This window comes from Lepisma saccharinum, chromosome 29 (assembly GCF_977018435.1).
Source record: "Lepisma saccharinum chromosome 29, izLepSacc3.1, whole genome shotgun sequence".
NCBI classification, from domain to species: domain Eukaryota; kingdom Metazoa; phylum Arthropoda; class Insecta; order Zygentoma; family Lepismatidae; genus Lepisma; species Lepisma saccharinum.
In genome coordinates, this window is record NC_139257.1 from 24057681 (window position 1) to 24195425 (window position 137745).

General features: G+C 38.0%; 2 protein-coding genes across 2 annotated transcripts; one reads left to right on the plus strand and one right to left on the minus strand.

Annotated features, from left to right (window-relative positions):
• The first annotated feature begins 21415 nt into the window (after positions 1-21415).
• On the plus strand, positions 21416-72735 carry LOC145981438 (sodium channel protein Nach-like). The gene is made up of 10 exons (XM_083114671.1): positions 21416-21516; positions 27527-27733; positions 29161-29317; positions 30114-30259; positions 31707-31863; positions 59861-60137; positions 60803-60856; positions 63932-64097; positions 65517-65623; positions 72494-72735. Exons 1-10 carry the CDS (start codon positions 21416-21418, stop codon positions 72733-72735), a joined length of 1614 nt encoding a protein of 537 aa, XP_082970797.1.
• Positions 72736-76373: 3638 nt separating this feature from the next.
• On the minus strand, positions 76374-101848 carry LOC145981439 (sodium channel protein Nach-like). Its single transcript, XM_083114672.1, has 10 exons — positions 101751-101848; positions 98526-98732; positions 95474-95630; positions 94062-94207; positions 92103-92232; positions 89520-89796; positions 85913-85966; positions 81714-81873; positions 76799-76905; positions 76374-76642 (listed from the first exon to the last, which is right to left on the minus strand). Exons 1-10 carry the CDS (start codon positions 101846-101848, stop codon positions 76431-76433), a joined length of 1548 nt encoding a protein of 515 aa, XP_082970798.1. The 3' UTR covers positions 76374-76430.
• Between the last annotated feature and the right edge of the window lie 35897 nt (positions 101849-137745).

The window sequence follows — 137745 nt, forward strand, 5'->3', positions numbered from 1 at the left end:
CATATCTTAAAACAACACAAAATGTAGAGTAAGAAAGGAATGAAAATAGTTATGGACAATTTTGCCTACTATTATCTTTTCTGTTGGCTGTACAATGTGAAACATTTGATGTTATATGGAGGAACGAATCAAATGAAATCATGAAAAATGTGTAATTTCTAGATTACTATTTGTTTTTGAGGGAAAACTTTAAAATACACTGATTTGTAAGTTTCTTTACATATTCTGCGTGATTTTACACGTATTTTACACATCAAGTTGAAAACATTTTTACGTTTAAATGCCTAGCCCTGACAGTGACTCTCAATGTACCTGAACTGTGGTGATGAATGTTCTCTCGTAAACAATATGCTACCATGGAAAAACAATATTTGACATTTCTAAGTGTAGAATATAGTCAACATTACAATTAAAGGTCAGACTTAATTAAAATCACCATTGATTACCAGTTATTCTATCCTATTATTATAATGCATTCCCTTTTAATCAAAAAATGACTGACTTTAATCCTTCAAAGGGGTATAAATATTCTCCTGTAACGGAACCTACATAAAAATGCAGATCCAAAGTCATGTGTCACAAGTTTTGTATCGGAAAATTACACTGTATTTCTCGTACTGTTGCACTGAAAATAGAATAGTTCCCAGTGCTGTGAAATAGTATTATATGATAAGAAGGAAAAAATAGAATGTGATAAGTGGAGCTCTGATCTTTAGGGGTACACTTTTGACCGTTTAGGGGCAAAGAAAGGTTGCAGAAAAAAATACAAAATACGTGGATTTTAAGATGCAAGAAAAATGAAGAAAACTTTAAGTACATTCATGTGTATTCATTTTGAACATTACAAAGAAAGTATTTTGAGACATGAAGATATACTTTGATTGCATACACACCCACCAGTAGGGAATCCTTCAGTCTTTGCCTTCACTCATCCCTGGCACCATTTTCTGAATACTAAAGGAATAAGTTGTACTGAATTATGTTGTACCTTTCTATGTTGGGGTACTCAAAGCTTAATTATTCACTGGTCAGGAAGAATTTACTTCCAACGAAAACAAAAATTTCCCATTTCTTCCAAAAATTACCTCCATTTGCAGAACGTCATATATAACCGTACATTTTTACTTTAATTCACTGCAACCATGTTTTAAGGCAGAATAGGTGCAAAATTCATGTTTAGGTGCAGAGGTGTGTTTTAGGTGGAATTATGTATCACCGAATGAGTCCATATGGCTATGTATATATGGCAGACTCCACATATGGAAGCGCCCAACATATTTGCTTGTAGGTACAGCACATAAAGGTCCGGGCTCTAGTGATAAATGATGAATAACTATTTTTTTTAAAAAAATGGAAAAAATCAATTTTTTATATGTTGAGAGTTTATTTCATGATACTGTGCACAGGACTTAAGATTGTATATTTAATAGAAGAAAGTAATAATAATAAATAATGTAAATAATACACAAATGCAGACTATTGAATTATATACCCTCTCAACCTATCTATGTGTGCATGCTTATGTGTGTGCGAGTGGCTGTGTGGTCTCGCACACATTTAGTAATTTTTTATAATGCGAAACAGTCCATTGTACCGAGTGTTTCAGAAATGATTGAGCGATTTCAAACATTTATTGCAAGTAAAGTATTGAACTTATGTTAATGAAACCAGTGCAGAACGATCGAGGAACGCAAACAATTTTCTTTAACACCTACAAATGTTCAATGTGTGCACCACGGCTCACATGGTACACATCGTCACGATAGTCTAGTTCTAGCTACACTTGCATCAGCATTGGTATGTCGATAGTGTGTATCGCTGCGACGATACAAGCGTTCCCTTGGGTAGGAATGCGAAATCTCCTGTTAAAGAAACATACAGGCATACATGCATTTCTCGTTCGTTCTCGGCTGGTTTCATTAGCCTAAGTTCAATAGTTAACATGCAATAAATTTTTGTAACACCTCAATTATTTCTAAAACACCTGGTAGTGTTACAATCAGGGTAGATGAAAATCATAATTTTTATTAAAAAAATAATTTCTGATGATTTTTTATTGAATTCAATATTTAATTTTTAAAAAAACGCTTACAATTGCTTCTATGGTTTCTAGCACCACAAATATAGATATGTTTTTGCAAAAAATGCTTTTTTTCTAGTAAACGATCCTTCAAATTATTTGAACAGTTTGATTAAAGCAAATAAAAGTTACAAGTAAATATACATTTTTCTGTTTCTGATACTATATAGCTATATAAACCTACGAACCTACTATGGAAGTTTGTTTAGTGTGTTGATGAAGGCATAATAATTTCATTGTTAAACGTAATTGATCAAAAAGTGCCTCTTAATTCCTGACCACCCTGTACATCAGTCAGAAGCTTTTGTATCGGAGATGTACACTGTATTTCTTGTTTCGTTGCACTGAAAATAGAATAGTGACCAATGAAATGAAATAGTACTATAGTACTATAGTATTATATGGTAAAAAAATAGAATTGATAAATGATGAATAACTATTTTTTTTTAAAAAAAGGGCAAAATCAGTTTTTATAAAGGGTGCGGCAGAAATAGTTAGACGATGTTTTTTTGCAAAATTATTACTTTAATGAACTTTTATTAAAAAAACATTTATATGCCAAGAATTTATATACAAAAGCATTATATATGGTAATTACTTCTTGAAAATTATTTCACTGAGGTGTGCACCATGGGTAGTCAAACAGATCTCTGCACGTCGCCTCAGCGCTCTCACAGCTCGTTGCACCATGTTGAGCGGGGTTTGTTGGATTGCAAGTTGAATTGAGTCACGCAAATCCTGTAATGTTGCAGGTTTATTTGCATACACTACTTGCTTCAAGTAACCCCATAGGAAGAAGTCACATGTCGATAGATCCGGCGAGCGTGCAGGCCAAGGAACATTGCCGCGACGAGAGATAACTCTTCCAGGAAACATCCTCCCAAGAATGTTGATTGAAGCATTTGCCGTGTATGACGTGGCTCCGTCTTGTTGAAACCACATCCGTGTAAGGTGACGCCGTCTCAGTTCTGGGAGAACGAAGTTTTCGAGCATGGCCACATATCGAGCGCACGTGACAGTTATAGTGTCACCATCCTCGTTCTCGAAAAAGTATGGCCCAATAATTCCATCAAAAGAGACACCACACCATACTGTTACTTTAGGGCTATGAAGGGGCACTTCATGCAGAAAAATTGGATTTTTGTTTGCCCAGTAAGGGCAATTATGCTTATTCACACAACCATTAATGTGGAAATGAGCCTCGTCTGACATGATTAACCTGTGCAGAAAGTTAGGGTTCTCATTAGTCATTTGTAACACCCAATTACAGAAGTAAACGCGTTCATTGAAATCTTGAGGGAGTAACTTGTGAATCATCTGAATTTTGAATGGGTGGAAGTGTAGGTCCTGGTGTAATATTCGCCGCACACTCCTATCTGAAATGCCAAGTGACACAGCATGCCTACGAGCTGAACGCCTCGGACTTTGTTCCAATGCCTCTCGAACCATCTCTATGTTTCCTGGTGTCCTCAAGTACGATGACGACCTGGGGATTTCTTTGATGTTGCAGACGCCGAAGCTCGGAAATTCTTCACCCAATTAAGAATAGTTTGTCGTGTCGGTACTTGTCCATTTCTACCAATGTTAAAATGACGCCTGAACTTACGCTGCGTAATTGTTGCAGAGTCTTTGTTCTTCGAAAAACACTCCACAGCGAAAGCGCGATGTTCGTTCGGCCAACGCTCCATGTCTACTGACGGAAGGATTACGTAATACTTAAAATACGGCGCATGCGCAATGAACATTCGACCAAAACTACATGCATACAAAATGCTTTGAACCACTTTACAAAACAAAACCAACAATGAACACTTTATTTATCGGGATACGTTTCTATGTTCATTTTGCATCGTCTAACTATTTCTGCCGCACCCTTTATGTTGAGAGATTCAGGATACTGCACAAGACTTGTATATTTAAGATTGTATATTTAATAGAAAAAAGCAATAATAAATTATGTAAATAATATACAAATGCAAATTATTGAATTATACTCCCTCTCACCCTCTCTATGTGTGCGTGCATGAGTGTCTGTGTGGTCTGTCACATATTTTTTTTTATATATATAATGCCAAACAGGCAGAGTCCATGTACCGGGTGTTTCAGAAATAATTGAGGGATTATAAACATTATTGAAAGTAATGTATTGAACGAACGTTAATGAAACAAGTCCAGAACGATCTAGGAACGCAAATAATTTTCTTTGATACCTACAAATTTTCAATGTGTTCACGGGTTAAATGGTACACATCGACACTATCTATAGTCTACTGCATTCGACCAATTTCGCTCGCTAGAACTCGTTCGAATCTTCTTCTTCTTCTTTATTTTATGGCTCACACCGCGTTTGCAGTTTCTAGCCAAAGGTGCTGAGTTCAGGTTCTATTGTTAATATCTATGTTCCAAACTGTTGTTAAATATCATTCACATTCTTCGAAACACTGTCTTCCTGTTCATATGGTATTACAGTTTTGTGAGGTTATTAATTTAAATTGTAGTGTGAATCATCGTGGTTGTTTAAATAGCGAAACTATAAACAGTCCAAAGAACTGCAGTGCGAGGTTCAGATATTAATGTAGATAAGGATATCAGAAATGGTACCTGTGCATGTTGTAAGTTTTTATATAGAGAGTCTCGGGTTTGTTGTCTTAAGGGACATTCAAAAAATAAATGATTAAGTGTTTCATTAGCTTCTCCGCTTTGGCAGGAAGTTGATGGCACAATTTTTAAACGAGCCAAATGTTGATTTACTAAAACATGACCTGTTCGCATTCTTAATATAAAAACAATCACTGCCCGAGGTAGATTCATGTTTTGGTACCAAGGTCTATGATTTCTGACTTGAGCATGGCACTTATAGCATGTGGTATTTTGTAGCTCTATTTTGCACCACTCCTCCTCGAAACTCCCATGCTCGAGCGTGATAAGCTCGGAAGTACCGCACTCGTTGTGGAATGTCTTACAACGACCCATTCCACTGTCAACCTGAAACCCATATATGGAAGGAAACCACTCTATGCAAATACAATTCTAATATTAATTTCGTATATTATGTAAGACTCAAATACAGCACATATTATGAAAGTATGCAATATCTACAGACCGAATCGTAAAATAGATACACATGCTGACAGACCTGCCGAAGCAATTACAAATATGGTACCACAATGCAAGAAGTACGTGTACATCATTGTACACTTACCGAAAAGTTTAATAATATTCTGCGAAATAATAAAAGGGAGTTATAACATTCATTCATTCATTCATACTTTATTGGTTTTAGCTGTTATACCAGCTCTACACTAAGTGTCCTAAAAATATGTCATGCATGACACTGTTACACAAATTACAAATTTTGAATATATACTGTTTTCTTATACATAATTTATCTACATCATTATCATACAAATTTAAAATTGATAATAAATACAATTGTTATATCTGGTGACTATATCAAGTTACACATTTTGAATATTTACAATTTTCATATGTCTATATTAATATCATGAAAAAATCTACAAATGATAAATACAATTGTTACATCTGGTGACGATATTAAACAGGATAAAGAAGTTGGAAGAGGTATTCTTTTTTTTTATTAGATTCTTGAATAACATCTCCCTTTGAGTGGTATAAAGTGGACATTGAAATATAACATGATGAGCATCTTCCTGATCTAGATTGCACTTGCACATAGGTGAATTTACTAAATTAATTTTATATAAATGGTGATTTAAACGTATGTGACCTGATCTCAATCTTAGTATTAAAACTAAAAACTTTCTGGGTATATTAAATGTATAAAACCACGGAGTCTTATTGTTTAAATTTAGTACATTTTTATATGATTGACCCATATATGTAAATTTTTGTTTGACATATGTCTCCCAATCTTGTTGAATTTTGTTTTTAACTCTTGGTAACATATCTGTATATGATAATAATATATTCGTTCTGTGATCCATAATTCTTGCCTCTTTAGCATTTTTATCTGCCAGTTCATTATAATGAAACCCTGAATGTGCTGGTATATATGCAAAATGAATTGTCCTTCCCTCTGTAGTTAACTTACCATACAATCTTATTATGTAAAGTACCAATGCTGATTCCTTATATAACTTTTTATATGAAGATTGCACACTGTACAAAACACTTTTAGCATCTGTTAATATTAATATCCTTTTATCTGGAATATTATTAATGTACATCAATGCACGATATATTCCATATGCTTCTGCCGAGAAAATAGAACACTCTCCAGGTAGTCTAAACTTTTTAATATTTCCATTTGAAGAGTCAATAAAAGCACATCCTACTTCTTCTTTATTTTTTGATGCATCTGTGTATATGAATCTATAATTCTCCCAGTTTTGTAAATATAATTGAATATTTGCATAACTTGTTAATGAAACATTCCTTACCGGTATTTCATCATATGAAATTTCATAAATTGGATGTTTGCTATGCGTTATTATTGTAGAAAATAAATCTTGAAATTCTATTTTACATTGTAGGAAAGTTGAATATTGTCCCTTTATTTTGTTCTCTTGATATAAAATCCATTGGTCTTGCATAAGTTTATTTACTGGATGTTCTTGTGTTTCCCAGCACTTGAAAACGAATTTATTTGTAATCCAATTGCATCTATACTTAAAAGGTTTTTCTATGGATTCTAAATAAACTCCTACATTGGGAGCTGAATTCATGAGACCCAATGATCTCCTCAAGACTTTTCTTTCTAAACTATCTATCTTAGATAGAATTCTTTCTGTAGCATTTCCATATATGCTGCATCCGTATTCTAGCTTAGGCCTAAAAAAGTTTTTGTAAAATAAAAGCATTATTCTTGGGTGAGCACCCTAATTAGTATTTCCTAAAATTTTAAGCATGTTGAAAATTTTTTCACCTTTAGCTTGTAAATACCTTATATGATCCATCCACATTAATTTTCTATCAAAATTAATTCCTAAATATTTTATTTTATTTTGAAATGGAATACCAGCAATTTGTGTCAACGTATTTGGATATTTGTGTTCACTTTTGTTATTAAAACATACAGCTGCTGACTTGTTCTGTGATATGATAAAGTTCATTCTCTCCAGCCAACATTTCTCTTTATAAAAATTATTTTTTATTTTCTGAATACCTTCATATGGATTACAAAATGATCCTAATATACACAAGTCGTCTGCATACTGAATTATTTTTATTGTAGAATTATGAAATTGAAATATTCCTCTCATATATATATTAAATAATAATGGACTCAGTGGACTTCCCTGAGGTAATCCTTGTGAAGTGGTACGGGACCCACTAAGTGTGTCCTGAAACAAAAATAATATTTTCCTATTTATCATCAAGTTCCATATTATCTTCATAATTATTTTCGGAGTATTTGTCTGATTTAACATATCAATTAATATATGAGGATCAACGCTATCATATGTACCTTGTATATCTATAAAGTGAGCAAATGTATATTGTTTGTTATACATTGCATTTTGAACATGCAATGTTAATGTTGATAATGCATCAATACAACCCTTGTTTAGCCTAAAACCGAACTGATATGGATAAAAATATTGTTCTTTCTCAAAATACCACTCTAATCTTTTTAATAATAATCTTTCAAATATCTTCTCAATTGTAGGAGCCAACGTAATAGGTCGATATGATTCAGCTTCTTTCGGATCTTTAGTTGATTTAAGTATAGGTAGTATCAGATGTGTTTTCCAGTTTTGTGGCACATTTCCACTTCTCAGAATATTATTATAAATATTTACAAATACTTTTGATGCATTGTCCGATTGATGTCCTACCATTTCATACGTTATTCCGTCGTATCCTGGAGCAGTTGATTTTATATTACTTAGAGTTTCTCTTAATTCTTGCAATGTTATTTTTGAATAAAATTCATCACTGGAACTTATATTATTTATAATCTCGGGTTTTTTATTTCTTACATAACTAGGTGTAAACTTTTTTTCAAAATGTTCTTGCCAAATTGTTGTTATAGGTGAAACTCTAGTTTTATGTCCTTTTTTAAGAAAATTTATTTTTTTCCAAATTGTGTTTGTTTTAACAGATGGTGATAATGATTCACAGAATTCTTCCCATGCTTGCCTTTTTGATTTATTAAAGATACGTTTTGCTTTAGCAATTACTTGTTTTAAATTTATCCAATTATTTGGCAAAGGTTGTTCAGCAAATATTTCAGACAATCTTATTCTTTCTTCTTTTGCATCTTGACACTCATCATTCCACCAACTTATAGTAGGAAAGTTGTTTTTATTATTAATTTTCTTCCGTTTGGCTACAATATCCATTGCATACGTTATTAATTGTAAATAACGTTGACACGTTATGTTTTGTTCCTGTTTAATATCTTCCATTGAGATATAAGAGTCCAAAATTACAGAATATAATTCCCAATCAATGTTTTTAACCTGCCACCTTCTAATTGGTAATGAATATATTTTAGGTACTGAGTGTGCATCATTTAACAGTGTAATGAAAATTGGCAAATGATCACTACCCCTATTCACAAAATCTACTTCCCAAAACAATTTATTTATTATATTATTTGACACAATAGTTAAATCTATGGCTGTTGGTGATTTACCATTCCATGGATAATGAGTAGCTGACCCATCGTTCATGAAATGTAATGATCGATCACTAATCCAGTCCAAAATACTACATCCTAATGCATCTCTATAATTACAACCCCATGCTTCATGATGAGCATTCATATCACCTGTGATAATGACATTGTCGTGGACATAATATAATAATTCATTAAAGTGTGTTACTTTAATATGTTGAGATTTATAACTCGATGGAATATAAATTGAAACTATTGTACACTCTAATGTGTTCATCTTAATTTTCACTGCTATTAATTCTACATTAAATAATTTTATCAACCCTAATGATTCTGGTAATGTTACTCTCTTAAATTTTATACTTTCATGTATATATAAACCTACACCTCTTATATCTTTAGTATGTAAATTGGATATTAACTCGTAATGAGGTATTTGATAATATTGATGCTGTCTACCACGAAATTCGGACAAACTCAATATACCTGGATGATGCTCATCTATAATTTGTAATACTTCTAATCTTCTAGCTGTAAATGAATTTATATTCCATTGCACTATAAAAGACATACCTATTGATCCTCTTTTACAAGTTTAACTTTCTGATAATATTGCAATTATCTTTCCTATAATTTGTTGCATTGAAATTAAAATCTTCTGTTTCTTCCTGGAATCATTTAAATCACGAACTGATTCAATCATGTCTGGTAAAAGGTCCAACAATGACTGATATATTTCGTTTTGTCTACAAGAAACTGATTTACGATCCGAATATCTTCTGCAATTTATATTGTCCATATCTTGTTCTTGCTTACTATAAGGGGATTCTCTCAAATATACTGGATATTTGTATTTTATTTGTTCTTTTTCTGTGTCTGATGAGGATGAAGAATCCACGTTCACATCCTTTTTGTTTTCCCGTGGGAGTTGTACAATACGTCTTGTAGCCGTTTTCATAATCTTCTTTGGAGGTGATGTAACAACTTTGCTGTATTGTACTCTCATTTTTTGACCACTATTCTCTTTTGATATTTTCTTTTGTTCCGCCATTTGAGTTACAAAACTCGCACAATAACTCTCTCTACCCTCCTTGCAACTATCACTTGTTGGTGCATTCTTCTCATTCACATAACTCTTTTTGATGGGAGGGAATTCCAATCCGCTTCTTCGAACAGTTTCATGTTGAAATTGATCCCTAAATAATTTAATTTTTTGTTCACATGATATATTTTTTTGAATTATTTCCCGTCACCATGCCTTTTGCTTCATAGTATGAGATGTTTTTCTCGGCCATAATAATTTGAATTTGCTTTTCATCCTGATATTTTGAGCACATTTTGTTGCAAGCGTTATGATCTCCTTTGCAATTTATACATGTTTCACTCATTTCGCAGTTTCCTTCGTGATAATCTTGGCCACATTTATAACACAATTTATTACCCTTGCACTGTTGACCTGTGTGAGCAAATCTGAAACATCTATTACATTGCAACACTGGTTTCACACGTGGCACTACCTCAACAATTTGTTTTCCAACTGCTATGTATTGTGGTAAAACTGTCCCCTTAAAAGTTACACATAGAACTTGAGTAGGTTCAAGCTTAAATGACCCATCATTCCGCCATATTTTCTTCTTCATTCTTTCCATCTTAGTCACTAGCACTGGGCTTTCTATACTGCTATCCAAATACTGCATTTCAAATTCTGTGGGTATTCCAAACACAAGGCCTTCCTTCTCCACTAAAGATTTAGGAATTCTGGCATTTACTCCTAACTTGTCTAATAACACTTTATTTTTCACAAAGTTATTAGCTTCTTGTGACGTGTTGAATAATGCTCGAACTCTATTTCGTCCACTTTGATCTACATACTTTACTTTCACATTATTATCCATCAACATATATCCAACTTTAACTGGATGCAAATTTCCTAACTGTTGGTTTCTACTTTCTATTATCACTAAATAGGGTTCGTTGGCACCTATATCATACTGGTATATTTTTTTCTTCATGATTGGTAGTGTGTTCCATCCTAGAACTTTTGTTACCCATTTCATTTTGTATTGTATTGTTCTTTCTTTTATTCGGCCCATTTACTTTGTGTGAAATGTCCATAACATCATTTATATCATTTTCTTCATGTTTTGAATCAGATGATATTATATCAATATTATCACTGGTTATAGTATTATTGCATAAAGCACTATGTCCGTCCTCAACAATATTGCTTCCCTTTTGATCCATTATTATAAATAAACGAGACAGTTAAAGCACATCTCTAATACAATCCAAAGGGATATTGAACGTCTTAAATTGTAATCGATTTGATTATTATCAATCAACTTTTGTCCTTTTCTATCACAATAGATAATAATCTAAACACTACTTAATCTTACTACACAAGTCCTTCAATTAAATCCACATAACATTCGATTCAATCTAGCGAATAATCTTGCTTATTGTACCAATACGCCATTTTCCCGTACAACAAGAATAAACTTAATCGGAGTTATAACATTCAATCGAACATAATTTCAATGTATAAATAATCGTAGAAACATAAAATGCCAGCCTAAGCAGTTTCAGCCCATAATCATCTATTTCATTTTCACGTATCTCTGTAGGCTACACAAAACTGCATTTTAACATGGAGATAATGCCTATGTTCATTCATTTTTCAATCTCACTTCTTTTACTTCACGATCCATATTTCAGGGCCCACTAACATAGATAAATGACGGAAATACGTATACTAAATGGGTTCGAGAGTTGGAGCATATTTCGCTCGTTTGAACGTTTCTCGCTCGAGCGGAAGAATTATCAATTCTGTATGCCATCTAGCGTTGCCCGTGTGAACTATTTGCCGCTCGCGCGAAAAACGCTCATTGCAGCACTCTACTAGCCACACTTGCATCAACATGGGTCTGTCGATAGTGTGTGTATATTGCTAGAATAATACGTGCGCTCACTTAGGTAGGAATGTGAACTCTCCGTTTTAAAAAAAACATAGAGGCATAAATACCTTTCTTATTCGTTCTGGACTAGTATCATTAGCGTATGTTTACTTGCAATACATTTTTGAAACCCCTCAATTATTTCTAAAACATCTAGTAGTATTACAATCAGGGTGGATAAAAATCATGATTTTTTTTAAAAAAAATTGGATGATTTTTTTTATATTTAAATCGATTTCTTTTAAAACACGCTTAAAATTGCTTATATGGGTTTTACCACCATGCATATAGATATGTTTTTTACAGAAAGGCTTATTTCTACTACAGTCCTGTAAAATATTTGAACAGTTTTGATTAAAGCAAATCAATATTATATACAAATATACATTTTTTTCTCTTTCTGATACTATTTACAACAATGTACTATGGTAAGTTTGTTGATTGAGTTAATGAAACTATAATAATTTCAGTAGCTTTTTCCCAGGGAAAATAAAACGTTCTAAATGTAGCACAATTGTAATTTAATTTTTTATTTGAAGTCTTGTCACTCAATTTTGGCAATTTACTTTACTGATAGTTTGCAAATTATCAGCTGCCATGTTTAATTTCAGGTTAATGATAATGACATGATTAGTATATTGTATTTCTTCTACACAAAATGTTTGTATACAGAAAGTATTGAACTTTAAATCAAGGAAAATTTAGGTGTGTTTAGAGTTTACATATTTCATTTCGTTTCGTACGAGCTTCACCACATCAGTACATACATTTTGTTTCCTTTCTTTCTTAGAGCCTAATAAACACCATTAAATGATTAAGATATTAATGTACTTTCACCAAAAGTGATTCTGATATCTACAAAATCCTTATGTACAATATTATTTAAATTATTTATTTAAAGTGATTTAAATCTGCGATTTTCTTGAAATAATTTAAATCTTGATTTAAATAAATCCAGCTTGATTACAATACATTGACGCTTAACATTCTCAGTAGGCTGTAAGTTTGAGTTAACTAAGGCACTTGATCGCGTTCAAGTTTTTTAGGGTCGAATTCCATAAGACAAATTTTATCTATCTGTATGACCTACTTCATGACGTAGTGGTAAAGCTGTTGTCTTTTTTGTTTTTAATATTATTTGATGATGCTGGACTGGACCTATAGTGTAAAATGCTACCCGAGCCAATACGATTCCATGGGGTATCTAACCCTTGACCACTTGATTACCTGATGGATGCAGAATGTTCGGGATACCACTTTAGACAATAATGTAGTCCCGATTAGTCTATCTGAGCATAAAACAGATCTAAGAGCAAACAAAAGTCTCTCTGTGTCTATTATTGGGCTACACCTAGCCCATCTGGCCGAGATATTTTGTCTTAATTTCTTGTTCATTTGCAGAAAATGTCGGCATGATAGATTTAACTACGATCTACTTGTAGTTCCAGTAGAAAAATCATTTGTCAATATATTGGTAACATCCCACAAACATGCAATTGTATTCCCATACATACATTCTTCAACAGTGAATGGTTGCATGACCATACTTATAAATTAAAGATTAGCTTAGAACATGAGGTTCGATATTACAAGTTACTAAGCGACATGACAAAACAAACATTTTGCATAGTGCAGAAAAATATTATCACAGTGGCTTGTAAAAGTTAATGATATGGACTCAGCATTACTAAAAGGCACCGTATGTATATTTCAATATTACCGTGGAACAACTGTATTCATTTTGTTGGCAAGACGTTAGCCTGTTTAGATCTTAGCCTCTTTTGAGTGTTGATAAATTCAGAATCGGTATGGCTGAAGGCGAAGGGTATAATCGTACTGAGCCTCAAGCCTGGTTGTGGACCAATCAGAATTCAGTTATCAAAAGTGATAGTTCTTTCAGCTCCAAGAATGGCGAATCGACTTGCCTGAAATCACATACTTTCAAGGACCACTTGTGCGAGTTTCTTCAGAACACATCACTCCACTGCTTCAAGTACATCACCGAGAGAGGAAGGCATTGGTTTGAGAGGTACGTTCTCATATATACCTCGTGTTTTCTGTGAAGGGTTTATTTTCTCTTACATATAATATAGACATCAAATTATACTCTACTTTAACTTCAATCGGACTTCTCAGTCTGGAATCAGGAAACCCTTTTTGCTTAGCTAAAGTACATTCAGGAAATGTATTTATTTATTTCTTCTTCTTTTACATGGCGAAGTTAAGGCTTTGGAGCCTTTTCTTCCACTTGACCATGTTTACAAACATTTTGAAATGTGGAATATTGAAATATTGAAGAAAGAAAGCAATATATAAGAATTACAGAGGAATAAAAAATACAAAGAAAAAATACATATAAGAATGGTAATCTAACCTATAGATACGTGCACACACTCTCACATACATATTCCTGCCCTTACACATACACACATGAACACACACGGACGTACAATGTGATCCATGAGTATTACCGTGCAAATTGTCCATGACTGTTTTCATGAATTTTTCTCTCACATCCTGTGCGTTTTTAAGGGATTGATTTTTATGTATGCTGGTGAAGAAGCTGTCAACAGCTTGTCTTGAGTTTTCTTTTAATTCTTGAAGCTGTTATTGGGTCAAATAAAGTGCACGAACATGGTGATGGACAATTTCCAAGGTAATACTCATGGATCCCACTGTAGAAGCAAATACATAACATTACACTTACTTAAGCACAGTCCAAAACGGAATACTTTGACGATAATTCATCTTAACTATTACGTTAAATCATTTTTGTGCCTCACGTTCTTCTATCATTCTCTGCACCCGCCACTTCATTAGGGGAGTCAAACATTTAATAAATTTAATAAGGTAGGTGAGCCAAAGGTGGCCATAGTTAAGTTTCAAGGGCAATTTACAAATCTCCTATTAGAGATACATTTATGAAATATTAAGAAATAACTCTTATATCTAATTTACAACATGTACCATATAAATATTTTGTAAAAATGCTTGTAACTTTGTTTTTTTAAAAGAATTACAAGACCATTACATCTGTTTCCAAGGTGTACCACTGCTTGTGGTTTCGTACAAAATGTTGCTTGTACTCAAGAAAACATATTTATTCATGTTTTTTTTTTCATTTTTATAATATATTAGAGAAATTGTTAGTCTCAAACTTTTGATTGGTGGCATGCATTATGTACAGTAACGATGCAAACAGAAATTAATACAAGAAACACTTTCGCAAGAGAAATTATCACTGAAGTATTTAACATATAAACCCAACATGTTAATGACATATAGTGATTCATGATGGTCTGTTCAAATTTAACATTATTAAGTAACGTTTTTCAACAAAAAAAAGAATGTATCGTTCCTTTGACACAAAAGCATTTTTACAATGTAACTAGGTGGTCAAAAAGATAAGTAAACGAGCTTTCACTATGTATAAAATATTAACATTTGTTAATTTCAAGGATATACACACACATTTCTTACTTGCCTTAAAATAACAATCGACAACTAATCTGCTCGATCCCTGACACAATCACTTACATAAAATGGCTGCTGACAGTCTGAGACAGTTCGTTTTCTGCATAATGCACCAGAGGGGGACTGGGTACATTTGTTAACTTTCTTAAATACTAATATGATTTTCGTGAAGTGGGCCACCTTGGGAACTATGGCCACCTTTGACTCACTTAACTTATAATTAATTTCTTTTCGATAGAAAATTAATATGGATGGATAACAAACGTATATACAAGTTAATGATGAAAACATTTTTAAATTTAAAAAAAATAGCAAATACTAATTGGGGAGCGCATCCAAGAATACTGTTATGTTTTGTAAAAATTTCTAGAAAGAACTTTAAATTGTTTTGCTTATAGTTTACGGAAGTTACAAGTATGCAAACACAATTTTTGATGTAACATTTCGAGACAACATACTCGCGCTTTACAAAACATAAGTTTGATACAGTTATAACAATCGAATAAATTTAATAAAAATAAAAAGCAACATTTATTCCATTATTATCATTGAGGTATGCAATGTATCATTAACAATTCATACAAACATTCAACCATAATAATGATAAAATTGGGAAGGAAGTATATTTATGTACACACACCGATGCATAAAGAAATAAACAAGCAAGTAGAATGAACTATTATTGGCTCTTGCAACAAAAATATGAAATAGTTCAGACTCCAAGGGGTGTCTGTATGTATGAATGTGTGTATATATATTCGACACAAGCATAATGGCAACGCCAGGGGTACCGGGTTCGAATCCTGGCTTGGGCATGGATGGTTGTAAGTGTCCATTCAATCATCAATTTCATCATATCATCACTCATCCCCATTTTCGCAAATTAGCTAAAAACGGGCACAAAGGCGAAGTAAAATAAAGTAAATCAATCAATCAATAAACAAGTATATGAATAACTTTATAATGTTACAGATAAGGAATATTGATATTAATAGATGCTAAAAGTATACTACATTGTTTACTTTCTTCATAAAGCGTCCGTATTTTTACATTATATCATAAGATTGTATGATAAGTTAACTAGGCCTCCCCGATGGCGCAGTGGTAGCGTCTTCGCCTTGTAAGGAAGGGGTCCCGAGTTCGATACCCTGTGGAGGCACATAGTGGTTCGGCTTCCACTTTAAACTGTAGCTCCAGTCCCGATTAGCCTTATTGTGCATAAAGTGGACTAAAAACACCAAATCAATGATAAGTTAACTAGAGGGGGAAGGATGTTTTAGTTTGCATACACACATGTACATGGAGTTATAATTTAATGAACTGTCAGATGAAAGTACTAGACAAGCTAGAATAATGCACCATATAGGGTCTATGAAATAAATTGTTATTGATCGATTTGGTTTAGTTTACTTCGCATTTCTGCCAGCTTTGGCGAACCAGAAAGATGAGGATGAGTTAATATGTGAAGAAACTGATGAAGGAACATTCACAAAAATCCAAAACAACAACAACATAAAGTGCACTATTATACAGGGTGTTCAAAAAGACACGCAACCGACATCTTGAGCGTACGTAACTTTTGTACAAAAGCGGTAGAGACATGAATCTTAGCCCGGGTATTAACTTTATCTATGTGGATATTTTGAAACATTAAAGAAGAAAATCATGCTCTACATGAACATTCAGTGTGCGGGAAAAAGTTACTAAAGTGCAATAAATTTTTGTACGAAGTCAAAACAAAAAAATAATAAAAGGGAGGAGTCGCTTGCAATATTTTTTGATGTGTATAGATGGGTATTTATAGATCTGATAAAACAGTGATTTACGCTTTTTATGCATTACAGACGATTTGTAGGGTTAATTGTGACCAGACCTCGTATTTTTTGTTTCTAAAATGTGTGCTTTTAGGTTAATAAAATCTTAAATTACGTTCTAAACATATTAAATTAGGCTCGAGGGTATACTATTCCTTAATAATACTGATTAGATACAATCGTTAAAAAAAAGAATCTGCTTGTACCCTTGAATTTTATCATGGTCCTAGTGACCATGAATATTTTTTCGTGTTGTCCACAGTCAAACTTCGGCTTTTGTCTGTGAGGATCATTTCATGTGCTTAAAATTATCTTTGAGCAGAAACATAGTCAGTGGTGCAATCTTGAATGCTGAAACGTTACTTCGCAAGGCGTGAATCCCACAAAAGGACCAGACTGACGTGAAAGTGAGCAAGACCACACAGATCAGAAGTTTGCACTTTGAACTGTGCAGGCAATAAAGACGATTGGATGCGAAAACCGAGGGGGGGCTAGGACAGTTTACTTGATCTTAGTAGGCAAGGCTTAGCATTAAGAGTCTATAGTGCAGGGGTAAAAAGTAGGGGAGAGTTCTTCCGCCAGTGTGTGCAGCAGTGACATCAGAGGAAAATCGACAGAAAACATGTTTCAAACGCGTCAGTCATTTAATTATTTCGCTACAAAACCTAGTAAATACGTCTGTAAGATATAAAAATCCTATAAAACCTAGTAAATACGTCTGTAAGATATAAAAATCCTATAAAACCTAGTAAATACGTCTGTAAGATATAAAAATCCTATAAAACCTAGTAAATACGTCTGTAAGATATAAAAATCCTATAAAACCTAGTAAATACGTCTGTAAGATATAAAAATCCTATAAAACCTAGTAAATACGTCTGTAAGATATAAAAATCCTATAAAACCTAGTAAATACGTCTGTAAGATATAAAAATCCTATAAAACCTAGTAAATACGTCTGTAAGATATAAAAATCCTATAAAACCTAGTAAATACGTCTGTAAGATATAAAAATCCTATAAAACCTAGTAAATACGTCTGTAAGATATAAAAATCCTATAAAACCTAGTAAATACGTCTGTAAGATATAAAAATCCTATAAAACCTAGTAAATACGTCTGTAAGATATAAAAATCCTATAAAACCTAGTAAATACGTCTGTAAGATATAAAAATCCTATAAAACCTAGTAAATACGTCTGTAAGATATAAAAATCCTATAAAACCTAGTAAATACGTCTGTAAGATATAAAAATCCTATAAAACCTAGTAAATACGTCTGTAAGATATAAAAATCCTATAAAACCTAGTAAATACGTCTGTAAGATATAAAAATCCTATAAAACCTAGTAAATACGTCTGTAAGATATAAAAATCCTATAAAACCTAGTAAATACGTCTGTAAGATATAAAAATCCTATAAAACCTAGTAAATACGTCTGTAAGATATAAAAATCCTATAAAACCTAGTAAATACGTCTGTAAGATATAAAAATCCTATAAAACCTAGTAAATACGTCTGTAAGATATAAAAATCCTATAAAACCTAGTAAATACGTCTGTAAGATATAAAAATCCTATAAAACCTAGTAAATACGTCTGTAAGATATAAAAATCCTATAAAACCTAGTAAATACGTCTGTAAGATATAAAAATCCTATAAAACCTAGTAAATACGTCTGTAAGATATAAAAATCCTATAAAACCTAGTAAATACGTCTGTAAGATATAAAAATCCTATAAAACCTAGTAAATACGTCTGTAAGATATAAAAATTCTATAAAACCTAGTAAATACGTCTGTATGATATAAAAATCCTATAAAACCTAACAAAAAGTTTAAGTTACGCATATAAACCTAAAATAGATTTTAACAATCAAAATAGATTATTTTGAGCTCTATAAAACGCTCTACCAGTTGTTGCAGTTTTTAATGAAATGCTTGTTATTTCTTATTTACCTGCAAAGGAAAAAAAATAGGTTAGAATTCTAAAATCCGAGGTCGAATTATGACATATTCTTAAAACGTATAATGGTTTGATTTTACAAGGTGTACTGGCAACATTGATCGTGTCAGAGGACAGAACCAGGTGTGAGGTAGGTTAGTCTTCTTTTAGTATTTCTGGTGTCAGGAATCGTGATTTCACATCCCCAGTTTGAAAACGAATATTCATTAATTAGACAAAAGATAATTTGCTGGAGTTTTACCCTTTAATACAAGGTCAAGTACGAGAACAACGGAAAGAAATCAATAAGCTTTTGAGAACAGAATGAATAAAACTTTCATCCATTTGAATAATCTTGCTTCCCCATTGTGGACAAGCAATTATTTCAGAATAATATTCCTGTCTTGAAGAAAGGGCTAAGACGGACCCTTTGACGGAAGGTGTGTACCTAAGAGTCCTTTTCGACACTTTGATTGGCACACACTTAATATGAGGAACTCTTAATGAAGATACAGCATTAGGTAGCTGGCGACAATGAAGAACGAAAAGAAGTGTTGGAAAGGGTGTGTTTGCAGAAGGGGCATAATGGAGGACCACATTGGAAGCTAATGGGTGTTTTTTCCTTTGATACGACAAAGCTCTTAAAGGTATGATTGATCTTTCGGACTACAATGAAGCCTTGTGGTAAAAGTCTTCTGTGTGTCTTGATGGTGGATACCGAATCGAGGTTTCTGCATGCGTGTCGGCAGCGCATGTGTGCCTCTGAGTTCAAATATCAAGAAATGCTGGAAGTGGTGCAACAAGAAAGTTATGATGAGTGTCAACTTTAAAGCGTGGATGAATCCAGAAACTGTTCGAATTAATAAAACTCCACCAGTGAATACTTGCTTCAAGGCAAGAACAAGTTGCAACTTGTTTTCGAGTCTGAAATCGATCGTTTGCGATTATCTTCAACAGAGCAGCTTGCATTGCTTCAAGTATACTGCAGAGGCTGACCGGCCCAAGGTTGAAAGGTGGGTGACAAGCATATTGATTGGATGCGTTATTCATGACATAATAGATCTTATCGTGGAGGAAAATGTTAGTATGCTGTTTAAAAACCTCACCCAGTTTGAGTAACACTTACGGTGCAAGGCACATGACCCATGCGCAAATATATTAAGTAGTTAAGTCTTCTTTAACTTCACTTTTTCAATTCTAGCTGTTCTCAATTGGCAGCGTTATTTTGTTTTTGAGTTAGCTTTGTTTATTTCACATTTATCTTCAATTTTGTATCACCATCTTTGTCAGTTCTTACAGTCTAATATCTTTCATTTATCAAACATTTATCTTCGACTTTGTGTAGTTTCCATTTTTCCCAGTTCTTGGGGCATTTTATCATTTTTTAATTATCTTCTATTTCATATTCATTTTCGATTTTGTATATTATTTGGAAGCGGCTCCGGCGCCCACCCAGTGTCGAATAACATGGGTACCTGGGGGAAACCCTGGGGGGGTAAAGGCGGTCAGGGGCGTGATGCTGATCACATCATCCCCACTCATGACCGGATCAAGAAAGTGTGGGGCGTTACCCCCACACCCCCTATACGCCTTCATGGCGTAGTGCTAAGCACAGGGGAGCACTTTACCTTTACCTTTTTATATTATTTTTTCATGTATTTCCTATTTTACACCTGTTCTCTACATCTCTATGCTAATGAGGGTTCTCGTCGCTTTGTACGGTCATGGACATTTCTGGATTGTAGCAATTCCATTGAAAGGTAATGCAATTATTACAACGCAGAAGTGTCCATGACTGTACATGGTGGTACGGATGCCACTTAAAACTGTAGTTCCAGCCTCGATTAACCTATCTGTGCATTAAGTACACTTTAAACAAATGAATCGTGATGCAAGTACTCGGCCAATGTGGTACTTATTGGCGGAAAATTATTTTGTAAAATGTACTACTTCTCATTCAATAATGCACTGTACTTACATATTGAAGGTCAATATTCTTTACCGACAATTACAATGTAATCTTGCAGTGGATATACCACAAATTGATATCGCTCAAAAAACTTATCTTTAGAACATTTTAAATACACCACCATGCTAAATGCGTTATTGCATGTTTATCGGTTCCTTGCGTGTTCAGAAAAACATAGAGCAAATGGACACAAAGTGAAAAGTGATGTTATTGTAACGGCTACATAATGTACTTACTAACTTACCTTTAACTTGATCCTGTGATATTGACTTACAAGGAACATTTCTATATATGGAGAACGTTGCATCTCTGTTATCTGCAGAAGGATTGAATTTTGTTTATATGTGCATTTGATCGAATGTGATAGGATTGTGAATTCAAAACATGAATGTTTCCGACTCTAAGTGACTTTATTTGCATGCAAACATGTACAGTACACTTATCGTACGTACAAGAAATGAAGTAATGGCTGTTATGGACTCGTGTTGCCATCTAGGGAGCACTGTGTCAATCTTCCACAACTCAAAACTGACGAACGCTGTTGCAAGTATAAACACAAAATAAAGTTGCTGTAATATGAAGTTTACACTGAGGGACTTCCTGTTCGATTATCTTAACCAGACAAGCTTTCATTGTAATAGGTACATTGTGGAGACTGGTAGGCACAGGATTGAAAGGTGAGTGTATTCGGAAAGATGTTGCTTTCGCTAGTCATTGCTTGTGGTGTTCTATGACTTTGGGGATGTGGAAAACTTGCCAAAAGCTTAACAAAGTTCTGTGTCGACGCTAATATTAACTTCAAGTTCGGAAAGATGTTGTTTCGCTAGTCATTGCTTCTGGTGTTCGATGACTTTGGAGTGTGAAAAACTTGCCCAAAGCTTAACAAAGTTCTGTTTCGACGCCAATATCCACTTCAAGTTCGGAAAGATGATGATTTTGCTTGTCATTGCTTGTGGTGTTCGATGACTTTGGAGTGTGAAAAACTTGCCCAAATCTTAACAAAGTTCTGTCTCGACGCCAATATCCACTTCAAGTTCGGAAATATGATGATTTTGCTTGTCATTGCTTGTGGTGTTCGATGACTTTGGAGTGTGAAAAACTTGCCCAAAGCTTAACAAAGTTCTGTTTCGACGCCAATATCCACTTCAAGTTCTGAAAGATGTTGCTCGCTAGTCATTGCTTGTGGTGTTCTATGGACTTTGGGGGTGTGCGAAATGTGCTCAAAGCTTAACAAAGTTCTGTCTCGACGCCAATATCCACTTCAAGTTACGCTCTGTCTCGGGAATCTGTGGAGCAAGACCGAGCATAGCGGTGGAGAAGGGCAGAAAGTGAATAGGCGGATAAAGCAGTGAGCGCTGCTGTAAACGGTTGGTAGCTGCAGCCGTGTGTTTCCTTTCATGTACTACTTGCGCAGAGACTGCCTTACGTTTCCAAACTTCATTCGTATTGACGGGCGCATACTGAACACTGCTGTACTGACATAAACTCAAATTACTGGTTGTTGTTACTACAGAGCCTCAGTGCCACCTGGTGGTGATTTTTTTTCGTCAGCATTCGCTTCCCATGGTTCCACATAGCCTATATACCCAGTTTCATGGCAATGCGATGCTTCAAACGGGCTACAGAGGGCTCTGAATAGGGAAGTTTTAATGGTGGCCCTACGCCCTACTTTTGTAAGTTTTCTGTTCATAGACAGTCTTAATGAAGTTGCATTTGCCCCATTCCTGACCTTGCGCTTTAATATATTTTCTTAGCTCCACATGAATGTCATTTCCGGAAACTCATGATTGGCTACATTAACCCGTAAGTACACGGGAATGAGTAAAAAATTGCCCAGTCAATATCAAGCACTCTGTCCAAGTGTACTATTTCCTCATTCCTCGGTTCAGTAAACCATGCTCCGAACTGCTGTTGTTCATTCGTAACGAATATCAATTTCAAACTTAATTTAGCCATAAATAGTAGCAGAAATATGTGAATGTGGTCAAATGAAATAATTACGGAAGAATAAAACAGAAAACAATATGAATTCAGCGTACATGGAAATGAAATGTTTGCTGAAAATGCTTACGCGGTTGATATACGTGTGAGCGTGGCGAACTGACATCAAAGCGAGGTGTCTGCGCCAGGGTTGGCATGTTTAAAACAAAAGTGTTTTAAACAACTTGTTTTAAACGTTTGAAACACATGGATTTGTTTTTTCACAAATGTTTAAAACGTTTAAAACAAAGTGTTTTAAACAGTTTTTTAAGTATTGTTTAAAACACATTTTAATAATATGTTTTTGATAGCGTAACGTTCCGTAGTATCTTTTAATTATTATGTACAACGAACTCCAACTCCCAGTCATTCAAGCATCGTTTTCCAATCAGGAAATATTCAGAAACATCAGAGGAATGCAGTGTCATACAGCACTTAAGTTCTTCCTGGTCATCAGGAGCATAAACATGTAAGCAGGCGAAATCCAGGAAGAGGCTACAGGCCTGACTGAATTTGTTTAGTAAATTGAATTTGAATAAATGTCTGGGAGGGAGAGAGATCGAGGTCAGTTCTAATTCAGTCTTTGAGGAGCAAGTTACGATTGAATAGAGAGAGCGTGTTAACGTTAGTCGCAAGTCAGACTCTACGTACAGTCACAAGCATAACCTCTCACGGCAGATCTTCAGTTGGAGTACAGAGACAGGTATATCCTTACATTACCCATGCTGATCCAGTCTTTAGGGGTGTGAAACTCAAGTGTCATGTGTTGCCATTCAAGTGTGTAAATTTAGTACCTCTAGCGCCTTACCACCAAGCTCACCACGAGCAGAGAGTGCTTTATCATCAAGGATGAATGATGATTAATGTTCACAACAGGGTATGTGGTTATTTGCGTGTTTTGTAACTATACCTTTTCATTCAATACATGCCATTCTGTTTTTTGTGCATAGAAATCTGTGCAGTGGCTGAAAATGTATATTGCATTAACAAAGAAGCAAATCATGATGAATACCCGTGGGTCATGTTTAAAACACCTGCCTATGTTTTTTTACAGGTGTTTAAAATATTTTTAAAATTGAGTACCACATGAATGATACTGTTTTGTTACTCACTTAACACACTGCACAATGTGCACATTGTTGTTAATGTCAATATTTAGTTGCATTCATGATAAAATGTCGCATAAAAAACATAAAAAACAAGAGTGCCACGTGGGCCCAGTTGGGCCTGGCAGCTGTGGATTAGCCAGTTCTCGAACTGCATACATACGAGATATAATACAAATATAAATGTGTATTTTAAGAAGTTAGTCAAGCGTTTACCTTATAATAGGAACACAGCCCATTTTTGGATGATTAACAGATTACTTATTATTCTTAGTATATAAGTAGGCTTACCATATTTTTTGGGGTCCAACCCAGGACATATTCGCGATCAACTCGTTACTGCTGAATTTCAGTTAAAGCCTTAACATTTTATTGGAACATTAAACTATAAATTGTACAAGAAAAAATATCAACATTATTTTCTAAAATCAATCAATTAATTTTCAAATGTTTAATTGAATAATCCATTTTATGATATTTAGGAAGCCTCTCTGTTCTAGGTAGCATTTAGTTGACTCAGTTCTACTTTTCACTAGACATGACTTTTTCAGAAACGGCTTGTTTGTTTTAATAACATCATAAAATTCACAACATGTATGACGCTCCAGGAGAACTGAGAACTCCAACCGGTATTATCCCTTACTTTGGAGGAAGCCCCCCCACAGGTCACTCTCGCAGCGCCTGAAAGCGCAGGTGGAAGGAAATTTGCCGGGGGAGATCAACTACCCCAAATAAAATATGACGTCAGAAACCCCATCTGAGTATAAGTAATTTTCGTACGACGCTCCAGGAGAACTGAGAACCCCAACCAGTATTTTTCCCTTGTTTTGGAGGAAGCCCCTCCACAGGTCACTCTGAATAAAATTTAAATTACCATAAATCCTTTACCACTTATGGTATTTAATGCACTCTCAATGAGTTACAAACACACTGTACACAGTTCAACTATTAATCATAGAAAAATACAAGATTCTTGTTTGTTTAACAAAGAATGCTCGAACCAGATAATGAAAACGTCGCCTGTCAGTTGATGTACATCATGACGTTGCACACGATTTGTGTGTAATTTATCTTGCAACACACGCCTCACACGAATGCATGCATATTTGTACACTGTTAATTTTTGGTAGATCTACCTAATTTGCGTCGACATGAGCTCATGCTAAAAGTTTGGAAAACAACAGCTTACCTTCTGTAGCCGGGAAAAGACGCCATGCCGTTGTACCTCTGCGGACTATTTGGGCACGATATTTTTAACATATCACATACGCATCTTCCTTCTCCAAATCTTGAAGACGTTCCTCACCCATTACCGGTGTGGAAACAACACTCAGTCCTTGTCTCACAAATGTGTGATCACCAAAATTTTACGGGAAAAGATTATCCCTTCTCTTCACCAACAAGCTTCTTCCGCTCCATTTTTTCCAGATTCAACCGCTTTTTTTTCTTCCTCTTCTTCTAACCTGTACCACCGTCCTTTTTGTACAACAGAATTAACTCGGATAATTTGTCAGTTAAAATAGTTGTATATTATCACAATACTTGCAGATGTATATGTCCAAGATATTTTTGTAATAAACGTTTGAACAAACTGTCTATCTCTATTCATGCGATACCATGGAGAATATTACGCTGTAAATTTTATAGGTTTTCGCCATCACTGCAAATTGTCCTTGCGTGCAGCCGCCGTCACATCAAAATGTCCTTGTGCATAGCGAAAGCAAACTGCTTTTGGCGGTAAATTTTACGACAATGAGATCTTCAACAACAAGAGATTAAAATTTGTTATAAAGGCACTTGCAAAACCATGACTTTGAATTTAACTTCAAAATAACATTCACGTACAATGTGATTTAAGAATTTTACAATTTATAATGACTTACAAATGGTGCCATCTAGCGTTATTTTCTGAACTTCGTATTGTACCGGTTTACGGACGTAAGTAGATTATTTAAATGTTCTCAACATTCATTACATTATTTTAATATTATGATGCCATATGACAATAACCGTCATACATGAAAGTTCTGAATAAATTTGAACATTCAGCAGATGTTTAACAGTAGATACTAGAATTCTACCGCTTTCTGCAGACCAAATAATCCCCATAATTGAAAATACTCTCTCAACTGGAGCAGATGTTTCAGGCAAAAACATAACAAACTCGACTATTTTGGAAATGTTGGTACGTGAAATATCAGTCTTTTGAAACACCTTAAAAAATTGCTTGCCACTTCTCTTCAATAGTATCTGGTACTTTTTTAGAATTGGAACCACAATCTCCCTTTTGGTTTTGAATTAACTTGATCAACAATGTACGTTAATCAAATAGCTCATGAATATTTACAGCATCTTTTACAATTGCATTAATAACTTGTGCACTCTCTTCTAAATCAGAAAAGGTATAATCGATCCTTATAATCGATCGATCCTTGCCGGTCATAAATTTTGGTCGTGAATATTCTATACCGGTAGCTATTTTCATGTTCAGATTCTCAAAACCCCGGACAGCACTAAAAAACCAGGACTGTCCGGGCTAATCCCGGATGTATGGTAAGCCTATATATAAATCTTCTTGGTATTATGTTTTAAACGTTTTATTTATTTAAAACATGTTTTATTCGGTTAAAAACATGTTTGAAACAAAAAAACTTTTTTTGTTTCTTTTGAAAAACACAAAGTTTTGCCAACCCTGGTCTGCGTAGACTAAAGGCAATGACATAGCCTGGTCATATACATCAGAAATGACAGCTGTAGAAGACCAGAAAGTTTTATCAGTAGCCTCGTCTAGTTCGCTGCACTTTTTGACTCTCTCTGCACGGTGCAACACCCACTCGTCTATGTCGTTGATTTGGTGTCATTTAGTGTATTTGGTGTCTGCACCGTTTGCACCACGTTCTAGAACGATGTAATGTATGGTGTACGGTCACGTGGTGCGTGCTAACTAACCAAATGAACTTTCAAAGCAGCAGACATGCTTTTGTTGAATCAGAACTTGAACACTTCTTATTGTCCACTTGGTTGTACGCACTTTCCTTGCACCAGCCCGACACCGGGATACACCTGCACTGCACCTAGTGTCAAAAAGTGTAACGAACTTAACCCTGCACCATCTAACTGTAGACCAGATGAACGAGAACAAGTCTCTGCGCAAGTAGTGACGCGAGACGGCTCCACCAGTGAACAGTGAGAGAAACGGGATTGCGTAATGGACGACTGGAGTTACCCGCTTTCGCTGCTTTGCTCTGCAGCGTTGCAAACTTTTGAAAACGGTACGCACGTGGTAAACGGACCGTATTTTTGTCTCCAGGTCCGTACGCTTGGTTTAAGAATTTATTATGGAAATATTAGGGATAAAACTGCAAGAGCAAATTTTGACAAGCCGTGGATTTAGCGTACGGGCTAAGGTCTGGACCGTACGGTTGGCAACACTGCGCTTTCACCACTCGATTTCCCTTCTCCTCCAGCTATGCGCGGATCTGCTCCACAGGGTTTAGACGAAGCTATTATCTTGGCCTGAAAAACTTACAATTATATCCCAGGGTGAGCGTTGCTCGCACGTGCACCAATGGAGTGCTACTTCTCTTTTGTTCTATTACAGGTTGTTCTGGACGATCATTTGCCTTGGTGCGTCGCTGTGGGCCATTTCTCTCTGCATCACCGTCATCAAGCAGTTCAGGGAATCTGCTACCATAACAACCATTGAAACGACAAACTACCCCATCTGGCAGATACCCTTCCCTGGGGTCACATTCTGCAATATTAATAAGGTCAACCTGTCTGGAGCAAGAAAGATGACGGAGACTTTGTAAGTGAAATCTTATTTCATCTCTCGATGACTATAAGTTATTGTCAGTGCTGAAGTTCAAAAAGCTTCAGAGAGTGTACGAAATGCTTCTTGGAGCTTAGTTTTCCCATTCTGAAATAAAGGGTGTCCGGGCTAGAGGTATACAAAAATACACACATATATTCCAGCATCTGCAAAACTTATTAACTTTATTTTACCGGTTTTGCATAAGTTCTTATATACGCTGGTACACTTCAACGTGGCATCATTTTTAACTCAAAAGATACCCAAGCTGTTTCCAATCTATGACCAGCATTTGAGGCACAATTCTCAATCTGGACCACTCCTTTAGGTGAAACATTCATGTAGGAGATTATTTCAATTTTCAGTTAGAATTGCTGTCGCACACAGTTTTAGGAGGTAAAGGGAACGCGTTCCATTCTCGATCTGGACCACTACTCTAGGTGAAACATTGATGTAGAAGATTATTGCAATTTTCAGCTAGAGTTGCTGAAAAGAAACGGTTTTAGGAGGAAAAGGGAACTGGTACTGTTCTCGACTGGACCACTACTCCAGGTGAAACCGTGTCATTCTAAAGAATGAGGGGATCTGAACCAGTTGTTTATGCGATTAATTGCTGGGGTGATGTAAACTATTCATCATTCATCCTCTTGATGAGACCACTCGTCATTGGCATGACGAGTTAACGCTTGGCAATGCGAAAGGTACAAAATCACACTAAGGAACTTAACTACAGAAAAGACAATGGTCACTCGTTGGGTTTTGTGAACCGTTGAACCTGAATCATGGCTGGGTGTTAGGATAATTACCTGTCTATCTGAAGTCTTTAGCTGAATCAAATAAGCGAAGTCCTCTGTAAGCTTCTCCAATTCGTCGACCAGAGCGTCGTTCCACTTCTGACCTACTGCCTTGCTGACCACCTCGTCTCTCTCCACTCAATCCCAAAAGTCAGTCCCCTCTCAGCTTGTCTCACCTCTATATTACTAGGCCATCGAGCTCTTCCTCTATGCCGAATCGTGTTTTTTAATTGCTACCATGCAAACCGCTGACTCTATAACCAGAAGTATTACCTGTTTCCTGAATGCTCAGGAGGTTTGCATGGCACAACACAATGCATTGTAAACATGCCTCAGAGGTTGAGACAACTGAGAAAAACAAGTGAATGCCCTGGTCACCGTGAAGCGTTCAGAGAGACTTTAATAAAAATAAATATACAATCTTAGGGATTGATACGAAACGTTGCTGTAGAATATTTTTATAATTTTCAGATAGAATTGTTGAGGCACACAGTTTTAGGAGGTAAAGGAAACTCGTACAATTCTCAATCTGGACCACAACTTTAGGTGAAACATTGGTGTAGAAGAATATTGAAAAAGTTTTATATGCATGTTATTTCTTCTTGTTCATGTCAGGGATTTGTATTGCAGGAAATATCCACATGGTTTAAATAAATCCCAAGTATTTGAGCTTTTGAAGCACCTAAGAAATCTTATTGATCCCAGAACATTTGATGATGAAGTTGCTTCAAAACTGGACGAACTCTTACGTATCAACGGATTGAGCATTCCACAGGCAATGCTTATGGCAAGTAATACCATCTTTTATCTTAAAAGTGTTATAGTTTGCAATACCGTTGACTTTATAATTCATCAGTAGAGAGCAGCACTGACGCAATGAATTACTTTATTTTCATATTTTTTTCTTATTATTGGATGTGAAACACTTGGATCGAACTCCTCCAGAGCTATAATTCTGGATACGTGCCTCAGTACACACAAACACACATATTTAGGATGGTTATATTAGAGATGTTCGAAATATTAGTACGAAATTAATTAAAGATCTCTGTGCTATCGTTGAAATTATGCAACCAACCTCCGTGGCGGAGTGGTTAGCGCAGAGCTGTATGACGTCAGTGGTTCTTGGGTTCTAATTCCAGCCTGGGTACCCCTTCATCAATTTCATCATATCATCACTCATCCCGTCGTTGCCTTGTAATCACAGGGTCCCGTGTTCGATACCCCGGTGAGAAACATTGCACAATGGTTCCGATAGCACTTAAACTGTAGGTCAACTCTCGATTGATCTATCTGTACATGAAGTGGACTTAAAAACACGCACTCAAAAACTCATCCTCACCGTCGCGAATAGCCAAAAGTGGCAGAAAAGCGACTCTAATTAACAATACAAAATCAAATGATTCCATTGCATTTCAACGTTTTCTTGAGAAGCAGTTGAACGGCCAGGGTGTGCGGCTGTAGACCACAATGGTTACAGTCAACAAACCGTTACCGCAAAAAATCTGTCTTGATGGAGACACCCTGTATATATATCTTGAAGCAATTGCAAGTGTTGGCATTTTTATATGTTTTTATTGCAGCTCGTCCAACCATGTGAGAAAATGATGCTACGTTGCCGTTGGGAAGGAACAAGAGTCAACTGCAGCAAATATATAAAGATGATTCGGTCTGCTTATGGATTCTGCTGTAGCTTCAATTACCACGTCACCGGTTCGGAATACGACATGTAAGTTTGAAGCCTCTTGTCGACGCTACGAACACTGAAATATAACATTTTCTATCCTCTATTCTCGCAACGACGCAACACAGGTCCAATGTTTCAATTGATATTCATTCTTCCTCTTCTTCTTTCTCTGACCCTATCAGACAAAACACTGTCGACTTTGGCCAACGTTCCTGTTTTTGTTTCAGTTACACTTTTCCAGCTCCCGTGTAATAGGATACATGACTGACGACACTAATAAATCTTGATTCTTACACTTTTACACGTTATGGTCTGTTTATATTTCAATTTGATATTGCGTGCTTATCCATATAAAATCCAAATAAGTGGTGTGGATAAATCAGACAAAAGAGATAGTAGAAATATAGGACATGGAATTTTTAATCGCATCAAATTTTTATGTAGTATATTTCATTGGTTTGAGAATTGTTCGCATTCAAAGAATAAATGTTGGTCATCTGGATTGTCTTTACCACATGTACAGTTGACACTCAAAACGCTACAATTGCAACCCATAGAGACGAAAGGAACACAAAAAAATGTCGGGAGAAGCAGCCACAACAATCATTCATATGTCAGGTTTATTAGATGTAAAAAGTACATTGTCTCACTACAATTTCTACACTATTGTCTCCACAATGGATGATATTCGGGGAACAACTTCTCCCACAATCCACTGCGCCATATCGCGCGCGCTGCCATAATTTCGGCAAGCGTTTCAGATTTCAAGTATATTTGTTTCAGTATTATCCCTGCATGGAGCTCCGGTGTCCACCCAGCCTCTAATAAATGGCCACTTGGGGGGGGGAGGGGTGTAAAGGCTGCCAGAATAGGATGGGGTGAGGGGAGTAAAATATCCGGATAACGGATATCTGACCTTAAAATTATCCGATATCCGTTTCGGATGCAACGGATAATCCAAATATACGGATAGTACAGATTTGATAAATGATTCCTAGAATATCCATACAGCGCAATAAGAAGATAAATTTAAAAATACGTGGAGCGCCCATAAAACGGATAAACGAGAAAACTGTAACGATAATGCACACATTCGAATATCCGGTCATTTCGGATAATCTGAATATCCTGATATAGGATATATGTATATAAGAATATCCGATATTCGGATATTTTATATAGGGATAGAAAATTATCCGATATCCGGATATTTTATATTCGGATTGAATATTATATGATATCTTGATATCTTTTTTTCGGATTTGGTGATCCCTATACCAGAGCGTGGTGCTGATCACGTCACCTCCAAAAATCACCAGGATGGTGAATGTACCTCCGTCACCCATGGCACGGTGCAAGGAACTTGACCTAGAAATGCAATTGACCTGACCTACCTTTGCCCACCGGCTGATGCTACCCTCTATCTTGCAACTTAATAATATATTTGTAAAGAATGTAAATCTATCTCCCGCCTTCTTTTCTCTTCCAGTGTTTTCAAAAATGAAAATTCAAAGCAGGAGGAAGATGAAGAATCGGGTGAATCTATGAGAGTGAGCGGATCAGGACCCGAATCAGGATTCTCGGTTCTTTTGGATCCTTCAGTCAACGAATATTTTTCTCCGATATTTCCGTTCTATGGCATTCGGGTAAGTTGCAGAGCATGTTCAGACCTGCTCATCCAACCACCATTATGTACATGGTGTACTTTGGTTCATCCAGGATATTGCGCGTCATTCTCTACTTACTTTTCAAGAGCTGTCGAGCTGTATCTTTGCGGGTGAACCCTGACAAAGCTTGGCTGCGCAGTAGCAGCCACTGCGCGTCATTCTGAACTTACTTTTCAAGAGCTGTCGACCACTCAAACAGTGAGTAAGTAGTAAGTGCTTTTCTACGCAAAAGTAACCCGCAAGGATACAGCTCGTCAACTTTAGTGGTTATTGCTCTGCCTTTGATGCGAGAAGTTTCAGTTTCAAGCCCCAGTGGGAGTTGCAAAATTGAGGTGTTGAGGTCTTGAGGACAAAACGGCGTCCACGGTACTTGATGCTTACCACGTGGCACTAAAAGCAGCTTGGCACACACACAACTCAACGTGTCAATTGATACATACAGGGTGTTTCGTAAGTTCGTTTATAACGCTTGGGAGGTGATTGTAAGAGTGAATATAAGGTGGAAAGTTCATGTAACGAAATTCCGGAAACGGCTTTATTGGCGAGTTGTTGACGTTCGAAAACGTGGGAAAATGATTTTCCGAAGTGAATAATGGCAAAACGGGTGGAGAAGTCTTCGGTGTTGGGTGGTCCACTAAGAAATTGGGTACGCTCTTGTCAAAAAATCACGTGGCAATGTTGTGCAATGTTGGCGCAAGGGATTCCCCAAAGGACGCGAACGAAGATGTTGACGGGAGTGGGGTGGGTGTGCCTTCTGCGTGAGCTGGTATCGACGAAAATTGGCATGTGTTGAATGGCACCAAAAAACAAAGACGTAAAAACGAAGATAATGAACTGTCATAGGTTGCATACCCTGAAGGGCAGATTTGTGTCCATGTGATCTGACGTTAAGTACCACATTTCCCGCTAGGGTCGCCAACATTGTAGGTTTCCTCATGAAGGAGCGCACGTGTCTGTGCCATTCGTGCTTCAGGTGCTGTGCCAGCAGCAGGTTGTTAAACATTCACGGTTGAATGGAAAGACGAGAGGTTCTTGGACAGTAGTGTTGGGCAAACATTTGACCTAGCAGTATTACGTGTTAATTCTTAGCCACAGCCCATCGTGTTCTGTGAAGCGTACTAGTGTTAACGGCCATAAACACTTGTAGCCCGGTGTAAGGGATGGCTACATACACGTCCCAAGAGCTGGCGGACATGCATCTGATTTATGGGGAGGCTGGAGGTAATAGCCGTGCTGCAAGGCGTCTGTATGGGGAACGTTTTCCAAATAGGGTGTTACCATCGCACACCTTATTTCAAACTGTAGACATTCGACTTCGGGAAACAGGATCAGTGTTGCCACCTCGTCGAGAAGTTGGACGACCGCGAAATGTGCGAACACGACGGTTTGTGGAAGATGTGCTAACTGCAGTGATGGATCATCCCGGCACCAGTACGCGCGCACTAGTCACGAACGAAACACCTCCCATGTGAATGTGTGGCGAGTCGTGGTAGAAGAGGGGATGCACCCGTACAAATTGAAGAAAGTGCAAGACTTTTACCTCGGGACCTTAGCCCACGTGAGGACTTTTGCGAATGGTTTGTTCATCAAATTGAAACTATCCCCAATTTTCAGAATACGGTACTATGGACTGATGAGGCTATCTTCACGAAAACTGGTGTGTTCAATAGTAAAAACAGTCATGTGTGGGAACATGAAAATCCACATGCACTGCTAGTGGCACATCATCAGCACAGATTTGCAGTGAATGTGTGGTGCGGGATACTGAATGACCATTTGATTGGACCGTGCATTCTCCCTGTTCGCCTATGTGGACCCACTTATCAAGCATTTCTCAGTGAGGTTTTGCCTGAACTACTAGAGGACGTGCCCTTGGCACTGAGACAAAGACTGTGGTTACAACATGACGGAATTTCGATCGGAATGTGCGCCATTTCCTCAATACCGTATTCCACAACCAGTGCATTGGCAGGGGAGGGCCTGTGCCATGGCCACCTTGATCGCCTGATATTACGACCCTGGATTTCTTCCTCTGGGGAGAGATGAAACGCCTCGTTTACGAAACACCTGTCATGTCAGCCGAGGACCTCGTTGGCCGTGTCAATGTAGCTGCAGCATCGATAGCAGAAACGCCGGGGTTGTTGGGTCGCACTAGACAATCCTTGATTCGCCGTTGTCGCCTCTGCTTGGAAGTACATGGTGGACACTTTGAAAACCGTCTGTGATGAGGTTCCCTTCACATCTCCATTAAGCATACTGTGTGCCCTTCAGGGTATGCAACCTATGACAGTTCATTTTTTTCGTTTTTACGTCATAGTGCCCTTCGCTCAGGAAATTTTCTTTGTTTTTTGGTGCCATCCAACACATGCCAATTTTCGTCGATACCAGCTCACGCAGAACGCACACCCACCCCACTCCCGTCATCTTCGTTCACGTTCTTTGGGGAATCCCTTGCGCCAACATTGCACAACATTGCCACGTGATTTTTTAAGAAGAGCGTACCCAATTTCTTAGTGGAGCGCCCAACACCGAAGACTTCTCTCCACCCGTTTTGCCATTATTCACTTCGGAAAATCATTTTCCCACGTTTTCAAACGTCAATAACTCGCCAATAAAGCCGTTTCCGGAATTTCGTTACATGAACTTTCCACCTTATATTCACTCGTACAATCGCTTCCCAAGCGTTGTAAACGAACTTACGAAACACCCTGTATGTTGACTCAAATAACACAGTAACGTGCATAAACTGCAAATGATGCACTTTTTGGTGCGTCAAAGTGCATTCAGAAATACGTAATATTAGTTTTATTAGATTCTATTCCTTGTGATGCACTAAAATGCATCAGCTTGGAAGGCACTAAAATGCATCAGTTTGGAAGATCAGACACGATCATCCCAGAGATGATAAAATATAAGATAAGGATAACCAAATTGTGCATTTTAATGTGTCAACTGATGCATTAAAATACATCAAGCTTGATTTGACGCATTTCGAGTTGTGTGTGCAGATCTTGGGCTCTAAAAGGGCCGTTGCTCTAAGTAGTTTAGCTCTATATTAGACAGTAAAGTCGTATCTAGGCCTGGTACTTTATTTCATAACATATTTTTGATTTGGCGTGATACTGGTGTGAGATGTTTACATATCTTATGAAAATCAGCCGAAATAGACGAACCTGATAAGACATATTTTCACAAATGTTACCAATTTAGAGTTCTTACAACATATTTCTTAAATGTTCTCGTATTAAGACATATTTCTGTCTAATTTGTAATTGTCTTGCGTATAATCGGTTATTTTATAATTTATTCTTCGTACCTTTAGCGCAATGAATAGTTTATACAGTAAAACCTCGTTAATACGGACCCTGATAAGCCGGACTTTGCTTAATCCGGACAGGCAAAAAAGAAAAGGAGAATGCAATGTTTAAATGTGGCTAGAAGTCAACAAGAAAACTTCCCTACAAAAGGCAGTCAACCACTGATGAAATTCTGTTTCCCGCAGACTTTGTAGCTACTGTACTGAATAGTTCATTTGGGCCTATACCCTTTAAATGCACCATAATAAAAGTGTTTTGTTGCTATAAACGGAGTTTTAATGCACTTTATACAGTTCTTTTACGTTATTTCATTTAGATCTAATCAGGACTCGTTAAACCCGTCAACTTATCTATCCCATTAGCCAGGATTAACGAGGTTTTACTGTATTATCGACGGCAGGATAAGGAAATTACGGGCAAAGAAATAAAAGCAGATGTCGTCTTTCCTTACCAATTAGTACAGAACAATAATACCCCCTGTTTTTATCCCGCTGACAATTCATAGTCATTCGAACATTATTGAGGAAAAATTGTCTCTGCCACTGTTGTGCGGCCAATCACCGGACAGTAAGTGAACAAGTGTCAGTTGTTCTCATTGCTTCTCCCAAGAATCAGTCACATTCGGTACATTACAGCCCCTACTCTATCAGCAATGGAGTATGGAAGTTTCAAGATCACTTGTTTAAGCCACACACTTATCAGTGTGTATACTCTGTCTTAGTTATCTTTGCAGCAGGCGAACGAAACCAAGTCTCTGCCCAAGTAGTGACGCGAGAAGGCTCCACCAGACAGTTTCCACAAAGGAGTAAATCTGACATAATAGTAAATGAAATTTAGGATAATTGCAGTGAAGCTCACCATACAGGGTTTGTCCAATAAGTATCGGGACTGAAGTCATAAAAATACATTTATTGAAGATATACAGGGTGTGCCAAAAGTCCCATTACCCCCCCCCCCTTTGAATTGTAGACAAACCTCCAAAACGTTATTTTAACAGCATGTGTATGATGAGAGGATGGTATACCATTAAATCATACAATGACCACCATTTACTCCAATGGATCTGTGTGCACACCGCCATTTTCATGGCATAGTATTATTCGCCTCCAGGTGCGATGTGAAATCCTCCGTAACGTAAGATGTCAGATATGGATTTCAGGTGGCCATTTTAAGAGAATACCTCAATGATGTGTTCAGAGACGAATGGATTGGACGAGGATCGCCAAATTTCCCGGCACCTCTAAACAATGTCCAAATCTGACATCTTGTGATAATGCGCTATGGGGACACATCAAACAGAAATTCGCCCGTAATCGTTATCAGACAACTGGTGAACTTTAAGAAGCTGTTCACAGTGCGTTTGCTTCCCTCAAGCCAGCCAATTACGGAGGATTTCACATTGCACATGGAGGCGAATAATACTGTGCTATGAAAATGGCGGTGTGCACACAGATCCTCTGGAGTAAATGGTGGTCATTCGTCTGATTTAATGGTATAGCATCCTCTCATCATACGCCTGCTGTTAAAATAATATTTTGCAGGTTTGTATACAATTCAAAGGGGGTATTGGGACTTTTGGTACACCCTGTATGTAGAGTGTGTTAATATTCTTCAAAATATGATCCTCTTGCATCAATACACCGCTGCCAGCGCTTTTCCCCGATCCCACCCTCCACCCCTTCCCATTGGTCGGACAAAATCAATCCCGATACTTATTGGACAAATCCTGTATTTTCAGTATTTTCTCACTTCGGTTAAAAAAAAATCTGACTTCATTTAATACCCCACCCCCCCACCCTAGTCGATCTTCCCTGAAAGATACTGACTGTTCGTATGATGAGAAATTCCAGAGTACTGTTGTGTATATTTTAGGCTTTACTGGGAATATGTCTGCATTATCCTGACATATCTTTCAAAGTTTATGACATAATTACATTCATGTTTTACATCAACAATATAGACACTGTTGTAGTTGAAAACACTGTCAAGTACATTAGCATACATCTTCAGAATATATGATTACTTAAATATAAGCATTATATTCATGTATTCTCTTCCTAACATATTTTAATTCACTTACAACATGAATGAATAAGATTGTTTTACGTCTCTTTTACGCCATTTTTGGATAATCGCTATGATTATCTATAACTGTTAAAGTGTATTGCTTATTACCAGCTTCTTTCCGTGGGGGAACTAGTTATCACAGCTCGCTACAACGTCAGGGGTTCCGGGTTTGAATTTTCTCTCTCTCTCCCATTTCTCTCTCTCTCTCTCTCTCTGCCTCTTTGTCTATTTTCTTTCTTTTCTCTCCCTCTTCTTTTTTAGAGAGAGAAAGAGGAGAGAGATAAATTTTCATTCTCTCTTTAATCTTCTCCTTTCTTCAGGGCATGGGTTTTCTTTGTGAGTACTTCATCAATTTCAACATTTATCACTCATCCTCATCGTCGTGATGAAGCAAAAGTGGCAGAAGTGCGGCGTAAGATATCCAAATCAATGAATGAATTAATGGTTTGTGTTATTTACAGGGTATTTTGGTGAATGTAAGTTCCTAACTTCCTTGTATAAGCTTATTTACAATCAAAATTCTTCACATCTTCCAGTCTATCCCTGTGATGGTGGATAATTTAATACTACTCCTCTATCTCTCTCTGTAGTAGCTTCCTTCCTTTCTACACCCTTCCATTCCTAACCTCCTTTTACACTACCTTGACACGTACCAAGTTTTCATTAAGGCACACAAATACTTCACGCGTCGTATTATTTTACTATTAATATTAAATTAATAATACTCAGTGATGAACAATGAGACTCGGTGAAGTACACAGACTCCTCTCAGGTACAGGGATAGTGTTGGGCAAAGACAATATTCACAGCACAGAGAAATAAACCACATTACTGTCGTATGTATAAACTGAAAAGTTTTATTCTTTATTTCTTGCAATTATAATGCAACTATACTTGAAACGAAGGCGAGGATTTCGCTTTGTTGATGAATTGACTCAATTAAAACGCATAAAACTCAATGCGTGGCTATCGGCAAGCCTATGATCACATAGACCTAGCTTGCGCCCCGAACTACCACACCAAGAGATATGCAATGATAACCGAGCCAATAATTGCTCTTTAGCCTTTTATTTCCAAATTAATCTTTAGGCTAACTTTATTATTTGACGTAGAATGGTTGCAGTATTGTGCATATCATCAATGCATGGCCATCGGCGTACCTATGATCACATAGGCCTAGCTTGCGCCCCGAACTACCATACCAAGATGTATGCACAACACCGAGGAGTTCTTTTTAGTTTTAAAAGCTTCGACGATCCGTGGCGAAAGTGTGATATTTCTTACGCGATATCCTCGCTTTTATACTGTTTCGAGAACACAGATTCAAGTACAGATGAATCACTCACTATTTACAAAAGGTTACTAATAACAAAACTGACATCTATACATCTTTAGAAATACAAATTCGTATAGAGCACTCTTGCAAACAAAGATACATTAAACTACTCATAACACAGCATAAAATACAACAAACATTAAACAAAATATATACATTACTAATAAGGAGCAATATTACATAGAATAACAAGGAAATTACGCTTTCTTTAACAAAATAAAAATATTAGTGACATATTTTCTACTTGTGACGTCACATAAAATATGGATCATATCATCTGCCCCTTCCTTTCGGAAACTAAGTTTCAGGAAGGAAGTCATCTACCTGGAGGAAACTTAGTTTTAAAGTACAAACTCTTTCATTTTATCCTCCGAAAAACGCACCAGTTTTAGGTTATCCAAGTTAACCTTATCATATAATTCTTTAGTCCTTGGAATTAGTAATGTCACAACATTATTTTCCACTTTGTCCACTAGATAAGGTCCTATCCACAACATAAATAACTTTTGAATGGTCCTATCTAGTGAGGAGCTTAAGGAATGGTTTTTAACCATCACGAAGTCTCCAACTGTCACTGTCTTGGCGTTTCCCTTCTGTTTTAAATTCTTCGACAGCTTCTTCTTCTCCCTGACTTGGGCTAAGAATAATTTGGACTTCCAATCCGGTTGGACTTCTTCCCGTTCGGGCCAATTGAAATGGGTTAGGATCTCTCTGGGTACTACAATTAAAGGGTTCAAGTAAGGGGAATTACAAGGCATTATAACACCCCATTGTCTCCACTTTTCGAATTCTTCCTCCAGGAGTTTCCTTTTTGCTATAGGTATGGGATATGGAGATCGATACACAGGTTCTGTGGTGGTGAGTTCAATCTCACACTGGAAGTTTTTAATAGTACCTGGTCTCTCGGAAAATACATCTCTATGCTTCAATAAGACTTCTTTCAATTGGCTTCTACCCCTTTCCCATAAAATCTCATTCGCATTGACCTTCTGCAGAATGTCGTCAGGACTAGCCGTCCACTGATCGACATGGGAATCTTCACGGACATTTCTTACATACGTCCCTTTCGAAGATCCATTATTCACGAGGTCCTGCTCTACCGGAACTCCGTCTACGGTGAGGGATAACTTCTCGCGCTGTAGGTCAATTCCTGCTTCATATTTCCTGAGGAATGGGTAGCCCAAAATAAAGTCAGCTTCGAGACCCTTCAAGACAAACATGTCCTCCAATAAATTTCTTCCAGCAATCTCCAGATATACTTGTCTACATCCTACAACTCGAGTTTTGTTTCTCCCAGTGAAATCAGTCAGCCTAACATCTGGACATGTTTGTAACTGCAATGATGGCAGTTTCCCTTTAATCTTCTTCCAAATAGCGCAGCTCATGAGATTACATTCGCTGCCAGTGTCCAGAACACAAATAAAATCGACGCCTGCTACAGTTGCTTTAATTAACGGAGCCCTGGGTAAATTTTCCTTTCTAACTGCCTGTTGTAGTGCTTTCTCTAAACTTTGTTTTCCTTCATTGAGAGTCAGCACAACAAAAAGATGATTATCTTCACTATTTATATCGCTGTTATCGGTTTCCAGAGAAGTCCAAGATTTTAGCCCAACCGTGATCGGGAACGAAGAATTCACGTTGGGCGACTGGCTAAATCCGACTGCATACCACTCGGATTAGCACTTGTCGATGGTGCCCAACAAAAGTCTGTTATGTCGACACTTTGACGTTGCTCGTTCGTCAAACGTGAAGCAGAAGGTTCAAACGGAGGCGCCGTCGCTCTGAAGTTACTGGGTTCAGAGGCGTTACGTGAAGAGTCACGGGAATGGTCTTCTGGATCAGATCTGGAACGACGCGGCCCACGTGCGTAGTTGTTCCTGCCATCCCTTCTAGGAGGATTACGTCGTCTGTTGTAATTTGAATATCCATTCCTCTGGTTCTGCATAACTTGTCTGACTCTGGGTTGTTGGTTTCCACTTCTATTTTGTCTGGGAGCATTTCCCTGGCCTGCACCTTCCCTATTCCACACAGGCTTCCAACTGTCTTGCTCTTCAAGCACCTCGAACCTTTTCAAAAAATCAGCAAGCTGTCGTACAGTTCGAGGAGAATTAGCCAAACTCAGACTGCGGGCTCTATATGGAAGCTGAGAGATAATTAAGTTCACTATCTCGGGTTCTACATAACGGGCAGACAGATTGCGATAGGCTGAGTAAATGGACCATGCGTATTCTTCCATACTCATACCAGACTGCTTTGAATATCGACGAGACCTCACTGCCGTCAGCTGCCTCTCTTTGGCCTCGGCCAATATCTGTTCCATCGTCAGCTGTTTTTCAACAATCTTATTGCACTCCTCAGTGAATCTCGAATTAATACCCTCTACATCGATGCGAACACTTTCCGTGGCTTTATTAACATCGGCTGCCAAGCTACGTCGGAACTCATCAAAGTCCATCTCTCTAGCCTGCCGAATTTCTTCAGAGAATCGGGCCCTAGTATTCTCGTTCTCAGACTTTAGCTGTTGTATTTCACAGGCCATCTCGCCTATTTCGGCTCTTAAAGCTTTCATAGATTCATCGTGCTGCTTACCGATATCATCCTTTAATAGCGCACATTGTCTACAGATATCAGCCTTCAAGTTATTAATGGAATCAGCTTGCTGTTTACACATATCAGCCTGCAATGTTTCAGACTGTTTGCAGATATCAGCTTTCAGTGCTTCAGACTGTTTACACATATCAGCCTGCAATGTTTCAGACTGTTTGCAGATATCAGCTTTCAGTGCTTCAGACTGTTTACACATATCAGCCTGCAATGTTTCCATACTTTCAACTTGCTGCTTGCTAATTCCTTCAATCATGGCTTTTAAAGCTTCAAACATATTTAATGGATCTGATGTAATAGTTGTAGACAATGATTCACATTCTTTACAAACGAAATCGGTAGCTTCGTGGCTTTCAGATCGAACATCTAAGCCACAACATTCATAATGCAAAAGCTTTGTACATTTCTTGCACACAAATGTGGTTTTATCTTTATCAATGTTCCGACAACAATCGGGAACATTAAGCTCTGAACTCGAAGCAAGATTTTTATTTGCGCTTCGCAAATGTTTTCTTTCCATTTCAACGAAGTAGTTCTGTGCTTTTCTACAAATATAAAAGTTTAGTGCTCTTGCACAATGAATATAAACTTTAAACAATGATCCTCCCGAACCATATCAAGGATTCGGTCATATTTAATATTATTCTTAATTATTTAATTATTTTACTTTTTATATATTCACTGTTAAACTGTCCCTGGAATTGGAGGAAAGGAAATGAAGGAAGGGAGAGTGATCACGGCGGCACGGCGCCATTACAAATGGCGCCCAACGAGACTTTGTCACAACAGCTAACTTCCCAGTTTGACAACCTTAAATCCTGGATGCAAGATCAGCTGCATGGCGCCCCACGTTGGGCGCCATGCAGCTGATCTTGCATCCAGGATTTAAGGTTGTCAAACTGGGAAGTTAGCTGTTGTGACAAAGTCTCGTTGGGCGCCATTTGTAATGGCGCCGTGCCGCCGTGATCACTCTCCCTTCCTTCATTTCCTTTCCTCCAATTCCAGGGGGAGTTCTTTCTCTCAGGGCTGCCAATATTCCTATCTGCACATATCAACAGGTGAATGACTATGAAGAGCGACGCATAGCGTTACGCAAAATTGGGAAGGAAAACATAACGACTGATGAGGGAAAACGCTCAAAATCAAAATAAAACAAATACCATCCTTTTAAAATCATCATTGCTTAGCTGCATGGCTGGGGAGAGACCTGCGCTCGATCGCCAGCTCTAAACTTCGAAGGAGACGAAGAAAGTGAGCGAAAACATCCATCGCGACACTTTAGGCTGCTCTCATACTGAACTAGGCTTCGCGGCGGTTCCTCTCTCGAACCTTTAGGCCACCCTCTGTCGTCAGCGTCCTCGAGCATAAATCGCCTTCGAAAAACTATACAATCGCAGCTATTACATTAAAAAAAATCACGAAGACAAAGCGTCCATCCTCATCTTTACCTTCCTATTTCTTCAATCACCTTTCAATATCCTATGTCATCTGTTTCTTCACCTCGGCTAAAACTCAGTGGGCTAATGGGATACTCTGACCCCTCTCAGGTACGGGTATAGTAGTACAAATACGTGGGATATAAAGCTTCGACTGTTATGTACTAAATCATTTTACAGGCTATGGGAAAAGGGAGATTTTATAAATGAATAACATCTGTTTCTGAAGAAAGGTCTGTGTCTTCAGTAGGCTTCTTTATGGGCAATTATTTTCCTGAAGATGGTTTATTTTCAAGATACTTTGTTACTATCCTGCCCCCCACACTTTACCTCCGCACTCGAGGTTCGGTGCACTTCGTACTCGGCTCAGATTTGTCTAGGGGTATCTTTCTTTGTACGACAATGCACGTGGGTTGCTACAAGTCAACATAATTATATAATTAACTACAAGAGACAACGGATAACCTTTGCGAAACCTTATTGCTATAGGGGAATAAATTACCTTGTCCAGCTTTTGTGAAATTATAAACGGAAATTTTTGGATATTTTCTATAGTTTAATTAACGTAAAATTTGAAGTATATATACATGTCGTATCCGAACGTTCATTTCTCTAATTATCGGGCCAAAACTCTAATTTTGATGTTGGAATCTCTATTGTTTGTACCTGGATCCTTTACATTTCATGAATTACATCTGAAGTACGCTTGTCACAAGGTAGACTCGCGTTACTCCAAGAAACGTCTTAACAGGCGCTAGGCCGCCCGACGTGTACATTTCTCAACCTCTACGGTGACAAGGCACTAGGCTGCCCGGCGCACCGTAATTACTTCAAAATAACATCCAGTACAAACTACCTTTTTACCTGTAAACTGGACACCAAGGCACTAGCTTGCCCGGCAATCCAATCTCTTACAGCATCCGTTTCGGGAGATCTGTCCTCCGGTCCTAGCCGACCGAAGCAAAAACAGCCTCTCCCTTCCAAGTCTCAGTTCCAACAGCCGACCTCCCCTACTCTCATCTGGGAGTTTATATACGTTTGGTTGGCGTCTGTTGCCAACCGCCCTTCTTTCAAAATTTTTTAATCTTTAGCAGCTAAACTGCCCGCCTTTTCCTTGAACGTTCGAAACACGAAGCAAGAACAGAGAGCTACATGGTAACTATACATGGAAAAATACGAACCTAAAAATGCATAATAAATTGATTTACACTAATCAGACATATATATGTTTATACACGTAATTACCTAATTAATTAACATATTAATAAAATATTTAAATAAGAGAAAAAAACACTGTTGCCCTGACACGGGGGCAGGGTAACAGATTCCCCCTCCCCAGCGTTACAATTCAATCTGAAATTTAAATTTCAGTCTGTGTGAATTGTCTTAAAGTCACTGAGAAAAGTTAAGCACTGTATCTGAAAAAAGAAAAAGTTCACTGAAACGTCATCTTTACTACACATCACAACCGTCTCTCTGAAAAAGAAGAGTCTTGATTTCACTGCACTAAATATCCAATTTCCACACGGATTCTTCCTCCGGGAATCCTGGAATCTCCTGGACATCTCGGTCATCTGGTCATCAGGACTGCTCCCAGGTGTAGACAGATTCAGCTCCTCCACCTTCCAAAGAACACGTCCGACTCTAGGGTCGACTCAGCCTCTCCTTCTCGGTCCATCCGAAGAACCCCCGGCTCCTTAGTCCCCTAGTCCTTGCGTCTGGGATATCCGCGGTACTCGGTTCGACTCCTGTCGAATTTCAGCTTCAAACGCTTTCCAAGGTTCTATCGTTCGATCACACGACCCGATTTTAAAATGGCTTTCCCAATTTTCAACTTTAAGGAAACTTTCCCTTCCTTCTTCGGGCATCGAACTGCCATCATTCAGCATTCTCTTAGCGATGAAAATCTCATGTCTTCATGTTCACAATTGTCACCACCCTTTATCGGCAAAAGGTTGACATAACATAAAATACAACAGTCCGTAATTAAATCTTACATTCACATGAAATAAATTTACCAGAACTCAAATGTGTAGCGACAATAAATCAGGAACTTAATTACAACTGTACAAACAAGAAGTCGGTCACTCGGCTTCCTTTCCATCATTTTTCACAGCCCTTCTACCCCCTCCCCTTGAGATGGATTCTCAGGGTAGTAGAATTTAGGGACGAGTGCTTTCCCTCACACTTCTCAAATTTCTTCTCGGAATGACCTTCAGCTGGTCAACGTTAGCCATAACTCTCTTCCCCTCACCTTCCTTTTCCAAAACAACATTATTTGTGGTAGTGAAATTCAGAATTCTGTAGATCCCTTTGAATTTCGGGAAAAAGCACGCAGTTTGCTTATTAAAAGCAGACGAAATTCTATGCTCTTGAAGCAGTACTCTATCTCCGACACGAAGATTAACCCTTCTTCTGCCCTTATTGTAGGCCTTTGACGCCTTTTGCCTCGTCTTTTCCTCTTTTTGTCTTGCAAATTCGAAAGCTGCGCCCATTCTTTCCTTTAACTGCATGATGTAATCCATCTGTCTCTCCGCCGTGACGTCCTCCCCGGTTCCATCTTCCCTCTGAAGCTCTATTTTTCGAGTGTCATGCGGTGTGTACAAATCACGTCCAAAGAACAAGAATGACGGCTTCAATCCAGTCATCGAATTCGTTGCATTATTAATGGCAAAACTTATCGCGTCCAAGTTTTCAGCCCACGACGAGTGTTCCTTGCAGAACTTTCCAAGTGCTTGCTTGATTATCTTAATCGCTGCTTCTGATTTATTTCCCTTCGGTCTATATGGCGTAATATAGACAGGCTTGCAATTCACAGAACGCAACGTTTGTGAATACAGTTTGCTTCGAAATACACTCTGGTTGTCACTGACAACGTATTTCGGGAACCCTGATTGAAAACAGTACTTCAAGAATGCTTGCGAGATCGTCCTCGCCGTTGTAGTTCTAAGCGGTGTCAAACTAATGTGCCTTGAGAACTCATCTTGAATGACTAAACAGTACTTGTATCTCCCTTTTGTACTTGTAGGCAGTGGTCCAAAAATGTCCAGAAACACTTTGTATCCAGGCGCAGTAGCTTTCCTCGAGTTCATAAATCCCATCTTTCTGCTGTTGTCAGGATTATACTGAAGACAAGTGATACAACTTTTGCAATAGTTACTGACATCTTTGACTACTCCGTCCCAAGTATAATTCTCTAGGACCTTAAACAATGTCTTTCCATGTCCTAAGTGCGCAGATAATAAATCATCATGCGAAGATTTAAGTACTTCATTCTTCAACTTTTCTGGTACCCACAGCTTCAATCTGGAGCTAAACGGTGGATAAAGTCCAGTGTTTTCGTCAACGAAACGGTAAAGCAGTCCATCATCGTCGAGACAGGAATGTTGCAGATAAAAGTCAAATTTTCTCTTCTCTCGAGCATCCTTTATTTCAACTTCTTCTCCATTTAAACATCCAATTAATTTCGACAAGTAAGGATCACTCTGTTGTTCTCCTTTCCACATTTCTTTATCGTTAAGATCTACGGGCGGCGAAGTTTCTTTCTGTCTGTCCGTCTGTCTTCCGTTTACAGTGTTGCCAGCTGCATCTGTAAACATCGCTTCCGTTTTCCTTTTATGCTTCCGGTCGAATTTCTGACACACTTTGCCTTCGACTTTAGGAATATCATGGTGTTCTATTATCGTCCCATCAGGCATCTCTAATCTGAAATATCCTTCAGGCTTGATGTCCTCTATCGGATAATTCTCTTCTGCATCCGAAGATCCAATGTAATTCTCCCTCTCGGAGAATCCCGCTTCGATCCTCGACAAGTAGTCAACCGCTGTGTTATTTCTACCGGCAATGTATTTTACGGTAACTGGAAACCTGGTCACCCTGTTTATCATTCTGTTTATGTGGCTCGGAATCTGAGAAGATTTCAAGATATCCACGAGCGCAGAATGGTCAGTGTAAGCTATCACTTCCGGTGCTTGCAGAAAGTAATATTCAAATTTCTCCAGACCCATGGTCAACGCAAATAACTCTTTCGCTGTGACAGAATAAGAACGCTGAGTTTCAGACAGCTTCTTACTCCCAAATGCAACAGTCTGCAATTTTCTGGTTTTATCTTCCTCCTGAGCGACGATATAGCCAAGCGCTATGTCAGAGCAGTCTACAAACAAGTGAAACGGTTTCGAAACGTCAGGAATCTTGAGATCAGGACTATTTACAATTGCATCCTTCAACTTCTGTAAACTCTCTTCTTGTTCTTTTCCCCAAAAAAATTTCCTATTTCCTTGTAACAAGTCCGTGATCGGTTTGGATATCTTTGCTTGGTCCTTTATGAAATCTGACAGAAAATTTAAGAAGCCTACTAGTCTCCTAACTTGCTTGATATTTCTCGGACGCTGCAATTGCTCTGCCTGTTTCCTCTTACTTTCCGCACAAGATATCGTATTTTCTGTAATTGTAAACCCAAGAAAATCAATTTTCTTTCTGAAGAGACGTGACTTTCGATAACTAATCGTCAGTCCTTTGTCTTTCATCTTTACCAGGACAGAATCCAACACTCTCAGTTGTTCTTCCTCGGTAGCGTTTGCAATCACTACGTCATCATAATAACATATTGCATCAGTTTGATAATGCTCTCCTAGCGTTTTCTGCATCAGTTCCGCAAGGTGAAAAGGTCCACTACGACAGCCATAAAATAACCTTTTGTATCTAAACGTCCCCATTTCTGTCAAGAAACCTGCATACTTTCTTGTATCTTCAGAAATCTGCATATTTGCAAATGCAAACGGAATATCCAGAACTGTAAATATAGTTCCCCCAGAAAGCTTACATATTGTCGACCTAATATCAGGTATTTCTCTACGTCTAGCCTCTAATCTCTTATTCAAGTCTTTGCTGTCGATGATCACTTTACATGTGTTATCTCTCTTCACATGAAGGATAGGCGGTGAAAGGTAATCTGTATCACCCCTTTCAATGATGTCGTCTTCAAGCATCTGCTCAATCGCCTGATTCATTAATTTCCTCTTTTGCTCAGAAAGTGGTCTAGGTTTCGCTCGGAACGGTTTCTCGTTATTCACATCCAAACGAACCTCGTAATCCTTTGCTAATTCCGGTTTATCTTGAAAAACATCAATATGCCGTCTCAGTATGGCAATCAATTTCGGCTTGTTTTCCTCTGAGATATCGGTACCCTCCATCAGCATGGCAATCCTTCTCTCTTCGTCAACCCCCTCCTCTTTGATGTCGCAGCTACGTGTCTCCGCTCCGCAAGCAGAAACGTTCTCTCGGACTCCTTCGACTCCATCCGGGGTCGAACCCAGTCCCCTAGAACCAACAGCATCAACGCTGTCACGTGTCGGCGGCGAATCAAAAGGCACGATTTTCGAAAGATCAGGCTCAATTGCCCACCCGTTACGATGAATCATGGGTATAAGTCCCAGCTTAGCCATCAATGTCCTTCCCATTAACATTTCATGATTAGCATTTGATAACACAAATATCTGATCCCGAGCCTTGCGTCCGTGAAACTTAATATTCACGTAAGCACTCCCCAGAGATTCCACATTTCCTTCCGCAAGTATTACTTTCGTTTTACAACCCTTCAATTTCACTCCATTTGTCTTCATCTTCTCGAAGACCTCCAAAGACACAAAGTTATTATTTGCAGTTTCCACGCCACGAACTTGACAAATTCGTGGCGACTCTACGCGTTTTTTGTTATTACTTCCTTCCCACGTTCATTAATCTTGTTTTCCCTACGGTGATTTGAAGCTCTGCAACCTTTTTGTCCACAAGTGTAGCATAATTTATTTCTCTGGCAATCTTCCTTCGAAAAGCGGTTCTGTTTGTTTTCATCCCTCACCGCAAGCCGCGAGGGTGGAGGGCGTGAAACCACATGTTCAGCCCTCAGGCGCTCGACTTTCGGGCGGTCAAAACCAATGCTCACAGGGTCCAAGAAAATATCAGATTTCTTTCTTCCACTCTCCTCTTCGCATTCCTGGTTAAATGACTTTCTCAAAGAGCAGCTGTAAATTTCATCTTCCGAAACGAAAGACTTGAATCTCTGCCTTTCCAAAAACTCCGATTGCAATTCGAGCGCGTACTCGCTCATTTCTCTCATAGAAGTGAATGTCTTGTTGTACAAATAATCCCTAAATACCGGATTGCAGTGCGATTTCACAAAGTCAATTCTCTCCTGCGCAGAAGCCGAATTCCTTATCCTACTAAAATGCCTGTCAACTTTGCGAACGTATTCCGCCAATCCCTCGTTAGCAAGTTGAAACCTTTGCGACAAAAATAACTCTGCTTCTCTCTGATAATCCAATCCGTGAAAAGCCTGCAAGAATTTATGCCTGAATTGTGAAAAATCACCGAACGGTTCCGTGAACAAAAACCACTCTCTCGCTTCATTTCTCAACGAAAGAGGAATAAACTGCTTCAGAAGATCATCTTCAGCAATTTTCAGCGTTCTCGCGTAATCTTGAATCCTATCCAGATACGAAAAAGCATCTTCCTTCCCTACATTTCCCTCGAATGTCGGAAGCGGCAAACGAATTTCCTCCATTGTCACTCTTGGAACGCACCTTTGTTCCTCAACAACAGAAAGCTCTGACTCGGTCGGGCTGGACCTGCTCGAGTTACCAAGCGACATTCTTGTAACTTCCCCTTTTCTGTTTCGCAAGATCATCGGTTCGATCCTCGTCCGTTTCTCTCCTTAACTTTCAAAGCAAAAATCTCTTTCAATATCCTACGACAAGACCTCAAATAACTAAGTTCAATCGCGGACAGAGCCCCCAAATAAATATGATACTATCCTGCCCCCCACACTTTACCTCCGCACTCGAGGTTCGGTGCACTTCGTACTCGGCTCAGATTTGTCTAGGGGTATCTTTCTTTGTACGACAATGCACGTGGGTTGCTACAAGTCAACATAATTATATAATTAACTACAAGAGACAACGGATAACCTTTGCGAAACCTTATTGCTATAGGGGAATAAATTACCTTGTCCAGCTTTTGTGAAATTATAAACGGAAATTTTTGGATATTTTCTATAGTTTAATTAACGTAAAATTTGAAGTATATATACATGTCGTATCCGAACGTTCATTTCTCTAATTATCGGGCCAAAACTCTAATTTTGATGTTGGAATCTCTATTGTTTGTACCTGGATCCTTTACATTTCATGAATTACATCTGAAGTACGCTTGTCACAAGGTAGACTCGCGTTACTCCAAGAAACGTCTTAACAGGCGCGAGGTCGCCCGACGTGTACATTTCTCAACCTCCACGGTGACAAGGCACTAGGCTGCCCGGCGCACCGTAATTACTTCAAAATAACATCCAGTACAAACTACCTTTTTACCTGTAAACTGGACACCAAGGCACTAGCTTGCCCGGCAATCCAATCTCTTACAGCATCCGTTTCGGGAGATCTGTCCTCCGGTCCTAGCCGACCGAAGCAAAAACAGCCTCTCCCTTCCAAGTCTCAGTTCCAACAGCCGACCTCCCCTACTCTCATCTGGGAGTTTATATACGTTTGGTTGGCGTCTGTTGCCAACCGCCCTTCTTTCAAAATTTTTTAATCTTTAGCAGCTAAACTGCCCGCCTTTTCCTTGAACGTTCGAAACACGAAGCAAGAACAGAGAGCTACATGGTAACTATACATGGAAAAATACGAACCTAAAAATGCATAATAAATTGATTTACACTAATCAGACATATATATGTTTATACACGTAATTACCTAATTAATTAACATATTAATAAAATATTTAAATAAGAGAAAAAAACACTGTTGCCCTGACACGGGGGCAGGGTAACAGATTCCCCCTCCCCAGCGTTACAATTCAATCTGAAATTTAAATTTCAGTCTGTGTGAATTGTCTTAAAGTCACTGAGAAAAGTTAAGCACTGTATCTGAAAAAAGAAAAAGTTCACTGAAACGTCATCTTTACTACACATCACAACCGTCTCTCTGAAAAAGAAGAGTCTTGATTTCACTGCACTAAATATCCAATTTCCACACGGATTCTTCCTCCGGGAATCCTGGAATCTCCTGGACATCTCGGTCATCTGGTCATCAGGACTGCTCCCAGGTGTAGACAGATTCAGCTCCTCCACCTTCCAAAGAACACGTCCGACTCTAGGGTCGACTCAGCCTCTCCTTCTCGGTCCATCCGAAGAACCCCCGGCTCCTTAGTCCCCTAGTCCTTGCGTCTGGGATATCCGCGGTACTCGGTTCGACTCCTGTCGAATTTCAGCTTCAAACGCTTTCCAAGGTTCTATCGTTCGATCACACGACCCGATTTTAAAATGGCTTTCCCAATTTTCAACTTTAAGGAAACTTTCCCTTCCTTCTTCGGGCATCGAACTGCCATCATTCAGCATTCTCTTAGCGATGAAAATCTCATGTCTTCATGTTCACAATTGTCACCACCCTTTATCGGCAAAAGGTTGACATAACATAAAATACAACAGTCCGTAATTAAATCTTACATTCACATGAAATAAATTTACCAGAACTCAAATGTGTAGCGACAATAAATCAGGAACTTAATTACAACTGTACAAACAAGAAGTCGGTCACTCGGCTTCCTTTCCATCATTTTTCACAGCCCTTCTACCCCCTCCCCTTGAGATGGATTCTCAGGGTAGTAGAATTTAGGGACGAGTGCTTTCCCTCACACTTCTCAAATTTCTTCTCGGAATGACCTTCAGCTGGTCAACGTTAGCCATAACTCTCTTCCCCTCACCTTCCTTTTCCAAAACAACATTATTTGTGGTAGTGAAATTCAGAATTCTGTAGATCCCTTTGAATTTCGGGAAAAAGCACGCAGTTTGCTTATTAAAAGCAGACGAAATTCTATGCTCTTGAAGCAGTACTCTATCTCCGACACGAAGATTAACCCTTCTTCTGCCCTTATTGTAGGCCTTTGACGCCTTTTGCCTCGTCTTTTCCTCTTTTTGTCTTGCAAATTCGAAAGCTGCGCCCATTCTTTCCTTTAACTGCATGATGTAATCCATCTGTCTCTCCGCCGTGACGTCCTCCCCGGTTCCATCTTCCCTCTGAAGCTCTATTTTTCGAGTGTCATGCGGTGTGTACAAATCACGTCCAAAGAACAAGAATGACGGCTTCAATCCAGTCATCGAATTCGTTGCATTATTAATGGCAAAACTTATCGCGTCCAAGTTTTCAGCCCACGACGAGTGTTCCTTGCAGAACTTTCCAAGTGCTTGCTTGATTATCTTAATCGCTGCTTCTGATTTATTTCCCTTCGGTCTATATGGCGTAATATAGACAGGCTTGCAATTCACAGAACGCAACGTTTGTGAATACAGTTTGCTTCGAAATACACTCTGGTTGTCACTGACAACGTATTTCGGGAACCCTGATTGAAAACAGTACTTCAAGAATGCTTGCGAGATCGTCCTCGCCGTTGTAGTTCTAAGCGGTGTCAAACTAATGTGCCTTGAGAACTCATCTTGAATGACTAAACAGTACTTGTATCTCCCTTTTGTACTTGTAGGCAGTGGTCCAAAAATGTCCAGAAACACTTTGTATCCAGGCGCAGTAGCTTTCCTCGAGTTCATAAATCCCATCTTTCTGCTGTTGTCAGGATTATACTGAAGACAAGTGATACAACTTTTGCAATAGTTACTGACATCTTTGACTACTCCGTCCCAAGTATAATTCTCTAGGACCTTAAACAATGTCTTTCCATGTCCTAAGTGCGCAGATAATAAATCATCATGCGAAGATTTAAGTACTTCATTCTTCAACTTTTCTGGTACCCACAGCTTCAATCTGGAGCTAAACGGTGGATAAAGTCCAGTGTTTTCGTCAACGAAACGGTAAAGCAGTCCATCATCGTCGAGACAGGAATGTTGCAGATAAAAGTCAAATTTTCTCTTCTCTCGAGCATCCTTTATTTCAACTTCTTCTCCATTTAAACATCCAATTAATTTCGACAAGTAAGGATCACTCTGTTGTTCTCCTTTCCACATTTCTTTATCGTTAAGATCTACGGGCGGCGAAGTTTCTTTCTGTCTGTCCGTCTGTCTTCCGTTTACAGTGTTGCCAGCTGCATCTGTAAACATCGCTTCCGTTTTCCTTTTATGCTTCCGGTCGAATTTCTGACACACTTTGCCTTCGACTTTAGGAATATCATGGTGTTCTATTATCGTCCCATCAGGCATCTCTAATCTGAAATATCCTTCAGGCTTGATGTCCTCTATCGGATAATTCTCTTCTGCATCCGAAGATCCAATGTAATTCTCCCTCTCGGAGAATCCCGCTTCGATCCTCGACAAGTAGTCAACCGCTGTGTTATTTCTACCGGCAATGTATTTTACGGTAACTGGAAACCTGGTCACCCTGTTTATCATTCTGTTTATGTGGCTCGGAATCTGAGAAGATTTCAAGATATCCACGAGCGCAGAATGGTCAGTGTAAGCTATCACTTCCGGTGCTTGCAGAAAGTAATATTCAAATTTCTCCAGACCCATGGTCAACGCAAATAACTCTTTCGCTGTGACAGAATAAGAACGCTGAGTTTCAGACAGCTTCTTACTCCCAAATGCAACAGTCTGCAATTTTCTGGTTTTATCGTCCTCCTGAGCGACGATATAGCCAAGCGCTATGTCAGAGCAGTCTACAAACAAGTGAAACGGTTTCGAAACGTCAGGAATCTTGAGATCAGGACTATTTACAATTGCATCCTTCAACTTCTGTAAACTCTCTTCTTGTTCTTTTCCCCAAAAAAATTTCCTATTTCCTTGTAACAAGTCCGTGATCGGTTTGGATATCTTTGCTTGGTCCTTTATGAAATCTGACAGAAAATTTAAGAAGCCTACTAGTCTCCTAACTTGCTTGATATTTCTCGGACGCTGCAATTGCTCTGCCTGTTTCCTCTTACTTTCCGCACAAGATATCGTATTTTCTGTAATTGTAAACCCAAGAAAATCAATTTTCTTTCTGAAGAGACGTGACTTTCGATAACTAATCGTCAGTCCTTTGTCTTTCATCTTTACCAGGACAGAATCCAACACTCTCAGTTGTTCTTCCTCGGTAGCGTTTGCAATCACTACGTCATCATAATAACATATTGCATCAGTTTGATAATGCTCTCCTAGCGTTTTCTGCATCAGTTCCGCAAGGTGAAAAGGTCCACTACGACAGCCATAAAATAACCTTTTGTATCTAAACGTCCCCATTTCTGTCAAGAAACCTGCATACTTTCTTGTATCTTCAGAAATCTGCATATTTGCAAATGCAAACGGAATATCCAGAACTGTAAATATAGTTCCCCCAGAAAGCTTACATATTGTCGACCTAATATCAGGTATTTCTCTACGTCTAGCCTCTAATCTCTTATTCAAGTCTTTGCTGTCGATGATCACTTTACATGTGTTATCTCTCTTCACATGAAGGATAGGCGGTGAAAGGTAATCTGTATCACCCCTTTCAATGATGTCGTCTTCAAGCATCTGCTCAATCGCCTGATTCATTAATTTCCTCTTTTGCTCAGAAAGTGGTCTAGGTTTCGCTCGGAACGGTTTCTCGTTATTCACATCCAAACGAACCTCGTAATCCTTTGCTAATTCCGGTTTATCTTGAAAAACATCAATATGCCGTCTCAGTATGGCAATCAATTTCGGCTTGTTTTCCTCTGAGATATCGGTACCCTCCATCAGCATGGCAATCCTTCTCTCTTCGTCAACCCCCTCCTCTTTGATGTCGCAGCTACGTGTCTCCGCTCCGCAAGCAGAAACGTTCTCTCGGACTCCTTCGACTCCATCCGGGGTCGAACCCAGTCCCCTAGAACCAACAGCATCAACGCTGTCACGTGTCGGCGGCGAATCAAAAGGCACGATTTTCGAAAGATCAGGCTCAATTGCCCACCCGTTACGATGAATCATGGGTATAAGTCCCAGCTTAGCCATCAATGTCCTTCCCATTAACATTTCATGATTAGCATTTGATAACACAAATATCTGATCCCGAGCCTTGCGTCCGTGAAACTTAATATTCACGTAAGCACTCCCCAGAGATTCCACATTTCCTTCCGCAAGTATTACTTTCGTTTTACAACCCTTCAATTTCACTCCATTTGTCTTCATCTTCTCGAAGACCTCCAAAGACACAAAGTTATTATTTGCAGTTTCCACGCCACGAACTTGACAAATTCGTGGCGACTCTACGCGTTTTTTGTTATTACTTCCTTCCCACGTTCATTAATCTTGTTTTCCCTACGGTGATTTGAAGCTCTGCAACCTTTTTGTCCACAAGTGTAGCATAATTTATTTCTCTGGCAATCTTCCTTCGAAAAGCGGTTCTGTTTGTTTTCATCCCTCACCGCAAGCCGCGAGGGTGGAGGGCGTGAAACCACATGTTCAGCCCTCAGGCGCTCGACTTTCGGGCGGTCAAAACCAATGCTCACAGGGTCCAAGAAAATATCAGATTTCTTTCTTCCACTCTCCTCTTCGCATTCCTGGTTAAATGACTTTCTCAAAGAGCAGCTGTAAATTTCATCTTCCGAAACGAAAGACTTGAATCTCTGCCTTTCCAAAAACTCCGATTGCAATTCGAGCGCGTACTCGCTCATTTCTCTCATAGAAGTGAATGTCTTGTTGTACAAATAATCCCTAAATACCGGATTGCAGTGCGATTTCACAAAGTCAATTCTCTCCTGCGCAGAAGCCGAATTCCTTATCCTACTAAAATGCCTGTCAACTTTGCGAACGTATTCCGCCAATCCCTCGTTAGCAAGTTGAAACCTTTGCGACAAAAATAACTCTGCTTCTCTCTGATAATCCAATCCGTGAAAAGCCTGCAAGAATTTATGCCTGAATTGTGAAAAATCACCGAACGGTTCCGTGAACAAAAACCACTCTCTCGCTTCATTTCTCAACGAAAGAGGAATAAACTGCTTCAGAAGATCATCTTCAGCAATTTTCAGCGTTCTCGCGTAATCTTGAATCCTATCCAGATACGAAAAAGCATCTTCCTTCCCTACATTTCCCTCGAATGTCGGAAGCGGCAAACGAATTTCCTCCATTGTCACTCTTGGAACGCACCTTTGTTCCTCAACAACAGAAAGCTCTGACTCGGTCGGGCTGGACCTGCTCGAGTTACCAAGCGACATTCTTGTAACTTCCCCTTTTCTGTTTCGCAAGATCATCGGTTCGATCCTCGTCCGTTTCTCTCCTTAACTTTCAAAGCAAAAATCTCTTTCAATATCCTACGACAAGACCTCAAATAACTAAGTTCAATCGCGGACAGAGCCCCCAAATAAATATGATACTATCCTGCCCCCCACACTTTACCTCCGCACTCGAGGTTCGGTGCACTTCGTACTCGGCTCAGATTTGTCTAGGGGTATCTTTCTTTGTACGACAATGCACGTGGGTTGCTACAAGTCAACATAATTATATAATTAACTACAAGAGACAACGGATAACCTTTGCGAAACCTTATTGCTATAGGGGAATAAATTACCTTGTCCAGCTTTTGTGAAATTATAAACGGAAATTTTTGGATATTTTCTATAGTTTAATTAACGTAAAATTTGAAGTATATATACATGTCGTATCCGAACGTTCATTTCTCTAATTATCGGGCCAAAACTCTAATTTTGATGTTGGAATCTCTATTGTTTGTACCTGGATCCTTTACATTTCATGAATTACATCTGAAGTACGCTTGTCACAAGGTAGACTCGCGTTACTCCAAGAAACGTCTTAACAGGCGCGAGGTCGCCCGACGTGTACATTTCTCAACCTCCACGGTGACAAGGCACTAGGCTGCCCGGCGCACCGTAATTACTTCAAAATAACATCCAGTACAAACTACCTTTTTACCTGTAAACTGGACACCAAGGCACTAGCTTGCCCGGCAATCCAATCTCTTACAGCATCCGTTTCGGGAGATCTGTCCTCCGGTCCTAGCCGACCGAAGCAAAAACAGCCTCTCCCTTCCAAGTCTCAGTTCCAACAGCCGACCTCCCCTACTCTCATCTGGGAGTTTATATACGTTTGGTTGGCGTCTGTTGCCAACCGCCCTTCTTTCAAAATTTTTTAATCTTTAGCAGCTAAACTGCCCGCCTTTTCCTTGAACGTTCGAAACACGAAGCAAGAACAGAGAGCTACATGGTAACTATACATGGAAAAATACGAACCTAAAAATGCATAATAAATTGATTTACACTAATCAGACATATATATGTTTATACACGTAATTACCTAATTAATTAACATATTAATAAAATATTTAAATAAGAGAAAAAAACACTGTTGCCCTGACACGGGGGCAGGGTAACAACTTTTATAAATTTACATCTTAGTTACAGATCTCCATAAATAAAGGACATAACAGATTTCCTTCTTATAATTAAATCCACGCGACGTTTGCAGTTTATTTACATAATATGGATCAAGCTGTCATATCAGTTATATAAAGACGACCAGGCGCTTGCTTGGAACTTTATGAACACTCCTTGACATAATGAAGCATATCTTTGATATGACTGGCGAAGGTTTTAAGTATTGACTCCGATTTTAATATAAATTGGACATTATGGGCTGGCTTCAAGATATATGTAGAAATACAAACTGCTGTAATTCGTAAAATATTAGAGACATCGACTTGATATCGGGTATGGCAACATGTTAGCATGTTCACAGGGCGAAACCTAACCATGCCAGATATCAATAATGAATAACTTGATCAAATAATAATAATCATGGAGACGAAATAATCTGAACTTATTCTTCCGTATGATGGCATGTTAGCATGCCCACAGGGCGAACCTACTCATACGGCAGAATAACATTAAGTCCTGTTGCTTTATGCAAAAGTTGAAAATATATTACGTATAAGTTTCGAAGAAATCAAACTGAATTATCACAAAGTTGTGAGCAATCGTAAATTAACTTATTCTCAAGCATGGTGACATGTTAGCATGTCCACAGGGCGAACCTACCCATGCGTCAGAATAACAATAAGTTCTGAGTCGAAATTTCACATTATTTTGCTAAGATTTTATTTAAAATTTCAGAAAACTTCAAAACAAAGTTTAAATTAACTTATTCTTTCGTATGGTGACATGTTAGCATGTCCACAGGGCGAACCTACCCATACGACAGAATAACTATGTCTCTAAGCTAATTTGGGAACGAAGACTGAGTTCTTGAACCCTCCCATAAAGGGAGCTGAGTATTTAAGATGTTAATCCATCGGAGTCGGTGATGAAAATGCCCCCGAATTAGGTTCCGTAGCTGTATTTATACCCCCGCATGTCAAGCAGAGCGCCTCCCGTGACACAAAAGATAAACATAGCTACAGCCGTGATATGCGGAACTAATTTGTGTATAATGGCAATATTCTAAAGATTAAACAGTATGGTCCATAAGGTTCATTTTTCTATGTCTAAAACAACAGTTATGATCCTTAAAGTTTCTATAATATTCTCTACTATAAAGTTGTCACATTCTTAAAAACTTCTTTCCAATGTCCATAAGGCTTATATTACTAATAACTCCAACTGAAATATAGCTCTTATGGCTTTCATATTAGTTTGATTCTAAAACTGAGAACACATATTTTTGACTAATTGTCAACAATGAAAGATTTTGCTTTCAAGAACCTTGCAAATAACAAATTCTAAACTTCTCGAATGATAGAATTAGGTCATTAGTTCAAATGTTAAATAACTCATCTTTCATAACGTTTTTTAAGTCTTTTCCACTACCTTTTCACCTACCCATCATTCTTCCATTTGACCGTTTCTTCACTCCTTGTGCGCTGTATGCCTTCACTTCCTACGCTTATTCCAATTATATTTCTTCTTCTCCAGTACTCATTACTTCCTGATCTTTCCATCTACTTCCAGGTCCCTACTTTGACCATTGTCACTTTGTGCATCCATCCATCCACTCAGCTATTTGGACCATTACCGAATGCTAAACTCTCTTTCTCAGACTAATACCTGCTGGTCCCACTTATATTTGGATTTTCTCTTCTCTTTACCTTTACCCACTTCTTGTGCAGCGTAACCATTATATCATTTATTTCCACATTGTTCCAAAAGCGCCTTTTCTTTTCTAACCACTCTTTCTAACTACACTCAATTTTCCTGCTGAACTCTTACCCTACTTCGTTTACTGTATTCACTTCTTTCCATCAACTATGTCGCATTCGTACTCTCTTCCATCACTTCTCTAGAACTTCTATTTCCACCTACCCTTTGGTCTGTATCACTTCAGTCTCTCTTCACTATATTTATTTTCTTCTGCTTTATATATTGTTACACTACATTTCTCATCTTCTAACACTCTTCACCATCCTGGTCTCCCTTTTTAGTTTCTACTCACTCTCTGTGCAAGAATTCATTCACACTTTTCTTCTTTACTTCTTTCAATTGCGACTTATATTCATTGTTTCAATAGCTGCACTTTGGCCATCTCTGGTCCACATCAAGGTGAATAAAAATTATGATTTTCATTCAAAAAAATGATTCTTGATGATTCTTTTATTTATATATGATTTTTAATGAAATAGAACAAGCTTAATATTGCCTGTGTGGTTTTTGGCACCATACATACAGATATGCGTTTCTTGTAGAAAAGCTGTTTCTAGTACACGAGCCTGTAAAATATTTGAAAGTCTTTGTGCATGAATTTTGGCAATTTTTAAAATGATTGTTTCCAAAATATCAGTATACGGTTTAACATGATTAGTTTTTTGTATATTTTTCTACGCAAAATGTTTACTATTTTTGCCTATAAAAATTATTGAATTTTAAATCTTAAGAGAAATTTACGTGTGTTTAAAGTTTCTCTATTAAATTTCCTTTCATGTGAGCTTCACCCTATAAGTACATATATTTTGTTCCCTTTCTTTTGCTTTCTTAGAGACTAATAAATAAGTGATTCTAATATACAAAATCCTTATGTACATTATTCTATAAATTATGTATTTCAAGTTATTTAAATCAGTGATTTAAAGGCAAACACCTTGGTCCACATCAACTCCGTTAATCAATTCTTTGCTGAACCTTCACTATCGCCATCCCATTCAACATTTCCTCACATTAGCTTCATGAATTGGTGTAAATTTTATCTAGATCTTTCTTACAAGATATTTAAATTGTATAAACCATACTTCGATAGTGCAAAACTTTATCACGCCTAAGAAATACATATTCATATAATTTTTTAGGTTATGGTTCACGATGGAACCGACTACCCAGAAGTTTCAGCCCTGGAAAACTTTGTAATGCCTAGCCAAGAGATGTATATTTCAGTAACCGGATCTAGTATCCATGGTGTTGATGGTATCAGAAATATAGCAGTAGACAAGAGACAATGTATCTTTGATGATGAGCGAAGTCTACGAACTTCAGACGAATACAGCTACCAAACGTGTGTCACAGAGTGTAAAGTGGATTATCTATACAAAAACTGTAACTGCACACCGTTCTTCTATACTAACATAAGTGAGTTTGTATTTGATTGTTAATGGTATGTTTCTTTCAGTTTGTTTGTCTTTCTTTCATGCTCTCTCTTTCCGTGTTCTCTCTCTCTCTCTCGTATATTCTCTCTGTATCCTTCTGTCTCTCCATTTCTCGATGTCTTTCAGTTTTCTCATTTACTCCATGTATTTATCTCTGTTTCTCTTTTCGACCACTTCTCTTTCTACTTCATGTCACTTGAGTTCCTTACATTTTAGTTAATGTTATCATGTGTTCTTTCGTTCACGTTGTTATGCGTCTAATGTTCACTAACATTGCAGTGTTATGTGTCTTTCTTATGTTTTATGTCCTGTTTGAATGCAATTTATGTTGCTTTTTACATTGCTCTTTATGTGGATACGTGTCCTAGGTGATGTATGTGCTTCCTTTTAAATCCAACATTATGCACAGAAAGACTAATCTGGACTGAACCTACAGTATAAACTGTGATCTGAAGCACCATGTGCCTCCATCGGGTATCGAACCCGGAACCTCTTGATTACAAGTCGACAACGTTACCAGTACTCAATCGGAGAGCCATTGTGCGCTATCTGTATTGCCATTTATGCTGTTATGCGTGTTTTGCAATATTTATAGCGCTATTAAAAGATAATTTATTAAACAATAATAATAATTGTGTCTCTTTTTAGATAATGCTAGAGTTTGCACAATGAAGGATGTCGAGTGTTTGGAGAAATACAAACGTAAGTAAACAATTTCATTTTAGTGTTCTTACAAATGTTAATATTCTACTTGTATCTTGAGTGTAATTTGAACTGAATCAATTAAGATATACTAATTTGAATGTCAATAATTATACATTTCCGTGCATACTATTCAAGATAGTTTCAATTGATAGAACCAACCCACTGTCTGCCACATGAAAGGAAAGACAACCCGGAATACGATTGGTTAAGCTGTTGCTTTACTATTTTCTGATAATAGCGGGGGAAAAATCCCTGAAATGTAGTGTGCAGTGTGAATACTTCCCGAACAAAACGTACGAAAACCTTCCTTAATGAAAAAAAAACATGAAGAAAGATAGCTATGCAATATCTGTATGCATGTTATTCTTTAGCCTTTTAATAGCATCTTTAACTTCAGTCAAAGTCAAACATTGATTTAATACCAATGCTTTAATACTAGCTGAGTTAATTAAATATGGTGGAAATTCATTAATATGTCAAATTCATAAATTAATTTGTTTAATATGGAATAAAGAAGAAATCCCTCAACAGTGGAAAGAATCCATAATTGTTCCTGTGTTTAAAAAAGGTGATAAAATGAACTGCAATAATTACCGTGGAATTTCTCTACTGTCAACAACATACCAAATATTGTCTAACATTCTTTTAACAAGACTAACTCTATATGCTAATGAAATTATAGGTGATTATCAATGTGGATTTAAATGTAACAGATCAACTACAGATCAAATTTTTCACATGAGATAGACACTTGAAAAAAAGTGGGAATATAATCAAAATGTCCATCAGCTATTCATTGATTTCAAAAAAGCATATGATTCAGTTAAAGAGAAAAATTATATCATATATTAGTCGAGTTTGGAATACCTAAGAAGCTTGTTAGTATGATAAAAATATGCACCAGTGAAACAGAAAGTAAAATTCGTGTGGGTATTAATATGTCTGACAAATTTACAATTCATGATGGGTTAAAACAAGGAGATGCATTATCTCCATTGCTCTTTAATTTTGCATTAGAATATGCTGTTAGGAAGGTAAAAGAAACTAAAGAAGGACTAAAATTAAATGGTGTGACTCAGTTGTTAGCATATGCAGATGATGTAGACTTACTGGGGGATGATGTGAATACAATTAAGAATAATGCTAAAATATTTTTCAAAACTGCTAAAGAAATAGGTTTGGAAGTTAACAAAGAGAAAACTAAATATATGCTTACAGGCCGAAACCAAGTGTTAGGTAATAATCAAAATCTAATTATTGATAACAACTCGTTTGAACCAGTTTCCAAATTCAAATACTTAGGAGTAATATTAACAAATGGAAATTATATTAAGGAGGAAATAAAAAGTAGGCTTAATTCAGGAAATGCATGTTACTTCTCTCTTCATAAACTTTTGTCTTCTCGTTTAATATCTAAGAAACTAAAAGTTAAAATATACAAAACAGTAATTTTGCCTGTAGTATTATATGGATGTGAAACTTGGTCCCTTACATTGAAAGAGGAACATAAATTGAGAGTATTTGAAAATAAGATCCTTAGGAAGATCTTTGAACCTAAAAGGGATGAGGAGACAGGTGAGTGGAGAAGGTTACATAATTTAGAACTACATAATTTGTATTCATGTCCAGATATTATTAGAATAATTAAATCAAGAAGAAATAGGTGGGTAGGCCATGTGGCACGAATGGGAGAGGAAAGAGGAGTTTACAGGATTCTTGTTGGGAAACCTGATGGTAAGAGACCTGTAGGAAGGCCAAGACGAAGATGGAATGACAACGTTGAGATGGACCTAAGGGAAATCGGTAGGGATGGAAAAGATTATATAGATCTTGCTCAAGATAGGGAAAGATGGAAGGCCTGTGTTGCTGCAGCCATGAACCTTCCGGTTTAAGAAGGCTAGAGAGTTAGTTAGTTAGTTATCTGTATGCATGGATAGTTCATGTGAGTGTGTGTGTGTGTGTGTGTGTGTGTGTGTGTGTGTGTGTGATACACACCTTTACACCGAGGAACCATATCGGTTTTGGGGAATTTTCCTGGAGTCTCCGGAAATATAAAAATCACCAAAAATCCAACACAAAATTATGAAATAATTTTGAGTTATTTCTGATTTTCCCCAAATACTGCGAAACTTTCATAAAATTTGTGTGAATTACGTCCCGTATAGCACTCCAGGCGGCAGCACAAATTCAAATGTGTGTAAACCCTGGTCTGCACACACACACACGCGCACTAGAGTGCTGAATGGGACTACTTTTTCTCGGTCGTACTCGTTTGAGTTTCCTACCCTTGAGCGTATACAATGGAATATCATTTTAATGTGACAATAATCGTAGGTAGTTTCAGCCCACAATCATATATTTCATTTTCATCACTGTGTATTGGTAAGATGGAGCAAACTATATTTTAACATGGAGATGATGACTATGTTCACTTAAGTTTCAATTTTACTGCGTGTTTCACTTCACGATCCATATCTGAGGCCCCACCACCACAGACAAATGACGGTTGTGCGTGTACTACTGGTTTTGCCTGTCCGAGCGTTATTCCCTCGAGCGAGGAAGCTCCAAATTTTATACGCTATCTAGCGTTGTCCGTGCAAACTATTTGGCGCTCGAGCGAAACCCTCTCCGAGCAGCACTCTAACGCATATATACACACACACACACACACACACATATTCCACGAGCTCTTTTTAGCAGTGTTGAACAGCCATTTGTTTTTCGTTCATTTAACAAGAGGAACTTTTGAAGGTTGACACTTCAACCCTGCAGATGAGAGTGACGTTAGCTCTCGAGAGCTTGGAATCTTTTCCACAACTCACCTGGTCGATAGACCGACAGAATCTATTCATCATTGGTCGCCAGGAAAGCTTGAAGTCTTATCTCAGAGGAACTTTTATTTCACCATTTCCATCCCAAATATTTTTTTAGTTATACGTATTATTCTTGATTTGAGCATGATACAGTTATGTAAACGACATCGTTCTCTGTGTGGAAGTACACCAAAGAAAATTCTATAGTAAAATACAGAAAGCATTTACGTTTGACTAACAAAGTTATTTTCGTTTCCAGCTGGCTCGAAGAAGATCAAACCTCCTCCAGATATTCCAGGAATTGACTATACTCGAGGTGACGGCATGGAATGCATGGACTGCTACACTCAATGCAGCGACAAGTCTTACGCAGTGTTTGCATACTCCACAATATTAGACGGCAAGAATCACACATCAGATATAGCGTAAGTATTGATACTGCCAGTAATATAGATGATTCTTATGAGAAACCATAGTTAAATTTTTAAATGGGCGTAAACATCAAAGTTACATCCTAAAGCCTGGTTTACACGTAATGATCCTGCCAGATGTATTAAACAAAACATGTGTGGACGGCAAGTTTGACGTCATGTATGAACTGAAAGAAAGATGAGTTGGAGCTTTGTTTTGAAGAAAAATGGAAGACATTATATGTAGAGGCATATCTCGTTGATGTTGGACGAGTAATGTCTTATTTTTAAATTTCTGGGGTTACTAATGTTAATCATTTATAGTCGCATGCTTTCGTCAGTTTTCTGTCAAACTTACCTTATCATGCAAGACTGGCGACAAATCAATACGTGTGGACCAGGCTTAAGAGAAATGTTTCAGACGAAAACAGATATTAGGTGTGTGATAGACCAATTAGTGAAGACGAGAATCGGATGCGTCATAGAGGAATGGTTACCTCTATTAAAAAGTAGTCATTCTGGATCTGTTTTAATTCTCGGGTAGCCAATCGGAATCGGTTTTAATTCTCGGATAGGCACTCCCGCCGTGGGTTAACTCCCATTCGTTTTCCATCAAATAAATTATCCAATGCTCTTCTGTGCTGTATCTTAATGTGCCCCGCCGATCGTTCAAAACAGGTTTCCTCCATTAGAAAGTATGCTTGTATATCGAAGTCCATGCAATACAACAATACCTGACCGTAGTGAGACTTGACGTGGAACAATGGATATGTTTCCTTATTGAACAATTTACAACGCAGTTACTAGTTACTCAAATGGTTAAAATTTGTTTAAAATCCTGAAAATATGAACATAATTCTCGATTCTATTTTATCTAGTGTCGTGGGTGATGACTGATGACACAATAAAATTGATGAAGGGACACTAACATGGAACATTCATGTCCAAGCAGGGATTCGAACCCGGATTCCTAGCGCCGTTACACACTGTGATAACCACTACAACGCGGAGGTTGGCGAACGTAAAGGCAACTGAGGAAATAAAGAGCAGGATAAATTGAAGATGGATACAGGAGACAAGAGAGAAAGCTAAAAAGAAAGAAAATGAACGATAATATGTTTAATGAAGGAAATGGAAGTAGTTACAACAGAATTGTGATTAACAAGATTAAATTAAATAGTATTACAAGAACTATAAATTAACATAAGAATCATATAGAACAGCATCTATTTGAATAATGAGATTTCCAGGTATTTTATTATACGAAATGTATTTCTTTGGTTTAAAGTAAAATGTTTTGTTACCTATAGAGGTTACAGCGAAGTTACTATTTTTTCTAATATAATTCAACAGTCGAGGCGCCACCTATTTGTATAACCAATTAAACACAATGAAAATTTTCTTTAATAAATGTATTTATGCATATATTCTCAGGAAAGGTTTTAGCATACAAAATCGCAGCATTGTCCATGTATTCTTTCAAGAACTTGTAGCAATTCGATACAGAAGAGAAGTTGAATATCCATGGGACCAGTTACTTGGTAAGTGTTCTTCTATATAGAGGTGTGACGATATGCTTGCAGTTTAAGGATTTGTGTGGGTGTACTACATTCATAAAGAAACTGATATCTTATTCTCCTGACATTCTTGATGATGCTGGAGGAAGCACGTGGCCACCTCAGGTCCTTTCAATGTTGCCAACTCTTGTAAGGACACGCACGTGGACATGTTGCGGCCACGTGTCTCGTGAGGTCCGAGTGTCTTTAAGGTTGTCCTGAACTGTACAGTGGCGTACGCAAGGGGGGGTTAAGGGGTTTAACCCCCCCCATTGAGCATTTGAAATATTATGAAAAATGCTGTGAAGAAAATTAAAAATGGCCAATTTATCACAGTCAAAGATCTACTACTTCTACTATAACTACTACTACTACTAATAATTTGAATTGTTATTCCCATGCAGCATGAAGAAAAGCACAGGATTCCAAACACACGTGTCTTTCAGAGTGAATGACTTGAAAATAAACACGAATTATTGAAAATAAAATATGAGAGCAACTTTGATTTAAAATTTTCTGTATCTCAGCTGCCTCAATGTTCAATGAACATATATTTTTTTGTGTGTGTGAACAATGAACATTAACTAAAAAAAAAGTTCTTGGTTCGTTGTAAGCGGGTAATGTATAGCTAGGAGGACAAGAATACACAGCCACCAGTCCACCTTCCCATTGCTTACACTGGCACGTTTAAATTTCTTATTTCAAACGACAATAACATTAACTATTGTAAAATGTTTTGTTGGTAAGAACAGCAAGACATTCCAGATGTGAATTATCGGGGACCTTTATGCGGGGACAAGAGTTGAAAAATTCCAACCAATTCCAGAAATCTAACCCTGATCTCCCGCGAGATTGTCAGACGACGCCCTACCGACCAGACCAGGGGAGCTCCTTGGATGAGTTTCCATACCTTGATTATTTCAATTTATTTTAATATATTTTCTTGATTTTATGGATTTTCTTTACACTTAAAATGTCTCACCTTCTTGACTATAGTGTAAATCACCGAACTATTCATTTTATATAAGAGCCAAAATGGATGCCTAACAGAAATGTTGAATTAAAAATTTTTAAATCTTATTTTCTACTGTTTTATAATAACCTATCCCATGTGTACATTTACTAACAAAAGTAAACAACGCTAAATTTTCCTTTCTTATCAGTGACAAAGCAAAGACAATCGTAAGCATATTTTAACTATACTTTAGTTCAGTATTTCACTCACACCAAAACATTTCTCAATATTGTTGACGTGCAGAGTATTGTATTCTGGTGGCAGAACGAAAAGATCGCCACTTTTTCATTCAGACTCAAATCAAAGGCAAGCCGAGAAAAACAATACCCAAACTGTTGAGACAGGGGGAAAATATGTATTTTTAATTCGATAGAAGGGGTTCACTTACTGCCAAATCTTCGTCAGAGCTGTCTTCGGATTCACTTTCCCTGTCGCTGACTTCGATAACAAATCTTTCAAAATTCAAGTTCTCAGTTAAATTGTCCACATCCCACAGTTTTCCCTCTTCTTTTTCAATAACGTGTCGAACTGCATCTGCCCAGTTGATAGCTGAAATTTGAGCAATGCCACTCTCAGTTAGTCTCTTCACTTCTTCAAGCTTGAATGTTTTGTTGTTCCTGGCAACGTACCCTTTGACTTGAGCCCATATCAATTCAATGGAATTGAGGTTACAGTGGTGAGGGGGCAAGCGCAACATAGTGTGCCCCGCTCTCCTTGCCATTTCGTCTATCACGTAACTATCGTAGCTTGGCTTCAAGTGGGAAACGTGATCCAAAAGTTCCAACTTTAATGAATCAGCTGAAAGTACGACACCCTTGCCACGTATCCATTCTAAAATATCACCTTTCCTCCAAGCAGTGGTCGGTAATTTTTCGCATTTCACGCTATGATAGGGAGCATTGTCGAGCACAATACCACTGTCCGCATTAAGTTTAGGAAGGACAGACGAAAACCAATCTTTAAAAACATCGTTCATGTCTTCATGGTAATCGCCAGTCTTCTTGGACACAAAAATAAGTTCCGCACCTTCAACAAAGCCATTTTCACTTCCAATGTGAGTGATAATTAGTATTTTCCCTTTTCCTGATGGTTTTTTAAGTCCAGTTGATAATCCTTCGAGGAAAGCTTGCTTTTTTGAGGTTATAGTGCTATCATGCCACACCTTGCTTACAGTGTGCCCCGCATTCACCCACGTTTCATCCAACTAATAGATTTTCTTACCTTGGTTTCGTAGTTCCCGAATAGATCGGAGGTATTTTCGCCGCCAAACAACAATATCATCCCTATCAATGAGTTCTGCTTGTCGGTTCCTCTTTCCAAAAATACAAACCCAACATCCAGCAAGAGGTGGTTGAACGTAGACACACTGAAACTTGTAAGATCTTCATCATTATTAACTTCAGTTAATACCTTTATCAAAGTAGGCAGTTCTTGGTTTAGAAAGAAAGAATGCACTTTGCGCCTTATTGCACTTATTTCGAAATCGTCATACTTATTAACACGAAACACAACTTTGTGTTTTTTTTGGGGAGAGACAACTTTCCCGGTCATTTTTCTCTCTTTCGTAACCCTTAAAACTGCAGACACTGACACAATACTGCACTGGGATACCAACTTAACAACTTCTTTTACTGGTTTCTCAGGATACCACTGACAGAACGTTACATAAATATTGATTAGAATCTGTTTCTCGCCCCTTTTCAAAGGCTGTCCTTGCTGGTGCTTTGAAAACAAGCTCCGAGAACACGGAGACCTTCCCGCACGCATAGAACTCGCCATGTTGAAAGTGGCACTACTTCCTTGCTGTTCACATGATTATTTTTAGAAAATAACCAAGGTTATAAAATATCATTATGTATGCAAATCTCTAAGCTCATTGAAAGTTACAATGCATATTCCTACAAAATGTTCACACTTCTCTTGCCTTGCCATGTCACCAAGTTTTTTTACGAAGTGCACTATATTTGGCGGAACAAATTCGTTAATAGGATGCTTGTCAAAGATTCCAACCGCAATAAATTTACGAACTTTCTTTGTCTTGTTTTGATCATCATCATCAATATATTTATTGGACTTACAGCATTGCATATGGCTGTATATGCCCATTATATATTTTATTTACATAAGATAAAATTTACATAAAATCTACCAACAAATTTCAAATACACTCCTATCTATATCAAACCTCAGAAATATACATTACCATGTTATATCATTTTGTCTTAAAAAAAATGCAAGTAAAATATATTCAATTCGCATGCAAGAAAGAAGCCAAATTTATGGGAAACGGTTACTGGTGCAAAGAGTTAACCATAAAGGTGAAGCAATAACTACAAAAGAAAGAGCATTGGGTTTAAAGTGATACGTTATTTGCGGCAGCGTATCCCATACTACAAATTTGCCGTTGTTTTACCTTACGTAATCAATCCTGTAACAACGCTGGATTTTCGTGTGGATTATTTTACTTCTATGAGTTTGCAATGCTTTCTGCATGCACATGGTTTTGTTTACAGAAGGTCTCAGGGTTGGTGATTTGAACTTTAGACAATTATTTCGTATCAAAGAAACAAAAAAATGCTCCTAGAATTTGTCAAAATCGAATGACTAGAAAGTAATTTCGCTCTATTCTTTTCATAAATACTATATTTATGTAGATCTTTACTACTTAATAGCAGTAGTGGTATTAGTAGTAATTAAACTAATTAATAAATTATAAGTATTATTAATTAATTATGATTAATATTATTTAATTAAAGTATAATAAAACAATGGTAATGTGAATTTGGAGAAAGCTTTAGAAATAACCCCCCCCTTGATGAAATCCTGCGTACGCTGCTGGAACTGTATCATGTAGGAGTAGTGAAAGCATGAACCTCACGGGAAATAAATATATCCTCCATGTATATTAAACAATACAGGAACATTAAATTCCTGATTCTGGTTAGAATCTCATAAATACATTAATTTATTTTGTATTTGTTGCTGACAGGGTTGATAAAGTTAAAGGGACCTATAAATTATAATGGGTTCGGTAACAGGACCGGAACCATTTCTGCCGCACAATTTAAATTCGGTCCAAGTTGCGTATTATTTCAGTTCAATACGGGACTTGGACAGGATTTAAATTATTCCGGGAAAAATATCCCTGGACCGAATTTAAATTGATTCGGAGAAAAGGTTCATGGACCGAATTTAAAATATCAGGAAGAAAGGTTCGTAGACCGAATTAAAAATAAAAAGCTTCTTTACGGTACATATACAAGACTGGAATTGAATATATTGAAAATTCCTGGAACTTTGACAACCATGGTTGCTGATTCTCTGTGTAGGCCAGAAATTGTTTCTGGGTCATCGAATAATTCTATCCATTTAAATAACTGGTTGAAATAACATCAATGATATTTATCCACAATTGCAGTTTAATATTAGCGTGTCAATGGGCCTGGTCAAAGCAAACCATTGTAGGTGGCAGCACCCCTGTTTTGTCGCCACGCTTTTGATCGGCAATTGTTCTCCCATTTAAATACATTGGGAATTTGATGCCGAACGTGCTGCTATAACATTAAATTGCAAGTTTAATTTCATCTTAACCTCAGAAATTATGTCTGAACATGATAGTTGAATAATCAGTCCTGTAAAAGTAAGTTTTTGAAAAGACGATCGTCAACAACAGAAAAGATATCGGACCTCGAGAAAACCTTAAAATTTGCAGAGCACTTGTTTACGTCACTTGCAATTTTCACAATGTAAGTGCTTTATTGTTGTGAATCCGGTAAAGAATAATGCATAATAATTCCGCGCGACTCTTCATTTTTACGTGATATAACACTTTTCCGCAAGACTAGTAAATATAGTCCTCTGTTTTATACATATACACATTTATCGAGAAGAATAGTTATTACAAAACATATTTTATCTTCTGTTTCATGTCTCGCAACCTCTAGGGCTTCCTTATTAACAAGAATTATAATTTTACAATTGTTCAAAAATAGGTCGAAAAGAGGAGGGGAAAATGTTTACTTAATGCAATGAGAACATACGTTTATATTAAGTTATCGGATAGGGCATAGTGTCATAGTGTGTAATAATAAATATCATGCGCTTACATAGAGGAGAAGGTCTAAATATGGGCGAAGGTTTAAATATGGGTTTTGGAGTTATCAGCGCTCCCGGTGCTGCAGCCTGTCAGAGGCTATTGGAACTGGTTACCTGTCAAGGACAAAGGTTGCGGCGCCAATTTGCAAGAGAAAGTGATGGTTTGTTTCGGCCTTGGACGCTGTTATAGAATTGCGACCTCCGGAAACTTTTTGCAGGGAAGTTTTAACTCAGCGTTTTCTGAATTCTCATCTGCTTTGTATAGCTTATGATATCAGCGGTACATAAAACAAATGTGGGCTTTTATAATGCCATGATTTATTTGTGAAGTATGTACCGCAGAGAGCGAAAATAAATTGAAGAAGAAAAATAGCGCGATGGTCTAAATATGGGCTATGACATGAGGTCTAATGTTGAGATCACATTTTCAACAAATATTTGGATGTTTTTCTTAGTTTCGATTTTTCCCATTCCGCGTGATTTTCAAAACAACAGATTATTCATAAATATGAATTTTATAATGTTTTAGGGATAAATGACTCTTGATTAAAATTTTAATTGCTTTTTGTGATATTGCCACTAGTAGCCCATATTTAGACCACAATTTTGAAATACATCTTTTTACCATTTTTTAGAAATTCCTTTTTTTTAAAAAAAAAATGGAGACCTTCTATACTTTAGCATGTTATTACATTTAAGTATATATTTCATAGACCTGCATTCCAAAGGTAGGTGCTTGATATAATAATTTTTTTCCTCCGAAAATGACAACATAAAAAGGGGGGGCCATATTTAGACCATTTCCTCTACTTAATACATTTTTCTTTATAATTTTGGGAGTTTCTTCAATTCCTACTCCCGCCGTTGAATTTCACATACTCGCAACTTAGAACAAACAAAGCCTAGTGTAAAAACCTATATTTTGTGACCCATGTCAGCTAGGTACAACCCAAATGGCGTCAAGCTTAGTGCTCTTTGTGCATAAACATATTATTTTAGCCCGTCTGAGCTTTAATATATTAATTCTTAGGATAATGTAATTTTCGGAAACTTATTACTTGTTTTACGTAACTAATCTAAAAAGCTTTACTAAACTCATTTTTATTATGGATTGACACGAGAAATTCTTACCTTCTCAGCAATACTATCTTTATTACTAAAACAAGACGCCGATGCTTCGGAAAATGTCACTAAATTTATAAATTTTTATAAACACCTTGAATTCCTTATTCATCAGCAGGTAACATTAGACAACATTTCGTTATATTTATCAACTATTTGAACCGTTTTTATTCATCAGCAGGTAACTTTAGACAACATTTCGCTATATTTATCAACTATTTGAACCATGTATATTCATCAGCAGGTAACTTTATACAACATTTCGAATATTTATCAACTATTTGAACCGTATATATATTCATCAGCATGTAACTTTAGACAACATTTCGCTATATTTATCAACTATTTGAACCGTATATATTCATCAGCAGGTAACTTTAGACAACATTTCGCTATATTTATCAACTATTTGAACCGTTTATATTCATCAGCAGGTAACTGTAGACAACATTTCGCTATATTTATAAACTATCTGAACAGTTTTTATTCATCGACAGGTAAGTTTAGAGAACATTTCGCTATATTCATCAACTATTTGAACAGTTCTTATTCATCAGCAGGTAACTTTAGACAATATTTCGCTACATTTATCAGCAATTTGAACATTTTCTCTTCATCAACAGGTAACTTTGGAGGACTTTGCAGCATGTGCATGGGATTCAGCCTCTTGAGCGTAGTGGAAATTGTATACTTCTTCACAGTGCGATTGTTTTTTTCTTTGAGGAAGAACAATTCAGTGACTCCAGTGCAAAGGAGAACACGACAGTTGAAGGTGCGGCCACCTTCTTTCTGCGTGAAGAAGAATAAGCGAACGGAGAACAGAGGAAACTTGTGGAATGTCCAGAATGCAAGGTTTCGTAGGTGAGCTTCATCTTTCAACACAGCAGAACATAACTTCATGAAACGTTCAATGAATGTTCCAGTTGAAAGGCATAGATGGCGCTGGAACAGAACCACATTGTGTCGTAAATTATGTTGACATTTCTTATAGAAATAAATTTATATTTTCTTAACGGTAGGAGCAGCAATAAATATTGTATATTGGAAGAGTCTTATTTTTGTAAGGCCAGTAATTCACTTAATGAGAATTCGGTTAAAGTTTTAGAATTCTCGTGTTAATATAAATTGTTTGGCAATATGTAAGCATCAAAGTAAAAATAATCGTAATGAGGTGGAATACCGTGTTGTTTCTGTACATTAAGTATATGTGTCCTTAAGCGCAACATGAAAATTCTCAGCATTTACCCACTGCGGTTTAGTTCTTTGCTGGTTCAGGACACATTTCAATCTCATATATTTTATTTGTGTGGAAAAACACAACGATAAGACTTTCTCAGTCGAAAGAGGAATCACGGTAATTAAAAATATGCAAAAATGACAAATATTGATTGGGGTTGTTTTAAGCTGTTCAAACTTGAAATCTTAACATTCGAACAAAGTGTTCAAATTAAACTGTTTCACCTATTGATCATGTAATATTCTATTGTCTTTTCTCTTTACAACGAGTTCAAGAATGCTTCTGTATCTTTATTCGTTCCAGATATATACGTAATTGAATATAGCATGTTTGTGAAAAATTAGTTTTTGATCAACCCTTACATAATACGTAAAAATCATATTTCAGCAAAACATTTGCAAGTGTCGGTTTTGGAGCAAAGCAAAGCTGTGTAACAACTATCATCAAAATCGGTGATTATGAGGGTCAACTCCTGCCTGATTTGACATGAAATGACCCATATTATAAACATATAATAGGTTTCTTGAAACATTGACATTATAGCGCAATCTTGCAACACTAAACAGTAATACGCACATCGTCAGAAGGAAATTAGTATTGAATAAAACGTTTTCATCATAGGTGCCAATGTTATCAATATCACGATACACGCTCATATATTTGTTCATATTTAATTGTATAAAATTTCACTTACGTGATGTTGCCGACCTCAGGTAGATTTTACACCGAAGGACAAGAGACATGTCGCCTGGCAACAGAGTGGCTTGTCGCTTAGTAACGAACATTAAGAAATAATGGACTTGTTTGTTACTTGGGCGTCACTCGCACCATTATTGCATAGCGTCCTGTGAAACAACGTGTCACAAGGAACGTTTTTTTGCGCATGCGCAGTAAATTTTTTGCACAATGGAAGGGAAAGTGGGTTCTTAGATGTGTGTGTAGTTCCGTATCTGTCCATTTACACTGCAGAAGCTTTCGCAATACGAGAGGCATTGCTTTATATACAAGAGAAGAAGCTGAATTCAGTTATAATTGCAACCGATTCAGCCTCTGTGCTAAATTCTTTACAGTTTGCATCATGGTCATGTCATACGGAATGGTACATTGTTAACATAAGAATACTCACACTGAAATTAACGAGATTGGGATATGATATCAACTTTATTTAGACACCTGTACATTCTTTAATAGAAGGGAACAATATAGCAGATACTTTGGCAAAATATGCAGCGAATCAAACAATCCAACGGCCGCTTTCAATAAAGTGTCCGTCCGTAGTTTTGGAATCACACACTAGAAAAATACTATTTACTGACTGGCAAAGCTTGTGGACAAATACTGGCACTCAATGCGGTAAGACGTACTATTCTATACAAGAAAGAATTCCAAAGGAATGTTGGTTTAAACAGATTCAACTCTCCCGAAGATCCCTCACAACTATAATGCGCTGCAGGTTAAATCACACTATCGTCGCAGCTCACCTTTACAAGAAGAATTTAGTGACTTCACCAGTTTGTTTGTGCAATGAATAGGGGAAGTGGGGGGGAATATGACCACCTTAAGACAAAATTTAAAATATTTCAATACTATAAGCAGCAACATTTCATAGGATGCAGTTTTTCTTTACAGCGTAATGAGATTTCTGAGGTTTGGAAATTTATTCCATGTCTCTGAATTATTTGATTATGAAATGCCCATCTTCCCCTTATCAGAATTCCTATGCCCATTTTACCCCGACTTGCTGTGCTCATATTACCACAACTTGCAACATTTTACGTAAGTTTGTACTACTGCATTCACAACGCGGGACACCGCGTGATGCCATTTGCCATTTGCATTGCATGCTCCTTTGTTGTAGTTTCGTTGTTGCTATGTAAGTTTCTCGCTATTTTATGTTATGCTCTGCTCAGTTCTTTACTCCAACTACTCTAAAATAACATCACTTGCATTTTGTACTATAATTTCTAACAGCACTTACCTTTCAACAGTGGCGTAGCGTTATAGTACGCCCGTACGCCCGGCGTTCCCAGATTTAAAATTTCAAAAATGCGTAAATGCAGTAAATCTTGACTAATTTCATATATGTCTGACCTTCATGGCATTATAATAGCTATTTTTCGCGATCCGCTTGCAACGCTCCACCAACAACACTTGTTCTAGCATTTTTTTCCAATGCCTTTCCTGGCCGGACGCCGAGCAGGTTCGGCGTAAAGGACCCTATATTCCTTGCTGCCTTTCTGGAGGGAAAGCTTGGATCTCTACAGCACGCGCCCAAATGCTCTCTCGTACGCCAGCGTATGGGGCAGAGGGCTATGTGATTGGTTCATGTGACCCTTCCTGCCTTCTGAAGCAGACGACAGCGGTAGAATTCCAACCCGGTTCTTTGCGCTCGAGCCACTCGTGCTGTGTGTTGCTACAATATGCAAAATTGACTGACGTAACTTTACCAAACTGAAATATAGCATTTCTTAATGGCCACTGCATTGTATAATTTATCGCACGAACAGCGATGTGCATTAAAATCTAATAGATCAACACAGTCTTTGTCAAATAAGTTGGTGAGTCCTCGTGGTAGAAGTTCAGTATCACTTCTGGTGTGAAGTTTGTGGTGAAGTATCATTTCTGGTGTGAAGCTGCGGTGAAGTATCACTTGTCAGTTTCGGGTAGAATCTTTAATCTTTCCACATTAATGGAAATCTCTTCTAGTCAAGTGTAGCTCTGATTACCAGCGGAAAAATCAGTGATGTGCCGTACACTAATTACGTCCACATGCGTTATCTATACGTAATATACGCGTATATGAGTTTACATAGACTACGTAGACAATCTAATCTACATTATATTTACAACACAATTCCTCTCTTGTCTTTATATCAACTGTGAAAAATGCTTAATTACATAAAAAAACAACAGATGGCAGTATAGTCTTTTCCCCATGTAATACTAGAATATTTCCTATGTTGCGTTTTATCCTCGGTTAGAAATTGTTCGCAATTGTAAAGAAGAGTACGCAAGGTTATTCTTACACATCTGTAACTGATACGTAGTATAATTTTGTTTTTCCTTTCCTAAGTCATCACCTTTCTCCATATTGTTTATATAGATTACGTGTATAAAATATACGTTTAGAGAGGGTACGGTACAATCGTTCATATCACTGGTAAGAATGCATAAAAGCATTTTCTAACATGTCACTGAGTCACGATTCTTCCTGATGACGACCATATCATCAACACAGTCAGTGCAGAAAATACTATACTAAAATTTCCAGCCCAAAGGACACCACATAACAATCTTGGAAAGTCATAGTTTTCAGAGACAAATCACCGTATGCAAGTTTGGTCAAGATTTGCCTGTCGTCTTTTGCATAATGTTGCCTTGTACTCCCCAAGAATGGTAGCTGGTATAACCATCTGCTTTCTCCTTTTCCTTCGCTTAAGGAAGGACACCAGGCGAAGAAAGAAGAAGTATGGAAGTTCAAAGAGACTGAGCAAACTGCCGCCAAGGCAGAGCCCGAAAATTCCTCCAAAGGAAGCTGAAAATGAAAAAAAAATCATTATTTTGAAAATAAAGTCGATATACCTCACCATGAAAATTATGTTCCTGACATATGCATGTGTCTAAGTAAAATTTCTGAATGAATATTTTGTACAAATTCTAATCAAGTTTAAAAACTGCCTTGAATACATACCCATCAAATTATCCCACGTTATTATCGCATCTCTTCTATATTTAATGACTGATATATCTCGATAGAAAACATGAACCATGGCGTGGTTCTTAAGGTTGATTCCATCTCTGTAAAAGAAAACAATTAAAAAACAATACTCTCTTTGACTTTTTGAAAATAATGTAATTTCAATTACACAGGGATGCATAGTTTGGATGTCTCGCAGATGACTGTTATCTCTGAATACTTTCAGCATGCTGATTCCAAAAATGAAATCCATTTCTACCCATCACGTCTATTTTTTTCAGAAAACAGCAATGTATTAACTGCCTTAATTTCACAATTAAATGTGTAGTTTCATCATTGTCCGAATAGATGGCTCTGTTCAGATTGTGCTAAAATATAGGATTTCCACAATACAAATTCTCCAATTTTAAACTGTAGATGCACATAGAATTGTATAGGGGAAAATGGGGTAGCCCCGGACATGTTCACACAGTGATGTGCTTCTTGGTAAGAAGATGCAAAATTGTTTTAAAACAAGCCTGAAATATTTATTTGGAATGTAATCTTTATTGACAAAGCAAAGTTATCGAAAGAAATACAAAAAGAAGTACATAAACAAGTGACAATACAGATCGCTACATTTTACATATTTTCACATATTGGCGGGTACCACCGGACACTTAAGATAATTGAAAAAAATCATATTATACACTTGGAAGGAACAATAAGAACACCTACCCAGGAAGTTTACAGTGATCACATGTGTAATGGATATCAGTTGATTCGATATCGGTGCAGTTGTCATGGGCCCAGCCATCGCAGGATTGACACTGAATCCAGCCTTCATTGAACGTTTCACAGCAAATGATGCATTCAGTTGTGCTATCCTGTTCGTCTGGTGGTATGTCCTCTTTGTTATTGTCACAAGCAAGCTGATCGTGGCCCATTAGCTTCTTGCGTCCTTTCTTTGCTAGTACATGTGTTGAGGTCTCCTTTCTTTCAAGTTGCTTCTTATATGGTGAAGATGTTAGTATCTCACTCACTGCAGTTCTTCTTGTTCGTGACGCTAAACTTCCCTTACGATTTTCTGGTAATGGTGATAACTTTTCAATAATGGAGAGCCCTTTGCTAGTTGATGGACGAGGAGATTCAGGTTCCTCGGTGACATGTAGAGAACGTGGATCCACTGCAGACGACGGAGAAGAAGCAGCCCTCGTTGCCTCCACCGCTGCTGAAGTTGAAGGTTCTGGGTCTTCACAGGTTTGCGGAGTGTAACATCTTTCAACGCGAGTCACGTTTGCGGGCAGGTAGTCAATGTCTGTAAATATATTACGGTTGAATGGATATATTCCAGTGCACGAAAATCCATTGAGAGCAATGCCCATGCGACACACCTTACGGTATGCCTCTGCAACAAGGTGTGCTACATCATAAACGGTTATATTTACTCCAGCATTCTTGCGCATCCACATCGAACAAACTTCATTGTATGCTCCTTTAAACGGTTTCATAAAAGACCTGTCAAGGGGCTGAGTATTGTGCCTGGTATGTGGAGGAGTACTGAGCATATGAATACTGTGATCCCTCGCATATTGGATCACTTTCAAATCCTTATGACTGCAATGTCCGTCAACAAGTAGCAGAACTGGAACGCTATCACACAGTTTCAAGAACGGCTACATTTTGTCCGGTGTTACCCTCCAATTGCCTGTCCGGCGCTACCCGACACGTACCATTCGACAATAACATGCCTCATACTATCACACAGTCAAATATATACTTGCGGTTTCACACACGATTTGTTCAAACCGTAACCAGTTCACTGACAACTATATGTGTTTCATTTACTTACCTTTATAATAGCAATGACCTTCCTTAAGTTACTTCGGGACGAACACCGCATACGCAGAAACGGAGCGGCTTGCAGTACGTCCGCTATTCTTCACCGACCAACTCCTACTACTTGCACGTGCAGGGTAGAACAAAGTCCTTTCTTTTTCTGCTGATACAGTGTTGCTAGCTCATACCGCTGTTTCGGAACTCACACTGTCCGATGGTACCCGATGTCCGGGGCTACCCGATTTTACCCTACATTTGAACCTCGTTCTACCTTCACAAGATACATTGGCACGAAAATTGTGAACTTTGAAAACGTAAGTTTTATTTTCGAAATCCCTCAAAACATTTTCCTTTTCAAAATATCCAAAACTCAATGTTATAATATCGTGGGTTGATTGAACTTAGTGACGTAGAGAAAAATCCTGACTTAGGGAAAAATGCTGACCCGACGGGAAAAAATTGATGTCATTTCCGTGATCAGCATTAAAAATATTCCCAGAATCGCCTATTGATTTGTAAACAACCTAAATATAACTTGTATAAATCTCCTTTGTTGCGTTCTGTAATATGTGTAATGGAATGGCGAATATGAGAATTTTCATTGTAAAATTATGAAAAATCATGACGTGATGGGAGAAATGGATGTCATGTGTGTGATGAGCATTCAAAATACTTCCGGAACCACCTATTAATTTGAAAACGTTCGAGTTTGTTTTCAAACATGCAGGGCAGTGAAAATGTATTAAAATCATTTTGCATTAGACATTGAATTGACATTGTTTCATATGAGTACCACATTTTATGATAACGGTTGTCCAAAACGGGGACATTGCCTCCTCTAATGTCATTTTTACACAAACAACCTTCTTTCCTGATAGTCTAGGAACTACTCAGAAAAGTTCTACACTTTTTTTTCTCATTAATGTTGGTGTCCCCTTTTTTGGACGACTCTCCATTATATTTCTTTATAAAACTTTCATTACATACACACAGGAAAGTTAATTTCATTTTTGCACGTCATGTGCATTCCTATAACATTAATACTGAAATAGACAGACACGGCTAAAATGTAGGAGTAGAAAATGTGAACACGTTGTTAGCCTTCTGTAGTGTTCCCGTTGTAACGAGTAGTTCTCAGCAACTTATATAATAGGGCGTTGACTCAAAAAGGAAGTAAAGTATGAAAGACTCGGGAAGCGGGAACACACGTCAAACACACACACACACTTGTCACATCCTCAGCACGAATAATTCAATCAAGTCCCCCCATGATATCAAGGGCAAGGTTACAGACAAGGTAGCCTACAGGAAGTTGTGGTGGCTTAGTGTAAGCAAGACCTTGGCCTTGAATATTCTGGGACTGACCCTAGTGATACGCATCGAAGGTCTACTAACCACAAAACCTTCACCATGACCTGAAAAACCAGTTCTCGCCCAGAATAGACAGTTCACGTAATTATCCACAAGGTTGAAAGCTCTCTCAGCTGGATTGAGGATGAAGACAAGGGCAATACCAGAAAAACCCTCCTGAGAATGGGTTCCTCAGTTCTTCTGTATTCCGTGACTCTGTGAGGCCATCTTGCTGCTGTTCATTGCTTCTACTGTCCTAGAGGGTAAGCCCTTAAATCCCTAAGTACAGTCACGGACAGTTCTGACTTGTAATAATTCCATTCAAACTCAATACAATCGGTACAACTTAGAAGTGGCCGTGGCTGTACAAGTTGCTTGGGAATTCTCTCTATTATAGTACAGTGAGGATCAAGTCACAATTAGGTTTAGTACATAAACTAGACTAGACACCTTCTGTCCCCTCCCAAATTCACGTAGAGGGACACATTTTATATTTACACATATAACATATTGTTTATGCCTACCTTGGCACCCAAAATGTATTTTATGTTTGCGCCTCTGAGTGACACACTTGTTAATCTGTCTTACTCATAAACAAACATGTCATATATGAGCGAATGCATTTTGTGTTTTACCATCTAAAGTACTAACTCAATTCAGTGCAGTTGCCCCATAGAGTTACACCGTTTTGTTTTTACTTTGCCTGCAATTATCGTCAGCAGTTAACTTATCCAGTACAATTAAATTTCTTATCTTCCTAATTAGCCAAAAGTGACAGAAGAGCTAAGTAAAATTAACCAAATCAATCAATCAGTACGGTTTTTCGATGGTGTACGGTATTCTAGACGAATAATGTGGAATCTGCATGTTTGGCTACCAATGATGCTCATACCAAGGTACAGCCTCAATGGTGGATTTTAAATTGAAAATTCAAGCACTTCTTTGGATTGAAATCTACATATTTCCAACAACTTTTCCATTTTTTACCACGTGTACTAATAAATGAGTTGGTTTTAGTTTTTGTATTTTAAGTCAACTTTATGCGGGGTCCCGGGTTCGATACCCGGTGGAGGTACAAGTGGTTCGGATCCCACTTTAAACTGTACGTCCAGTCCCGATTAGCTTTACTGTGCATAAAGTGGACTTAAAACACCAAATTAATTAATCAATCAATCAACTTTATGCGCATAGAGGCTTATCGAGTCTGGACTTACAGTTTAAATACAGATTCGAAACACTATGTGCCTCCACCAGGTATTGAACCCGGGACCGTTTGAGAAGTCCCTACCAACAACGGAGTTGTCCTATGAGACTGGATTTTTGAATCACCCTGTATGCACACACCCACACGCACGCACGCACACGATAGCAGCAGAGTAGACAGTAGTTTGTTTGAGTTGGGTTTTAAGACCACTTCATTCACAGATAGCCTAATAGGGAATGGACCTACAGATTAAAGTTGGATCTGAACCACTGTGCAATGCACATCAGAAGTTAGTAACGAAGGGACGCCAAGCACAAGCGAGGAGGCAACACCCACGAACAAGATAATTCTATTTTTGCTACAGATTCAGGCGCCACAGCGTCATTAGCATGCCAGAACTGCCATTTCCAGAGGGTAACACAAGCATGGGAGAAAGACACTTGAGTAACTTCCGAAAGCTCAGGCCCCCTGACCCCCTCCCGTCTTACATCCCATTATTATGCTTATTTATAACTTAAATGTCACCATTATACTTACAGGATTTCTGCTCTGTCGTAAGGGCTCTGAGTAAAATCATTGATGTCGGAGTCCACTGAGTACGACATGTACGAACATGGAGGAAAACAGTCGCAGTGCATTCCTTGCCTCTCAGCTTCGTCAGCGTCGCTGTGCGTGCTCGCAAAATGGCGGAACGAATCTGAAATGGCGCCATAAATGTCCAATACTTAAACTCAAATTGTTGGAATTTTACAGTATTAATAGTGGCAGAATATTAAGTGAAATAAGAAAATCAAGGAAATTCCTTTCACAATCTTACATATTACTTAATCACTTAATAATCATTTATGCATTAATTACTTGATTCATATGGTTCATTTTACTCACAGTGTTGAATCCAGTCACTTTCCTCCGGGGGACTATCAAACGTTCCGGGGGGGTGTACCCCAACCATCGACGGAAGTCAATTCTAGGGGGGCAAGGGGGTCAAACATTGACGGCCATGTGCACCTGCAGGGGGGCACAGAGGAGCAATAACCCCACTCGATTTCTAATATTATGCAAATAAAAATTAAATTTCGTAAAATATTGTTGCTCGCTTTGTTCGTAATACCTACTTTTCTCAGTTTCGTCAAGTTCAGAGCCGTATCTAGGGAGCGGCTGGAGTTTGCCAAGGATGCCAAGCGATCTAAATGAATAAATGTTGTAAAAGTGAAGTGTCAAGTAAATTTATTTGCACCCTATTAAATCAATATTGTTTTCAATTGGAAGAATTCGATATAAAATTTTCTTGCTCACCTTGCTCCTATTATTATTGTTTTCTGTAATGTAATGTATTTAAATAATATGTGTTATATAGGGTACCGGTATACAATTTAGTGTTAGCATGTTGCATATATGTATGTCGCTCCATGTTGCATATTGTAACACATATCTTGTACATGAAAAAGAATCATCTTCGGAATGCAATTTATCATTCATTTTCTGCCATTCAAAAATACAGTTTGTGTGCTTGTTTTCCATTATTAGCTAATGTGCAATTGACAGTGTTGAAAAAATATTTCAAATCGTTTGTTCCAAACAAATGCTTTAGCACAAACTTCAAATCCCCTTTTTGGGTAATTTATGAGGATAATAACGTATTTAATACTACTACTACTATCACTAGTAATAACAATACTAAAGTCAATATTGTTGTTGTTATTATAGTGGTACGTTTATCCTTGTACTTGCCCACTCCAGACAAAAATTCGTGGCTGCGGCTCTGACAGGCACCAAATTATAACACTATTAAAAAATACTATCGATAAGACTGCACAAACACATCACTATTCCACAACAGTTGCCTGACTAACTTTTAAATACCTGCAAGACGTTGAAAGTCGTTACAACAATAGAATAGAAACTTACATTTTACAAACCTTGCCACTGTAGGCTACATGTGTTCATTGTTGCGTTTCAATGGTGGACGATAACTTGAATTCTTTAAATTTGTTCATTATTACGAAAACAACCAGGAAAGTACATTTTATGTTAAAGTAAATGAAATAAATCCAAAGTGAATATGGTTGTGAATTTCTTAGATATTGTACGAATGTTCTAAAAGGTTATTGAAAGTCTGCAGTTTTCTATTTTCGGAGGGAATTCTCAGCCCTCGCCGGGTCACCCCCTGAATTCATCACTGCGTGGTCAACACATCGCAAGTCTAACACAGGATTGTACTGCCTGTGGGTTTAAGCGTCAAAGTCTTGTTAGTGAGTAACATTTAAATTAACGATGAAGTTGACTTTAAATGCCGTCAGTGGTCATACCATACTTATGTATAAATTTTACATGTAATAGTGTGCAGTTTTTTTTAACACATGTAAATTTTAACTTGATATTTGTTTATGAGCATTGGTCATTAGATTGCAGTGGGAATATAAATAAATATTTTTAAGAGCACAATCCACGTGATGGTAAGCTCACAATTTCGCCATCACAGGTTCCTGGTTCGAGTCCTGGTAAGAGCATCGGTGTTTCTTTGTGGGCGAATCTTCATAACTTTCTTCTATTCGTCACTCACCTCCACCAGCCTTGTTCTGATTTTTCAACTATGGCTGACATCGAGAATGTGAGGAAACCTGTGTGTTTTCATGGCATGATGTAAGGCACTGTGTAGAGCATAACCGTATTATAACTATACAGGATGGGGAAGCTGAAAGTACCACAGCGAATAGTTCTGAAACGCGAAGTTTACGGCAGTTCTGACGTCAGGGATGTAAATGTGGTTAAGGGGCCCAGTCGCCATCTTGAAGTCCGCCATCTTGGATTCGGCAAATGTTCTTGAAATGGAAAGAGGGTCATGTAATACATGATTTCAGGCTAGAATTGGCTCAGAAATACGAAACAGAAGTTGTTTTCTACATAACTGCATTCTGAAGAAAGTTAGTATTGACCGAAGTAGGATTGTCAGCAATTTAATGGCAGGTTGTTATCCTTGTTCCAGGTGAATCAGCATGTCACAAACTCGTCAAGATCGCATAGAATGGTGCTGCTGAGTGGTGGCCTCAGAGTGAGTGTGGGCGTCCGCATTGCCCAGCATCCAGATTTGCCACAGACATCACAAGAAGATGTGGACCAAATTCAGGGAGACCACCTCGAATAAGAGACGAGAAGTGCCATTGATACGCGGTTTTCGCACGACTCACTTGTCAACACTACCAGGGTCGTTTCGGAAATAACCATGTGGTACGATAGCAGGACTGCCGTGGCAGCGAGCCCGCAGCCGTCATAGGGCAGTCTGAACTTTGTTTTGTTCAACATTATTACAATGTCAATCCGTATCTCCGTCCTTATTTGTACTTGCATTATGTAACGCAGGCCCGTTCAATTTCAAAAACATGTCCCTTCGTTCGGGACATTTGATAATTGTCGGAACCCCGAATACGTATGATACTTTTCTGACCCGCATTGTGTTTGTCGTTTGTGCGAAAGCCGTGTATCAATGTCACGTCTCATTTCTTAATCGAGGTGTTCTCCCTGAATTTGGTTCACATCTTCTTGTGATGTTTGTGGCAAATCTGTATGCTGGGCATTGCGGAAGTCCACACTCACCCTGAGGCCACCACTCAGCAGCACCATTTCTATGCGATTTTGACGAGTTTGCGACATGGTGGTAATTTTACTGAACAAAAAGGGGGGGTTTGCCCCCGCACTAAGCTATACCTTATCTACAAAGGGAAATATACTGTCTTTGCCCCCCTAGTTTTGGCACCTTGACCCCTGGTTTTGTTACCAATCGCCGCCACTGCCGTTGCTTGAACATTCTGACAATTAAAAGTTGTTCAAAATATTAATTAATATTAGTGGGTAAATATCCCACTCCATTTATATGCATCAATTTACCAGAGTTTTGTTTTAAAATATTAAAAAATTACATCAGAATATAAACATACGTTATGTGATTACAAAAAGTGGCAAAAAGTGGAGGGGCAAATGCCCCCTCGCCCCTTCGCTAATCAACGCCACTGCTGATGCCGATGTATCGGTATAGGAAAGTATATGTTGCATTTTATTAACGATACCAGCCGATACTTTTATGGCGTTTTTCATTGCTCGAGGGTTCTCAATAATACCGTGCCACACTTTAGTGGAATCGTATTATCCTGTAAGTTATGCAACATTCAATGGAAACTTCGAACTTTGCATAACTTACAGGATAATAAGAATCCACTAAAGTGTGGCACGGTATTTTTGCGAACCTCAATGAAAAACGCCATAAAAGTATCGGCTGGTATCTGTAATAAAATCCAACTTTCCGATATCGATACATCGGCATCAGAAGTGGCGGTGATTAGGGGGGCGAGGGGGGCAGTTGCCCCTCCACTTTTTGCCACTTTTGCCCCCCCCCCCTCACCATGCGAAAACTTATCTACGAGGGAAAGTAAACTGTGTTTGCCCCCACGGTTTAGTACCTTGCCCCCTAGTTTTCGAACCCAAACGCCGCCACTGGACATCACTATAGGATCATTCCTAATAGCAATGGTAACTTTCCATATAAAATGTAGGTCTAGGTTTTATGAGGAATTTAAACCATAGGCAATTGATTTATTTGATGTTTCAAGTCCACTTTATGCACAGTAAGGGTAATCTGAATTTGATTTGCAGTTTAAAGAGGGACCCTAACCACTATCTGCCTCCACCGGGAATCGAACCCGAGGCCCCAAACAATAGATAAGGAAACGAATTATACTTACAAACATTTTTGGCTAGGCATGGAACATGTTCCAGAGTGCACACGTTATCATTTCCTGAAAAATGAAGAAAATTATGTTACTAGTTACTTACTAGGAGGAGAAAAGAAGGAAGAAGAATGAAGTAAGAAAGAATAAGCAAAAAGAGCGTGAGATAAGGAGTCCAACCACTTTCCAGATGAAAGAAAATGCTTATCTAAATCGCCTGTCAGGTGAAACAACAGTTGACAGGAGAAGGCCACCTGCTGGAACACCTAGAAAAGAATGTTCCAGATAAACAACTTTATAATATTCTTGTGTCTGGAAGGGAATGATTTTTGTGTATTTATATCTTCCTGTTTTGTAACTTATTTTATTTATAACACCATTAAGCCTTGTTTCCATGATATGAAAAACTCAATATGCTGGCCAAGGCAGAAAGTTATTTTATTATAAAACATAAACTAAACGTAACGTTTCAACCTTCTAGCAAGGTCTTCTTCAGACTCTGTACCAAGTACAAATGTAACAAGGTACAAAACAGGACAAAATATATACACAAAAACTGCCCTACAGACTATTAGAAAGTAGTTCTGGAACAATCTAGCAGGTGGCTTTCCCTTGTCAACTGTACTTTCACCTGAAAGAGAATGTGGTTGAACTCTTTTGTATCTTGTTACATTTGTACATGGTGCAGAGTCTGAAGAAGACCTTGCTAGAAGGTTGAAACGTTACGTTTAGTTTATGTTTTATAATAAAATAAAATCTGCCTTGGTCAGCATATTGGATTTTTGGTTATCATGGAAAAAAGGCTTAATGGTGTTGTTACTAGTTAGTGAAAATTTCAACATTTCTAGAACAAAATTAAGCTCGAGGTTTACAGATCAAAAACAGTTGATAAGACCTTTCTTTGATCCAAACCCTGGAATAAAGAAGCTGCCTCTCTGCTGTACAAAGTGTGTGTGATAGAGAAGAAGAGGGAAAGACAGATTGAGCGAGGATGTAAAGAGATAGGGAGAAAGGCGGAGTGACGAAAGAGAAAGAAGGATGAAGAATGGAAAGTACCGGTGAGAGTGTGTGTGAGAAAAGGAAAAGAAATGTGACAGAGATCAAATTTTACAACAATGAAAGAGGTTCTTACTCCACGAAGTCTCTATTGCTTCGAAATGTTTCCTCTCAAAGATAAGAATTGTTTCATCTAGCTGTGCTCCTAATCGAGAGCCTGAAGCATTGGACACCAGAGAAAAGACATGAACATTCATTTTGGCTCGTTTCTTCTCTCTGATTTCTCAGTCTGTGTTTCTTCTCTATTTCTCTTCCTTATTTCAATATTTCCTTCTCTTCCTTACTTCAATATTTCCTTCTCTTTCTTATTTTAATATCTCCTTCTCTTCCTCTCTCAATCTGCATTATTGGTCTGTCTGTGTTGCTTCATTTTTCATCCTAATTCCTTACTCCCCTTTTCATTCCCTCATCTCTCTTTGCTTTTATAGTCTGTTTTGCTTTCTTATTTCTTATATACACACATCTCTCTCATTCACTCACTCTCTATTCTTTCTTAGTCTGTATTGCTTCTTAATTTCTCATCTAAAACTTACAGTCTCTGTCTCACTCTATCTCTGTCTGTCTGTCCGTCTGTGTGTGTGTGTGTGTGTGTGTGTGTGTGTGTGTGTGTGTGTGTGTGTGTGTGTGTGTCTGCTTTCTGAGACTATGTTGCTTCATTTTTCATCCTAATCCCTCAGTGTCTCTTTCTTCCCATTTCCCTCGTCTTTCATGGTTTGTTTTGCTTGTTTATCTGTTATCCTTATCTTTCACCCACCCACTCTCTCTCTCTCTCTCTGTCTCTGTACTTCCATTGTCTGTTTTTCATCTTCATTTCTCATCTTTACATTTCACTCACTTTCTTCTTTCGTGGTCTGTATTGCTTCTTCATTTCTCTCCCAAATCTTAGTATCTATCACTCCCTTCCTTCCCCCTCTCTCTGCTTGTGTGTTTGTCTCATTTCGGAGTAATTAAATCCTAATCCACCCCTCACTCTCTCTTTCTCTACTTTCATTGTCTATTTTCCTTCTTCATTTCTCATCTTTATCTTTTACTCACTTTCTCTCTTCTCTCTGCTTTCTTGGTCTGTATTGCTTTTCATTTCTCACCCAAATCTCCCAGTCTTTCTCTCTGTTCCTCTGTCTGGGTCAATCCATATAAAGTCATACAACATGGTTGCTTGGCCATTTTTAGAAAAGTTTATTTTTTGCGTGGTGTGAGCCTCATATGTTGACAGTTCAGAACCACTGTTATTTTATTTTTACTGTCACCGATTTGAAGATGACGGGCATTATTTTATCATAGCGCGCGTCATTTTCTGCATTCGTAAGCATCAGCGGCAACTTTTTTATCTCAGCTCTGGTAAGAGTCCTACGACAATGAGACAACATCTGTGATGTTAACCACATTATAGGCTATAATTATATTTGTGTGTAATTTTATAAATATTATTTCTTCATAATAAATTTTAAGGTCAAAAGTTTATATTTTAATCACTCAAAATGACATTTTTGTACATTTGTTTTAGGTAGAAGGCAGTTTGTTTTGCACTTGAATTTTTCTGTGCAAATACTTCTATACCAATAGTGTGTGTCAAAATTATTTGAAGCTTGAGACTTTAATCCTTTTTTTTCTACAGGGTCGTAAACATGTAAATTTTGTTAAAAAATCCAAGTTCAGGGTTAAATATCTCTGGTGGGCAGTTATTTAAAAATCTGAAATATGTACACAATACAGTACTCCATGATAAGTAACTCCAGTAAAAATTTTGAGTTTGAGATTCAATTGGCTTAAGAGATACAACACTCGGGAAAAAAAATCAATATTTTGCACTAAATATTGTATGCCTAATTTCATTTCTTATTAACATTTTGTGTTAAAATTCTGCAAAGTGTAATTTGGTATGTCTATCAACAATATTAAAATCCTGAAATGGCTCTGCAATAAAGTATATATACGAGGGCGTGCTGAAAAGTAAAGCTTCCTATGCTTTAATTTTTTTGGTTACCTTGTAAGCGCATTTTGGATTTTGAGTAACCATACATTGCACTTATAAGACTTTCCCGCTTCTCCATTGAAGGTTTCAAACTTGTATCGCCAGGGGGTGCTGAACTATTGCGAGGAAAATGGCAGCATATAACTATTGCAATGTCGGTGGAGCGCCTGAAGTAGGGTGCTGTAATCGAGTTTCTAACCGCAGAAAATGTGCTACAAATTGACATTCATCTGAGACTGAGGGCATTTTATGGGGATGAATGCGTATACATCAGTACTGTTCGATCTTGGGTTTTTCATGCTCGTAAAGAAAACCCCAGCTGAATAACTCTCAGCGTATGTGAGAGAATGGAGTGGAAGGCCGCGTACTGCAACTGATGGAGGTAATCGGAATCGTGTTCAGCTGGGGTGTTGTATCTCTTAAACCAATTGAATCTCAAACTCAAAATTTTTACTGAAGTTACTTATCATGGAGCACTGTATTGTGTAACTTACCAGAGCTGAGATAAAATAGTTGCCCCTGATGCTTACGAATGGAGAAAATGACGCTACTGGCGCTGAAAGCTAGAATGAAGCGGAAAGAAAAGTCACTCACGATTTTTGGAATAGTAGAATGGAATGCAGTTGCAGATCCTTTGGAACTCGTCCATCTTGCACTCTGTGATGCAGGTGGCGTAGCTGTAGACGCTGGTGGTGCGTAGCTTCTTCTCGTCGTCGAACCAGCAGTTCCTCTGCTCCACGCTGAGCTCCTTCAGTTGGGGAGGGCTGTAGGTAGTCGAAGGGACCACTGCCAGGAAGACCTCCTTCTTGGGAGCGATGAACTTCTCGACGGCCATGGTTTCGGGAAAGTCGTATGGATAGTGAAGAAACACCTGAAAAGTCACACACACACACACACACACATATATATATATATATATATATATATATATATATATATATATATATATATATATATATATATATACACATGGCTTATATATGCACATACGCTCACACACACAAGGTTTATTTTGATTTGCTTGTCTTCCACTTTTGGCTAATCGCAAAGATGAGGAACTTTACATGGAACAATTGTTAAGGGTGGGACACGCTACTTTTTATATTAAAATGCCTATTCTACTGATAGTTAAGCAACATTTTTGTTACAGTTTCTGTGCAATGAAATATGAAACTTAACACTGTTGATTAAACATAACTATTTTTAAAATACTTTTCCAGATTTGTAGCTACAACTGAACAATTTTGTGTCACGGGTAGGACAGACGAAACATTGCCTCTTCACTTAATAAGTTTATTTTAATTTCTGTGAACTGTCAAATTATTTAAGACAAAGAGATTGTAATTGGCCTTTGAATATTCTATTGGAGTTGAGGGGGAAATATAAGAGTTAAAGTAGAAATTAATTGTTTCTTGTGTCACGGGTGGGAAACAATAGAAAACAAAAGTAAATTAAATAGTTAAAATAAACGAATAATATGTAAAATTCCTTCTACCTTCTAATTTAATTAGCTATGAATAATACAGGGTGTCCGGTCTTCAGGTAAACAAACATGCTATAACTTTCGAATGAATTGATAGAAATGTGCAAGCAAATACTCATTCGATAGGAAATATCTTCAATATTTTATAGCCAACATGGCAAAACTGCAACTGTCATGCTGCGCGCTGCATGATGGGAAATCGCAAAATCGTTAGGTATCGGAGCGCTTGCTTGCTTTGTTATTCAAGCTGAATTGAAATCCGTTACACGTGTTCAGCGTCGTGTCAGAATGGAATGGAATGTGGATCGTCCCACATGCAAAACCATTTACGAGTGGGACAAGACTCGAAAGGAAACAGGCAGGTTTTTCTTTATTGGCACATGAACACTTTCAGCTTTCTTCTACGATTATGATCAGTTCATACATAGTTTCCTTTCGTTATTTGTAGCTTGAAACGTGAAAATTATTTCATTCATAACATGGCTGCTTATGAAATTCTGCTCTTTTTATTTGTATACCTAACAGTTTTGCGATTTCCCATCATGCAGCGCGCTCCGTGGCAGTTGCAGTGTTGCCATGTTGGGTATAAAATCTTGAAGATATTTCCTATCGAACAAGTATTTGCTTGCACATTTCCATCAATTCATTCGAAAGTTATAGCATGTTCTTTTTCTATACCTGAAGCCCGGACACCCTGTACTTCAATTTTTTATGCAAATGACAATTTTAGATAGTTCACTCAGAAGATAGAATGAAGTTACAGCATTGCATTTAATTTTGAAGATTGAGTACAGGGGAGCTCTCACATGGAATGACCCCCCATATGTTTCCTCGTTGAACAATTCAAAACACATATCTTAGTGAATCAAACGTAAGGCAAAGTTCCAAGTTCATATAGCACCATGCCATGATGGCATTTAGGGGATGTTGTGATCAGCACCACGCTCCGGCCGCCTTTACCCCCAAGAGTTGTCTCCAGGTGCCAATTGATTTGAGGCTGGATGAGCCTCAGAGCTGCTTTATGCGGGGACAAAGCCAGACAATTCCTATCAAAATTGTTGTTAAAATCATTAAAATAAGAACACAAAAGTTGATTTTGAACCAGGATTCGAACCCGGGACCCCTGATTTTGTAGCGCGCTGCGCTACATCGTGGAAGCTACATAGACAAGGGAAAAGCAAATATTAAACCCTGAACATTTCAGTGTGCCAGGAAAGGCATAGGGTGGAAATAGGGTATCAGACATTCACAATATCGGTCATTTATAGCATCTCTATGGCGTAATGGTAAGGGGTCCCCGGATCGATACCCAGTGGAGGCACATGTTGGCTTAGATCTTGATTTAAACAGCAAGTCAAGTCCCAATTAGCTTATAGGTACATAAAGTGGCTAAAACTCTAAATGTCGGCCACACGTGAAAATGAAGTTATCAACACCACGCTCCGGCCGCCCTTACCCCCATTATACATATATAAAACATCTTGGAGACGGTAGGTTTTGCGATCCTACTTAAATGTAAATTATTGTTGACAACAAAACACCAAACAATGTACGTACCCATTATTAAACAATGCAGATGTACTCGTTCCATTTCAAGTTTGACTTTCTTACCTCTTAAATCGCAGCCTGCGTAAAATGTAATAATTCTCAGAGTTAAACAATGTCTTGAAAGCAACAATTAAATATTTACGTACCTTAAGTCCAGGGAATGAGAACAATGTTGCGAAGTATTCTTCCACTTGTAGATCGAGTAGTAACGTCAGTCCAACATGCATCCCCGAACCAGTAAGCCTTTGAGGTTTGGCAAATTCTCCACCGTTGTTACTTCACGCATGAAAAATAGTATGCAATTACTAAAATGAAAATGTTTGTTATTGAATTGATGGTTACCTCTCTATTGTTTTATTGCCACCAACTTACATAGACTAAATACACCCACGAATATTGAATAGTTATATGAAGATATGTCACTTACTAACTAACCTATAAGTTATATTTCTAAATCTAACCCTCAACTACAGTTGTGACGTCCCACGGACCGCTGCGTTCCGTTTGCTTGTTACCCCTCCATTCATTTTGACCTTGAGGCTACCTCTCTTTCAGTAGTACCTTCCTCAACTTCAGTGTTCTGTGAAAGCGTGAAGGGAAATGTTGCATTATCTGCTTCTGTAGTGTTCTATTTCTATACTGCTGTCCCGCGGACGTCACGACTGTGTTTGGGAGTTAAAATCACCGACGATTTATTACGATCAATAGACAAGAGAATTGCAGATTTTTTATTTGTGGCATATACTGCATAGAGGGACCAGTGGTTATGAAGAATGAGTTTTAAACAATAACTAAGGACTAAATTCACGTTGATCAGCTGTGCCTAAATACTAAGTTAAGATATATTTTGGCTTAGTGAATTTGTTTTCCTTAAACTCACATTATAAACAAAATACTATTTTCGATAAGTTAAAAAAATAATGTTTCGCTCTCAAAATGTGTAATTGTGTTCAGTGAATAACAAAGCATACAACATGATTAAATTCACATCTTTTAAAATAAGTCTTGATATATTTATATTCCTTTTTTCATAGAGGTTCTGTGGACCGCACGACTGTGTTAGTGCCCAAAATGTTCACGACTGTGGTTAAGGGTTAAACGAACTTCACCCCCCCCCCCCCCAAGGTCACCACTACTACACCTAAAGACGCAACAGCCTTTTGAGTTTGTGTTTTTAAGTCCACTTTGTGCACAGCAAGGCTAATCGGGACTGGACCTACAGTTTAGAGTGGGATCCGAACCAGTATATGTCTCCACCGGGTATCGAACCCGGGACCCCTTGATTACAAGGCGACGACGCATTCTGCCATTCAATCCAAGCAATAAATATTTCCACAGTTTCCAAAATATATTGCTTTACGTTAGAGGTCACGCAATATAAACCTTGCGAGTAAAATTCCACCAAACTTTTAAAGCAGTTTCTTGAAAGAGACTTGTAATAGTTAATACTCGTCTGGTTTATCGAGTAGCAGTCTCCCCATTTATACAATAAATAAAAATAATAAACAAATTTTATTCGAAATATATTATTTTTATTAATTTACATTTTATTGTTGTATAATAACATTATGTACATGATAATAATAATAATAATTATTGTTATTATTTGCACTATTCAACTTAAATCAGGGGCCTGATCATTGACAACGCCAATGCTGTCACATCGCCTGTTTTCTGGCCTACGAAATAGAAGCACGCTATTTGTTTTTCTGTTTTTCTTTTCAGGTAGCTCCGGAGTGGTTACTACATTGCGCTACGGCGGCAGTGGTCCCGGGTTCGAATCCCGGCCTGAGCATGGGTGTTACATTCATCAATTTCATCATATCATCACTCATCCCCATCTTCGCAAAGTAGCCAAAAGTGGCACAAAAAGCGAAGTAAAATTAAGCAAATCAGTCAATCAATCCAGTCCTCTTCAGGCAGAGAAAGTTTACGAAATTGTGAAACTTTGTCATAAAAATGTATGCCATGTATATTTTATGCTCACATAGCCGGGACTGGACCTACAGTTTAAAATGTAAGCTGTAATAATTGAGATATCGGAGATTGGAGTAGTTGGTGTCACATTTCACATCGCTTTTGCTGTGATCTCCAAAGAATCGTACCTGTCAGTGTCTCCAACTTGGGCTAAATAGTTGAAGGAGCAGCAGAAACCTTCAGTTGTTTTGGTAACCTTGAACCTCTCAGTGCAGTTAAACAGCTTGCTCTTCCATTTGCATCTCACCAGCAGTTCGTCACATGGCTGCACCAGCTGGAAGAGAAAAAACATTTTGAATCAACACTTCCATATTTCTGATCTCTCTAACTTCTTCCTGATGTATCTATTTCTCAATGTTCCCTTACTCTATTTTCTACTTTTATTGTGTTCCGTCTCTTACTCTTACTATTCCATTCTGCTTCCACCACTCTCTATCTTAACTGCTACCTCTCCTTCATTTCGCTATCTATCACCACTTTCCTATTCTACAGCTACCTGTTCTCTCTTTGTTTTTGCTTTCTTTCTCTGAATATATGTTTCTGTCTGTTTTGTTTTGTTTTGCTCTACGTGCCTTCCTGCTTCATATTTCTCTTCTTCGCTTCTTTCCTTTCCCTTTGTCTGTTTCTTTCAGTTTATTCTTCTTCTTTCTTACTCTTTTCTCCTCTCTTTATTCCCCCTTTCTGTATCCCTTGTTCTTGTTTCTATACTCTCTCTCTCAGTTCTTTCAGCCCTCTCTTTCCCTCCTCTTCGTTTCCTTCTGTTCTTTTACAAAATGTCCCCGGAATCTCAAAACCTAGCTAGCGAAACCAAGTCTCGAAGTGACTCGAGCAATGAACGCGTGTGAGGGAACGGTTGTGTGGAGGGGGAAACGACTGCAGCCTTTGGAGCATGTACTGCTCCTATCCGCCCTGCTCGCTTTCTCCCTTCTATACCGTTATGCGCTTCCTTGCCCCATGCATTGCCTGTATAGAGTAATACCTGTCTCGCCCCTCTTTCTGAACGTTTCTTACTGTTTGCTTTCTCATTTTCCCTCACTGTTCATTTCTCTTTATCTCACCTCTTTCTCACTCTTTCCCCTCTGTCTCTCTCTCTAAGCACCTTTCAACTCTCATTTGACTTGCCTTTTCCTTCTTTCCTTCTATATCTATCTTCCTCTGCGTGTTTCTTGCTACTTCCTGTCTATTTTCCCTCACTGCTTCCTAATATCTCTCTCCCTCTCCTCCTTCGCACTCATTCCCTTCTTTCCCCCTCTTTCTCTAAGTGTATTTCAATACTCTTCTTCTCTTCTCTTTGTTTCCTTCTGTACTTCTACCTCTCTATCTCCCCCTCTCTCTTCCTGTGTTTGTTTTCGTGTTGTTGGCTTTCTCATTTTTCCATCTCTATTCCTCGATTTCTTTCTCCGTCTCTTTCTATCACTCTTCCCCTTCTCTCTCTGCTTCTATCTTTCTTCTCTCTATTCTTTCTATCTCCGTATCTGGATCTTCTTTCTTCCTGTCTATATCTCCCCTCTACACTAACAACTACTAGAGATAGACTCACCAATCTCATGACATCCTCCATCGTGTAGTTGTTCGCCCTGATCACTTCCGGAACAGCGGTGTTTGCCTCGAAGCTCAAATCTTCCGGATATATAAGGTCTGTGAGCTCCATAAGAAACTTCAGAACTTGCGACTTGTTAACTCCTTGGGAGAAATTTCTGCCAGGAAGAATGGTACAAGTCATTCGTCTGCTTAATAATAATTTTCAAGGCATTGCATATTAAAGTACAAGGTGCATTCAATAAATAACCGGAAAGGTATAAAAAATCTAAAATACGACCGTGATTATTATGTGTTTGTTATTTTGTGAAGGCATCTGGAAGCTATTCATAGCTGGGGCTGGCACGCCTGCCTCGCGCACGGGACGCTGGGAAACAGTTACACAACATGGCGGCACCCTTACAAGAGTGCTCCAAGCTGGAGTAGCGAAGTATCGTGAGATTTTTGTTGAGTGAAGAAATGCATCGCCGCATGACAGTTCAGTACGGTGACACCTGTATGAGTCAATCACAAGTGTACGAGTGGGCTGGGAAGCTCAAACAGGGCAGTGTTGAAAGATTCTCCTCGTCCAGGTCGCTCTGTCACTGCAGTCACGGAAAGCAACATTTCTCAAGTTTAGGACTTGAAACGGGAGAACTGCCGTATTACAGTCAGTGAAATTGCTTCCCAGATGGAAACAAGTGTAGGATCAGCCCACCATGTCAGTCATGACGTACTGAGGTTCAGGAAAGTGTGCGAGACGTGGGTTCCGAAACGTTTGACACCGAAAATGAAGGAGAGACGTGTTGATGTGTGCAGGGAGCTTATGCGCCGTTATGAAGCTGGCGGTAAGGCATTTCTTCATCGTATTGTCACTGGAGATGAAAGTTGGGTTCATTTCTATGAACCAGAACGTACGAGGACAACAATGGAATTGCGACATCCTTCGTCTCCCAGATCGAAGAAGGTGCATGCTAGACGGAGTGCCGGAAAGGTCACGTTAACTTTGTTTTGGTACCAAAAGGGGCAAATTCTTGAACATTACATGCCCAGAGATCATAATGTAAACAATACCACCTACTCCAACCTCTTGCGCGAAAGACTGAAACCAGCCATTCTGCAGAGACGACGTGGTCTGGTGTCCACTGGTGTGCTTTTGCTCCATGACAATGCGAGACCACACACTGTCAGTGTCACATTGTATACCATCCAGGACCTAAAGCTTGAGTGCTTACCCCACCCTCCATATTGGCCGGATCTCGCACCTTCCGATTTCCACACCTTTGGCCCACTGAAAGATGGGCTAAGTGGATCGAGGTTCCAGAATGATGACGAGGTCCAATCAGCGGTGCATGAGTGGTTACGCACGCGCCATAAATATTTTTTCCCCCTGGGAAATCAGTGAGTGCCCTTATGCGCTGGCTTAGGTGCATTGAACTAGGGAGGACACATAGTACTGTAGTTCTTTTGGTGGTTGTAATAAATATTTGCTACAACATATTTCCTGTTATATATTGAATGAACCTTGTATATGGAAATAATAATACAATAACACATAGAATGAAGCATAATTTCTCCTTTTTACAAAATATTTACCAATCTTTAATTTACAATTTCTGATGTTCTTGCAGGTGTTCACGTTCGGAATTCTAATAATTATTAATCACCAAAACAAGTGAGGAAAAGATGTTTAGTAACAGATATTAAAAATACAGGGTGCCCCACAAATCACTGTTCTTTCAATGAACAGCCTGACATTTTGTTTCCTGTTTTTACTTTCTAGTTACGTCTATTCTTTATATCGTATCACGCCGAAGCCGTGACTCGAACCCAGGACCCCTGGTCTCATAACTCGATAGACTAATCACTTCATAAAGGGGCCCGGTTGTTACTTTACGTCGTTTTCTCTAGTTTTAACCGCAATGATGAACCGATGAAGTGGATGATTCGACTAACAGAATGACACACCCAGCATTCGAACTTGGGTTTTATAGTGTGTCGTGCTGACCAGACTAGTTCCTAGTGCATTGCTCGTGCACATCAGCAATAACATGGACTCCCCAAACACCCAACCTAATCCAATTTAGACATCTTAGCATGGACATTCATGAATTGCAAGGTTTATCAATACAAAGCCAGTGCTCTATTGAAAGTAGTAATCTTACCGAATCAGTCGTCCTTGTAATATTTATGTTTATCGCCATTGCTGGACAATGGATGTAGATCATGAGTACAGTAAAACCTCGTTAATCCGGATCCGGATCCTAATAAGCCAGACTTCGCTTTTAAAAAGCAGAATGCAAGGTTTTAAATGTGGCTAGAATTCAACAGGAGAACTTCCCAAAGAAAAGGCAGTCAACCACTGATGAAATTCTGTTTCCCGTAGACTTTGTACTGTACTGTATAGTGTATTTAGGCCTATGCCCTTTAAATACACCATAATAAACGTGTTTTGTTGCTATAAACGGAGTTTTAATGCACTTTCTACTGTTCCTTTAGGTTATTCCAGTTGATTCGGACTTTCGTTAAACCGGTCAATTCACCCCTCCCCCATTAGTGCGGATGAACGAGGTTTTACCGTATTATGGATAAATATACAATAAATTACTAAAACAACCACAAGAAAACTTGAACATGAGGTTCAACAACATACACCAGGTCAGCCCTTACGCCCCATATTATTGGAATAATGTATTATATATATTTATTGTAAAGCTAAGCGTTACTGACATCACATGATCAAAACGGTAATTGTAATTAATTTACTTCTACAAAGTAACTGTCAAAACACTATAGCTCTCTCCACGGAAACAGTCCAGTCAAGGTCAGAGCTTCCCCTTGCATCCTCCACACCCCTGGCCCTCCAGGTTTGCCACACTTCTTCTAATCTGCTCAGTCGCAACTTCGCGCGTTGTACAAATGCGGATGATTTCGTCGGTTGAAATTGTTGCTCGTTGGCAACACTGTAGGTGGGTGGCGTGACCTTGACTGGACTATTTTCATGGCGAGAGCTCTAGTTAAAGCTAGCAAAGAGTGAAAATAAAGGGTTAAGTAAAATGTACGAAGCAACTTACAAAGAATCCGCAAACTGGTGAGCTTTGGAGTTTTGTATTTTGTTGATATTGCAGAAGGTGACAGCTGGGAAGAACACGTTGGAGATTGAATAATGGGTCGACTCGACGGTGGTGATGGTAGGGGTGTGTCGGTACCTTCCGTAGACCACGTGGCACAGGTAGAAGCAGAACGTGAGGCCAGCCGCGGTGGCTACCACCCACACAACCCTGCAGGAGGAAGACACATTTGTATACACTCTATTATATACGAGGGCACATCGAAAATTCTTTGCCTTAATTTTTTTCACCCGAAATAATAAGCATGCAGGGATATCAAAATATAGGAATTGTTCTATGTACCTTGCACTATTTTTCCACATTGTCACCACAGCGGTTCAGGCATTTGTCCCATCGCACCACTAATTTGGAGATGTCACTCTTGTAGAATTCGGCCTGTTGATGGTTGAACCCTCGCCGGACAGCGGGTTTTGCTTCGTCGTTTCAAATGAACCTCTGTCCTGCCAGGATTTTCTTCAGTGGACCAAACACGTGGAAATCACTGAGGGCGAGGTCTGGACTATACGGTGCATGCTCCAGAATCTCCAATTCGAATGACTGAAGTCTGTCGATGGTCCTGTTTGTCACATGAGGCCTGGCGTTATCGTGGAGGATAACCACATTGTCCACATCGAGAATCCCTTGACGCTTTCTCATGATGGCAGCTTGCAGACGCGAGAGTGTCGTTTGTCTCTTGCTCCATAGAAAACGAATAACACTACGCTGCTCATACGAGGTGGACGTGTTGAGTACTACAGCCATTTTTGTAACCTGACAGCAGCGCCGTACCGCGGAGCAGCCGAAACTAAACGCCGGGCTATTCCAAGAAAACCTGAATCACACTAATATTTCGGCTGAAAAAAAGGGGGGATTGACCCTCGCATATATACTCTATTATTGTATATTTTCCCCGGAATCTGAGGAGCAAGCCCGCGCATAGTTGCAGAGAAGAGGTGGAAACTGAGTGGGGAGATCGAAGCAGTCTCGCGTCAGTAATTGCGCAGTGACTTGTTTTGTTCGCTTCTTTAAGAGATAGTCGAGACAGAGTATAGTTTACATGCGCAGACGTAGGGATATTTGACACTGAAGCAACAAGAGACACGCGTCGCTTGAGGATTTCACAAATAGAACGAAGGCTTGTGCGGCCTGTACTGTGAAACGTTGCTGATGATTGGCTCGTTCCCAATTGACATGTGCCGCAATTCACACCAAAGCGACAGGTGGCACGTGTCGTTTGAGTATTTCAACAATTGAACGCGGGTTTTCGCATGCCTATTCGGTTTGAAACGTTGCTGATGATTGGTTCGTTCACGAGCGACACGTATCGCTTGTCGCGTTGTTGTGAATTCTCCCTACGAGTTATGAACGATTGTCGGCACCGGCGGCGATTAGGGGCAGTTGCCCCTTCCCTCAATTTTCCAACGAACTATGGCCTCTTAATGCTAAGCCTTGACTACCAAAAAAAAAAAAAAAACTGTTCTTGCCCCCCCAGTTTGGTACTTTGATTGATTGATTGATTGATTTGCTTTATTTTATTTCACTTTTTGTGCTACTTTGGGCTAATTTGCGAAGATGGGGATTGATGCTATGATGAAAATTGGTGAATGGACATTCACAAACATCCATGCCCAGGCCAGGATTCGAACCCAAGACCCCTGGCGTCGTAGCGCTATATGTTAACCACACACACTCTCTCTCTCCCCCCTCTATATGTGTGTGTGTGGCGAGTGTACTTACGCACACACTGAAAAATGAATAAATTTCTTATAAAAACAGAAAGGTTTTTAATGTGATTGAATTTGACATTTTGGGTACGTCAACACTTAGGCAGTCACATTATACGGGATCCAGCCCCTTACCATATAACTAGAATATAACGGAACTGTAAAGTCGGAAAACTAAAATATTCTTACCTAGGCTAAATGCTAGAGGCTGTAAAGGGGCACTCAGAACATCGTAACAAAGCGTAAGTCTGTACATTTTCTAAAAGCTACAATCTGACCAAGGTTCATTCACTTATTCTACCAGCCAGTTCCTCTTCTTAGGCATTTAAGAGTCTTCCTGGGATACTGGTGTAGCAAACTGCTCACAGGTAAACATTTTGTAATTTTGCTAAGATATAGGAAGTCAAAACTTGATGAATCGGCGTGGAGGAAGTCTCCACTGGTAGAGGAATAGAAGAGACAGGTAGAAGAATCACTCTTTGGATTGGCTTGGGTTAGTGAACAGCGTTCTTCGGTTTTGGTCTGCGAACAAAGTCAGTGTTACTGACTTAGCCTGCCAAGCAAGCCCTCAGTACAGGCTTACACTTCGCTCTACCATCAAGGATGAATGAATGAGTGAGCTATATTCCCATTAAGATCCTTCATACCTAAGGGTATGATACGACATATAAGGACAAAATACAAAACACACACACAGCCCTCCAAAGAATTATACTGGACGCAGGTCCAGCCGACAGAGCCTTGTTAGTCTATAAGATGCAGTTCAGGATGTACTACGTGAAAGTGAGGTTGGCAATTGGGTGTACTACGTGGAAGTGAGGTTGGCAATTGGGTGTACTACGTGGAAGTGAGGTTGACGATTGGGAGTACTACGTGGAAGTGACGTTGACAATTGGGAGTACTACGAGCAAGTGAGGTTGACAATTGGGAGTACTCCGTGCAATTGAGGTTGACAATTGGGTGTACTACGTGGAAGTGAGGTTTGACAACTGGGTGTACTACGTAAAAGTGAGGTTGACAACTAGATGCACTACGTGCAAGTGAGGTTGACAATTGTGTGCACTGCGTGGAAGTGACATTGACAATTGGGTGTACTACGTGGATGTGATGTTGACATTTGTGTGTACTACGTGGAAGTGAAGTTGACAATTGGGTGTACTACGTAAAAGTGAGGTTGACAACTGGGTGCACTACGTGGAAGTGAGGTTGACAATTGGGTGTACTACGTGGAAGTGAGGTTGACAATTTGGTGTACTACGTGGAAGTGAGGTTGACAATTGGGTGTATTACGTGGTTGTGAGTTTGACTATTGGGTGTACTAGGTTGAAAGTCACCTCTTACGCCCCGAACATTTTAATATGAATACGAGAAACACAGAATTGCTTTATACAGACTTAACTATACACAGTCAGGTGCACAGAGTAATAAATCATGCACTAATCATAAAAAATACATTATAGCTTACCTTTCAACAATTGATACGTCATCCTTGGTGATATACTTGAATCCATGGAGTGACGTGTCTTCACAATAAGACTTTAACAACTTTCCAAAGAAAACCATTTGGATTTTTTTATCTAACTACACAGTACATACCAAGGGAAGGATTCTCATGATCCGAACATTGGAGTAAACTCACATGCTGTAACAGAAGGGAAAACAATACATTATTCAGTGCATAACATTATAATGCAAGAAGATTGTTTGTGTACTTTCACATTAGTAGGCTATTATATTAAACATTAGTATTGTGAGCTGTCAATATATTATAATTTGTAATGTTCATACACATAATATCAAATATCATATAATATCTAAGAAACTAAAAGTTAAAACATACAAAACAGTAACTTTGCCTGTAGTATTATATGCATGTAAAACTTGATCCTTTACATTAAAAGGCGAACATAAGTTAAGAGTATCTGAAAATGAAATCCTTAGAAAAATATTTGGACCTAAATGAGGAGACAGGGGAGGGGAGAAGGTTACATAATTTAGAACTGCATAATTTGTATGCTTGTTCAGATATTATTAGAATGATTAAATCAGAACACATAGGTGGGCAGGCACGAATATGAGGAGAAAGAAGAGTTTACACGATTCTTGTTGGGAAACCTGATGCTAAGAGACCTGTAGGAAGGCGAAGAAAAAGATGGAGGGATAACGTTGAGATGGACCTAAAGGAAATCGGTAAGGATGGAAAAGATTGGATTGATCTTGCCCAGGATAGGGACAAATGGAAGGTTTGTGTTGCTGCAGCCATCAATCTTAGGGTTTAAGAATGCTAGAGAGTTGGTTAGTAAGTTAGTTAATGTGCATGCACCAATGCTCCTTTGGGCATTTTTAGTGTCGAAAGTTTTCTATAAACGTTATCTGCATTCATTTATTTAAGCCAAAGGGGCTGATGACTCCCACTTCTGCACGCCATTAGTTGTCTCTGTAGTTACTATTAATATAGTACGAACATTATAGATCAAATAAGTACAAACAGAAACAGAAAAGAAGAAAAATGATCGATGAAATACAAGGCAAGTCTTTGTAGAGATGAAATTCTAAATGAAACAAACATGAATCTTTACACAAATTCTATATTTTCTTGCTGTACTCACAGATGAATGTTTCACACTAGAAGTTACATATCAATTGAATTCCACAACTGACTGGCATATTTCAAAATTTAACCTCAACACAGAGTTATAGTACTCACGACATATTCACTATAGTGCATAAGATACTAATAGGACCACCCTGACAGTGGGGTTAACTATCGTCTTGTAATCAAGGAGTCCCAAGTTCGATCCTCGGTGGCACAGCTGTTTGGATCCTTTTTAAAACTATAGGTCCGGTCCCGATTAGTATACCTGAGCATAAAGTGAACCTAGCCCTTTCCTGCATTATTAGAATGCCTGCTGCACAGTGGTACACAATATGTACCACAACGTACTTTTTTTATGGCTGCTTAGTGAAGGCTGACTCAATTCGTGCACCACTTGCGAAATGACTTTGCCAGATGTCCGATACTTGTATGGACTTTACTGTTGCTGCAACCTTGCACCATATGTGGTTCTGTTTACAGATTCATATACTAATTTGAGGTCTACGGATTGTAGCCAATGTTGTGCTTCCTAATGCTTAATATGTATACATTTTTACACATATATTCTTAACAAATATATTTCATTTTAAATAGTGCAGTCAAAATAGGAAAAATAAAGGAACTAATTCATAACAAGTTGAAATTTGGTATGTAGCGTCTTCATAGCATTAATAACAACATACCAAAAGTCCCCTTGCGATCATCCGTACGCTAAGTCCGCCATATTGAAAAATGGCGAACAAAGAAAGTTTTCACGAAATAAGGTAAATATAATTCATAACAAGCTGAAATTTGGTGCATAGCTTCCTTATAACATTAGTAATAAAAGACAAGCGAACCTCATGCCTCATATTGACACAAATATATATATATGTATATATATATATATATATATATATATATATATATATATCACCGGGTACAGTGAGATGTATAAGTATTTCCGCGCAAATTAATTGCAAATTAATTGTCCATCACCATGTTCATGCACTTTGTTTTTACCCAGCGACAGCTTCACGAGTTGAATCAAAAGGCAAAACAAACAGCTTACAGTCTGTGCACTACAATGCGTAAAAGGTAATCCCGTAAAAAAAATAATGAAAATAGTCATAAACAATTTACCGAGGAAGACCTTGTGCATCACACTGTACAGAAAATACAATGCAATTTCAAAACGAAACGAAAATTTCCAAACGAAAAATTCCAAAACACTAGAGATCCCAGAACTCAAATACATCAACTATCCCGTACATCAAGTGTACTGATCAAAATTAGTCTTGCCGAAAACTTTATCATAATCATTAATATAAATAATGTACTAATTTTCCTTGTATTATAACTTCAAACATACATTGGCATCTTTCTATCTTATGTAAACAACAATGAAGTAAAAATGGACAAGACACGATAATCAATTCTTTATTGTTGTTTTAGTTCATGATTGAAGTGTTGACATTTGTGACGCTATTGAAGATCGAGGACCGAAATACATCATGCAAGAATTGATCACACATGTTAATCGTTATGAACATTGCTCCTGGATGGTACAACAATCGACAATAAAAATACCATCGAGGTAACAGATCAAATAAGGAAAACGTGTAGGAATTATTAATAAAAGTCACTCGAGGTGCGACAAAGTAATCTATTTCCTTCGATGAAAGTTTCTGATTCTAGAATTACGTATTGATATTGTTCATTAAACAATGGAAGACCAGTAGAAAGGAGAAAAAAATAGCTCTCTTTCCCACGGTACACTGCGAGTAAGCAATACTGCTATATCTTTGCGGATTGTGAGTGAGGAAACAGTTATGAATATTACTTTCTAATCATTGTCATCGCCAGAAATTTTTGTAGGGGAGGATCCAGGCCTGTGATGAAACTTGAATAGTAGAAATAATAATATTGATATAAAATAATAACCATTAAAAACTAAAAATATAAATATTTTATTCCGAATTATCATCAACATCATTATATCATTGGGGAGACAATTGTACTCCATCACAACTGTTTATCATTAACTGCTGATTTACGAACAATTCAAACCGTTAGTGTAATGAAATGCTGACTAGTTCGAGCCCCCCCCCCCCTTCCCGACGCCTATGTTTCTAATGGTGTCATAACATAAAACCACAGGGTGATTCAAAAGTTTCCATGCATACATAGCACATTCACTGTTTTTTTTTTTTTTTTTTTTTTTTCAGGTAAAGTGACACAATGGCATACCCTTAGTTCTGAACGAAGATGGTGCATTTCCCACCTTCTTTCAACAAGACGGTATATTATAATTCATTACATGAAATGTTTACTATTGGGTGCCTAGTGCTAGACAATTGATAATGCCCAATTAACTTTGCATGCTTATGAAGAATTATTGTCACTATATGACTCCTTATAATAAACATCCTGTGAAATGAGTCAAATCATTACAATACACTCTAAAAGACGTGGTGCTACGTTGAAATCCAACACATGTCTGAGGAACATAATGTTAGGCTCCATATGTACGAGGGCCATGCAGAAAAAAAGAGGAACGTTATGGTTTAAAACACAAACGACAAATAATATGTGCAAACATTTATGGTACAGAAACTATATACACACCTTACCTTACTTTTTCACATATTCGCCATATACATTCAAGCACTTATCAGAGCGTGACACCAGTTGGTTGATGCAGTCATGTATTCAATCACCTCGTTTATTATATATGGCAGGACATAGCCTTTGAAGCGTTTGACAGTAGGATTCAGCATTTAGCGTTGCTCCCCGAGGCAGAAAATCAATGAGTAAGCCATATTTCCTGTCCCAAAAGATGTTGTCAAAATCTTTCGCATGCTGAGTGTTTGTTTAGCCATTTTTGGCTTGGAAGGTGATCCGGTATAGTGCCACTCCATTCACTGGCGCTTGGTTTCGGGTGTTGAATAGAACACCCATGTCTCAGCGCCTGTCGCAATCGAGGTTTCGGTTGCCGCGGTTTAAAAACTCAAATATACTGTCACTGTCTACATTCGCGTGAACAGAGTACACGCTCTGATAAGTGCTTAAATAGGTATGGCGAAAATGTGGAAATGTAGTTTCTGTACCATGATTTTTTGCACACGTTTGTTGTTTTTACTTTACACCAAAACGTTCCTCTTTTCTGGATGGCCCTCGTATATACTGCATATGAATTTTTTCCTTGATGGCCAGAGTTATTAACGAAACACTTATACAAGCTTCATTACGATCAATATTTTCCAGGTTTCATCCCACCTGAGTTCACAGTGGTTGGAATAATTTCACACGCATATAATAAAGTTTTCGCTGAAAAGCTCAGATCCTCGGGAAAGAAGAAATATATCATCACTAATATATTTGTACAGGGTGTCTCATAAGTAATAGCGCAAACTGGCACAGGTGAAAGTACACGATAATAGAAGCAAAAAAGTCTCAGTAAACATGGGTTTGCAAACGAGCCGTTTTCGAGAACATCGTTAATATGTGATTACAAGCCTCCACTGACTCACTTCATTGTTTGTAAACGTCGTCCTAGTTGGTAAAATGCTAATAATGTGTGCGAATGTGTGGTTACAAGCCCTCATTGATTACATTTTGTAAACCCCGAGTGCTTTACTCCTTGCGCGGTCCGAGGTTTGCTCTTTGTTTACAAAACAGAACTTTTCCGAGAGGTGGCGTTGCAATCAAACAATACAAGCAGTCTTGTACCCACATTTGTGCTTCTAGTATCGTGTACATTCACCTGTGTCAGTTTGCGCTATTACTTTTGAGAGACCCTGTATATAGACTTATGACGTTTTTACCTATATCCAAAATGATCAGATAACGTGTCACATACATCATACACTAATCACAGCTAGCAAGGCGAGACGATAGCTTTTAAGAATACAGCTATGCTCGGAACGACATATAAATGTTTTAACCATCAGAGTTAATAGAAAAGGACACACAATGCATTAATCGACTCAGGGACCAATCGAATACTCTCACGTTATTAATAATATCGATTTTGGTGACAGTTTCTTGTGCCGTAAATGGATATAGAGTAGCGTAGGTGCATTTATTTCTGATCTCTGATTCATAATTATATGAACGTGTACACACACACACATACATACACACACCCTGAACAATTCCATACAAAATATTTTCTATTGTAGCATGTATACAATCTTTTTATCAACTAATGGATTCAAGAGTCACTATTTGTCAATCACACATCCGCTTGTGACGAAATATTGCTTTTACAATTTGTAGGAGATGTCGTGATTTCGGCCGGAGCGTCACCACTTGGTGTACACCCGAGGGCTTCACCCAAATATTTTATGGGGGAGATTTTGAGGATCACTTATTATCGTAGAATAAGAACTTCCCCACAAACATATACACAATAAGGGACAGGATGGGATACGGAGCGGCGATCCTCCGCCTCCACTCGCCACTCTCACTTTTGGTACCCTCTCACTCAGATCTTTTTTCTTGATCTTATCTGAGTGTGGTATCCGTATCCCGGAATAGGATATAAGGATTAACTTGGTAAGTGGAGAGGTCAGAAGGTACGTAAGAGAGAAGAGGCAAGTGCTCTGAGTCTTGGTACCTAAGATTTAAACCAAGACGTTTTTGAAAAATTAATATTGTGAAATTGAGTAGCTCCAACAATAAGCAAGATATGAAATATAAAGATACATATAACATAGAAATAAAATAATGAATATATAAGAATACAATATAAGAATGAGAATATAGAATAAGATATTCGAGGAACCCTTAGATCCCATAAATAAGAGAATAATAATGGCCCTTGATGAGGAATCCTTAGATCAGAAGACAAGTAGATATTCATAAGAGTTATATTGAAGAGACATCGCTGAAGAATAGGGAGTTCTCAAGCCTCCTCTTCTGTCTTCAATCTTCTACTCGCAGTCCTCAACTGGTAGACAGCATCTGGATACTGGAAATGTATATATTGGTTTCAGTCATCCAATTCTCGTATGTCGGGTTCTCTTCTGAGGGATGTAATGTAGTGTTTTCTTCTATTCAGGGAAGCCGGTCCTTCTTCATACTATCTTATTTCATTTAAGCAATTATTTTGTGCACAGCTGCTTTCTCCCATTAATTGGGCAGCAAGTCTCATGCTCGATCTAGTCTTAGTTCCAGTGGGTTCCATGTTTTCAATAAATGATGATATTGGAACCACTTGTCGGGCTCGTGACTCTTGATGGTGTTTGAATTCAATTTCCTCAAGCGTAGATATCAGCTCAGCCAAAGCATTAATTGTAGGAAAGGTTCGTTGACAAGTAAGTTGTTGTCTTACAAGGTCTGGTTCTAGCTTAGCTCTAAGTTCCCTTATTTTGGGGTCTTGAAATTTATTGCAATAAAACACAGCGTGTTCTGGAGTATCAGTAGTCTTACATACTTGGCACTGGTCATCTAGACTGAGGCCAAAGCGTTTCAAATATGCCTTATAAGGGCCATGCCCTGTAATGAGGTGTATCAACCCTTTAGTTGGTTTAAAGAGTGAGTTCATTGTCCAGAATTTAACGTCAGGCATATATAGCTTCGTGTGTACTGATCCCGAGTATTGTCTCCACTCTTGTTGCCATTTGCTTTGTAGAACCTGGTCAATGTCCTGCATGGTATTCACATTAATTCCCAACAGCATGAATATCTTAGCTTGGTCTCCCTGCCGAAACCAATATCTAGAAGCGTGTCTTTGAACCTCAAAATCAAGAGGCAAGACACCAGCTAGCACTATAGTTGACATAGTTGACGTTGTGCGAAAGGCCCCAAGAATTCTCAACAAGACGTTGCGCTGTGCCGATCTCAGACGGTCCCGGACAACTTTCTTCCTAGAAAGGAAAGCCCAAGTAGACGCTGCATAACATATAGTTGTAACAAATATCGCTTTATAATACAGCATTGCGATCTTGAATGGTATCTTAAATGCAGTATTACCCATGTTTAAGATATTGTGTAAAGCTGACTTGGCCTTAGCTGTAACACTGTTCACATGAGCTCTTAGGCTCATTTGAGCTTCCATGTGAATTCCAAGGTATTTGATGACTTGAACATTTTTAATTGAAGAGTTCTGAAACTTGAATATAGGCGCTCGAGCCAGTTTTCCCTTAAGGAGGATTTGATATGTCTTCTCCTTAGCTATGGTCAACTTAGATTCCTCAGACCAAATGGCCACTTGATTCAAGATCTTGTTAGCATTGAACTCCAAACCTTTGCGATTATTCGATCCTGTTATGATTAATAGATCATCTGCATAAGCAACACTATCTATGATCTCATCCATCCTGCTGAGAGCCAGCAGTAGTGGTTCCAAGGTTATATTCCAAAGGACTGGCCCCAGGACAGAGCCCTGAGGACAGCCTTTGTTGACACTCCTGCAGATCGTCTCATGTCCCCAAACGAACTGTATTCTCCTGTCTTTCAGGTAATCACAGATTAAGCTGTATAGAGGCTTAGGAATCTGCAACCTCCTTAGTTCTCGTAGTAAGTATGGCCACCATACATTATTGAACGCTCCGCTAATGTCAATTGTAATTCCAGTAACATACTTATAATGAGTTTGGTTTATAGATGTTATCACACGATTGACCGCATCCTCAGTAGAGCGTCCTTTAATAAACCCATACTGTTTGCTGGAATTCCTTATTAGTGTTAGTCTTTCGTTTAGTCTCTTTGTAATCAGCCTCTCAAAAACTTTGCCTAAGACATCCAAGAGGCAAATTGGCCTGTAGGATTTTACATTGGATGGATCTCTTTTGGTATCCTTTAAGAAAAGCACTAACGTTGCTAATTTCCAGTCTTCAGGAAAAATCCCTTCTGCTAGACATTGGTTATAGATTGTCTGTAAACCTCCGAGAAGTTGGTTTTTAGTAATTTTGATTAACTCGTTTAGAGTTCCATCAGGACCCGGGGCTTTGCCATTTTTCAATCTGTCGATCACCGCGGCGATTTCTTCCTGTGCAAACGGTATCACCAGTGTAGGATTTTCATAGGTTACATCAACTGTAGATCTTATGTTGTTCTGGATTGGTGTGTCCTCTTCAGAATCGTCCAATGGTAGTAGTCCATCCATTATGAAGCTTACTGCCTCCTGCCATGAGCTTGTGTATGTATTGTCACTCTTCTTAAATGGTACAGGGACGAATTTCTGTGAATTTTTTTGGGCAGCTATTTTGTATGGCATGCTCCAAGGATTTTTAAGGATCTCCCGTTGTACTAGACAGGCCCAGGATTTGATCTTGTACTGTTCAATAAGCTTACCGTATTTCCATTTGGAGTTTCGGTACTTCTCTAGATAGAATGTTCTGTCTCTATCCGTCTTGGATTTTTGATAGAGCTTTCTGAGTCTCCGCGTAATGTTCCGTCTTCTCATGATATACTCTGGCCAGGCTTGTTTAGGTTTCTGCTCCTTCATCTTAGGAATATGGCCTGGCGCAGTCCCCAATATGTGCGCAACTGTAGCTACATTTCCAGAGATCGTGTTATCCAAGGTTATCGGATTGTGCCTTAATTCATTTGCCACAAGAGTGCGTAGCATTTCTTGGTCACGCATATTCCATTTTCTTTTGGTTAATCTCTTGTTGACTGGTGTGTGTCGTCTTTTAAGTTTGATACAGTAGCTAATCAAGTTGTGGTCACTAACTGTCAGCTTCTCAGCAACCCACCAGTTATCTATCGATAACCGCCCATTCATGTTTGAAATTGTCAAGTCAATATTCGATGTTGCTCCTGCTCTATTAGAGTATGTTGGAATATCAGATCTTCTATTTAAAACATGTAAGTTTTTACTGGCCAGTAGGTCTTCCAGTTCCAAGCCACGGTTATCTGTGACCTTGCTAAACCAATGCTTTGATTTAGCATTCGAGTCCATTCCAATTAAGATGTTATTCATGGATAGGTCAGTAACAATTCTTTCCAGTTGATCCAAATAAGGTTGTATAGGATCTTTAAACTGGCAGTACATATTTACTAAAACCCAGCTATCATCTCCTAAGCAGATTTTCGTTACTATACAGTGAGATGTTGAGTAATTGTGTAACCAGAATATTTGTAAGTCACTATTGGCGATTATAGTAAATGTCATTGGTTTATCAGATATTGAGTAGACTTGCATTCGACTCGGAATGCCAACTGGTTTTCCTTTCAGGTGGTAAGGCTCCTGGATGAGAGCAATGTCTATATTATGAGTAATAATATGATTTACCACTTATTGGGTTGCTATCTTAGAACCCTGCGCATTGATTTGAATCACTTTAATTTCATCAAGAGTTTTGCTATGTACATCTAGAGAAGGGTTATCCATAATTAATTTTAGAAATGATTCTATCTCTTATCTCTCTGTAGGTTGGACATTCTTCTTTAGCGCAGTTTCTTTCTCGTATTTTACAGGGTATACAAACCCATATGTTTGCTGACGGACAGTTTTCCTCTGCATGGGATTCTCCACATTTCCCACACACTGTCTCTTTGTTGCAAAACTTACTAATGTGACCTAGATCTTTACATTTAAAGCATCTTGGCACCGAAATAAAATCCCTAACAATAGCCACTGAAAAGTTTAAGAACAGTCTACCTTTACTTAGGATTAGGTTTCTCAAGTTTGGTGATGCTTCTAAAACTACATGAGATGAGGCCTGATTCCGCCTACCAGTCCGAAACCTAAACCTCAGGTTGTTGTACATTTCCTCATCAGTCATAATTTCGCTAAAGTTCATATAATACAGCTCATCCATTAGTTCCTCATCCTTGTACGACTTGGATATATCGTACAGAATTACCATAGGATTTTTCTTCCTTGTGGGTTCCATCTGTAGTCCGCATTCAAGAAGTTTAGGGTTATCTTTCATACGCTTGAGTTCCTGGTCAGATTCCAGTTCAACTATTAAAAGTTCTTTGGTTGGACGCATGTTGGTGATGCGTATCTTATCTTCTGCAGGCTTGATGTTCGACGTAATTACCCTTAGAATGTCTTTCGGTGTTTTTTCTTTCGCTTTGATGAATAAAGTTGGTTTAACAACTTTTGAGGGTTTAGGTACTTCTGGTATAATATTCATCTTTAATTTTCCAGCATAAGTTGGATTCTCGTTGTTTTCATTTTGTGTATTTAATGTTTCTCTTGATCTCAGTATCTCTTGAAGATACTGCTTATCTTTCTTAATTTCATCGTTAACTGCGAGGGTAACCTCTAGCTTAGTCTTCAGATCTTCATATTCCGCAAGTATTTTGCTAATAATGTCTGTCATCAAGGTCTTTGAGGTGATAGATATCTTTTCCCGGGCTATTCCCGCGTGAAGTTCCTTTATGTGGAAACGAATCATACTCATGTTATCTTCCTCTTGCTGGGCTCCTTCCATAGTTGGTTCCTCCATATTAAGCTGGTTATTATCACCCTCGTTTCTCTCGACTCTTCTTTTTGGTGTATGTGAGTCGAAGCTTTCTCTTGGTCTTTTCCGTTCAGAGTCCATATCCCAATCAAACACAACAAGTGCAAATGAACAGTACAATTAAAATTCTTAATATCATCTTGATTGTCTTCGTGACACACACTCTAAAATCCCTCCTCTGGTGCTGACAGTATACAACCACATACAATTTAAAAAGTAGGAGGGACGGCTACCCACCCCCCAGGGCGCCAACCTGGATCCGCTCGACCACAGCAGCTCGCCGAAGCTTGCCGGGCTCAGGTGGGTCCTCTGACTGATAGATGAGGATGCTCCTTGACTATTGGCTTTCTTCAGTCAGAGGGGGTCGAGACGGGGGTCGGGACGATGCATTACCACTTCAATAAAAGAGTATATAACTTAATACACTTTCTTGACGTGAATTTTAAGATCCTTGAACAAGAGACGTGGTGCTACGTTGAAATCCAACACATGTCTGAGGAACATAATGTTAGGCTCCATATGTACGAGGGCCATGCAGAAAAAAAGAGGAACGTTATGGTTTAAAACACAAACGACAAATAATATGTGCAAACATTTATGGTACAGAAACTATATACACACCTTACCTTACTTTTTCACATATTCGCCATATACATTCAAGCACTTATCAGAGCGTGACACCAGTTGGTTGATGCAGTCATGTATTCAATCACCTCGTTTATTATATATGGCAGGACATAGCCTTTGAAGCGTTTGACAGTAGGATTCAGCATTTAGCGTTGCTCCCCGAGGCAGAAAATCAATGAGTAAGCCATATTTCCTGTCCCAAAAGATGTTGTCAAAATCTTTCGCATGCTGAGTGTTTGTTTAGCCATTTTTGGCTTGGAAGGTGATCCGGTATAGTGCCACTCCATTCACTGGCGCTTGGTTTCGGGTGTTGAATAGAACACCCATGTCTCAGCGCCTGTCGCAATCGAGGTTTCGGTTGCCGCGGTTTAAAAACTCAAATATACTGTCACTGTCTACATTCGCGTGAACAGAGTACACGCTCTGATAAGTGCTTAAATAGGTATGGCGAAAATGTGGAAATGTAGTTTCTGTACCATGATTTTTTGCACACGTTTGTTGTTTTTACTTTACACCAAAACGTTCCTCTTTTCTGGATGGCCCTCGTATATACTGCATATGAATTTTTTCCTTGATGGCCAGAGTTATTAACGAAACACTTATACAAGCTTCATTACGATCAATATTTTCCAGGTTTCATCCCACCTGAGTTCACAGTGGTTGGAATAATTTCACACGCATATAATAAAGTTTTCGCTGAAAAGCTCAGATCCTCGGGAAAGAAGAAATATATCATCACTAATATATTTGTACAGGGTGTCTCATAAGTAATAGCGCAAACTGGCACAGGTGAAAGTACACGATAATAGAAGCAAAAAAGTCTCAGTAAACATGGGTTTGCAAACGAGCCGTTTTCGAGAACATCGTTAATATGTGATTACAAGCCTCCACTGACTCACTTCATTGTTTGTAAACGTCGTCCTAGTTGGTAAAATGCTAATAATGTGTGCGAATGTGTGGTTACAAGCCCTCATTGATTACATTTTGTAAACCCCGAGTGCTTTACTCCTTGCGCGGTCCGAGGTTTGCTCTTTGTTTACAAAACAGAACTTTTCCGAGAGGTGGCGTTGCAATCAAACAATACAAGCAGTCTTGTACCCACATTTGTGCTTCTAGTATCGTGTACATTCACCTGTGTCAGTTTGCGCTATTACTTTTGAGAGACCCTGTATATAGACTTATGACGTTTTTACCTATATCCAAAATGATCAGATAACGTGTCACATACATCATACACTAATCACAGCTAGCAAGGCGAGACGATAGCTTTTAAGAATACAGCTATGCTCGGAACGACATATAAATGTTTTAACCATCAGAGTTAATAGAAAAGGACACACAATGCATTAATCGACTCAGGGACCAATCGAATACTCTCACGTTATTAATAATATCGATTTTGGTGACAGTTTCTTGTGCCGTAAATGGATATAGAGTAGCGTAGGTGCATTTATTTCTGATCTCTGATTCATAATTATATGAACGTGTACACACACACACATACATACACACACCCTGAACAATTCCATACAAAATATTTTCTATTGTAGCATGTATACAATCTTTTTATCAACTAATGGATTCAAGAGTCACTATTTGTCAATCACACATCCGCTTGTGACGAAATATTGCTTTTACAATTTGTAGGAGATGTCGTGATTTCGGCCGGAGCGTCACCACTTGGTGTACACCCGAGGGCTTCACCCAAATATTTTATGGGGGAGATTTTGAGGATCACTTATTATCGTAGAATAAGAACTTCCCCACAAACATATACACAATAAGGGACAATGGGAGGAAGACATAAATGTGTAGATTGAACGAAAGACGGAATTAAATAGAGAAACTTATGCGAGAAGACAAACATAAGAAACGGCGGAGAAAGGAAGAGATACAGAAACAGTGAAGAAAGAAATAGATGGAGATCCAGAAAGAGAAAGTTGGAAAGATCGAAAGAGAAATAAGAAATTCAAGAGAGAAATGAAAACAATTATGTAGAAAAAACACAGAGATAAATATAGAAAGGATAAGAGAGTTACAGAAAGAAAGAAATATAGAAAAAGAATAGACGAAGATGCAAAAACCGAGAAAGATAGAAATAATGAATGAGAAAGGAGATGAAGAGAGACAAAGAAAGAGGTAGAGAAGCAGAAAGAAATGAAGATAGGGAGAGAGAAAGAAATAGACGGGGATCTAAAAAGAGAAACTTGGAAAGAACAAAGGAAAAAGAAGGAAATAAAGATTGAGAAAGAAAGAGAGGGATAGAGAAACGGAAATAAAAATATAGAAAGAATAAGAGAGATACAGAAAGAAATGAAAATAGAAAAGGAGAAACAATATAAGGAGAAAAATAAAAATAGTGAAAGAGAATGAAGGAGAAAAAGAACGAAGTAGAGGAACAGAGGGACAGAAAGAAGAAAAGAGATACAGAAACAAATTAAGATAGGATCAGGGAAAGAAATAGACGGGGATCCAGAAAGAGAAACCTGGAGAAAAACAAAAGAAATAAAAGGAGATAAGGAAAGAGAGGGAGAAATAAAGAGTTGGTCGCAGCCTTCGAGGCAGTTACGCATGCGCTGAATGGATGAGTCTATGACAAAATAAGGATAACGGCTTCAATGCAACATATACGGAAACCAGAAACATTGAAATTCCTGAAACAATATTGTAGTTTCACAAATAATAAGTAGGGAGTGGATTTTTAGGTGCTAAGAAACGGGAAAAATCTTTATTTTTAATTTTGTAAAAGCAGCGGAAAATAGTTGGCTAAAAATAAAACATATATTCATTCAAAACTGTCATACGCGTAAATAGATACAAGTGACTGCAGAATGTTATAGATGCATGCTGCATTCTACTTATCACAATAAACACTGTCGTGTATGAAAGCAAAGGTTAATGAGGGTACGCAATTTAAAGCTAGCCATTACAAATGAACCCCTTCATCAGTAAATATGATAAATTACTGACCATGGAAAGAAGAACCAATTTAATTTGAAATCTTCATGACCCAAAGAAATATGTCTTTGGAAAGGCACTGGAAACGTTTTCAATGACCTCTGGTTACAACATATAGAACGGAAGCATGTGTAATAGGATGCTGAGAATTACATGATCGGGTCTCCAGATTTTGTGTAAAGTGTCATCGTTTTGTTATTAATATTTATCTCTGTTAATAATTGTGTAATTTTTGTGGTATTTCATATTTAAACCTATCACTGATAATGTCAGGTTAGTGACTGACCCTTATGTACATATCTAGTACGAGCTGCATGGGAATTACGATTGTGTTTTGTTTTACTTTTAGTTCAGGCTTTGAGTTTTAAAATAGTAGCCAGGCTGAATTGTAAGAAGCTGTTATTCGCATCCCATCCTCGTAACCATATATATCTCTGTCGTGTAAGTACGCTGATACAATGATTAACACAAACAAACAAAATAACAACGATTTAATACTGAACTTACAAGACCATTTCTAAGATGGTGCAACACCATTTCGTAATCAACAACTTTACAAACACAACTGAATGTAGATTCAAATATTATGCACAGTTAACAAACACTAAAGCACATTTCCAAATTGTCAATTGAAAATGCACACCTCTCATATCTGATCAATGTCTTGTATTGCGAAAACGGCCCTTAAACATCACACGTAGTGAGGCGTACATATTTGAAGTGTGGGATGACGTGCACACTTACACAATAAATATATCACCACCACGTTCACTCTCCTGAACCTAAGCAACTTAATAATCTGCGTTTTGAACTAACTAACGTCAGTTGTGTGCCTGTTTTTCTATCATGACACACAATAAGCTTAGATTTGCAGACAGGAACATCTCAAATAGTTTCGAAAGCGTCCACCTGTCAATAAATCTTGAAGTATCGCAATGGACGATGCGTTAGTTTTGTCACACTCATTCACAACACAGGCAGAAGCTTCAAAATTACTTGTTGTGGAGTCCCGAATGGGATAGTAATTTACAGTCTTTCTTCTATATGTATGCAGTAATTCCAAAATATGCGTTTACAAAAGAATTCTGAAATTGTATGTTGTGTGGAATGTCTAAGATATGTGTATTTTATGTTATTTCCCTAGAAGTACAGTAAAACCTCGTTAATCCGAATCCCGATAAGAAAAAGCAGAATGAAAGGTTTAAATGTGGCTAGAAGACAACTAGAGAACTTCCCAAACAAAAGGCAGTCAACCACTGATGAAATTATGTTTTCCGCAGACTTTGTACTATACTGTATAGTGTATTTAGGCCTATGCCCTTTACATACACCATAATTAACGTGTTTTCTTGCTATAAACGGAGTTTTAATGCATTTTCTACTGTTCTTTTAGGTTATTTAAGTTAATTCGGACTTTTGTTAAACCGGTCAACTTATCCCCCCCATTAGTCCGGATTAACGAGGTTTTACTGTATGTGTCTTATGTGCTAAAGGTAAACTTACGCAATTTTTATGCGAAATAATATTATATTGCAATCATATGGTCGGTACTCCTATCAAGCAAAACAACAGAAATAATATGTTTTAGCTAATAGTCCGCTTCCTAATAATGACGTCATTAAGAGTTGTAAAAGCCATGGAACACACAAAATTGTGAGTAATAATAAACGAAGCATCCCAACAATCAAAACACTGATGTGAAACTTAAAACATTGTTTTACGAATATTTTTCCTACCTTCCCCTTTGGCGTGTAGACACGTCTTGTTATAGTCTCCTTATACCAGAAAACGTAGCTGATGTTCAAACATTGGCACATAAAAGAGTGAGAGACGATAAGTGTTGTAATGCGGTTGAACACGTCGCATATAATGGAGCATAAATGCTAAGTATCAATTATTTGCTAATTTCTTCAAAGTGCTTTTAGTGTTACCCGCGCTGTGGGTGTTATTGATATCGACCATGCCATTAGTCATTCGTTTTTTTAAGTAACGTATCGATTTCAGTTAGAATCGATTATTTAAATAACCACCTCTATAGTGTATCGATTTCTGCATTGCCTAGAGCTGAGTAGGAGGTGAGTGATTCCAAGTACATTCAGACAGATGTTGAGCCTTGGCGTTTTGGGCAGGGATGGCAAAATTTGTTGAATTGTTGTTTTTAGTGCACTTTATGCACAGATAGACTGGACCTACAGTTTTAAGTGGGAGCCGAACCATTGTTCAGTGTGCCTCCGCCGGGTATTGAACCCGAGACCTCTTCATTAGAAGGCGACGACGTTACCACTACGCCAACGGAAAGGCAATTTCTTTTAAAGAAACAAATGAAAGTTTCTTTGTTTTAAACATGTTTTTAAATTTTAAAAAAGTGTATCAATCAAGAACAAATACATGCTTAAACAAATGTAACATTTAAAACATAATACCAAAAGAATTATTTTCTAGACACTATAATCCTGTACGTCTCTTATTTCCCCTTTATAAATAATAAAGAAGTGAGACGTGGATTATATTTTCGGCGCAGTGGAAGTTAATTATCATTCAGTAGGTAATTAAACTATTTAATGTAAACTTAATATTCATTCAACTATAATATTTATTAACAAATCAGATTATACTTTCCACATTTATATATGTATCACAAGGTTCATTCACAACCCATCTAAACACCGAAGAACAACATTTTATTTTATTCAACAATAATAACCATGTATAATCTCGACATTAAATTATATCAGTCCGTCCAATTAAATCGTCAAAAGTCAGTACGTAATGGCTATCCGAGTCAACTGCAACCTCGCCCAAAACTCCCACAGCCTACATGACCAGGAGCAATCTACCCTTAAAAAATTAAATTTCTTCTTTAGCATTTTCAAGAGGTCGAAATAACTATATAAACGTTAGGCAAATTCCACCAGGCCATGCAGGCCCAAAAAAGGGTGATACACGGATATACAGTATACTCAGTCTGTGTCCAGTTAGTCCTACGTCTCCCCCAGTCGGCAAGGATCTGCTACGCGAAACCAGTGTTCCCACAATCTGAGGGCACAATTTCCCTTTCCAAGGGGCAAAATTTCCATTTCTGAACCAATTTTTCCCTTCACCTAAACAAATATAGTGATAATAATAATAATAATAATAATAATTATTATTATTATTAGCAGTGGTGGTAGTAGTAGTAGTAGCAGAAGCAGCAGTAGGAGTACTAATATTTCCGTTGGTCCATGCTCGTATGAATAAGAAATGAAACAACATTTTCACATGTCAGCTTCATCGCTTTCTGGTCAGATGCCCAGATTTGAATCCTGGTCAGGAATCCACTAAATCGTTAATTCTCATCGTTACAATTATCCGAAGGTATACAGAAAAGCGACGTGGAATAAACTTAAAAGATACATAAGTAAATACAGGCTTGCATTTTTAAAAGGGAGCAGAAATAAGAAGTAACAGAAAAAAATTAAAATGTGAATATGAAACTGGAACTTAACGTATAATGTTATAATGTAGAGTCAGATATCTTAAAATTTCCCTGAAATAGTGGTATTTTTCATCGAAATTCCCTTTTCCCTTTTAGATAAAATTTCGGTCCAAATTTCCCTGCAGAAGGGAAATTTCCCTTCATGTGGCAACACTGCGCGAAACTTCTCGCTCACCCAGCGCAGAAGCCTAGCCAATGGCGTACCCTACCTTAGTCACATGTATATTGCGTCGTCCATACGTCACCAATGAGTTACTGTACACTATGGGCTTACAACTCATCCCCCCCCCCAAATCGTTAACCAAAATCCCCCCAAAAGGAATTTTCATCATAACTTCCCCCCCCCCCCACACACACACAAATATAGTTTTGATAAACATGCAGTAATTAATTTTAGTTTGTCGATAATTTGATTTCATATTTTAACAAATTGAATTTTCGAATTACGTAATTTTTAGACAACGAAAGCTGACAGTATGTTACAATTATCCAATCAGTCGTAGAACAGGAACACATCAAGAGAAACAAATTGTGTCTAAAATTATCCAACACTAAAACTGAAATCCACATGTCGGAACTTCCTAGCAGACTCGGTACTACCACATAGAAACACCAGGCACTGTTTACCACTGGCCGAGATGCCAACAATTGAAAGGCGCGTAAAATTTTAATTCTTTCATTGCAGTTGAAATTAAAAGACTAAAAAAGATATATCACGGCTCACTTTTTTTTTGCTAAGGCCAGGTGTACACGGGATCTGACACGACGAGTCACGACGCGACGCAACGCAACACGACGGGACACAAGGCGACACGACGAGTCACTTTGCTTGCGACAAATATTAATTATTGTCATCAGTGATTTTTTCTGGAAAGAAAGTTTTCGGTACAAGTTGGTTTATTGTTATTATTTGTACCGCCTGAAAAAAGCACTCATTATTATTATTATTGCATCCAAAGTAAATGTACAAACACAAGATCTATCACATGTGTCATTTCAGGAAATTAGGTTCTCATTTGCATCTTTAACGAATAGCACTCACCGCAATATATTATTGTTTCTACATTTCCGGTCCACCCACGTACAGGAGCCAAAATTAGTACAATAACTTTATTTTATCCCATTCATCTATCCTTTACAAGAATTAATGTAACAAAGAATGGGCCTTTGTATGGTGCATTAAATAAATAAATAAAATGGATGCCCAATGTCGCAGCAGGAACCGAGTTTTGCCAGAATGGAGTTCCGGTACACTTTAAGCACTGCCCCCCCCCCCCCCGAAAAAGGAAAACGTTTAATTCGCGTACTGCAACCACATACTTATTCGAGCAATACATATCAAACAGGTCTGAAGATTGTTTCTCTTGTACAATTTACGATGTTTTCTACATTACAAGATAATTTCTTATAAGCCTATTTTTTCACGTAATGTAATTATAATGTAATTCATCTCCTGTACCACTTCATTCCAAAGTGCATCTATTTTGTCCTTATTATGGAAACGAGTCGAGGAATTATCGTACAGTGGAGGCCTCGCTTGCACAAGGACGATTAGCTCTGGATCTAGCTCAATTTTTAACCTTGACTGAACCGTGAAACCTGCATATAATATGTACTGTCGAACAATACAGTGATGAGTCACATTCAGGTGGTGCGCTGAGAAGAAAGGATTCGCACATGCGCAGAACGTTTTGTCGCATCGTGCTCCTCCGAGAGCAAATTCCCGGGACCTTCACTGTTTTGACGCAAACTGTCGCAACGTGACTCGAGTCAAATGTTTCGTCCGGTGGGCGGTGGCTCATAAGACGTTCCCCGAGTCGGTTTGCAAGAAAAATGACTTGACGCGTCACGTCGTGTCGGATCCGGTGTGCGGCTGGCCTAACACAAAACGTGCAAAACTGCTAAGGTTCACTGCCATTGTCAGTGTACTGAATTAACGTTATACTCAATAGCTTGTCTGCTTGACTAACCTTGAATTAATGCGAACAGCACCCCCCCCCCTTTTCAAACCGATTCTAAAGGCATAAGAGGTGGTGTTTCATTTCAATCCAATTGCCGCGATCACCCACAGGTAGGAAGAAAAACTAATAACCATAACTACAAATCAATAGCAAGTCAATGAAACGAAACGATCCCCCATTTTTGTGTGAAGATATATAGAATGAGTAGCTTAACTATAAAATTTTGTCTCTCCAAAAAATTACCATGACGCAGGCGTGTCATGAATCCCTCTGTGGGCACCCCTTTAAAGTAAACACTTAACTAACTACTTAAAGTACTTATGTAAGCTGTTTGAGAAGGTTCCGCCAATCCACAGTTGCCAGGCCCACTTTGTCCTTGTGGAAGCTAGTCTATAAGGCAGGTACTCTACTCGCGAGCTACACTATATGATTACACAGATGAGGTCGTCATAAATGTGTAAATCCTATAAAGCTGCGAGAATAGTATTCTACTCACCCGAGACAAGAGTAACCATAGAGATGATTACTGGCTAATTAACACTAAACATTCGCCCCCTGGGGTTGTTAAATACCGCTGATGGCCACTTAATACAACGTTGCGTGTGTATGCATATTCCCTCCGTTTGTGATGGTATGATTATTATGTTTACACTACTCGTAAAACTGTTTTTGCATTAGACGAACTACTTTTACACTGACAGAAAGATGACATGTAATTGTGACGTCAGTGTTTGCACGTGGAACACGTAATGTTAGAGGCCATACTGTGACTGATTATCGTTCTACGATAAATCATCCTTCATTTTATCAGCCGTATCATGATGTCTGTGAGTCTGAAACAATGAAAAATAGGCATATTCGAACACATTTTTTCCAATAATGATTTTAGCATGTGCGTGTGTATACATACTGTGCTGGAAACAAACACACGTTGTGCTTGTCTCCTGCGTGTAAATTGAAGATCAATATGATTATTACATTATTGCATGTTCTCTCAACAATGCGATGTGTCTAAGTTTTTAACAAATGGTAATCGTACAGTCACGGACACTTCTGGGTAGTAACGACTCCATTGAAAGTAAACGAGATTCTTACAACACATAAATGTCCGTGACTGTACATGTAATGATTTTACTTTCATTTCACTATATACATTTTACCATATCGCAGTATTTCTCAACCTCTGGACCGCGGCTCGTTTCAGGTCCCTGGCGTCAATTTCAGTAAACCCTCCTTAACACAAGCTCGCTTATGACAAAAACTCGGTTACCATGAACAAAATGTTGGTCCCGGCAGGGATGTATTATATCTTATAGAAAATTTTATCGGTTAACGCGAATTTCGGTTACCACGAATTACGAACTGTTTTTTAGTCCGTTACGTCATTAGATCTCATTTAACACGAAGTTTCAAAGTTTCCCTGTTGTTCCTCTGTCGTTCCTCTGCTAGAGTTGACGAGCTGTATCTTTGCGGGTGAACCCTGCCCAAAACCGGCTGCGCAGTAGCATGGGGGAGGAGCTACCGACTGCGCGTCATTATCCTTGCGTTCTGTCCTTGCTGTCGACCACCCAAAGGGCGAGTAGGTGGCAACTGCATAAACGTATCTCTCTCACACTCTGCGCGGAGTAGCCAAGGCCACCCGCAAAGATACAGCTCGTCAACTCTAGGTATGTATGAAATCGCTCAACAATCTCTATCATCTTGTCAACAATCAACTTATACAGTATTGTAACCAACAGATTCAGATCAACAATGTGTTCAAATGTGTTTTTCTATTCTTTAAAACGTAGCCAGTATGAGTAACATCATGTTGTCAGCACTAAGATGGGAGTCATGGCCAAGAGGAAGCAGACAGGTCTGAAAACAAAACTGAACATCCTAGAGGAAGTAGACCGTGGCGCATTGAACAAAACGACAAATGCTGAACAGTATGTAATTGTCTTATCTACAATACTTAAATACATAATACGTATTGTAAATGGTTAATGTGTAGAAAGAACTGTATTGCAACAATAAAATTTAAAGTCCCCGGTTAGCACGATTATTTTTAACACGAACTCATGCTTTGTTGGTCCCTTGGGATTCGTGTTAACGAGGGTTTACTGTATATCAAGTCCATGAGAGGTTATCCTGAACTTTGCGACTTGCAGCCCTACTATCTGTTAACCTCAAGATTGTGACTTGCAGCCCGAGCTGACAACCACTTGGAAAGATAGTTTTACGTTCCCACTTCGACTACGATAGGAGGAAATGCTTTTGTAACATTAGCGGCCAACTATCTAACGGGGCACGTTGCTTCCCGCCTCTAAATTTAGAGGTCGACGGACGGACTCAGCAATTTTCATTAACAAATATATTAAAGTGAAAAACTTCTGATTAATTGTAATTTTTTGGTGGCCGAAATGGAACATGCGTATGAAAATCAGCACTTATCCAGTTAATTTAATGATATTAGCCATAGGAAACTAAAGATTCCATTAGATCCTTTAGTTTAGTGGTTCTCAAACTTTTCTCTCATTGTACCCTTTAGTCGTAACTAAACGTACCCCCATCATAGGTTTTCTCCGAATGGGTTTTGGGGATTTTTTTGGCTGCCTGATTGGTTGGGAGTTTTTGAATGTTGGAGGTGTGCATCTGCAATAGAGGAAAATGGCATTTGGGTAGAATGCGGAAAGATGTTAAGCAAATAAACATTAGAATCCTATGTTTATTATTTTATTGGGTGTTCCTACTTGTACGTTTGATATGATCCACATTTTTATGTGACGTCACCAGTAGAAGATATGTCATTAATGTATTTATTTTTGTAAAAGAAAGCGTAATTTCTTTGTTATTATATGTAATATTGCACCCTGTTTGTAATATATATCTTTTGTTTAATGTTTATTGTATTTTATGCTCTGTTATGAGTAGTTTAATGTATCTTCATGTTTGCAAGAGTGCACTATACGAATTTGTATTTCTAAAGATGTATAGATGTCAGTTTTGTTGATAGTATCCTTTTGTAGATAGTGAATGATTCATCTGTACTTTAATCTGTGTTCTCGAAAATAGTATAAAAGCGAGGATATCGCGTAAGAATCATCACACTTTTTCGCCACGGATCGACGAAGCTTTTAAACTTAAAAAGAACTCCTCGGTGTTGTGCACACATCTTGGTATGGTAGTTCGGGGCGCAAGCTAGGCCTATGTGATCATAGGTACGCCGATAGCCATGCATTGATGATATGCACAATACTGCAACCATTCTACGTCAAATAATAAAGTTAGCCTAAGGATTAATTTGGAAATAAAAGGCTAAAGAGCAAATATTGGCTCAGTTATCATTGCATATCTCTTGGTGTGCTAGTTCGGGGCGCAAGCTAGGTCTATGTGATCATAGGCTTGCCGATAGCCACGCATTGAGTTTATGCGTTTTAATTGAATCAATTCATCGACAAAGCGAAATCCTCGCCTTCGTCTCAAGTATAGTTGCATTATAATTAGTAGTGTAATTGATGCTATAGCTGGGTCGAGAAAGTATGAGCCCCCCTCAGGCAGATTTGGCTACACTTAAAACTAGCTCAAAATGCCCATATGAGCTTTTTGCTCAAGTGTGGTACCCTGTCTAATCCAAGATTTTTGTAAAAATGCCTTCGGGAATTTCCCGTGAAAGTATGACCCCCCTCAGATTGATTTGCCTACACTTACAAAAGCTGCATCTGCCAGATTTTTGTCCATAAGCTTGTCAAAAATATGCCCCTCTTGATATTTTTTTTGGCTACACTTAAAACTAAGCCAAAAAGCCACCCACATACACCCACACCCACACCCACCCACATACACCCTCACCCACCCACACCAACCCACACCCACCCACATACACCCACACCCACCCACACCCACCCACATACACAAAGTATACAAAGCACACTGCTGAACCCAACTGATATTTTTATTAAGCATAGAATTTTGATTTGAATCCCAAGAAATTTTATATAATAAACCAACAACAAAAATGCCAAAGCCAAACATACATACACACACACACACACACACACACACACACACACTAAGTATACACACAAAGTATACAAAGCACACTGCTGAACCCAACTGATATTTTTATTAAGCATAGAATTTTGATTTGAACCCCAAGAAATTTTATATAATAAACCAATAACAAAAATGCCAAATCAAAAATATTGTAATCAATGCAATAAGAATATATCCAGCCCTAATTGGGCTAAGCATCAAAAGAATTGTAATCCAGACAAATGCAGAACTCCCCACAAAAATATGCCCAAAATGCCATAGAAAATATAGCATGGAATATTTCATTTATAAACATATAGATACTTGTTCTACACAGTTATCAACATTGCCCCCACAACCATCTACATCTGGTCTGAAAAGGAAGCTTGAAACACCTGTTAATGCTAGAGCAGTAAAGCAGCCACGCTATGCACCAATCCATAGCAGTTTTAATGGCCAACTTAGGGATTACCGGTTTATATCAGAGCCAAGATGTGACATTAAGAATTTTTTGAACAGTATAAATGCTGATATGCAGGCAATTCTAAATGCACAAAATGGCTCTTATAAGCTGTCTCTCAAATTGTTTACACAATATAAGAAACCAAATGGCACAAAATTTACACAGCCCCACATAACAGAAACTGTACCTGTATACTCAAATACAAATTCAGACAAAATAATAAGCAGTTTGATAGATCAATTGAATATTAAACATTCTGAATTTGCAGCAAAAGAGTCAGGATGGAGCCTATGCGGATCTCCACACAAGCTCTATGTTAATATTTCTGAATTCAGCCCATTACAAGGATCTACATATCTGCCTTTACCTGACAATATCAAAAACAAAAAAGCTGTGCTTAACATAGAAAATAATGATCAGAAATGTTTCCTGTGGTGTATTTTAGCTGCTTTGTATCCAGTTTTAAGGAATCCTCAGAGAATAAGTTATTATACACAACATGAAAATGATTTTGATGAAGCAATGGAGGGCTTAGAATATCCAATGTCTGTTCAGAATATTGATAAATTTGAAAAAAAGGCCAGGGATATCAATGGTAAACAATTATCTATTAATGTATTTATTTGTTCTACTGGCCGTGGCAATTGCTTGATAGAACCTCTCAGAATCAGAACACTTGATGATGATTCTGCTGTTCCGATTGATCTGCTCTTAATTGAAGAGGATGGCACATATCATTACACTCTGATACACAGTCTTGAAGCTTTAGTCAGAAAACAACTAGACAAAACTCATAGGATATGCAAGTTGTGCAGAAGATGTTTAACTGTATTTGATGGTAAAAAAATAATAAATGGGGTTTGTAAAGTGAATGCAGAAATTGCTAAAAACAAGTTAATTGAACATTTAAAATACTGTGGCAATCATAAACCTGTTCATATGGTGATGCCTAGTCCAAGCAAAAATGCCAGATTCAAAAAATTTAAAGCCTTGTTGGAACACCCAGCATATATAGTCTGTGATTTTGAATCAAACCTCAAACCCCTTGCATTATGCAGCCCAGATCCTGATGAATCTTCAATTACACCATACCAATTACATGAACCTTCTACTTTTTTTATTATGTGATTGTACAGGATGCTGTTGTTAGTAAAGAATATTTATACATGGGACTACATGCCATCAAGAATTTGCACATAGAATAAAAAATGAGTGTTATGGCATAGCATCTAATATCTTATTAAAATCAAAACCTATGTTGCCTTTAACAGAGGATCAGATTGAAGATTTCAACAATGCAGAAAAATGCCCGGTATGTGATTCTGAATTTTCAGATACAAATATCAAGGTACATCACCATTCCCATACAGATGGTAAATTCAAAATGGCCCTGTGTAATAGCTGTAATATTAAGATCCAGAGACCAAAATTTGTCCCTATATTTTGCCATGGTGCATCCAATTATGATTTCCATCATCTGATCAGGTACGAGGGGTTTGACAAGCAGAATTTAAATATTTTAGCAGAAAATAATGAGAAATATATAGCTATTAGCAAGATAATTAAAGTTAATGGTGTTCCCATTCACTTAAGATTTCTTGATTCCTACAGAATTCTGTCTGCTAGCCTGGCTACACTGGCCACTCAATTATCTGATGATCAATTCAAAATCACATGTGCCTTGTTTCCAAATCAGGACCTGAAATTAATTAGGCGGAAGGGTGTATATCCATATGATTATGTTACAGGTTTTTCTAAATTTGATGAGTGTTCTCTGCCACCACAACAAGCATTTTACAGCAAACTCAGAGCATCTGGAATCACTGATGATGATTATCACCATGCTCAGTTGATGTGGAACAATTTAAAATGCCAGACATTTGGTGATTATCACAAGGCATATTTAAAACTTGATGTCACTCTCTTAGCTGATATACTTCAGGCATTTAGAAAATCTTCCATGCAAAATTATAAACTGGATCCAATGTATTTTTACAGTGCACCAGGCCTAGCATGGTCTGCAATGTTTTTAAACACTAAAATGCAATTGGATCTGATCCAAGATCAAGACATGTATCTGTTTATGGAGCAATGTATAAGAGGAGGCATGGTGCAATGTTCTCAGAGATATGCCAGAGCTAATAACAAATATATTTCTGATTATGATTCAGCACGGCCATCAAATTATATACTGTATGTAGATGCCAACAGCCTGTATGGTTATGCTATGATGGATAACCTGCCATATGCAGGGCTTGAGTGGGTTGAAGATTTCAATATTGAAGGTCTTAAGGATTTTGATGACAGTAACTATGGCCTGTTCTTAGAAGTTGATCTGACAATTCCTGATGATTTACACAACACATTTTCTGATCTGCCCCCAATTCCTGAGGTTAAGTGTTCACCTGGCTCTAAACAGAAGAAGCTAATGATGACTCTAGAGCCAAAACAGGATTATGTCATATATTACAAAAACCTCCAGTTCCTAATGAATCATGGTGTTCAAGTGACCAAAGTTGGCAAAGTTTTGAGGTTCAGGCACTCAAGATGGTTGAAGCCATATATTGATACAAACACAGAGCTTGGAACATCTGCAATGAGCCAATTTGATAAGACATTGTTTAAATTGATGGTCAATTCAGTGTATGGCAAAACCATAGAAAATGTCAGAAAACATACTGATGTTAAATTAATTACTGACCCCAGCCGGAGCAAAAAATTGGTGGCAAAGCCTAATTTCAATTATAGAAGAATTTATGATGAAAATATGGCACTTTTCAACATGAAAAAAACAAAGATTAAATTTGATAAGCCTATTTATGTAGGGGCTGTAATATTGGAATTGGCCAAATTACATATGTTAAAATTGTATTATAATGTGCTGAAGCCCTTTTATGGTGATTGTGTAAAACTGACGTACATGGACACAGATAGTTTTATTCTTGATATTCAGACAGAAGATGTTTATCAAGATATATCACAGCCTGCATTGCTTGAATATTTTGATACCAGTGAACATACAAAGATTCAACACCACAACAAAAAGGTGCCTGGCAAGTTAAAAGATGAGACACTTGGTGATGTTATTGTGGCATTTGCTGGGTTAAGGGCCAAGATGTACAGTTTTGAAACATGTAGTGGTGTTGTTGCAAAAAAAGCCAAGGGCATTGGCAGAGTAACTGTGGACAAAGAGCTTAAATTTAAAGATTACAAAAATTGTCTCAAATCACAGAGTTTAATAAGAACATCACAATCCAGAATTCAGAGTGTGGATCACTTGTTGACTACAAATATTGTAAGAAAAGTGGCTCTGGACCCACATGATGATAAGAGATGTATTTTGTCATGTGGCATACATACTCTACCATGGGGTCATTGTGATCTGAAAAATGGTAATCAATGCCCAATTACAGAGCATGATTTGAAATAAATAAACATGCCTATGAACTTATTTGGGTTCAAACAACAGGCTATTATGGACGTGCCAACACCAGCACCCTCTCCTGATATAATATCTAAACTAAGTGCTTTGTTAATTATTCATCTGAACAGCATACTTACAGATGTTGATGATAAAACAGGTAAAACATTGTACATATTTAACAATAATTTAAATCATTCCCAATTACCTGTAGGTGGTCAATTACAATTTATTACAACCCCCGAGGGTAATGTCAAGATTTCAGTAGGGAGAAATATTTATAGAATTAAGCACTCAAACATGATTTCTGGCACTGTATATACTGTTTCTGCTGGTGATTGCTTATATATTGAGGTCCCGGGATCCTATGACAAGCTTATACCTTTTTTTATAGAATTAAGAATTAGATATTCCATAATAAATAACCACTAAAACAAAAATGCCTAATGATATATTTGGCCATACAAGACATGAAGATCACAGTGATGAGATTCTGATGCTTGATGTCAGAGTCAAGAAATTAAGAAGTGATTTACAAGCTTTACAAACCACACTCAATGCCAGTCTTCAACTAGAAATTACAAATTTACAATCACAATGCATGGACCCTCTTCTTAAAATTGATTCAGAACTCAAATTGCTGCTTCAGAAATATACTGATTTGGCCACATTGGATAATTTTCAAAGTTTAGAGGAAGCTGTAGCAGCTCTTCAAGCCAAATTTAAGACCCAGGCCACCAACTCTGAGCAATTGAAACAACAATTGGAAGAGCAGATAAATAATGTCCAGACACAGCTCCAAACAATTGTCAAAAGCATAAAATCACAAGAAGATTTTGATCTAGTGATTTCCACTCTAAAGGAACAGATTCAATCACTGGAGATACCTAATCTGGACCCTCTGAACAATGCCATAGCCGAGGTTAAAGAAAAAATTGAGACACTTGAAAATTTTATGAACAACTTGCCATCTTCTGATGCTTTGAGTGCAATAACTCGGAGTGTTGCCAACATTAAGCTGCAACTTGAAACATATGAAGATTTTGGAAAAATTCAAAGTACCATAACTCATCTTGAAGGTACAATAGCAGCAGTGCAAAGTGATCTGACAAATGTACAAGAATCTCTAGAATCCCGCTTGCCTGGTATTGTAGACACCCTTGTCAGTGTCCATCAACAGATCACAAAACTTGAAAACCTCAACACTGAATCTGAGCTATCTTATTTTCATCACTTGATCGATGATATCAAAACAAAGCTTGAAATTTTACAACAATCAACACCCACTCAGGCAGACATAACCCTGCTCCAAGATGCTATGCGTGGTGTGGTTGATGCTTCTGAATTAAATGATGTGAAATTGGCACTTGAATCTTTGCAGAATACTGTATCAAATCTGCCTACATCACAGGAACTTAAAAATATTAAGAGAGCTGTGAATCGCATATTGAAATCAGAAGATATCAAGAATATCCAGACAGAGATCAAACAACTTACTCAGACAGTAGCCACTCTACCAACTAATCAACATATTAATGAACTGCATGCCCTGTTTGAGGATATCAGAAGACAAGTCCATGATCTTACAGCTCAAAATTCAAAATTGGCAGTTGTTGAAAATTTACAGCAAATTGTAGCTAATATCAAGCAACAGCTAGGAAGCATGGAATCCAACCAAGCAAATGCTCTCTCTGTTTTTGCCACCCAGCTACAAGAGATTGTGCAACAATACAAGAAACTTGTTGTGGACATAAAGATCAAGCCAGGCCATGATGATGTTGTTAGGACTATCAATGAGCATCTTGAATCTGTAACAAGTAGATTGCTTACAGCAGAAAAAGAAATAACTGGCATAATCAAGAATCCTAAACATACAGTAATTCTTGAATTGTACAGTATCCCCAACAAATAATATGATTCACCATTTACACCAGGTGGCAAAATATATATGCTGTCCCCTGCACAATTTTATTACCAATTTTTTGTTGGGGGCACACTTAGACCAATCAAGATCAAATATTGGCTTCTACCACAGGCACACCACTACCCTACCTTATCAATAACAAATGCTGATAACAAAGCAAAAATCACCAGTGTAGAGTTAGAGGATTTTACAGATCCCAATACATTAGAAACATCTTATGCTGAAGATGATGGCTCTCTGGAATTTTATATACAAATGGGAGACAAATTATATTTAGAAAATCCTCTAGTATCAGCTGCTGAACACCCCATAGTTGCAATATTCTTGTTTACATACTATGTCTAGACAAATTATTGTTGATGAATTACACAGACAAGCCAGACATAATTATAAGAGACTGCCAGTGGTTACAAAAGGCATAGATGATTTATGGCAGTGTGACTTGGTGGAAATGGCAAGTGGACAGCTGAAAAACTTAGACAAAATCAACAAGGGCTACAAATATCTACTCACTGTCATAGATACATTTTCAAAATTTGCCTGGGCTGTGCCACTCAAATCCAAGACTGGAAAATGTGTTACAGAAGCCTTCAGGACAATCATCAATCAGAGTGGAAGATCACCGCGCTATTTGCAAACAGATAATGGCAAAGAATTCTATAATTCTGTGTTCCAACGATTTATTAAAAGCCAGTCAATACAACATTACTCGAGTTACAGTGATCTCAAGGCCTCAATTGTACAAAGATTCAACAAAACCCTAAAAAATCATATGTATAAACAATTCACACTTCAAGGTAATTATAAATGGCTTAATATTCTTCCAGAACTTCTACATAAATATAACAACTCGGTCCATTCCACAATCAACATGAAACCATCTGAGGTAACTTCATCTGATGAGAAAAAATTGATCAGCACTGTTTATTATCCTAGATACCAGCCAACAACAAGAAAAGCCAAATACAAGGTTGGTGATCAAGTAAGAATCAGCAAATATAAGCACTTATTCAAAAGAGGCTTTACCAGAAACTGGAGCACTGAATTATTTACAGTGGTTCAAGTTAAACCTGGGACCCGATACACATATATAATAAAAGATCACCGAGGAGAAATTCTCAAAGGCAGGTTTTATGAAGAAGAACTCAGCAAAACTAAACAGCCTGACACATATCTCATAGAAAAAATCATCCGCAGAAAAGGCAACAAGATACTTGTCAAATGGCTAGGACTTCCAGAACACAGCTGGATCGAGGCAAACAAAATGATACTATGAACACCTGGGATGTTATAAAGAGGCTGCCAGAACCTGAACATCAGATTAAGAGAAATGGCAAGTTGCTGCCTGATAATATTAGATGTCTTATTGTTGGGCCATCGGCTTGTGGTAAAACTACACTAATGATTGATAATTTTTTATTGGCACCCAACTGGTTAGATTGGAAAAACAGGCACTTGTATGTCTTCTCTAAGAGCTTGGAACAATTAAAATATCAGCAGCTGATGAAGCTATATGATGGACTGGATAGTGCCACTTTTGAACCAGATGTTAAGCCACTCCATGACTGTTTTGATAACTCTGTTGTTGTGTTTGATGACATTATACTGGATAATCAAAACAAGGTTAGAAATTTCTTTACACAGGGCCGACACAAAAACATTGATTGCTTCTACCTGGCACAGACTTTTTCTAAAATACCGAAGCAGCTGATCCGAGACAACAGCAATTTTATATGTGTGTTTCATCAAGATCATACCAACCTCAAACACATACATGATGAATATGTAAGTGGGGACTTGAGCTACAATGATTTTTCCAAGTTTTGCAATAGGTGCTGGAACCAGGACAGCTATGGGTTTGTCACAATTGATATGACAAGGAAACCCAATAGTGGCAAATACAGAAATAAAATCAACAATTTTCTAGACATTGAAACATATATAAATAACCATGAAAAGGCCAATCATTGATGATCTTAAATTAAGAGATTATCTTGTAAAAAGATTTAAGGGATGGAAATCAGAGAACCGAGGAATCTATGAACAACACAAGCAAACAGAACAGCCTATTATTGATGCTATTAGTGAATTAGGTAAAAATATCAAAACTGTTACAGAGCAAAATCAAAATTTGATCACAGAGCTTGTACCTGTAGCTGCTAGGAACATATTAGATTATCCAATCACCCCACTTTCTAGTATTCATACACCTAGTCCTGTTGCTCCTCGAAGAATTGAAGCTACTCAGGATCCTATTGAATTGGGTCTTCTTGCTCAAAAATATTTAAGCACACCTAAAGACAACAAAGATGAGGTCTTTGGCTTATATGCTGACACAGAGCGTGATGGTAGCATCATACATAGAATTGGCAATTTTAGAGTAACATTTATGGGAGATGATATAATTGTATATTCAGAATCTCATCTTGGAGAAAGAGGTGCTTTTGTTAAGTATCCCGGCACACCTGGATTGTGGGAATTGATGACTAGGAAGAGACCTGGGAGCTATACAGATCAAGATTATGAGCATTACAAAGAAATATTAATAAAATCAGATGCTCTATACCAGAACAATGATCCCACACAAAAAAGAGTCAAGTCTAGCAGTGGAGCAAAATACAACAACTTAATCAACCCCATATGGTCACAGATCAAGACTGGTAGTGGAATCAAACAATACAACACCCTGCCTAAAGAATTTGTGTGTGTTGATGATGTCAGGAAACTTGTAGATAGGTTGCTGGTGATAGCTGGGGAAGAAAATGCTGGCAACCACAATTTTTACAATGAAAAGGTTGGAATTATGGACATGATAAGCACCAAATTGTCTAATTTTATAGTGAATGACACTAAGGGGATTGGATATCTTATAAAAATTATTAATACTCTACCACCTAAATTTTGGAATATCTCTGAGGGTCGGGGGTTGGTTAATGACATTATAAACAAGCTGCCATTTGAACTACACATTCCAGGCCATCAGTATTGTGGTCCAGGCACAAAATTGGACCATAGATTAAACAGAGGTGATCCTGGTGTTAATCCCCTAGATGCTGCTTGTAGAGACCATGACATAGCATACAACACACATTCTGATCTTGACAAGAGACATGTTGCAGACAAGAAATTAGAAGAGACTGCATTTGGTAGATTTGTAAGCAAAGATGCTTCTTTAAGTGAAAGAATAGCAGCATTGGGGACCACCATAGCTATGAACACCAAACAAAAACTGGGGTGGGGGTTGTGAATATGTATATAATAAACCTAGGATGAAGGCCAAGGGTGTTATGTATCAGATACCTTATGCAGGTCTTAAATCTCTTAAAACTATTGATAGTCTTTTAACCAAAAAGCAGCGCAAGAAAAAAAATTCTTGTCTTGCCAAAAGCCATGGTATGAAATTGTTGCTTAGCACCCCCCAATTAAAAAAATTACAGCAATCCAGGAAAAAATCACATGTGGGTGGATTTATATTTACTATCCCGACCATCTTAGCAGCATTGGGGGCTGTGGGGAGCTTGGCTGGGGGATCAGCTGCCATAGCAACAACAGTAATAGATGCCAAGAAAAATAAGGCAGAATTAGATGAAATAAAGCGCCATAACCTGGCCATGGAGAAACAAGGCAAAGGTGTTAAGAGAGCCATGAATAAGTTTAAAAAAACAAGAGCCGCTTACAAACCAAGATATTGAAGCTTTGATCAAGCCACTGGGCATCAAACATTTTAGAGGTGTGTACATGTCTGATTCTTTACCAGAACAACCACTCAACAAAGAGTGTGGCATAGTTAATTTGGATAAGTACAAAAATCAGGGCACTCACTGGATCTGTTATCTTAAATATTTAAAAGATGAGGCATTTGTGTTTGATTCATTTGGAGGTGTTCCACCTGAAAATATAGTAAAATATCTAAAATCAGCTAATCTTTATTACAATAATGCCCGTGTTCAAAATTTCAAAGATGTTAATTGTGGACATCTGTGTTTATCTGTTCTTAGATATATGTCTCAAATAAATAAACCATCAATTGAAGATTTTCAAAAAGCCTTGTGGTATCTGAAACATCATGGGGGTATTCCATCTCACCAGCCAAAATTCAATATTGAAACTTAGATTACATGATGATATAGTGTATCCCAAAACAATAGCTCTCAGAGCATTTTATGGCATGTACTTGATCCCTAATATTACACACCACAACAACACAATTGCAGTTGGGGATAAAAAAATTGTCATCACTCCAGGGCAATATAATCTATCTACTCTAAATGCTCAGTTACATAGAGGTATATTGTTAACTCAAAATTCTGTTACTCACAGAGTGGAGATTGTGTCTGCTACAGAAACAGTGGATCTGGGTACTATAGGAGAGCTGTTAGGCTTTGAGAACAACACAAAACTTGAACCAGCCATCAAATACACTGCTATTAATATACCTAAATTCTTAGCCATAGAGACTCTAAATATTCACTGTAATGTGGCCGAGGGTATGATCACCAAATCAAATGGCATAGGCACTCACAAACAAACTGGCATCATTGCAACATTCAAACCTAACTCTGAATTTATGGAGCCAATCATCTACACTCCATCCCCAACATTATATTTTCCTGTGTGCCATAATAGAATAGATTACATTGAGTTGATGGTCACTAATGAAAAAGAAGAATTAGTTGATTTTGCTCGAGCCACAACAACTGCTATCATAGAGATTAATATTTAAATAAAAATACATACAAAAAAAATGGAAAATATTGAGAGTTACGAGCTACTATCTTTCCCTCCAAACAGAAGGACATTTGCAAATTTAAATCAACCCAACACAGAGATTGAGGTTGATCTTCATGTAGGGGATGGCTTTATACACCCCCACAGAGCAGATCTATACATCAAATTTGATGTTGTAAAGCTCGATGGTGCAGATTATCCGGCAAATTCAAATATAAGATTGGTAGACAATTTTGTGCCACATCTGTTCTCTGAAATTGAGATCAGAAAACATGGTGTTGTTATAAACAGAGTGGATTACCCTGGCATTACCTCTACAGCTTTGGCCACATTAAAATTATCCAAAACCGAGGCATCATACTACAAAATAGGTGGATTTGAGGCTGGTGATAAAATAATATCTAAAAGCCACACAGTACTGTTCCCTATGCGCCTATTGCCAGGATTCTTCTCAGATTACAAAGATATTATGTGGAAGGGTGGTTTAAGAATTACATTTAGAAGAGCTGCCAATGATAATAATGCTTTGATGAGGTACAGTACATTAAATTCTACCGGGGAAGCTCTGCCTAATACCCTACCTGATGAGGGCAAGTGCATTATTCAGACTATGGAGCTAAGAATCCCGGTTGTTGAGTATGAGGCCAGTTATGCTCTTAAATACAAAGCTGATATCCTAAAAAATCCACAGGTACCTTTACAATTTTATACATATCAATGTGTACAGAAGCCTGCCACTGGTAGCTATTATGAGTTTGATGCTACAAATTCATTCTCCAGTATACAATATGACATGCCAGATTTTGTGGTGGTACTGTTTCAGACTGGAAGACACAATAATCAGGAAAAAAATTCAAGTAAATTTGATAACTGCAACATCAAGAACATATAACTTAAAAATGGCAGAAATGAGGTGTTCCCCAGAGAAAATTATAATTTAGACATGTCCAAGGATGATTTTCTTAAATTATATGAAGCATTTACAGCATACAAAAGGGTCACTACTGGCAATACTGACATGTATTACACACCAGATGAATTCAAAGCACAGAGACCCATGTTTGTCATCAACACTTCAAAAAGGAAACAAGTTGTGGTTAATGACAGGACAAACATTAAAATTATCTGTGAATTCCACGATACACTCCCTGATGACACCATATGTAGTGTTATTCTTATAGGTGAAAAATCATATGTTTATGATGTAAGAAATGAGAGAGTAACAGAGCAATTCTAGAAGGCCTCTGCATATTACATTGTTTTAATATTAGATAAACAAATTGAACCTGGTATCCAATTGAACTTAAACCGGAAGTGGACCGGAAGTAAATATATGTGGGTGTAGGTGGGTGTGGGTGTATGTGGGTGGGTGTGGGTTTTATGAGCATGTTTGGCTTAATTTTAAGTGTATCCAAAAAAAATATCAAGAAGGGCATATTTTTAACAAGCTTATGGACAACAATCTCACATATGTGGCTTTTGTAAGTGTAGCCAAATCAATCTGAGGGGGTCATACTTTCACGGGAAATTCCCGAGGGCATTTTTACAAAAATCTTGGATTAGACAGGGTGCCACACTTGAGCAAAAAGCTCATATGGGCATTTTGAGCTAGTTTTAAGTGTAGCCAAATCTGCCTGAGGGGGGCTCATACTTTCTCGAGCCAGGAGTATATACTTTTATACTACTATAATTGCAATAAATAAAGAATAATACCTTTCAGTTTATACATACGGCAGTAATGTGGTTTTATTTCTCTGTGCTGTGAGTATTGTCTTTGCCTAACACTATCCCTGTACCTGAGAGGAGTCTCATCGTTCACCGCTGAGTATTATTAAGTTAATATTAATAGTAAAATAATACGACGCGTGAAGTAATTGTGCTTAGAACGT

Coding starts and splice junctions, on each gene's coding strand:
- LOC145981438 (XM_083114671.1), top strand. CDS start 21,416: ATGAAGTTTACACTGAGGGACTTCCTGTTCGATTATCTTAACCAGACA. Junction 30,260..31,706: donor ACCGGTTCGGAATACGACAT/GTAAGTTTGAAG, acceptor TTTCTCTTCCAG/TGTTTTCAAAAATGAAAATT. Junction 60,857..63,931: donor GTGTTTGGAGAAATACAAAC/GTAAGTAAACAA, acceptor TTTCGTTTCCAG/CTGGCTCGAAGAAGATCAAA.
- LOC145981439 (XM_083114672.1), bottom strand. CDS start 101,848: ATGGTTTTCTTTGGAAAGTTGTTAAAGTCTTATTGTGAAGACACGTCA. Junction 89,797..92,102: donor TCTCATTCCCTGGACTTAAG/GTACGTAAATAT, acceptor GTGACTTTTCAG/GTGTTTCTTCACTATCCATA. Junction 85,967..89,519: donor ATTCTACTATTCCAAAAATC/GTGAGTGACTTT, acceptor TTCATTTTTCAG/GAAATGATAACGTGTGCACT.